The sequence below is a fragment of the Paralichthys olivaceus genome, chromosome 8, assembly GCF_024713975.1.
Source record: "Paralichthys olivaceus isolate ysfri-2021 chromosome 8, ASM2471397v2, whole genome shotgun sequence".
In the NCBI taxonomy this organism is placed as follows: domain Eukaryota; kingdom Metazoa; phylum Chordata; class Actinopteri; order Pleuronectiformes; family Paralichthyidae; genus Paralichthys; species Paralichthys olivaceus.
Window position 1 is genome coordinate 18691579 of NC_091100.1, and position 136545 is coordinate 18828123.

The 136545-nt window shown below is 40.9% G+C and overlaps 17 protein-coding genes and 1 long non-coding RNA gene across 42 annotated transcripts in view; 9 read left to right on the forward strand and 9 right to left on the reverse strand.

Annotated features, from left to right (window-relative positions):
- Positions 1-3376: 3376 nt before the first annotated feature.
- On the forward strand, positions 3377-9463 carry LOC138411279 (CMRF35-like molecule 3). 2 transcript variants are annotated; one of them, XM_069530841.1, is made up of 7 exons: positions 3377-3414; positions 3778-4107; positions 5088-5411; positions 6384-6464; positions 6549-6665; positions 6736-6815; positions 8032-9463. In XM_069530841.1, the coding sequence occupies exons 1-7, from the start codon at positions 3387-3389 to the stop codon at positions 8224-8226; spliced, it is 1155 nt and encodes a 384-aa protein (XP_069386942.1). In that variant the 5' UTR covers positions 3377-3386; the 3' UTR covers positions 8227-9463. The 2 variants fall into 2 exon arrangements, with proteins under 2 accessions (XP_069386942.1, XP_069386943.1); XM_069530842.1 differs by lacking the exon at positions 6736-6815 and having other exon boundaries at positions 3387-3414; positions 8032-8169.
- A 987-nt stretch (positions 9464-10450) lies between these two features.
- Positions 10451-15827, forward strand: tekt4 (tektin 4). Its single transcript, XM_020083963.2, has 7 exons — positions 10451-11103; positions 11817-11887; positions 11992-12135; positions 13402-13488; positions 14856-14991; positions 15070-15224; positions 15329-15827. Exons 1-7 carry the CDS (start codon positions 10582-10584, stop codon positions 15540-15542), a joined length of 1329 nt encoding a protein of 442 aa, XP_019939522.2. The 5' UTR covers positions 10451-10581; the 3' UTR covers positions 15543-15827.
- A 922-nt stretch (positions 15828-16749) lies between these two features.
- Positions 16750-22034, forward strand: LOC109627263 (dead end protein 1-like). Its single transcript, XM_020083741.2, has 5 exons — positions 16750-16860; positions 18652-18757; positions 19278-19603; positions 20387-20519; positions 21401-22034. Exons 1-5 carry the CDS (start codon positions 16846-16848, stop codon positions 21805-21807), a joined length of 987 nt encoding a protein of 328 aa, XP_019939300.1. The 5' UTR covers positions 16750-16845; the 3' UTR covers positions 21808-22034.
- Positions 22035-25500: 3466 nt separating this feature from the next.
- LOC109624030 (lysyl oxidase homolog 4-like) lies at positions 25501-45146 on the forward strand. The gene is made up of 15 exons (XM_069530728.1): positions 25501-25643; positions 26636-26901; positions 27273-27850; positions 28526-28737; positions 35385-35423; positions 35531-35738; positions 36245-36425; positions 38258-38412; positions 38500-38667; positions 39158-39320; positions 39412-39655; positions 40914-41029; positions 41408-41544; positions 44023-44134; positions 44252-45146. Exons 2-15 carry the CDS (start codon positions 26637-26639, stop codon positions 44320-44322), a joined length of 2649 nt encoding a protein of 882 aa, XP_069386829.1. The 5' UTR covers positions 25501-25643; position 26636; the 3' UTR covers positions 44323-45146.
- Positions 45147-47954: 2808 nt separating this feature from the next.
- On the reverse strand, positions 47955-52624 carry r3hcc1l (R3H domain and coiled-coil containing 1-like). The gene is made up of 7 exons (XM_020078730.2): positions 52480-52624; positions 50949-51437; positions 50543-50733; positions 50045-50115; positions 49855-49950; positions 49607-49747; positions 47955-48825 (listed from the first exon to the last, which is right to left on the reverse strand). The coding sequence occupies exons 2-7, from the start codon at positions 51411-51413 to the stop codon at positions 48773-48775; spliced, it is 1017 nt and encodes a 338-aa protein (XP_019934289.1). The 5' UTR covers positions 51414-51437; positions 52480-52624; the 3' UTR covers positions 47955-48772.
- A 9-nt stretch (positions 52625-52633) lies between these two features.
- On the forward strand, positions 52634-59204 carry crtac1a (cartilage acidic protein 1a). Of its 2 annotated transcripts, none has more exons than XM_020078724.2 (14): positions 52634-53031; positions 53861-54072; positions 54187-54383; positions 54480-54616; positions 54709-54865; positions 54945-55079; positions 55783-55919; positions 56028-56164; positions 56285-56367; positions 56576-56676; positions 56770-56938; positions 57033-57178; positions 57357-57396; positions 58056-59204. In XM_020078724.2, exons 2-14 carry the CDS (start codon positions 53873-53875, stop codon positions 58175-58177), a joined length of 1761 nt encoding a protein of 586 aa, XP_019934283.2. In that variant the 5' UTR covers positions 52634-53031; positions 53861-53872; the 3' UTR covers positions 58178-59204. The 2 variants fall into 2 exon arrangements, with proteins under 2 accessions (XP_019934283.2, XP_019934284.2); XM_020078725.2 differs by lacking the exon at positions 58056-59204 and adding an exon at positions 57513-57735 and having other exon boundaries at positions 52635-53031.
- Positions 59205-59208: 4 nt separating this feature from the next.
- golga7ba (golgin A7 family, member Ba) lies at positions 59209-62810 on the reverse strand. The gene is made up of 5 exons (XM_020078733.2): positions 62656-62810; positions 61584-61709; positions 60766-60918; positions 60568-60669; positions 59209-60324 (listed from the first exon to the last, which is right to left on the reverse strand). Exons 1-5 carry the CDS (start codon positions 62665-62667, stop codon positions 60241-60243), a joined length of 477 nt encoding a protein of 158 aa, XP_019934292.1. The 5' UTR covers positions 62668-62810; the 3' UTR covers positions 59209-60240.
- A 1159-nt stretch (positions 62811-63969) lies between these two features.
- On the reverse strand, positions 63970-71753 carry zfyve27 (zinc finger, FYVE domain containing 27). 2 transcript variants are annotated; one of them, XM_069530566.1, is made up of 14 exons: positions 71397-71753; positions 70833-71069; positions 70662-70732; positions 70386-70572; positions 69932-70027; positions 69121-69233; positions 68582-68700; positions 68134-68205; positions 67638-67658; positions 67412-67432; positions 66102-66243; positions 65834-65880; positions 65651-65732; positions 63970-65529 (listed from the first exon to the last, which is right to left on the reverse strand). In XM_069530566.1, the coding sequence occupies exons 2-14, from the start codon at positions 71066-71068 to the stop codon at positions 65459-65461; spliced, it is 1278 nt and encodes a 425-aa protein (XP_069386667.1). In that variant the 5' UTR covers position 71069; positions 71397-71753; the 3' UTR covers positions 63970-65458. The 2 variants fall into 2 exon arrangements, with proteins under 2 accessions (XP_069386667.1, XP_019934287.1); XM_020078728.2 differs by lacking the exons at positions 67412-67432; positions 67638-67658 and having other exon boundaries at positions 71397-71748.
- A 2333-nt stretch (positions 71754-74086) lies between these two features.
- Positions 74087-77623, reverse strand: LOC138411201 (serine/threonine-protein kinase pim-1-like). Of its 2 annotated transcripts, none has more exons than XM_069530567.1 (9): positions 77139-77623; positions 76020-76079; positions 75763-75900; positions 75574-75668; positions 75431-75478; positions 75123-75341; positions 74609-74789; positions 74323-74493; positions 74087-74227 (listed from the first exon to the last, which is right to left on the reverse strand). In XM_069530567.1, exons 2-9 carry the CDS (start codon positions 76057-76059, stop codon positions 74136-74138), a joined length of 984 nt encoding a protein of 327 aa, XP_069386668.1. In that variant the 5' UTR covers positions 76060-76079; positions 77139-77623; the 3' UTR covers positions 74087-74135. The 2 variants fall into 2 exon arrangements, with proteins under 2 accessions (XP_069386668.1, XP_069386669.1); XM_069530568.1 differs by lacking the exon at positions 77139-77623 and adding an exon at positions 76324-77115.
- An 850-nt stretch (positions 77624-78473) lies between these two features.
- On the reverse strand, positions 78474-82197 carry LOC109624200 (uncharacterized). 2 transcript variants are annotated; one of them, XM_020078727.2, is made up of 4 exons: positions 82058-82197; positions 81019-81942; positions 79981-80274; positions 78474-79597 (listed from the first exon to the last, which is right to left on the reverse strand). In XM_020078727.2, the coding sequence occupies exons 2-4, from the start codon at positions 81521-81523 to the stop codon at positions 79065-79067; spliced, it is 1332 nt and encodes a 443-aa protein (XP_019934286.2). In that variant the 5' UTR covers positions 81524-81942; positions 82058-82197; the 3' UTR covers positions 78474-79064. The 2 variants fall into 2 exon arrangements, with proteins under 2 accessions (XP_019934286.2, XP_019934285.2); XM_020078726.2 differs by having other exon boundaries at positions 78474-79615.
- A 1127-nt stretch (positions 82198-83324) lies between these two features.
- Positions 83325-92345, reverse strand: pi4k2a (phosphatidylinositol 4-kinase type 2 alpha). Of its 4 annotated transcripts, XR_011243856.1 has the most exons (11): positions 92007-92345; positions 89770-89970; positions 89450-89581; positions 89043-89196; positions 88258-88319; positions 88015-88114; positions 87687-87820; positions 87132-87191; positions 86715-87003; positions 84896-85128; positions 83325-83964 (listed from the first exon to the last, which is right to left on the reverse strand). XR_011243856.1 is itself a non-coding variant. In XM_069530564.1 (9 exons), the coding sequence occupies exons 1-9, from the start codon at positions 92343-92345 to the stop codon at positions 86842-86844; spliced, it is 1344 nt and encodes a 447-aa protein (XP_069386665.1). In that variant the 3' UTR covers positions 85836-86841. The 4 variants fall into 4 exon arrangements, 2 of the variants coding, with proteins under 2 accessions (XP_069386665.1, XP_069386666.1); XR_011243857.1 differs by lacking the exon at positions 84896-85128; XM_069530564.1 differs by lacking the exons at positions 83325-83964; positions 84896-85128 and having other exon boundaries at positions 85836-87003.
- On the forward strand, positions 83583-87003 carry avpi1 (arginine vasopressin induced 1). Its single transcript, XM_069530583.1, has 2 exons — positions 83583-83941; positions 84920-87003. The coding sequence occupies exons 1-2, from the start codon at positions 83583-83585 to the stop codon at positions 85119-85121; spliced, it is 561 nt and encodes a 186-aa protein (XP_069386684.1). The 3' UTR covers positions 85122-87003.
- A 148-nt stretch (positions 92346-92493) lies between the features above and the next one.
- pgam1b (phosphoglycerate mutase 1b) lies at positions 92494-97661 on the forward strand. Its single transcript, XM_020107300.2, has 5 exons — positions 92494-92634; positions 93874-94360; positions 95500-95774; positions 95894-96074; positions 97013-97661. Exons 2-5 carry the CDS (start codon positions 94222-94224, stop codon positions 97180-97182), a joined length of 765 nt encoding a protein of 254 aa, XP_019962859.1. The 5' UTR covers positions 92494-92634; positions 93874-94221; the 3' UTR covers positions 97183-97661.
- A 1007-nt stretch (positions 97662-98668) lies between these two features.
- exosc1 (exosome component 1) lies at positions 98669-103711 on the forward strand. The gene is made up of 8 exons (XM_069530582.1): positions 98669-98816; positions 100799-100914; positions 101179-101253; positions 101368-101456; positions 101734-101767; positions 101862-101912; positions 102154-102238; positions 102751-103711. Exons 1-8 carry the CDS (start codon positions 98789-98791, stop codon positions 102855-102857), a joined length of 585 nt encoding a protein of 194 aa, XP_069386683.1. The 5' UTR covers positions 98669-98788; the 3' UTR covers positions 102858-103711.
- LOC109642486 (G-protein coupled receptor family C group 5 member B-like) lies at positions 103707-117887 on the reverse strand. 5 transcript variants are annotated; one of them, XM_020107295.2, is made up of 5 exons: positions 108843-108976; positions 106846-107937; positions 106006-106077; positions 105711-105779; positions 103707-104576 (listed from the first exon to the last, which is right to left on the reverse strand). In XM_020107295.2, exons 2-5 carry the CDS (start codon positions 107902-107904, stop codon positions 104271-104273), a joined length of 1506 nt encoding a protein of 501 aa, XP_019962854.2. In that variant the 5' UTR covers positions 107905-107937; positions 108843-108976; the 3' UTR covers positions 103707-104270. The 5 variants fall into 5 exon arrangements, with proteins under 5 accessions (XP_019962854.2, XP_019962855.2, XP_069386663.1 ...); XM_020107296.2 differs by lacking the exon at positions 108843-108976 and adding an exon at positions 108400-108540; XM_069530562.1 differs by lacking the exon at positions 108843-108976 and adding an exon at positions 108385-108525.
- A 2450-nt stretch (positions 117888-120337) lies between these two features.
- Positions 120338-128223, reverse strand: LOC109642485 (lipopolysaccharide-induced tumor necrosis factor-alpha factor homolog). Of its 13 annotated transcripts, none has more exons than XM_069530572.1 (9): positions 128129-128209; positions 126786-126834; positions 124046-124096; positions 123822-123875; positions 123658-123705; positions 123494-123541; positions 123101-123154; positions 121303-121444; positions 120338-121214 (listed from the first exon to the last, which is right to left on the reverse strand). In XM_069530572.1, the coding sequence occupies exons 1-9, from the start codon at positions 128192-128194 to the stop codon at positions 121109-121111; spliced, it is 618 nt and encodes a 205-aa protein (XP_069386673.1). In that variant the 5' UTR covers positions 128195-128209; the 3' UTR covers positions 120338-121108. The 13 variants fall into 13 exon arrangements, with proteins under 13 accessions (XP_069386673.1, XP_069386670.1, XP_069386676.1 ...); XM_069530569.1 differs by having other exon boundaries at positions 124046-124174; XM_069530575.1 differs by lacking the exon at positions 128129-128209 and adding an exon at positions 122155-122206.
- A 426-nt stretch (positions 128224-128649) lies between these two features.
- Positions 128650-133115, reverse strand: LOC109642483 (cell death-inducing p53-target protein 1 homolog). The gene is made up of 5 exons (XM_020107292.2): positions 132959-133115; positions 130537-130680; positions 129806-129859; positions 129513-129660; positions 128650-129387 (listed from the first exon to the last, which is right to left on the reverse strand). The coding sequence occupies exons 2-5, from the start codon at positions 130661-130663 to the stop codon at positions 129282-129284; spliced, it is 435 nt and encodes a 144-aa protein (XP_019962851.2). The 5' UTR covers positions 130664-130680; positions 132959-133115; the 3' UTR covers positions 128650-129281.
- Positions 133116-133391: 276 nt separating this feature from the next.
- Positions 133392-136545, forward strand: part of LOC138411233 (uncharacterized) — a 34634-nt gene continuing 31480 nt past the window's right edge. The window contains exon 1 of the long non-coding RNA XR_011243889.1: positions 133392-134162. This is a non-coding gene — a long non-coding RNA (uncharacterized lncRNA). The remainder of the gene's footprint in view (positions 134163-136545) is intronic.

Consider the following 136545-nt stretch of genomic DNA (forward strand, 5'->3'; position numbering starts at 1 on the left):
GCCCCTTATCATCAAATTGCATGTACATGTATTGAGATCACAAACTGCATATTATACCATGTGCAAAGAAGTTTTCTGCAAACTGATCACATAAAACACAGGCAAAAATCCATTCTTTTTGTTTTTATCCATGTCTCATCCACTAACATGGAGGAGATGGAATTTATAACCCATACTGCAGCCATCCACCAGGTGGCGATTGAGTTGTTCTAGCTAAACTTTTGGGATGCTGTCATGTCGTCTTAATATTCAGTCTCTGGTCTAAACAGACAACTTTACAAGTTGAAGGTACAGGCCATACGTTGTATCCTCAGTGTAGGAGTTTTAGCCAGAAAATAAAAAGCTCCTTTCACATGGATGGTTGAGACTGTTTGGTGGGTGGAGAGCCGAAAGAACAGGCGGATGTGTGAATAACCTTAGAGGGGTGTATGCGCACCTCTCCCTCCTCCTGCCATCAGGCAGTCGTGTGTGCGCGATGCTTTCCCTCTTCCTCAGGAAGAACAAGAATGGAAGGAATGTCCCCTCCCACACACACACTTGTACACACACACCTCCCTCTGCAGAGACAAACCTTGTGTGCTGTGTTACATATTGATATCACTCATCCTTTACTACTGTGCAGCATCATACAGTGAATTTTGAGCATGAAGTAATTTTTTTGTCTCATGTCTGGAGCACATAAAGTGAAAGGTTTACACAGCATGGCTGCAAACAAACCATCAAGCACTTTGGAACACTTTCAGGGACCCTCAAGCTATTTACTACTGCACTCCCATAAATCTTGAGGTACTCACAAGTGATAGATTTAAAGAAGAATGGTCAGAGGTGAAGCAGTAGAGCCTGTGATGTTCTGACATTTAGACCCATGAACCAAACGACAGAATTCTTCACTTCCCATGGTGCAGATAAATTCTGTGTTTCTCAGTGCACCCTGCATCTTTCAAAACTCATACCTCTAGTTTGTAACACTGGCTTTAGAGTTTGCAAAGCTATAGCACTTCATTTGTTAATGTAAATGTTTCCGCATGCTAAAAAGCTCATGAATATACAGCCAGTATACATATGACTGAGTAGAGAAGAGAGTGACATGTAGAGGGAAACGTTAACACGTAGCTCGAGGCTTAAGACAGACTTTAAGACATGACAGGGCCACCTATATATAACTGCACCCTCCTTCCCTTTATTTACTAAGGACTGAATGTGTGTGTGTTTGTCTTGGGTTGCAGTTTGAGACGCCCCCAGTACACGCTCCCGGCACACTGCTTATATGAAATCAGACCACACTGCAGAAACCCAGCCCGCTCACAGCAACACCCAACATCCCCCTGGTAACCCACGCTGGCAACAGCCCAGCTCGCCTTGGCATCCTCGCTAATTCGGGACACACTTATCCCTGTGCACAGGGGTCTTAATGTCAACCTTTCAGTGTGAGAGTGGGTGAGATATGGAAAGCGTTTGTGCTGCAGTATGCGACAGGCACAGCTGAGCGGTCAGCTGGAGTCGAGGGAATGGCTGAGCTCAGGGGAAAAAAACACACAGGCATGCTTTCACCCATATATACCACCACTGGCATTTTATAATGCAGTGGTTAGGGTGGGGTCAGTAGTTTTTTTAATGGTGGCACAATGTCTGTTTTTACATGGGATATAGTATATATATATACATTAAATCTACTCTCTATATGGAGGTTTATGCCCAGGTATACTAACATTCAACAAATTACATAAAACATATATGCACACACGCTTATACAGTCTATATTTTTAACCCCTTAAATGAAAATTAGAATTGTATCTGCTCTATATCATAAATTTATGACAAGCAAACATTTGACTAAATATGAAGTTTACACAAATCAACTTGTGAGCTAACTTGAGCGATGGTAGCAGTATGAATGTCACACTTAGCTTAGTTACTGATATTCATTCACTTTTCTCTGTACATGTGTATGAGAAACATAGAGCCAGCATGGAGCCAGCAGGCAGTATGTTTTGAAAAGAAACAGGGTAAAACAGCCAATCAAAAAAATGTGGCACTAGAAACTGAATTTGAAACATTTCTATCTTAAAATCTTAATTTGAATTAAATATAAAAGCTCTGTGTATGTTTTCTACACTGAGGCAATTTAAATAGGAAGCAAAGTTATTTTAATATGAAGGAAATGGTCTGGGAAAAACTAGTATGAAGTATTGTAAATTCCAATCTGGTTCAATACAAATTTCTCTCCACCAACCTGAGCAGGGCGTGCCGAGCTTGGCTTGCAACCAAAATAATACAGATATTTATCACTGTCTCATGGCTTCTTGTGCCGCACGTCGTTTCCTAAGTTCATGTTTTACTGAATGGTTAGTCATCAGTCTGTCTAACTCAAACTCTAACTCGTAAAAAGTCAACACTAAAGCTGTCTTCAGACATGAACACAGGATAATGTCCAAAAAAAGACACTGCCACCGGCCCTTATTACCAAAAGCTCTTGAATCTCCTTGTCTTTGTCGGCATTCTCTATGGCTCCTCTTTTTCAACATCAGATGTTGTATTCTTTATGTTCAATGATTTTTGTTTGTACATCAGCTGTAGTGTTACATGGACTCACTCAGACATTTTGGGGTTGGCGGGAAAAGTTACAGAAAATGTGTTGTCAGGAGCAATTGCCTCAGATATCTGCATTCTCACAGCCTTCAGTGCATGTCTGAAAGCTGCTGAACAGGAAGCTTCATCTGACCTGAAGTGTTAAAAAAAAGTTATTGTTTGTTAAGTGCTGGTGGTTTTAGCCACAGCCCCACACACAGTATGCCTTACTCTGGCACACAGCCTTTATTTGTAACTCTGCTTTGGAGACTTTCACTGTCTGAAAAGCTTCCATTTTTAATGTGTCTCATCATTAAACCATCAGATCACCAACAGATAAACCCTTCCTTTTACATTGTTGTAATTATACTTTAATAATTGAAGTACAGAGGCTCACTTGTTGAAGTATAATTCAGCTTCATTTGTTCACATCTTCACTTGCTTGGCAGTAGCCTCCTGAAGTGACATTTTTCAATGTACATGTACAAATGCAGATGAGTTGTACTTCATTCAGGGACCAGATGGTGAGTTTTTTTTCTTCGTATTTTACTGACATAAGACAAACCTCATCCTCCTTTTACAAATTAAGATCAGAAAATAAATACAACAATTTATTCCGTCCAAATCTTTTCCCAAGACACAACATATATTCGTCAAAACAGATACAACTGTGTGACACATTCAAGTTGATAAAACATGGGTGGTCTGAATATAGGAGTTTGAGGGTTTGCACTCCCTGATGTTACATCCTGTGGGTTTGACGTGTTCTTTAACACACACTGTTGCGACACCTTCTGTTTCTGTCACTTAACGTGAAGATGTGGAGCCTGCTGTTCATCCTCTGCAGTAAGTTCTTCAATTTAATTAAGTCAATACATCTGTTTAATTAGCCTTCTCCAGAATGTGTCACCTTCATATTGGTCTTGGTCATTTCATTGTAACCCTGCAACACTAGTTGCATTTAGTTTAGTTCAGTTAAGTTTTTTTTTTATTAGTTTTTTTTTGGTAAAATAAAAAGCATTTGTTGACTATCACAAAATAGATATCATGAACATGGTTAGTAACAAAAAACTTGACATAAACATTCAGGAACATACATGTACTGTTTCATTTTCAATCTGAAAAGGAGCATTTGCATTTTTGTTGACTTTCCATAAAAAGAATAAAGACGACCATCATTTGACATTTCATGTTGTCTTTTCTTTGCAGTTGCACTTAGCTGTGGGATTAGGGCAGAAGTGGTGATCCGTGTGTCTGGATATGAAAAGGCAGATATTTATATGTCCTGCCCCTATGACAAGGATTATAAGTCAAATAAGAAATACCTGTGCAGAAACAACTGTGGCAACGGTGACGTTCTTATTACGACGACAGACAAAAAGAGTGACAAGTACTCTGCCTACGATGACAAGAAGGAAAGAGTCTTCAGAGCGAAAATATCTGATCTGAGCTCAAAGGATGCTGGGTCGTACTGGTGTGGGGTGACCAAGACTGGAATCGATCACTACCCTGCTAGAGTAGAACTGAAAGTTGTGCCAGGTAAACAAAGCACTCATTTCATTATATTTATTAGGACCATTTTGATTAATTGCAACTGGTTGTCCTCGTAATTTATCACATGAACAAGTAGACTTTGTTACAGTGTGAAATGTTCATCATTGAGGACAGTTCTGAGGTACATGTACTTCTTTGTGACTTATTACATCTACAGTACAGTATTTTGACTTCAGTTTATTTATCTGACATATTTAGTCATTACAAATTCTAAAATAAAAATGCTTAATATTGTATTACCATTCCTTATTTTACTAGTGCTGCATCTACAAATTAGATTATTCCAGTACTGTCAATTCAGTATTTTGTTTATCTTTAGACTGGTAACAATAATCCAACATTGTGACTGGCAGTTCTGTCTCAGTTTAATAACTTGTATGCTTTTACTACATTTAGTTAATGGTAACCTATATTTTACTTAAAACTTTACTTAAAGGTCCAGTGTGTAAGATTAAGGTGAAAATAATATTTGGCAGAAATTGAATATAAAATAATCCTAGTGATGTTTTCACTGGTGTGTTTCATCTAAATTGTATGAATTGTTGTTTTGTTTACCATAGAATGGGCCCTTTATATTTAAAAACTTTATATTTACATGGAGGGGGTCCTCTCTGTGGAGGCTGCCATGTTTTTACTGTCATCAACTTCCCCTCTAATGAGAAGGAAGATTAATTAATGAATAGTTCTTATTAAAATTGAAGGCTACTCCAGGTTGTCTTTCATGTTTGGAAGAAGAGGTTGAGGAGAGGGATATTCAGCTGCAACATGCAACTTCACCACTAGATGTCACTACATTCTACACACTGAACCTTTAAACTTTTATACTATGTGTTTGCCCTATACTTGCTTAGTTTGTCATTTGCCTGATACCTTGCTGCTGACTTTCAATAAAGTGCATCTCTCTCTCTCTCTCTCTCTCTCTCTCTCTCTCTCTCTCTCTATCTCTCTCTTCTCCTCATTAACAGACAGCTGCTGTGATCAGAGCACCAACTTTCAAAGTCATGAGACAGGCTCAGTGTCTATCAGTTGTGAGTATGACTCTAAATACCAAAACAACCTGAAGTATTTCTGCAGAGGAGCCCAACCCTCCACGTGTCTGCAGCAGGCACTGATCATGTCGAACAGCTCCCGAGACACCAGACAGTTCACACTTACTGACGACCAGGCATCGAGGATATTCACAGTGACCATTACTCGTTTGACCCTCAAAGATGCTGGGCGGTACCTTTGTGGAATCCATAAAAACGCCAACCTGGATGTTTTCTCTGCTATTGAGCTGGAAGTGGAAGGTGAGAGGCCACACTTCAGCCTCATAGTACTGTCACCACTTACAAGAAAACAAATTCTTAGACAAGCAGCAGTGTGAATCATCTCAAATGTCAGAATCCAACAAATCTATTTGACGTGTTCTCTGACTTTTTACTTTAGCCCATGTCCCTCTACTAACATAGAGGAGGCAGGGTTTATGACCCTGCCTCCTCTCCAGTCTGTATATTGTGTCATGTGGATAACTTAACAAAATTTGGTACCTGTTAAATCATCAAATAGGGGTGTGCCTAGAGATCGATCTGTTGGTTTGCATGAGGGTGGAGTCAAGTCAGCCCCTGATGCTCAGACCTTATGCTGTAGGTCATTTCTAAGAGTTTAAACGTAATGACCCAGTGGTTCAGTTAGCTTAGGCCTGTATCATGTCACCATGATGTTTGGATTTAATCCTTCTTTGTCCTTCCATCCATTATCTACACCTTTTATCCTTTGAGGGTTGAGGGGGGTTGGAGCCAATTCCAGCTGACATTTGACAAGAGGCGGGGTTCACCCTGGACAGGTTAAGAGCATATTGCTGGACCAACATATAGAGACAAATCATTTAACATTCACACTAACATTCAAACCTACAGTCAATTTAGAGTCTCCAATTAATATTTTAGAGTCTTCAATGTCTGACAGTGGGAGGAAACCGGAGTACCCAGAGAAAACCTGACCAAACACGGGGAGAACATGCAAAACAATCCAGGATTTGAACTGGGAACCTTCTTGCAACAGTGCTAAGGCGACAGTGCTAACGACTGCAGTAAAATAACTGCTTTTAGACCCCATCATGAAAATATTGCAGTGTTTTCACAAATTTCATGCTGGATATGTCAGAGGTCCTAAAACGATCCTTTCTTTTTTGGGACCTTTAATGTCAAAAATAAATAAATAAATAAATATTATGGCAGTCTATCCAAAAACAAGAACGTATACTAAGAATTTGTTTATAGTCTTTCAGACCACATCTTTCACCTCCACCATCGTTGTGGAAACCGTCAGATCACAAACAGACCCTAGCGAACCTCGCACAGGTAAGTGAGTGTGTGTGTGTCTAAACATGCTGTTAGTACTTCCACTGCCATTTTCATTGTGACTTTTATTGTTTCTTTTTTTAGACGCTTCTCTCCTTTCCCCTCTGGTTTTAATTTCCATTGTGGTCGCTGTGCTGATGCCACCCATACTGATATCTGCCCTGATCATAGTTTATAAATGCAAATGTGACAGAGCACAAGGTATGTTTTACACACAAATACACACATGCAACATACACATGCATGCAAACTAATATAATCATCTCTTTAGTTGATTTGGCAGGAGATGGAGTCAACAGGAGCAGAAACACAGTTAATACAGCAGATGCAGAGGAAGTGATACTTGAACAGGTATTATGTAAGGAATGAAAAGTCTGAAGCCTCACGAGTCAACACAATGTTCTTTACAATTCACATTAGGAGCAATGGGAAGATCAACTTAATTAGTGGGGCTGAGTTTGTTTCTTATGGCATGTAAATGACTGTGGGATCATCAAAATCAAAAGGGTTTAATGTGTTCAGAAAATGTAACTGCAGTTTGCCTTTTAGATTATTTTGTGTACAAATTAGATAAAATGGACATCAAATCTTCACATAGCGCAACCATCAGGTCAAAAATATGATTTTTCTGAATTCCCACCAGCCCTGCATGTATTTTGTGTTAAGTGACTATGGTAGCACACAAAAAGGCAACAACAAGCTAATGAACACTGTTAGCGTTGTACCTGCCAAACATCAATGTTAGCCTTTTCACTGTTAGTATTTTATCATGCTAATGTTGGTAATCAGCTAAAAGTACCTCCTGAGTAAAGCTCCTTGAATGTAATTTAAAGATGGACTACCTGACTGCTCCCAGAAGTGAAGCCAAAGTCCCCTGATCGCACCCTGGTGGCTGGTTGCGGTATAGGTCATAAACCCTGCCTCCTCTATGTTAGTAGAGGGACATGGGCTAAAGTAAAAAGTCAGAGAACACGTCAAATAGATTTGTTGGATTCTGACATTTTAGATGATTCACACTGCTGCTTGTCTAAGAATTTGTTTTCTTGTAAGTTGGTTTGGATTAGTTATTTGATGTAATAAAAACAGGGTAAAATGTGATGATGACAGCAGAGACTGACTCAGGATCGGTCGTGGGCATGTGTCTGCAGGATCTCAATACTGCAGCTCCAAATGATGTCTTTGGTGCAAGATGGCAGCGTTTATATTCAGAATATCTTGGCTTCATTATTGGGTAGTGGGAGGAAATGGAGACATGACCTCCATCCTTATATACCGTCTATGATACAGCCTCACAGTGGCGCTAGCACGGCTGCAGTCTTGTTACCTGACAGTGATGCGAGATAAAAGGTCAGGGAGGTCAACAAAACTGTTTTCAATCATTTTCATTAGCAATCTGACCTGTAGATGACAGGATGTGTTGAATTGACTATTAATGTTCAGCTCTCTGGCAAATATATATAGTTTTTAATGCTTAGTGATCTGTTAATTTTGAAATGTGTGTATAATAACTGGGGTGTCCCCAGCAGTGATTGTGTGAGTTAATTCTAACGTGATTTTTTTTTTTTAGATTTATGAAAATTCAGACAATGGAGTGTACCCAAAGCAGAAGACCTCCAAAGAGCTGAGCACCTGTCACCAATTTGATGTTATCAGTGGAGACCAACAAGACTCTGTGTATGAAAATGTCGCTGTAACAGATAACCTCTACTGCAATCAAATTGAAGTGATTGCTATGAGGGCCAGAGATGAAAGTAATGTGTAAAGTAATGAGCTGCCATCCTGAATCTGCAAAGATAAAGCACAAGGATTCCGTGGAAGAAGTCAAGTCAGTGTATTGATACGTGTGATGAAGAGGGAGAAGAGGAAAGAAAGGCTTCATGTGTCATTATTAGAATTATGCATTTATATATTATAGTCTTTTAGAGTGGTAATGTTTCATGGTTCTAGAAAATTTAAGTGCGGTTTCACAAGGAGACGTGCATGTGTTATCTACTGCGTGCCCCTGAAAACGATAAAACCTGCTGTTGGAAAGAGGAACTGAGGTTCTTTTATCATTTGCAAAGCTTATTCACACATATTTTAGTCGTAATGTTTATCCCTTATCTGTATTTTTTTGAGTTTACACTGTTGTTAGTATGAAGAAGCATTTCATACTTTCATATCAGCAGCATCAGTTTGTCAGCTGGAAATTCTGCTTTTTCTCAGTAAAGTGAAGACATGGAGCCAAAACCTGCTGTTCATCTTCTGCATTGAGCTATATGCATTGTATTGTGATCAGTATAAGAGTAAAGTAGAGGAGCTTCAAAAGCTTTTGTTCGTTTTCTATAATGATGTTCTGAGAATATAATTTTTTTCAAGAGACCTGGATGGTGGAGTGTAAGCAAAATGTCTGTGGCTGCAGGAGTCAAACTGAATTCACATGTAGTAATTTAATAATAAGTCCTCTTGGTTTGATTAAGTATTACGTTTAGCACCACATTGTTGTGTTTTGTTGTCTCTATGTTAGACATATTTACATTTCTTTGTCATTTGGGCTTTTGCATGTATTTTTCATATTATCTTTTTTTAAATACTGTACGATCCCACGTGGCCACCAAGTGGTCATAATGCAGAACGGCACAGACAGTTCACATGTTGTACTGATAAATCTCATATTCTCTCCATGACACCTTAATATTTGGTGAATACTTTTCCTGTATGTTTGCAATCAGCAGATAATGAAGAGGACAGCAACAAACGCACATGCCGGCTACTAACTACATTTTATTTTGTTTCCCTCTGTAGTAGTTGGAGTGAACCCCATGAGTTATTATTATTGATGTTTTAATTTACAAAAATAATCTCTTTATTCTTTTGGGCAGAGGGTTAGGGTTAGGGTTACCCCCTCCCCAACCCACCCTCATGACAGCACATAGTGACACAGTATAATTTATATAATTACATGTATATAACTTTAGCTAGAGAAAATGTGTTTATATTCATATAATAAACAGATTGGTGATACTGATGTATACCTGTAAACAAAACAACAAAAGTAAATGTATTGAAATATAAGGGGGGTATTGTCCCTGCATTCAGTCTCGTCCCACATTGAGATCTGTCCACTGAAAAAGTGGTAGCCATGAGATTGCATTATGTTAGTTAAAGGCAAAAATATTAAAGTCATGCAACTTAATGAACTTGTATTAGAATAACAAAAATACAGTGAATTGGGAAATATTTAAAAAAGATATGTGGGATCAATAAATATTAAAGCATATGCCTAAATATAAACCCAAATATATATAACATTTGACCTATCAACCTTATATCATATATGTAGAATTTAAATAACAGGTTCAATTGATTCATCCATTTTATAACATAATTAGAGTGAAATAATTCTAGTTTGTTGACAGGTTCCACACAAATTAACTTCATACATATTTCTGTCAGTTCTTTTGTTCACCAACACAGGAACAGCAGCAGTGATTAGTTGCTGCCCTGAATATAATAAACCATATACATTTAGTTGACAACATTGTGGCGCAGCATCGTCCAACACGAGCAGATGAAACGGCTTGATTCATACATACATCCAAACTAAACACCCCTTCTAGTTTGACATTATGGTCCGGTCTACCATGGAGGATAAAAATTGAGAGCACACTGTCTGAAACTGTGTCATTTAAGGATTTAAAGGTCTCCCTCCTGAATGTTTCTAGAACTGGACACAGCCAGATCATAAGAGCCAGAGTGCATGGTGGGAGTTTGCATCGGCTGCACACATGGTCTGCATCTGGATTGATCCTATGGCTAATTTATAATTTAGTTGAGCTGGTGTGAGACCATACACTGAATAAATCCATGTAGCACACAGGGTTGCTGAGTTTATTAGAATACTGTTGAACATATTGTGTGTGTTACACTTGTTCAATGGCTGTAATTGAATCTGCATCAGCTCATTGGGTCTCAGGTCACCTGAGCCAAGGATCCTGCCCACATGTGTAACCAGGCAACAGGAAACAAACACAGGCCACAGTTTGCTGCAGCATCACTGAGGCCTCAATCTGCTGTAATGATCAACTGATCAGTTTTAAAGACGTTCTCCCTCCAGGCTGATTCAGCTGTCAGAGACATGATTTCCGAGCTTTTAGTGTCACGGCCTCACTGTGACAGCAGGGCTGTGGCTGTGGGGCTCCCGGAGAAGGAGCCTCCTGTGAGGGTCCTGCAGCCGTCCTCAGGCTCCCCTACAGCTGGGTACCGCTCTGCGAAATACACCCCGGGCGAGTGGTTCTCCAACTACCACAGCATCCTGCAACAGGCCGGCACCGACCGCCTCCAGGCCCGGAGCGTCCAGCGAGAGTCCAAAAGTCTGCACCAGGACACCGAGGCGGCCACTCTGCACACCCAGGCCGAAGGGACGCGTCTGCTGGGGGAGAGACTCCAAGACATCCACCACTGGAGGTCAGAGCTGCAGCGGCACATCGAGCAGCTGCAGGCCGACACTCAGTCTCTGGTGGCGGTGAAGACGAGGCTGGAGAAGGCGCTGGACGCCACCGAGACTCCGTACATCATCTCCACCGATAATCTGACCTGCAGGACGAGGAGACTGGGACCAGACCTGGTCCGAGACTCTGTGGAGGAGCAGCTGTTAAAGGTGGTCATAAACACTTCAAGTTAAGGGATCAGATGGGATGTTGTTCTTCTTCTAGCTCTTCTTCTTCTAGTTCTTCTTCTAGTTCTTCTTCTAGTTCTTCTTCTTATTGTTATTATATTCATGAAATAGACTACCACTTAACTGTAGTATAAATTAGACCTATTTTCTTTTAATCTTTCTTTTCTATTTATTTTATTTCCCAGAAAGCAGATATAAGCAAATAAGTAAACATTAAAATACACATCACACATTAATATAAGATTCACCTCATAATTAAACATTGAAAACACTTCTGAAATGTGGGTTTTGAGTATTAAGGTTGAATGATCAAATTGTGAAGGTGCCCATATATATAAAACATTTGATGGTTCCAGTTCGTCAGAACTGGCTCATTTTATAGTACATTTAATACATTTGGTTTTAGGACTAGTGATATCAAGATATCAACTCAAGCTCTGAAAAATGATGGTGAGATTTTTTTTCTGACCAAATGATTGATTGTTTTATCAAGAGAATATTCAGCACATAAATCAATACTAAAAATAATTATCAATCATTAGATGCAGCCCTAACAAATTATAATTTTGCCTATATGTTCTTACAGTTGTATTAATGGGATCAAGTGTCCATACTGTATTCAGTGTAAGAGTAAAGTGACACCAGCAGAGGGCTCAGCATGTCACTAACCAGAAGCATGGCTGTGGGTTTTGCAGGAAGTGGACCTGATCAGGAGCGTCCAGGCTCTTCTGAAGAGAACCACAGCTCAGGTTGTGACTCAGATCAAGTGAGTTTACAGTCCTGTTTCGCAGAAGTCAAACTGCCTCACATACCTCAATTATGAAGTGTCCCCTTTATTTTGATGTGTGTGTGTTTGTGTGTCTGTATCAGGATGAACAGAGAGGCCAAGCAGACGTTAGAGTTGGACTGGTCTGATAAGTATGAGGCCTACGACCTGGATGACCACTGTGGAAGATACAGTAACATGAGTCCAGATACAAAGCACCACCCCAGCTCAGCCACGGTGCAGGACCAGTGAGTGTGTGTGTGTGTGTGTGTGTGTGTGTGTGTGTGCAGAGGCGTTGCAACAAGGTAGATTAAGCAGGCAACTTCCTGGGTGTACGAGCTGATAGGTGGCCCCAGAGAACAGTCGATCCACAGCAACGACAATTTTGTGAGGACTCTTCAATTCTATTATTGGCTTATCACAGGAGACTGCAACAACACTAAACCCCATAAGGAGACACTAGCTTTCTGCATAACACCCAGGACGCATTGGATCTATTTCATTATATCAGGTTAGAGCCCACACATGCTCTTCTAGAGAGTCAGGATCGACCATTTCTCCTCATGCTGTGTGGCTTGCAACAAAAAAGAAAGTGAAATTAATCTGTTGAATATGTCACATACATAAATATTCGCAACACAACTATACCTCTTTCAAAGTAAAAGCACTCAAGCATTTGTGTTGACTGAATCCTTGAATTTTTTTTACAAGGCTTTAATTATTTTATTATTAACTAAATGCTTTTTAAACCAAAAATGAAATTTAATTCATTATCTACTCACCACTATGACGGAGGGATTGGTGAAGTGTTTGAGTCCACAAAACACTTTTAGAGTCTCAGAGGTAAACAGCGTTGCAGCCAAATCCAATACAACTGAGGGAACTGGTGACCACTTCCTCAAATGAATAAAAACAACAGTAAAAAACTGCCTCCATACTGCTCCTGTGGTGTCATCTGGGTATCAGTAAGCCCTCGATATGCTGTCATTTACACCGTGCTTTCAGTCTGTTTGCTGTGATCCTCCTCTGGAGCCTTGTTTGCGTGTGGATACCCCAGAAACTCCAAATGTGTTTAGTTGACACCCATCCCTCCATCCATATGGTGGTGAGTGAATTTTCACTTTTGGGTGAACTATCCCTTTAACCCCTTTTCTGTCAAAACAATGAGTTAATTAGCTGTATGGCATTATATCAAAATTCTTTTATTTATGACTATTTTCAGAGGCAAACCCTATGTAACACATAGTGCTGGTAGGTCTTCAGCAGACTTACTACCAAACACACCCAGTGAGGCGGAGGCGTGAAGCTTTGTAGTTTTAGAGGTTTGGTTGAAGACTAAAGAGTCTATCATGTATCATGTTTTTCTTGGGGGTTTTTCCCTGGTCCCTTTAGTCTCGAGCCCCAAAACTCCCTTTAAACGCTCCTAAATACATGAAGTGATATTACCTGCAAATGAAAACCTGTTCTTATAACCCTTATGATTAATGCACAATCTACCCTCTGGTCTTCTGCAGGGTGTGTAACCACACAGCATGGTCTAAGTTCACACAGGACAACCTGAGCAGAGCCATGCAGGAGGAGCAGGCCTCGAGCAGCCTCAGGTCAGAGAGCAGCGTGTGTGTTCGGACTGTGTTTGAGCCTCCACACAGACTCAAAGTGACACTGTGGCACATTCATGAATATTACCCATAGCTGTTTTTACAGTGGATATAAAAAGTCTACACACCCCTGTTAAAGTGCCAGGTTGTTGTGATGTAAATATAAAAATGTTTTAAGAGGAAAAAATAAAAACCTGAAAATAACCTGGTTGTACACATATGCACACCCTTAAACTAATACTTTGTTGAAGCACCTTTTGAGTTTATGACAGCATCCAGTCTTTTTGGGTAGGAGTCCATCAGCATTGCACATATTGACTTGGCAATCTTTGCCCACTCTTCCTTGCAAATCACATGATGAGGATTAAGGTCTGGGCTCTGGCTAGGCCATTCCAAAGCTTTAATCTACTTCTGGTGAAGCCATTCAGTCAAAATTGTGCCATTTCATGGGGGCGTGGCCTGGCCTGGCCAGAAACTGAAATGCTATTTTTATTGACATTTTAATGTGTTTTTGTTGAATCTGTTTGTCTGATTTTATGTTGTACTGGTGAGCCAAAGACAATTTTCCACCCTTGGTGGACAATAAAGTTCTATTCATTCGAACAAACTAAAGACTAAAGTCTCAGTTCCAGCTGAAGAAGAAACAACGTTAAAGCACGATGTTGCCACCGCCATGCTCCACCGTGGGTTTGCTGTTCTTTGGTGAAGTGCAGTGTTGTTTTTGATCCAATCATACCTTTTGGAATTATGGCCAAAAAGTTCAAGCCTGGTCTCATCAGACCATAACACATGCTTTTGGAGACTTGATGCAAAAGCCGTGCTTGGATGTTTTTTATTGTAAGAGAAGGCTTCCATCCTGCCACCCTACCCCAGAGTCCAGACATATGAAGAGTACGTGTGATTGTTGTCACATGTAGTACACAACCCGTGCTTGGCAGAAATCCCTGCTGCAGACCTCTTGGCACTCTTTGTGCCATATTTTGTCCACTTGTTGATGACTGTGTTCCATGTGCTGTAAGATACAACTGAGGATAGTCAGGACTCAAACAACTGACCTTTATTTGGGGTTAATCAGTGTTTCATTCATGGCAGGTGTGTGCTGACTGCTAGTTTGAATGTGATTGGTTAACTCTGAACATATCCAAAACCCCAATTATAAAAGGGTGTGCATGCTTAGGAAACTACATTATTATAGTTTTTACTTTTTTTCCCCCTGAAAGATTTCAGTTGAATTGTGCAGATTATAGGTCAAATTAACGGTGGAAAAAGTTCAGAAATGATTTATCGTGGTCTAATTTTTTTCCATCACAAAAAACTTTTTTTTTTAACAGAGGTGTGTAGACTTTTTATATCCACTGTGTGCATCTCAGAAAGCTGGTGGAGCGAGTGCTGCTGGACACCACTGAAGATCTGAGGGTCCAGTGCTCCACTGTGGACCGAGCCTTCAGCCAGCGCTGTGTGGAGCTGAATGAGGCCAAGACCCAGCTGGAGATGAAGCTCGCAGAGGTAGACACAGACACACAGAATGATTGATTGGTCGATTGATAGATTATCTGTTGTATGATCGTGTGTGTGTCTGTACAGGTCCTGGAGCAGATCGGGGCTCAGGAGAGGAACATCGTTGCTCTACAACAGGCCATCCACAATAAAGAGGCTCCACTGAGAGTAGCTCAGTCCAGACTCTACGTACGCTCCATCAGACCCCACATGGAGCTCTGCAGGGACGAACCCCAGCTCAGGTACACACACACACACATACATACACATGCACACACCTACAAATCAGTATGTACTGTATCTCCTTTTGTTTCTCCATCCCCTCATTCGCTGCCTGTGTCTGTAGTTTGGAGGAGGAGGTGAGGCAGATTGATGCCACTGTGGCGTCTCTGCACCAGCAGCTGAGCGAGGCCAGAGGCTCCCTGTCCAAGCTGGAGGAGTCTCGCATGGCCCTTGAGAAGGACATGAACTGCAAAACCCACTCGCTGTTCATCGAGAGGGACAAGTGCATGACTCAGCGTAAACGATACCCAACAGTCTCCACACTGTCAGGATACTGACGATAGCGACGATTCAGCTTTAGCTGAAAATGTAAAACATTTTCTGTTTTGTTTTTTGTTTTGCTGTGTTTTTAGAATTAAATATTATTAGATTTTTTAAAAAAAGGAAAATCTTAAGGATAGCACATATTTTGATTATACTGTATTTTTGTTTAGCATAATTAGAGAATTTCTTCTGCAGAAGGAAAAAAGAAAAGATGTTTTCATAAATATGATACATAATATTGCTTCATCACATTATATGCATCCATTGGTGTAATGTAGAAAATAAAACTCACTATGTCACGCTATTGTTTTTTTTTTTTATTCATTCACATTTACAAAAGTATCATATACATTGCTCATAAAGAGTTAGTCATGAATGTAACGTTGGACCACAGGATAATTTTGACCATAATTTGGTACAAATGTGACCTCAAAACACAAAGGTTGACCAGACTCCTGTTTCTTTAGTTGACATACAGTTGTTTTTCTGCTGCTGTAATGTTTTACAAGCGGAGTTAACATCCATGTCTCAGTGAGGCTGTTGGTGCAAACACTCAGTTGTATAGAATCTTTTCTTTGTTCACAGATTAAAATTTACAATAATAATAAATAAACAATACGTACAGTTCATGATCAGGTTTAGTTAGTTATTGCACTATTAGAGGATCAGTTATCACATATGCGCAATTAACTACTAAAGGAACTAAAGGTCATGCATGTGCATCTATCAGCGAAACTGTCAGTTGGTCCAATTGTCCACAACCTTGCTAAAAATGTTTGTCATTTTAAAAGAATCATCTTATCTACACGCAAAACCCTTCAAACTCTAGAGGGCCTGAGCGTAAGGAAGACATACCATCCCATGGGGGGTGAAAGGGATATATATATATATGTTTATACATTTAATATACATACCATCCAAAAAAATAATTTTCAATACAAAATAAGAAATAGTTGCCCCCTCTATTTTCTTGTCTTTCATTTATACTTGGGTTGCATAAACGTTTTTAACATAATAAATGTATTTTATTATATTATATCATATATATATATTGTATTATTTGAATATAATATAATATTTATGGATCTACATCACTGATTATTTAGTTGTACTGTCACTTGAGCTGTTTATTTTCTGTTTTGAGCAAATGTTTGAAAGAATTGTTTATATGCAAGTTTGTAAATAAAGTTGTTAAAAAAATGGGCGGGTCACTAGCACGAGCTGAGCTGGTAGAGGGAGGAGCTCTCGCCTGATTGGTGCACACGGAGCAGTCCTGCACCAGCCTCTTAATTACTTGTCTCATCCTAATTCAACGACATGGGCTCCGAGGCGGTGAGTTAGTACTTAAGACTTTGACTTAAGTCAATGTTTGACTGTAGACGCTTTCTGTTTACAGAACTTTTTCCTGTCTTCATCGGTACTTTTACTTCGTCCTCCACTGTGGGGGTTGAGGGTTCACTGTCCTGCGTGTTAGCAGGTTTCACACGAAGGACACACCTGGGACCAGGTGGCACATGCAGGGCCAGAGGATGTGTTCAGTGAACTGTGTTCCACGTTTGAATAACAACGAACAAGTCTTGACAGAAACACACTTTACACAATATGTTTGGTTTTCTCTTCATTTAAGTTTAGATACAACTGTTAACTGTTTGCACAACTTCCATATATATATGTCAAGTTGACAACCTTTTACTTTTACTTAACCTCCATAATCTCAGTTGCTCATACTCAATGGATGACTGGATGTATACATTTCTAGATGGATCTATCTTTCTTACTACATTTGATATTTAGTCACATTTCTGTGCAAAGCGTTTATATTCATGTTACTAAGTGTTTTTTATTATTGAATTTAAAATGTGCATATAAGAGGCTAATTGAAAAATGTGAGTAGTTATAAGCTAAGTTTTAACAAAGTTAAACAATAGTTACTTTGGAGAAAGGAAAGAAAAAAACTGCTCCCCAAAGCTCAACCAGGTGTGTGGGGAAAACTGGACGGAGCTATTAATCAACATGGAGTCTGATAAATGTCCAGGTGATGAATCAGCATCAGCTTGCACAGAAGCCTACTTGTAAGAAATGTAAAACTAATCTGAAGTCAAAATGAAGTGAAATCATCAAACCTCTGTAGCCTATGAGAGCTGTCGCTTTTCATTTGAAATTCAAATGTGGAGGGAAAAGTATTCTCGTTGTAACGACCTGTGAGATTTCACCAAAGCATCCAGGGAGTGGCTTGTGAAAGTAATTTGGTTCTACACTGTACACCGCGAAGTAACGCTTTTGTTGTAAGGCTGTTTGTGAACTTTGTGGTCTGTGGGCTCACCTGTTAGCTTTCAACCCAAGTAAGGAAGAGGCACCACAGACAAGCAGAGCGACACCATCCTCATCTGACTGAATGAATTGCATGTCATGTTGAATTCAAGTTTTTGAAAAAGTTACAGCCCTGGACTCATCTGCTGCAGACTATTGAACATAAGGCGATAGTCACAAATGCAGGCGACTGATAATCACCTGTCGAGGGAATTACAAATCACAGCTTGCTGAATGTGAACAGAGCAAGATGTGAATCAGTCGTGTGGTCTGTATTCTGTTCGAGGTTGTGCTGGTGGTTGCTGGACGATTGGTTTTCATGTTCAACATAACGAACTGGCTGTCTTGACGCAGCCAATATCAGGGTCTCCTCCATCTTGAAAACTACTGCTAATGCCAGCCAAGTCAAGACAACCACACAAATGTTATTGCTTTTGGTTGAGGCTGTGACGTCGCTAGTCAAGGTTCAACAAAGTAAAGAGACCAGAAAATTGAATCAGTTTCCATCCCTGAAGATCTGAAAAAAGCATTAAATTATCACGTTACACTGCATGACAATATAACACTGACTGAAGACCAAGGTGAAGTCTAGTTTCACATCCCAGTAAACATGCTATATTTGACATAACACAGGTGTTTAGGTACATTGACTTTTAAAATTTGCTCAATTGGTACTTTTACACTTAGAACTGCCAGTTATACATGCCTTGAATAAGTGGGTTAAAACTGTGTAACAATGATTTTATTCAAATTATCTCTCATGTTAGTTGCAAAGTAGTTAATTGTTCCCACTTGTCTTTTCTTTCCTGTCAGGTGCTGAATCTTGAGCGGGTGCAGGCCCTGGAAACCTGGTTGGAAACAACCAGTGTAAAACTGACTCAAGTAAATGGCCAGAGGAAGTACGGGGGACCACCTGAGGGTGAGAGAGACCGCTGCTGCTCCATTTTACACAAGATTACTGCGGACAAGACAAGATTCTCATTGTGTTGTGAGAGTGAAGTTAAAATCTTGTGCTATGGTCACAATAGAGGGGAAAACGATGCCTCAATATTTACTTAAATAAAAGGGATATTATCCTTTGTATATTGCGTAGGATTTTTTCAACTTTTTTTAAAAATTTCTCTGAGAATAACTCATGGATCTTGAGGGAGAAAAATGGGGCATGTTTAAGGGATTGATATTTATGTTTACAAATTGGTGCGGCCCCCCTAAAATCCAGATCTGATCAATTTAAGTGTGGTTCCTGTGGGGACTGTGGTGGAGGTACGTGCTGCACTCGGTGCCATTCTAGATGTTGATATTTTCTATAATAAGAATAAAAAAAGATCACAAAACTCAGGCTTTATCCTTTAATGAAGATTTAAGCCAACAAAGTAAGAACTTGACCTGATGAGACCATGTGACAGATCACTTCTCTCTTCTGTCTGTTTTGGTGACAGTGTGGAACGGCCCCACCCCAGGAGCCCGCTGCGAGGTCTTCATCAGCCAGATCCCGCGGGACACCTACGAGGACCTGCTGATCCCCCTGTTCAGCTCCGTGGGTCCACTCTGGGAGTTCAGGCTCATGATGAACTTCAGCGGACAGAACCGCGGCTTCGCGTACGCCAAATATGGCTCGCAGAGTGTAGCCGCTGATGCGATCCGTCTGCTGAACGGCCAAGTGCTGGAGTCCGGGTCCTGCCTCAGTGTTCGCCGCAGCACAGAGAAGAGACACCTCTGTATTGACAACCTGCCGGTCACCAGCAGGCAAGAGGACTTACTGCAGGTACAACAGCACTGTAGCTTGTCTAAGTGATTATATGATGGGAACTTAGACTCAGCAACCAGTTCATAACCATGAATTTTTACCAGAACTGTAGATTAAATATTAGAAAATCTAAATTTCACAATCTTAAGCTTACTAACAGGACAGTCAAAGTCAGCTTTATTGTCAATTTCTTCACATATACCAGACTTACAAAGGACCATGACAGGAGCTAATTCTTCCTGCAATCCTACGCACACTATCCAACTTATAACATTTTAACTTGGCAGATGTGTGCATTTTTATTGCATTTTTTTCCACCTCACTTCTTAAGCCTGAGATTCAGCTTGAGCAATACAAATGGGGAAGTGAGCAGATTGAAAATAAATGAAAAAAACAAATCAATGAAACCTCGTCTGTCCCAAGACCATTCCCAAGGTCTTGCTGCTGGCTCACTTGACAAGGGGGACTAGACAGAAAACCCAAAACCAAACCACAATTCCCTCCCACAAGAAGAGCAGCTAATTGGCCACTGCTACTCTCATTTAACAATTATTCAAATATGCACTAATTAAAGTCTAAACGTGACATGACTGAACTCTAAACTACCTGGTACACCAATCTACTTTCCTACATACTTCCCAGCAATAATGCAGGTGTGAAATAGATAATACATTTTAAATGTCACTCACATTCAAGATTCAAAATGGTCCTAGCAGTTTAATGACATCATTTTGAAATGGCATTTTTGCAACATAACAAAGTTAGCATTGCCTGTAATGCTGCAACTCTCTGTGTGTGCAGGTACTGCGTGTGCTCACCGATGGGGTGGAGAGAGTGAGTCTGATGACCCGAGCTGGTGTAGAGGGGGTGTCAGCTAAAGTGACCTTCTCATCTCACCAGGCTGCTTCTATGGCCAAGAAGATGCTGGTGGAAGGTTGGTGATCGGCTGATGCATGCGATCAGTGAATTGCTGTAAATATGGTTCCACTTGTAGCGTCACCCTCACTTATAATTAAGAATCTATTTGACATAATTACACCTTCACTCTGGAAACAGCCAGAGGCAGGAGGTACTGTTTTAAGGATGTCTGTCCCATGTATGTCTGTTCATCCGTCCCACGATATCTGAAGAATGTTTTGAGGGAATTTCTTAAAATATGGTACAAACGTGACCTCATGTTCTAGTGAATGTGATATTTCTTACATCTAGCACAAACATTCACCTGGACTCAAGGATGGGCTGATTAGAATGTGGAGGTCAAGATCCATTAGATTTGCCAACTAATCCAGATTCATGCTAAAATTGAACAGGGTCTTTCCTGAAACATACCACATCCTTCCACCAAGTTTGAAGATAATTCATCCAGTAGTTTCTGCGTAATCCTACTAACAGATAAACAAACACTGATAAAAACTTAATTTGACCTCTTTGGCAAAGACATCAAGTTCTAACAAATGAGAGCAAATTATTGATTGGAATGGATTTGATTGCTACTCCTGGACTACATCACTGACATACATTGACTCAATGTTCTTTGCTTCATGTTTGGCACCTCCACCTCCAAATCTAAGGATTTGATCAATCTTCCAGTCCCAGGAAGTCTCAGTCGTGCTGCCTATCAAAACTTAGTGAAACTACAAAATGTGTTTTAAACGACATTACTCATGGTCTTGAATGGACCCTTTCAAAACAGGCCACAGATGTACTGCACACAGGAGTCACAATATTAAAACCTGTTATCTGCTAATGTGGCAGATCTGTGTATTGCTGTGATCCACACTGTACTTCTGTACTTCCTCATTTTTCTTTATCCAGCATTCAAGAAGCAGTTTTCACTGTCCGTCTCAGTCAAGTGGGAGTTAATGGTGAAGCCGAGCCCAGACAAGCCTATGCCTTCAAAGAAACCTTCAAAGAGCCCCCCCGAGAAGAACCCCCCAGTGAAGCCGCCATGCCACATCCTAAATTCTCCACGGCCCTGCTCTGTCCTTCCTCCTCGTTTGGCCCACCACCATCCATCCTTCCCCCCAGGTTTCTGCAGCACAGTGGGAGGACCCACTAACCCGCTGCACCCTCACCTTTCCTACTACTCCACTTTCTACTCCCAGCAGCAGCTGGTGTCTGCAGCCTCCCCAGTGATGCTCCTGCATGAGGCATGCGAGGCGACTGTGGCTGGCCAGCCGCTCTCAAGTCGACCTCCCTCTATGATGACAGGATTACTGTGAAATAGAAAAACACTTATTGTTCTGAGTGAAGTTCTCCAGCCGTGTGGATTTCTGGAGGCCGGTTCTGGATGTTGACATGTGTTTCATGTCTGCTCAGATCTGACTGAGTTATGACCATTTTGACAGAATTTGTAGAAGTCAGATATTTAATGTTTTGCTACATAAGTAAATGTCTACCAGTTGTGTTTTGTTGTGACATTTTCTAAAATAAAGATTCCCAAAAGAGACGTCATCTGTCTTGTCTTTTATTATAACATTTGTAAATTGCGTCCAAGTGTCACAGTCAGACGGGTTGCAGCAGAATGGAAGTTCGAACAGAGATTAATTTCACACTTTATATCTTTCAGAGTTGCACCTCCTCACAGACAAAGAGAGAAAGTGCATCTTTGCGTGTCCTTGGTCATGCAATTGATGGCTGTGACGTTTGCTGATAACAAGCTTGGCAGGGTTGATCCTTGCTCATGCATAATTTATACTGTACTTACACATAATGGTAAACAAGAATGTTAATTTTCTATTTCCCCCAAAGTTCAGAAGGGGAAAACATCCAAACATTTCAGCACCATCATCACTGTCCCTATCATCCTATTCAACATCATTGTGATGAGGAGTTTTATCAGAGCCCAGTCAGCAGAACATGTGGTTTATTATGTAATGTTACCATCACACAGTGGCCCATTACACCTTGTTCACTGATCCCAGGCTGGCCATAGTGGTATGTGTAATAAAAGTTGCTAAAAATGTTGTATTGTCTAGTTCCAGGATCAATCAACTCAGTGGTGACAGGTAGGCCAGATGAGCACGGACTTGTGGTTTCTGAATATGGAGCCACAGGAGGACATAGTAGACCAGGTAAGGAAAGGAGGGGAAGAAGGGGATGTTCTCACATTTGTTCTACGCAATAATAAAAACTTTTTTCTCCTACTGTGTGGTTTCCAGGGACGAGGGTTGAAGGCTTGAAGGAGGCAGTAGGGAAGATGAACGGAGTACCACTCACCTCAGATGAACCGAATTGTCCTGGATGAAAGGGATGAACCTAACGCCAGCTTCGGTGAGTCTTGTTCCACCAAGTAGTAGCAGTAAGCTCAGTTTCAAAGAGGGTTTACTGTTCCTGTGTGGCTGTTCTACTCTTTATGCATTTACTATTACATAAATGTAGAAGTTATGCAAGGAGAAATCCAATATCATCAATACAAAAAGGAACTATCTCAATTAAATAACCCATGAATAATTCAATTTGCTATTACAGATACTACTGTACTGTTACTTCAAATTATCTAACTGTGTGTGTATATAAAGTAACATTTTAAATTTTTGTTCAAATTATGAAAATGAGAAAAAGGGAAATATGTTTCACTCTTTAGACTCAAGCATGTACTTTACAACCTCTTTGATTGGTTTTAATCTGTAGTGTGTCAGTGGTGTGTCATTTAACACCATGTGGCTTTATCCAGGTTAGTACTTTATCCTTCAGGATCTAGTGTTTGTGTATTACACAGTAAAAATCAGGATATTTGCTGCTGGAGCATCAATCTAATGTTAATAATCCAGTGAACTGCTGGTATATTCTTACAACTTGTATGTGTATCTGAGTTTTCAATGTTTGCATCTTGTTTCTTTGGGCCACTTTTTTTTTAACTGTCGATTGCTTCTTCCTTTGCTTTTGTTTTGACCCCTTCAACACATTTTTTCATAATGCACGTGTTGTAAAAGTGGTTCAGGATGTTTTCTTGAGTTGGAGTGTGTTGAGCGTTTTCAGACACTCAGGCATCATTTACAAATGTTACAATGAGATGTGAGATGGTAACCTGTCCAAACTCATGTCACTGTAAAGATCTTCTGGATCACCTGATGGGAAAAAAGTGTCTTGGGTTCAAAATTATTATTTTGTTAAGAGTTCAATAATCAACATCGTGTCGGGCAGAATAAAAACAGAATGTGAAACCGGCTCAAGTGAGAGATTTACTCCACTAGAGTGAGCTCTTGAGCCTCAGTATCTTCTAACCAGTGACATCTCCTGACAGTGAGCTGGCATCTGCCCAAAATCAGCACAAAAACCTAGTGGGAATATTTTTATGTCATGTTAACAAAATTGCTCATACATCAAAATGTCTTTAATATTTATTGCACAGAGGGTAGCTGTAACTCAGGAGGTAGAGTGGCCACTAAACAGTAGTTCGGTGGTTTGATCCCCGGCTCCTCCAGTTTGCCTTTCAAAGTATCCTTGGACTGAACCCCAAATTGCCCCTGACAGCGGTTTGTGATAGTAACAGCCTTGCATTTAGAAGTGCTGAATGAATGTGTGTGTGATTGGGTGAATGCAACTTGAGCTTTAAAGCACTTTGAGGGGTCGATAAGACTAAAAAACTAAGGTGCACTCAAGTTTACAAAAACATATACATCAGAGAAGGTGATCAAAAACAGGAATTTTAAAGGTAAATTACATAAAGGGCAGCAATAGCTCAGTCCATAAGGATTTGGCTTGGGAACCGGAGGGTGGCCGGTTCAAGTCCAGCATGGACCATAATCATGGAAGGTGGACTGGTAGCTGGAGAGGTGTCAGTTCACCTCCTGGGCACTGCTGAGGTGCCCTTGAGCAAGGCACCGTACCCCCCAATCGCTCATAGGGCGCTTTTCCTGGGGCTGCCCATCACTCTACCATCTCTCTCCATAATGTGCATGTCTTGAGCCCTGTGTGTGTGTGTGGGATTGTGGGTTAATGCATGTATAAAATGAAAAACATGAGTGTAAAAAGAATTTCCCCTTGTGGGATCAATAAAGGAAGTTTACTTTACTTTACTTACTTAAATCACTCTATAGAAATCATGTATTTCTTACATTATTAAATTAAGTTCATCTCAACAAGCTTTAAAGCATTCTTATCAGATTTTTGACTTATATCTGTGCTTGCTTATTCACGTAGCCACCATACATCTCTATTCTTAGACAGAGCTTCCTTTGAGTGAGGAGGTGCCACGACTGAGGATGTTATGAAAGCGAAAATTCAGGCAAAGAGACAGAGTTCAGACGGGCAGCTCCGTTCTCTCTGCACATAGTATTTATTTCATGACACCACTGACTGTGGGCATGGGATGATGCCAGGGCTCACTTGTGTGCGTATGTGTGTGTGCGTGTGCGTGTGTGCGCGCGCGTGTGTATCTGTGTGTGTGAGTGTATATGTGTGCGTGTGTGTCTGTGTGTGCGTGTATGTGTGCGTGTGTGTTTGTGTGTGTTTCTGTGTCTGGGCATGACTGACACAGAGACAATAAAATTAATATTCATTGACTAAAGTGTGTGTGTGTGTGTAAAAAACAACTGATATCCTGATGACATCATGATCTTAAATTGAACTCACGTGTCCCATGTGTCCACCATGTGACCTGCAGCATGCAAGAAAAGAGATTGGTTTAATATGAATTTAAAAAGTTAATAAACAAGCGTTCACAGGTCTGCGTTGCTGCTGTAATTATCACCCATCAAAATGTTGAAAATCTAATCTGTCGTCTGAGGAACCAACAAAAATGTATATTTTGCTTTGTAATTCCTTTGTGTTTTAATTGATGTCTGTGGTCAGTCTCCCTTCTCCAGATTTTGTTTGATGGGTGATGGAAAGCACTGAGATGAAAAGGGAGAAAATAGAAGCTGCTTAATTTAATGGATTAAAAGAAAATGGGAGGGATGGATGAAGCAGCAGATGTGAGGGAGTGACAGAAAAGGACAGAGGGAGGGAAAAGAGGAGAATAGAGAGAGAGCAGGACCAAACTCGCTGCCTTCTTCCCCCCCAGTGCTCTCTCCCTCCTTTCTCCCAGTGACTCCAAGCTGAGACCAACAGATAGGTGAGTTCAACTGGAGCATTTGTATTCTTCTCCTCTTAACTTTACACTTTGTCTCATTGTTTTTTCTTTTTTGATTCAATCTATGTTTCTTCCATATTTCAGTATAATTCCAAATTCATGATGATCATCTGAACTCATCCACTCTTCTTTCATCTTAGTTATCGACGAGTATCAAGATAACATGTACGAGTTATCACTTATGAGTTATTGTTTTTATAACACATATTTCTAGTCTTGTATGAGTGTATGTTTTATATATGTAAAGCAGAGTTTCACTGACCATTGACCTCTGGCTGGATTAACTCTGTAAATAACCTGACCTCCACATCTCCTCTTCCTCATGATGCTCCTTTTCTCCAACCTCTTCCTCTTAACTAGGAGAGAAAAAAGTTTTAGAGTTGGACCAAGGATGAATTAATCATCACTCATTAACCAAAACATCTCTCACAGATGCAGACCTGCTGCGTTATTTATGTGTGAGAACATTTTTATGACTGTGTTTATTTGCTTTTGTGTCTGTTGGCTAAATCCATGCAGCTGAAGCTTGAGGGTTTGCGGAAAGCCGAAGTTTCCGCTGGCTGGACAGAGAGGCTACTTTTAGCTTCAGTTACTACTCCCTTCAGCCTGACTGGTTCAGACTGAGGGCTGCATCTTCACAGTGTTTCTCAGGCCTCTGGCTGTCTTTTAAGAGAGTGTGATTATTTAAAATGATAAAAACACCTATCAGTCTTTCATTTGAGTGTGGAATGTCCCATTAGGGTTAGAAGATAAGTTTGTAATTATATGTTTTGTCTTAGCACGGAATGTGAGTTCCATGGCTTTGTGTGATTTTTGGGATTTTTGTGGTAACACGTGAACATTTATTTATGGGGCTCTTGTTTTACATGTGTCTTTGCTGTTTTCTGTATCTGCTGCTCTTCCTCAAGAGACGCAGCCTTCAGCTTGATTCACATCATCACCTACTCACTCCTCATTCTCGTGTTTTTCTCCAGGATGCTGTGCCTCAGCTCCCTGTCCACACTCCTCCTGCTTCTCCTCTGTCCCGCTCCACTGTCGGCCCAGGAGTTGCTCATACGCCTCGCAGGCGTGGGCAGGCGCAGTGCAAATGAGGGACGTGTGGAGGTGTTCTATAATGGAGCGTGGGGGACGGTGTGCGACGACGAGGTGGATCTCAATCTGGCCAATGTGGTGTGCCGACAGCTGGGTTTTCAGCGCAGCTTTACCTGGGCGCACAGTGCCAAGTTTGGTGAAGGACAAGGTAGGGCTGGGCATTAAAAGATTCTGAATAATTATTGCAGTATTACAGCAATATAACAAATATAGCTACACTGTATATCCATATATTGGTTATGCATTTTGCAAACACAGTGAGGTGGTATAACACAAAATTTGTCAACCTCAGGTCATTCTCCGTCTATAAAGACGAGTTTAAAACCACAACCATTACTCAGGAGCAAAAATCTGTCTTTGAACTTATGTGGAATATAAGAAATAATTTACATTTATCATGATTTTTTTTAAATATCGACTATGTCTGGCCAAGAATATTGAGTTGTTAACATCATACTTGTTCATTAATCTGGTTTATTTCTCCTGATTCAATGACTTAGCGCATTTTCTCGTCATTAGGTCTGATCTGGTTGGACAATGTGCGCTGCCAGGGCAATGAGCTCTCTGTTGCAGAATGTCGTTCCAATGGGTGGGGAATCAATGACTGCACCCACGCTGAGGACCTTGGGGTCATCTGCAGTCCAGAAAGGAGACCTGGCTTCTCCCCTGCCTCTGTGGACGAGTCCAGTCCATCATCCAGGCACCAGCCAAACCAACCAAGGCCGAGAAACCCACCTGTGTCCCCTCCAGCTCCACCCTCAGCAGCAGAACAAATCTCCTCTTACGCAAGAGGCCATGAGATTGCCCTTCATCGGAACCCAACTTCTTCCCGTCGCAGCAGCATCTCGCCACAGGAAAACGGCCACGAGATCCAGATCTTGCGACGCAATCGAGCCGGGTCCGGAGCGAGCCAGCAGATGAACCCACAAGGGCACCAGCTGCCCTCCCGTCTGGCAAATGGGGCATCGTACAGGCATAGGCAGGAGACATCAAGGACCAGCCAGCAAGCAGTGAGACGGGAGGCGAATCAGCAGCTCAGTGGGAACCATGTTGAACCAGACGCTCTTTATCCAGAGCCTAATGAACAATACACACAGGTAAACACACACACACATGTATATATTCACACAATCCTTGGCCAAAGATGTTGCCCAAACTAGCTTTATTCAGAGTTCCATACAGAAATGTAATTTGTGGACATGTATAATTAGAGACAAACCTAAAACCAAACCTTCTACAGTATCGGTTCAAGTGCGGCGGCACGGCCTGGAGTTTAGTTTAACCACCAGTAGCTCAACACACCAAACCAGTGGAAATTGCAAGACATTTGTCACTTGTGTTTGGTCTAAGTTGTTTTTAACTTGCAGAGTTTACACATTCTTTACAGTTTTGTTTTCATCATGACACGTGAACTGACACTTGAAGCTAAGTCTTTGTTTTCTGTTAGTTTCCTTCCTGCTGCCTATGTAATGAAGTGCAGATGATTAGAGAGTGTGATGATTACAGACCGTCTACATCTCATGTTGTCCTCCGGATTGTTTGGTGTCGGTAGATATTTAGTGAAACAACGTGTTGTTTTTGATGTCAAATTAATCTTGTTTTGGAGTGTGAAGTTTGAGGCTTGAGAAAAACAGGAAATGAGACAAAGATACATTTCTATACCTTCTTATTTCTAAACTTTCTATTTCCATTTCTATCCTACAATAAAAAAGTAAAAACATAATAAAGCAAAACTCCTTTTTGAATCATCGTGCATGTTTTCTTGTGGACAGGGATCTTCGAGGGTTCACTTAGAGGAGGCCCGTCTACGGCCTGTGCTGTCCAGCAACAATGGCGGTCTGGTGACAGAGGGAGTGCTGGAAGTGAAAAATGCTGGGAGGTGGCGTCATGTGTGCAACCATGGATGGGACCTGAGAAGCAGCCGCGTCGTCTGTGGCATGTTAGGGTTCCCTGCTGCAGAAGCGTTTGACCAAGTCAGCTACAGGTGAGCATGGACATAGCAGAGGGACTGAGGAGAGAGAGAGAGAAAGAGAGAGAGAGAGTGTGTGTGGGTGTCTATTTGTGTGTGTGCGTAGGGTTATGAAAGGAATGAAAAAGTGTGGTGGACTACACATCCTATCATAGATTAGGCGGCCCCGTGCCTGGTTTGCTGTTCCATCCCCCCAGTAGTAGAGGTTAACCACAACTGCTGTCATTAGTACGACCACACTTTGCATGATGATATGTCCACTGTGGCATTAGTCAAGCCCGGCTGTCCGCCAGGCCGGTCTGAGAGGGCTGAGAGGGCCCTAACACAGAGAGAGAGTATGTTATTAATGTCGGATCCAGACTTCCAGATTATCATCATCATGGTGTGTGTCTTTACATGAATCCTCCCTTACATGGTTTCTAATCTGCTATAATTAAGAAGCTCCTAGTGGGAACTGTGTCAATAATCATTCAACAGAAAGGAATCAAATTAAACTGAACTCAATTTTAATTAAATTAGAAAATTCACAGGTTAAACAATAGCAGACTATATTAAAGCAGCGACATGTTTTGTAGCTACCTTCATCAGGTTTTTACATTTCAGAACTACCACCATTCTGTTTTTATATGAACAAAATAAAGACACATCTGGCTGCTGATTTCAGTGCACTGTATAAAGATTGGTGGGGACCAAACGTGAGGTAAGAGGATAGTGAATATTGGACGTAGAGTATTCAGCTTAAACGTAACTCCAATTTAATGCTTTAGTTCCTCAAAATGATCAGCAGCAAACTTGGTGAATAAGTTCATCATGTCAACTTAAAGGTGATAATGTCAACATTGATTTCACTGCTAGTTTTCGCTGCCCCAAAGTGGCCCAAATTCCATGTAGGATAAAATAAGCATTCAACAGCTACAGCCACATTGGATCAGAACTTACTCAACCCTAGCAAAAAGAAAATTCAAATATAGCATACACATTTTTTCTAAGTAGTACGGCTATAAATATACATTTAGCTTATCGACATAAAACTTCAGAAACATGTTTTAGCTTTTCAGAGGAAAGAAATAAAACATTTATAGGAAACATTTATAAGAAACTAGTAGAACAGCAGGACTAGAGCAAAGAATATAAAGGATTTAAACTCTCTTTTGTCAACATTTATTAGAACTATTGCCCCTCACACATAAATTACTCGCTATGTTAATAATGTGACATGTTAATGTCTGTTATGTTGATTTTATCACCATAAATCCAACTCATCTGTCTAACTTTAGCCATAAATATCCACTCAAGCACCTACACAAACCTTCAAAGCTTGTCCACACATACCATCCAAACCACAATACCACACTTACACACACCCATGCTAATACATCCCTTCTTAGGAGACCTTACATAAACTATGTCCAAGATCCACATGCACACACAAATAAACACACAAAAATGTGCACACACACACACACACACACACACAAACACGCACACACACACTGTTTTGCACATGCAAACACAAACCTCCCTGTGTCCGTCTGTCTGCCCACAGAGGTCTTTTTATGGCTTGGCCAACAGAAGGTCTGTACTGACCGCTGGCCTGCTCTCCACCATCTGTCTCCCCATGTTGGTAATAATTACCCCCTGTGTTCTGCTTACACACTGCTTCTCCTCAGCTGCCCTGTTCACCACCACAGCTTTTATAGCCTTGAATAGGCCAACTCTCTCATAGTGTCTTATCTTTCAGGGATCTTTCAAAGCTGAGTAGTTCATTTGCAGCTTTGTTCAAAACTTCACTTTTACCCACTTTCCCCCAAATGTACTTATGTGTGTCCTTTTCACATCGCCAGAAGCCCTTACATGTCAAAGATAAAGCAAAGACGAGTCCAGTAGTCAATCATGCTAAACTTCTAAGTCTATTGCTAATGTAGCAGACACCTCCGAGTAGTTTGGATAAACATCATACATCTGTGCCAAGAACCCAACCAGCAGTCTGCCTAAGGACGGGACCAGGCCAGAGAATGTTGTTTGTTTTCCACTCGGCTACGTGGGAGATGAATCAGGCAGCCATTTTTGTCCAACAGTAAACAACTAAGGGGTTTGGGGGGATAACGTAAAAGAACAAGCAGCATCCCTGGCATCTTCAAATCAAGTTTTTGAGTCAGATGTTTATGGTGTTGATGTTTTTCAAAATGTAGCTTTATGAAGGTTTAACAGAGTTAACTGGATTAGTCACAAGAGCCAGTTTTTGTCTGTCTAGCAGCATGGCTGGGATGGCAACATTGGTTTACCACTTTTGTCTGGATTGAAATATCTCAACTGTAAAGTGGCTTCCATTGAAATATTGTTGAAGTCATTCTCAAGTCCAAAGAGGACACTGACTTTTATAATGCTTTCACCAGTATGAGGCTGTATTTTTTTATTATTCATTATCTATACCGCGTATCATTTGAGGGTCCCTGGGGGAGCTGGACCATTCACACTCACATTCACACCTACAGTCAATTTAAATTCTTTGATTTACTTAATCCCATGTCTGCATGTCATTGGACTGTGGGAGGAAGCTGAAGTATCCGGAGGAAACCAAAGCTGACACGGAGAGAGCATGCAAACTCCACACAGGAAGGTCCAGCCAACCTGGGATTCAAACTGGAACATTTTTCCTGTAACCACTACACCACAAAGCTGCCTCCGTCATTTTTGTTATTTTGCTCAAATGTCTTGACGACTCTTGAATGGATTGGCATATAATTTAGTTCAGATGTCCAGTGCCCAGTCAATGAATTCAAACAAGTTTGGTGACTTTTCCTACGGCCATGTTGATACATGCTTCTTTTCCTTCTTTGTCAAATTAATTTTTCTCTGTCAAAATGAAATGTTTTAACCGCAATATAGTAACTTCTAATCTAATCTCCATCTTCGTGTCAAAATTTATTTTTATCCAAATGCATACCGACAAAGATGTTGAACACAGCAAACATTACTTTCTGACATAAGCATTTTAACATTGTGAGCATAATCACATGCTGGCATGCTAAAAGTACAGTTTTGCTGAAAGCATTACTATGCTGAGCTTTCAAGAGCCACAGTATCATTGCTGTAGATTATGTCTTGTTGCCTCCAACATTTGTTTATTTGTTAGTTACTTTGCAGGATTACGCAAAAACTACTCAACTGATTTCCATGAAATCTTGTGGAGGGGTGTGGCATAACCCAAGGAAGTTGGTTTGGATAAACGGGTGGATCAAGGAATTTATTTTGAACTTGATGGAGATATATACTTTCTGAGGGTCCTTCTAGTTGTTACTGGAGCTCAAAAGTTGTCCGACCCACCTGCCTGAATGAATCACCTCTGTTCTTTTGAAAATGTTTTTGAGGTTGAAGTTGTGACAATCTATCACACAATTTCAACAAAGTGATAGTAGCCATCTGTTTTCTCTCTCAGTCTCAGTCACATAACATAATTTTGGTGCTCCCCGATGTGCTGGCAGTGGTCCATGCCTGCTCCTCTTTGGGGTTTGTGTCCACTTGAACAGATGTAATTATGGTCTCAGAGATCCTCTAATCTAGAATATTCTCTCAGTTGAACCTGCTGCACCCGCCTCTGCTGTGTCAGCATTTCCCTCTCTGGCCATGTGGTTGTTTTTTTGGTGTGACTGCTTTTGTCTCTGCCTGTTAAGTTGCTCAGTGCATTTTTACAGATGTTTAAACACTCCCCCACTTTGCCATGCTTACAAAAGACAAGTGCTAAAGCCATTTTCCAGCCCCCCCTCATCACATCCACACTCTCTTTGAGGCTCACAGTAACTTCTTCTATTTTAAAATTTACTTTCACCCCCTGCTTCACGCTTCTCCCATCATCAGTTACAGCCCTTTTTAAGGCCGCGTTTAATTCCTATGTGGCAATTATACTAAATCCCACATTTCATGGAAAGTACTTCGTTATGACCCTTTTGAGTTTTGTTCCATTGATGTTGATGGGACTGTCTAGAGGCTGTTGTGGAGTCAGTGTGGCAACCTGCTGTCTCCTGCGTGAGCCGATTGTTCCAGTCAGGCAGCTTTGCATTCATGCAGGATAATAATAGGTTATCGCTACTTTCCTGACAGTCAGCTCCTCTCGACACAGTGGCTCATGGTATTGTGTGGTCAGAGTTGCATAAAGAACTGGCATCGAGCTGAATATCCAGAGTAAGAAAGCCTTCTCCAGGTTATAAGGATTCAGCAGCAGTTCTGTGGTCACAGGTGTGTTGTGTTGAGGCTTGATTCTGTGGTTTACCTCCCCTCCTTTAAATCTCCCAATGAGACTAAGATAACCTTAACACAGGTCCAACTTACATTTCTGAGTGAAAGCATCACAGTGCTTTCTCTTCTCTGCAGGACAACTGAAGTGTGCCAGAAAATCAGAAGAGCATGCTTTTCCTCTTCTTGTGAAGTTCGGCGATGCTCGTAAAAGTAGCCCAATTCAAGACATCAGTCTTACATCACTGGCTCTGTGTTTCCCAGCATGCAGTCATAGTGTTGGGTAACGACTGGGGGTTTTAAAGACCTTTGTTTTTACAGAGGCAAAGGAAAGTTGATATGTACGTGCATATTTCCATGTCTGGTGTGTGTGAACCAACATGCTGCCGCTCGACCGCACAGCAGACACTGCCAAGCAGAGCAGGCAATTATATGGGTAGCACCCCCCCCACTCCCTGCCCTCCAAACTGTGAACTAACACCCCCTCTCTGTCTGTCTGTCTGTTTGATTCAGAGCCAAGTTATGAAACAGACACACGCAAGCAGATAGACCCAGGCTAACACACACACTATCATACACAGCTCATACATATCGATTGTCACATTTAACATGTATAGGTGGAAGAAAGTCTGCTTTTAGAGATTGTTTATCCCTTTAAATCAGGTGAAAACTAGAAGAAAAAAGAAAGGGCAATAGAAAGGATGGAGAAGAAGAAGAGAGTTAAGAAACAAAGAAGGAAAGATTTACTAAAACAATGAAATTAACTGAAACAAAAGCAGATAATGAAACAAGAAAAGAAATAAGAAAAGAAGGGGTGGCTGTCAGTGCTCTAACTTGCTCCGTTCCCAGATGCAGCAGGCGGCTAATTGCAGTGAAAAGCTTTTAAAAACACACTGCACGCTACCTGTTTGGCACCAAACTGCAGGCATATAAAGTTAGGATCTAGCCCATTATAACAGTGGAGCATGTAGCAAGAGTTAGTAGATCAAAAACAGAGCGTGAACTGAGTGCATATTGGACCTACATTCTCTAACTGGATGTGTAAATAAGTAACTGCTTGCTTATACACTTGCATTGATCAACTAGGTCATATAGGTCAATGATATATCCAGATTCTGTGACCAAATAAAGTTGAAAATAAAGTTAGTTAGAACTACAATGCAGAGAAAATCAAGAATTTAGTATTTCTTTGCAGATCTCACCACTTTGAATCTGCAGCAGAGGAGTCCTGAGGTCTAGACCAGACTGGTTGTCTAAATTACATTTCATCACTGTTGGACTGCACAAAATAACAATGTGTACCAGTTTAAACTTATACGCAAGTGGAAATGTCTTATGAAATAAATCATAAATACACGTTTCCCATTCCCCAGCCTGTTTTGGGATTATAAATGATTTGTGGTTCACATGTTCCATACAGTAGTTTCTTTGGCTCAAGTTCAACCCTCAAGCACATTTCTCATCTAACACTGGGACTGGATAGTAACTTGGAATACCAGGGTACTGGGGCTCTCCTGGAGAGGAAATATGTCCCGTTATAAATATTTAATTGCATCATGAATCTGGTCATACAGTAAACTCACATCCCATCTATACTTGGTGTTCTGACTCATTTAATTCAAGCACATTCATGCAGGGCGTCAGTCACACTGCACCTGTCTGTGGTTTTGCTGGCTGTGTGAGTGTGTGTGTGCGTGCGTGCAGCAGAAGGACACTTCCTTGACTCTGACTGGTTTGTGAATCATTCTTTTTATTGAATTCTCCTATTTTCTTTCTTCCCTGTTTTAGGTTTTGGCATGGGGTGTGTGTGTGTGCCCAGTCATTGGGGGCCTCATTTGAGTATACACAGTTTCCCTTTAGGATTTGACTCTAGTTTATGGTAATACCCACGGATCTAGACGCAGTTTTGAAAACCCTGTTGAAGTTGGCAGATCTCAATAAGGCTTCTTGCTGGGATTAATGTATAGTGGTTTATTCATATTTTTAGTTTATTTTTCTCTCCACAAAACCAGACATCCACCGTAGACATATAGACAAACACAGAAACAGAAATACCTATGAATGTAGAAATGGAAGATTAAAAAAGAAATCGTGACATGACAGTGGTGGAGAGAAGAGAGAAAGAGATGCAAGTTTCCCCTCTCTCTTTTTCTCACTCCTGTGTCTTACATGAGGACTATGTTTACACCCTCTCAGGCAGGTTGCGTCTCCTTCATATATTCATCTACTTTCAGTTTGTTAAGTTAGGGTTTGATTGACAGAATGGAAGTGCAGTTATGTCAAGGAAAAGAAGGATGATTGAGGAGTAAAGAGGAGGTTTGGCAGCAGGGAGGAGCACAGGAGCAGACTGTGGGTGTGTAGGACAGCAGGTTGTTTAGTCTGCCCAATGTAAAGATGCACAGTTGTAACCCGAGTGTTCTGTCTCTCAGGAAACTGTGGGACTCTAAGATAGCCGACCCGTCCTCCAGGTAAAATTAACATCTTTTAAAATCATGTATATTTTCTGTACAAAGAATGAGTAATGTAACAAATCATAAATATGCCTCTGCTGTCCCTGTCTCCTGTCCCCTTCAAGGCTGCGGACACAGATTGGTAAAAAGGGATATTGGGTGGAGAAAGTGCAGTGTCAGGGTGTGGAGGTGTCTCTGTCGCAGTGCCAGGCCCAGCTGTCCCTCCCCAGGACTGATGTCCCGTGCAGCGGGGGCATGCATGCAGTGGTCCGCTGCGTCCCCGGGTACCAGTTCGCACGCTATGGAAGAGCACCTGCACCACCTGCTGTAACGGTAAGTGTGGAGGAGCACAGGCGACTTGATTGTGAATTAAAGTGTTAAAATTTAAATTCTGAAATAAAAAAGGAAACTTATTACCAACTATAAAAAGGTACTTCAATTAATAAAAAATTAATAAAGTGAAGAATTTGTGTGATGCGATGTCGCAAAAGCCAATCAGTGTTGAATATCATCAGCCTGGACAGTGAAATTCTCTGGATGGTCTTTGTGGACCCACACACAACAACACTGGCTTTTTGGCTTTTCCACTTTAGGTTCACCGCAGCGATTGTAGTCACTTCACTAGCCCTGTTCTCCTCTTTCCTGGAGGAGAACAGGGGAATACTCGCAGCTTGTGTTTACTCTTGTTGCTTAAGCGGGTACCACTTGTAAACACAAATGACACTGCAGCCAAACTTGCATGTAATGACACATGGAAATTTGTTTTGTTTTGGTTTGAAAGCAGAACAAGTTGTTCAGATCAACCGTTTCTCTCCTAAACCCATCTTTTTTCCCTGCAGCCTGTTGTCCGCCTGAAGGCGGGGCCCCGTCTTGGGGAGGGTCGTGTCGAGGTGCTGATAGAGGGCAAGTGGGGCACCATGTGTGACCACCTGTGGGACGTGACTGCAGCCAGCGTGGTCTGTAGAGAGCTGGGCTTCGGGACAGCCAAAGAGGCCCTCAAAAAGGCTCAGCTGGGACAGGGTAGGACAGGATACTTAAAGATATATTGTTCTTAAAGGCATACAAAGTGTACTTTAAATCTGCATATACTGTACTTTCAAGGTTTACTCATTGTGGCAAGTGAGACTTTGCCCCAGATGTTTAAACTATACTATAACTTGGTGTTTATTTGTCCTCTTATGCTATCAGATATCCTCATTCCTAAAGTCATAGAGTATAATAAAGGCCTCAAGCTGCTAATCTGATTTTCTGATTAAATGGCACAGACTTTGAAGCAGTGCCTGAATTCACCATGCACCCTGAGCACGATCAGTTTAGCTCAGTGATTCCCTCAGACTAAACACTCCTCAGTCTAAATGCCTGTTCCTAAACGCAGCACACCGAGAACCATGGGCCTGAGCAGACAAATAAACCCTGAGTGATGTTTACAGCCTTACTTCTTCTTCTATTGAAGAAGCTGATTGTTGGGGAACTCTACCCATGACCAATTATACCAGTGTAAACTGCGCTCAGAGCTTCTAGCGGCCGTGTTTTTTTCAAAATAAACCTGTTGTATGTGAAAAGTCAGTGCTGCTTTGAAATCCAGGATGTCAGGCAATCAGTGCAGAGCACGACCAAACATTCAGAGAGGCGTGATTATTTTGACCCTCCTTTTGTTGTGGGCAATGAAAATATAGTCTCTAAATTGCACAGCAATAATAGAGTGAAGCCGTTTCCTCTGAGATAGCGTGGTCACTTTCTCACACTCAGTCATCATCCTTTTCTTTTCCTCGTTTTACCTCGGCAGTAATTCTGTAATCACGTTTATTTGCTCCCATTATGTTTCTGCTCAAATGAGCACATAGCATGTCCTATAATTGTGGAGCACATTTCCCTCTCACTACTTGACTTAATGAACTAGTGATGGAAACCATTTGAGTGTTACTTTTAGGGCCTAGTTAAACTAGGTGCTATGGTGCTGTTTGCTCAATAATGCTTGTGGTTAAATATCACAAAGGAACGTTGTGGATTATAAAGCCTCAGGCCTGTTTAGCAAAGTTGTGTGAATATATGATACTGTATAAAGCCTCTTGGCCACTGGTAAAAAAAAACACTAGCCACTTTGTGCTTTTGTCTGCAATGAGAATGGATACAATCAGCATTTACTTCCGGGTCAAACAACTCTTCAGTAGACACAGGTTTTTATTGGTTTTCACCCCAGGTGAACGTGCTATTAGGCAAGACAGCAAAATGAGAGAGTACCTCAGTTTGATGTCAAACACGATGCACCAGGGGAAGAAAAATGAAGCGCTACTTGTAAGGGAAGATAAATCAAATGCGTTTTTTAGTGGGTTTACCTGCGTTTAAAAACCACCTGCTAGTTTTGCTGTAAAGGAGCAATAACAGATGAGTGTGCATTGCAGGAGGAAAGTGGGGGCTCATAGGCAGCAGTCAGAGAACTTGAATCAGACTTGATGACATCATTAGCTAGTTAAGGCCAAATTATAGGGCTTTATAGAGCATTAGCCTGGGCCTCACACACCTACGCAAACATAGATGTGCTCAAAGATTTTTTCCTCCGTTTTGCCATTTTGGTATCTATTTTGGTTTATAAAGCGTGGCCCTGGTGTGCCTTGTGCTGCTCTGAGTACAGTAATTTGGACAGAAAGCTCTCTGGCTAAGCTCAGTTTCAGAGCCACATCACAGGTCCCAAACATGTCTGGGCTTCTAATCCCTCTCTGTGGACATCTGTGGCTGCAGAGCCATCAGGTTTAAGAGACGTTGATGTACCATGTGCATGTATGTCCTTTTGCGTGTGGTTAGTAAGTCACATGTGAGTCAATCAACTGTCGCTCCACACCCTTCTCCTATAGGTACTGGTCCCATCCACATGAACAGCGTCCAGTGCACGGGCAGAGAGACGTCGATTACAGAGTGCATCTACAGACCGGTGCCGCTCTACAGCTGCAAACACAACCAGGATGTAGCAATCCGCTGCAACGTGCCCAACATTGGCCTGCAGACCACGGTGAGCAGCGCGCATGACAATGTGCCACAAACAGATATCGAGCAGTGTCACTCACAAGAAAACACTTTCCCCCCCCTCCATATTCAGGTGCGCCTGGCGGGCGGCAGGGAGCCATCAGAGGGCCGCGTGGAGGTGCTGATGGAGATCGGAGGAGTGAAGCGCTGGGGCTCCGTCTGCAGCGAGAACTGGGGCATCAATGAGGCCATGGTGGTGTGTCGACAGCTCGGCCTGGGCTTTGCCTCAACAGCTCATCAGGTAAACCATAGAGTGCAATAGCTTTTCTGCTCCTGCATTTCCTCCTCTCTCTCTCTCTCTCTCCCTCTCTTTCTCTCACTCTCTCTCTCTCGCTGTCCCACTGTTTGTGTGTCTGTGCTGTGTTATTACCGAGGCCCGAGATAATTACAGGCTTCTCAAACGTCCACTTCCAGCGCACCCAAAATAAAATAGGGAAAGTGAGGTGAAGAGATCGGAGAAATTCACAGAGAAAACAAACTGAAAATAGAAGTGTGCATGGAAAGGGCACCATGAATGGGTTTTGGGGAGGGGGGTGCGCTGGGAACATTTAACATGCTGTTTTAAAACTGTGAAAAACAGTGGAAACTGTGATAATATGCACTGATAGCTACTATAAAAAAGAGGTTCTGTTATTTATAGCAGCTTTCAGCTCAGACATTTTCACATCTTATTCCAGAAACAACAGCCAAATGAGCTCGTAGGGATTTTGCATGTGAATGTCTCTTTGCAGGAAACCTGGTATTGGCCTGGTTCCTCAGATGCCGGGGAGGTGATGCTGAGTGGGACACACTGCATCGGCACTGAGATGTCCATCCAGCAGTGTCGCAGAAACACAAACGTCTACTGTCCCAGGGGAGGAGATGGCAGAGCGGCAGGAGTGACATGTGTAGAGAGTGAGTCCAACACCAGCAAACACATGGCCATATTTAATATCTGTTGTGCAGCAAATGTGACGTAAACTCTGAGTCTTGATCCCCCCTGCAGCTGCACCTGACCTTGTCCTGGACGCTCAGCTAGTCCAAGAGACGGCCTACCTGGAGGATCGACCCCTGCACCTGCTGACCTGCGCCAATGAGGAGAACTGCCTGTCCTCCTCCGCCGCCAGGATGAACTGGCCCTATGGACACCGCCGCCTGTTGCGCTTCTCCTCCCGCATCATGAACCTGGGTTGCGCCGACTTCCGACCCAGAGCCTCCAGAGAAAGCTGGGTTTGGCACCAGTGCCACAGGTAAGATCACCATAACCTGAACCAGACATTTGTTTGCTCTTAGCCACTGTGTCACAGAGAATACCTTTGAGTTTCTCAGCCAGAAAACCTGGTTTGACTCTGGCACCAACATTTTCCTGGTTCAGAAGATAGAACCACTTTCATCATGAACAACAAGACCAACACAGACCGAAACATTTTGACCACCTTATGTGTCGTGTGTGAAGAAGATTCAATATTTTTAACTACCGATGCCAAAAGGAAGCAGCAGTCGTCCATGGAGCAACACTTGAAAAGAGACAGTGTAGTTTGCCATTGTTGATGTCATGCTTGAAGTTGTTGCTAATGTTACTGGTAAATCAGAGATGCATAGAGTGATGTACAAAATGACAAATGGCTTTATGGTGGTTCTAGCAAGTGGAAAATTAAAACTGGATCTTAAAGGGTTCGCTAGACTCCACCTTGGTCAAAAATGGTGACTGTAAGGTTTTCATTTGAACCAGCAGCTGCTTTTTTTACGCCTTGAACCAGATAGGGAGTAACTATGTGGTGATTTTAGCTGCTGCAGGGTTTGGTTGGAAGAGAGAACCTCCTCTATGGCACAGGAATGGGCATCATTATGAGCTGGCACAAGAAATAGGAGCCAAAAAAACACAGTTGCTACCAGAGGTCAAAAAAATGAAATGTCTGCAGCAGGAGATGATTGAGGATTTTCGGATTTGGTGAGTGAAATGGGATCGCTAGGTGCAGCATGCTGCAGTTATATTTTTACGATCTGGACTGTAAATAAACAAAAATGATGTTTACAATAAACATCCTCCTCCCCAGTCACCCAGTTGTTACAGTCAGCCATGACTGCAGTCGCAGCAGCCTGGCCTCTTATCTCAGCGGTTGTGGTTGTGCGTCCAAAAAAAAAAAGAGGCACAGTGCGTTGTGTCCTTGAGCCACAACACAATCACTACCTCCACAACCAGCAAACACACGGTTTGACTCTCAGCTTTGGTAGAAACTGCTCTGGGAACGGTTCTGTAATGAGAGAAAGGGCAACACCAAAGTGATACCTATCTGCCAATATGTGCTTTTACAATTGTTGTTTGTGTCTGTTTGACGCCGTGACAACAACATAGCTGGATTTATGACAGATATATTTCAAATGAACTTCAGGAAACAGCAGTGAAATCAATAGAAATCTTTACTTCTGTAACTTTCTGTCGTTTTTATATCATATATTATATATTACATATATATGTTAATCTTTCCACACTGATCCCATTTTCAGGCACTACCACAGCATTGAGGTGTTCACCCACTACGATCTGCTCACCCTCAATGGGACCAAGGTTGCTGAAGGTCACAAAGCCAGTTTCTGTCTGGAGGACACATACTGCCCTGAAGGTGAGAGGGACTGCAGAGTCATGTTTTGTACATCTGCTTTTTGAGGGAATTCTGGCAACAAGAGCAGGATCGTGACAAACAAGAGAATCGAAAATACATATAAGCTCAAAGCTGAAATCCCACAAAGTCGTTTGTAAGATCAGAGGCCAAGCCTAAATTCATCGTGGCTTCACAAAGCCCAGACAGTTTTATGCAGCTTAAATCCTTTTTATTCACTTAAAAAGTGCTTAAAAATAGGATCGGCACTTTAAATCATTTTTGTTATAATTTCAGCTTGTTGGTAGGAATTCAAATCCACAGAGATTGATGTCAAAGAATTCTCACATCATAATGTCCTTTTATCTCTCTCATATAATTCTGACTTTTTTTCTCCTCCAGGTCTCCATAAGCGTTATGCCTGCTACAACATGGGACAGCAGGGTATCTCAGTTGGCTGCTGGGACACATACCGCCACGACATCGACTGCCAGTGGGTGGACATCACAGACGTACGACCTGGTGAATACATCTTCCAGGTGAGGAGGGCCATTTACCACAAAAGTAACACACAGTCTGAAACCTGACACAAAAACACAGCACAAAACAAGAGGGGGGATTAGAATTAGCTAGACTTCATCAAGATCGACAAAGTAAAAATGAAAAAAACAGCGAAAAAAACAAGGAACAAGGAAATAAAAAAGGAAGGAGGTCGTTTTGTTTGGTTTAGATTATCTTATTGCTGTACGTGTTAATGAGTGAATGTAAAGGAAAGAAGCAAATGTATAATTCAGTTTATTTCAAACATTTTTTTAAAGGTGAAACAAAAAGATCACAAAATGGGAAGGGAAAAGGGAACACCATGCTTTGCTGAAAATTCACTAGATTCTAAACAACCTCTGAGAATGGGCAGAAATGTGAAAAAGAAAAGAACAGGGCAAACAACTGGGGTTTGTGTTTCAACATCTGAAGGCACACATGAGATAAGAGCTGTGATAAAAGACCATAATTTCAGCTAAATGGCTCTTGGCTGGGCTTGCAGCCACTCAGGTGTACAGTATGTACGTACTGTATGTAGTTTGGAGGGTGTGTGCGTATTTAGGGAAAGTGAATTTAGTCTGGATTTATATAGAAAGTAGACCTGCTATTACTACACCCTCTCAGAGAGTGTGGCAGTGGAAAAGCTCCCTCAGCACATTTGTACAGTGAGTTTTTTTGTTTGAGAGCTGAACTCATCCACTCTGCTGTGGTGACCTTCTCACATGTCCTCCCTCTCTGTCATTTGTTCTATTTTTTCCCGACAGTCATGATGTTTACGGTTTCTAATTATTTCCGGAGTGTTTACAGAAAATCACGACGTTCACGTTTGATGTGTGTATTCACCGTATGTAAACTACATGCAGGAGTGGTCTCTCAGAGCCGTATGCACACGTGTGACCAGCCCCGTCTGGAGAGATAAAAACCACACATATATGTCACAAAGCAGGGATCCACTGACGCCATGCCGTTGCAAACCAGCAGCAGTTTGTGGTGGTTATTATGGTTCAACAGTAGTTGAGCTGCTCGTAAATTTATATAAGAAGTGAGAGATTGAGGGAAGGCGCAAACGCTTGTCTTTCATGCAGCGGGTGTGTCTTTGAGCACAGGGTGGCAGCCATTTTTAGTAGCATACATTTAAAGCCATGAGTCACGTCCACCTCAGCCTGAGGACTCCTGATTGCTCCATCATTTACAAATCAGCTGCACAACCTCAGTCTTGACGACCTTTCATTGTTATCTTAAACAGGCTGCAGGCCCTTTTTTCACGTTATTACAAAAGCTTTTTAAAGAGCTTCGACTGCAACCACCTAATATGTTTTTCACGAGGACAGTAAAGTATAAAGTTATATACATTCTATGGTGCAGAGTGCAGTTAGAAAACTTTGCGTTCATCCTTCCTGATTTATCGGCAATGAAGGTTTTATAGTCAATGTTTTTGTTGAAATGAAACTGAATTTATTACTGTTTGCGTGTCGTTTATATATAAGTTTTAAATGAATTACTTAACTTCTTTTTTTTTCATACATTGCATGTCGGATATTTCAGAGGTCTGTTAAACAATAAACAGACATTGAGAAAGATTTGCTAAAGAGGAAATGTGTCTATGAATGCTGTCGTCATGGCAGAGATCCGGTCCATTGAGATTTGTGGAATAGGTAGAATTTCTCCCCACCAAATCTGGCTTAAAATATAAAGAAAAAGAATAATTACTACGTATATTTTACATCTTAGATCTTTTTCTGTAAATATAATTGTTACCACAAATTTTAAACTGAATGTAAAATAAATGAAAGTGGGTGGCTTTATTGTATATGTGGTCAGCTTATCTGTTTGATGTGTGCATCAGGAAAATTCATTTATGTGTTTTTCTTATATATATATAAGGCAGGCAGGCAGACAGGGTGGAAAACAACCAACCATGGCTACAGCCTAATGATAGGCTGCAAGTTAATCCAAACCCAAAACTGTCATCTGCATCTCCCAGCCTTTTTCTCGCATGGTGATAACAGTGGAAAGTGATGTCATGCATTGCTTCAACTGCACATTTCTACACGATGAGCCATATAGAACAGGGGAGAACAATAATTCTGTGGCTTCTCAGGCGGCCCTATGGAAAACCAGCTTCTAACTGTCTGAAGTAAAGTGTTACTTTCTCACTTGTTCCCTTACTTACAATGTTAAGAAGTCAAAAAGGTGCTTTCAGTGGAGACTACAGGGAGTCACTACTTATGGTCAAGAAATGTTTCTTCATATGGATTAAATCAAAAACTTCAGATTACCAAGGAATTATAAAGACTAAATTATCATTTCCAAGGGAGAAAAATGTCTATAAATCCACTCCAATGTGGAACTAGCTACAGGTATTACTAGTCAACTTTATCAAAGGCTTTTTCTAGACAAAGGACAAGACATGTTTCACACCTTCCTCCTGAATTCAAACTTACAGCATCTCATCTGTGCTCTCTCTTCTTTTACAGGTGGAGGTCAACCCTTCCTTAGACATGGCTGAGTCTGATTTCCAGAACAACGTGATGCGCTGTCGCTGCAAGTACGACGGAGTCCGAGTTTACATGTCTGGATGCCATGCAGGTAGAGCACTGTGACTTCTCCTGTGCACATACACCATCTCGTTGTCAGCGTACTGTATACCTCCACCACCATTTGCTGCTGTTAACTCCCATTCTCCTGTTTGTCTGTTTTCATCAGGTGATGCTTACAGTGCAGAGGTGGAGGACTTGTTCGACCACCAACGTCAAATCTCCAGCAACTTCCTGTGAACTGAAGAACACGCAGATATAAGGACAGAACAACTGTACAACTCCTCACAACACCTCAACATGTCAGGGGAGGGAGGTTTCTAATGACAATGACATGCCAGTAAAAAGAGAGATGAGGGGCAGTGGGAGGAGGAGGGGGAGCTGGGATAATGTGGGAGGGAATTCATGCAACAGATGATTAATTAGGATCCTGTGACTGAAGAAGGAGAAATGTAGAAAGAGAAGGCCGTCGCAGGCATCCTGCCACCATGATAAAACATAGAGTAATACATGATTTTACAAAAACCTTTCAACAAATTTCATTCCCTTGATCGAAACATAACACAGTGAACAAAGTGATGACATGAAGGCGCACTAGTACAACACCTTCTGTACTCTTTCAGTGCATCACCAGGCTGTTGTCCATATGACATCAACACAGATCACCGACTGTTGACAAAGCTCGTCATGCCTCCTGTGCTTTCACTGTTGACTGTTTTTGGTTTTCAATGAGATTTTTTTTTATTTCTTGGTGCTATTTTGCCTCTTTTGAATAAATTTTGTAATGTATTGCAAATGTATTGTCATGTACAGTTTTATATTACCTCTCTTGAATATTGCTTTATAATTTATGCAGAATTTTAATGTACTTTTGAGTTGAAACTTGTCCCTGTGTGGCTGTGTTTTTTATTTTTTATTGTTGCTTTTATTGATAAATACATTTAATTCTGTTTGTTCTTAACTTGTGGGTAACATCAGACCATATCTGATTGTACCACGGCATTGCGCCTTTAACAGTACTTGGTAATGGTAGAGAAAGAATAAACGTCAGACTGACAAACTGACTGTATGGTTATTTGAGGCATGGTTATTTTGACTGCAGAGAACAAAGATAGTGCTAAATGCTACGGTTTCTGCAAAAGATATGAGAATCTGAACTTGCTATGAGAGATTCCCCATATGTAACCATGTAGTAGAGTTAATAAGATAATAGCAGCTCAGGTAGTTAAACAGCAGCTTATCAACGTCATGAGCAACATTTTACACTCCTCTGTCAAGAGTGAAAAGTTTGAGAACTGATTTCTCATCTTTTCCCAAGGAGCTGGAACTGAACTGTATTTTATGGTTGTTTCCAACCTCAGACCCATTAGTGAACACATACAGACAGTGGGAACTCTGACAGCTCCACACTGTCACGTATACATATGCTATACTTTAAATATATGACTGACTATGGTCCCATTTTTATCCTTTTATGAGTTGGAGTAGAATATAATTTTCACTTTGAGTGCAAGTGCATAAAGGAAGTGACAGACAGAGGCTCACTCCTCCATCCATATTTTACAAACAAGTCCCTGAAAATGTCTTTTCATGTCCATCAGTACCTGCACTTTTTTATGAGTAATTTTATTATCATACATATCAGTCCATTTATCCCATGATTTAATGTTATGGCACGATTGTTCCTTCGTTCGGACCATGCCTCACATTTCTTTTCCACCAGAACCAGCACTGTCTGAGCAGTGGTTTGTGTTTGTGTTGTTAATCTAATGATTGTGTGTGAGAGGCAGTCGGCTGCTCTGCGGTACATCGCCTCCTCGTGCTGCCACAGTAAAAGCATGAGATTTATAGGCAGGGCTCGGATCTCACACGACGATGGTGAAGAAGAGCTACAGGCTGTGTTTGTAGCTCAGCTGCACACTCATACACACTGAAATGTCATGGAAGGGGTCACGTGTGCTCTGAAACCAGCAGAGGCCTGAAAGAGCTTCAATCACAAGCCTGAATAATGATAAAACACTTATTTGTTGTTCACTCTAGTTGATCTAATGTAAATACAGAACTAAACCACAATTTCTCCTCCACCAGCCAGTGCAGTTTTTTTTACCAGACTGATATGAGGTCACCGTGTCTTTTGACTTTCAGCCACTGAAAGCTAATCAGTTCATCTTTGAGTCCGACTGTTTGTACCAATCTGAAGAAATTCCCTCAAGGTAGAAAGAAATGATGCCTCCAGCCTCCAGCCTCCAGCACGAAGACATAAAAACATAAAGCTGATGCTGAAAGAAATTCATAAATGCAGTATTGTCTTATTGTAGATTTTCTTCTCCTCCAAACTCTAAGCAATGATACTATATATACAGATTCATTTAAGAGTTTACTGGCAAAATCACATGAACATATAAAATTCATGGGTAAAATACTTATATTTATTTATATTAATTGGACTAATTTTCACTTTATGCCTGTTTACATACAAATCTCATTGTTTTTGGTTCCTTCAGGCATTAAAATTATTTTAGAACAGTTCTGTTAAATCTACCTCTATGCTGTTAGTCCATGAATCCTGCTTTCAGATGCATTTTTATAAATTTAACAGTATGATTGTCACACTGATGACGAAAACAGCATAAATGAATCGCTCCTAATGCTAAACTAACTCTGTGCAAAACCACCTTTAGAAAGGACCCTGCAGAGACATCAGCTCCTGTAGAGACTGCAGTTGCATAAATACAAATTTGTCTTTGTGAATCACTAATTCAAATTGAACAACTGAAGATGAAACGGTGCCTCCTCTGAGGCTGCAGCACTTTAATTTAATTTGTTTTATGAGCCACGCGGCACCATCTCAGTCACCCTAGGCCACTTGTTACTGATCTACACAGGAACAAACTGGGTCCTGTACTGGATTCAGTAGAGCTGAATATCATCCTGGTTGAATGCACTTATTGGAAGTCGCTTTGGATAAAAGATATGTAATGTGATCAGATGGAGGCAACATGTTTTATATCACAGTTGTGCACCCAGCAGGATGTTAACACATGTTAACTTGAACCATAAGAGCTGGGTGCTTATATGGCCAAGAGTTAACAACAAATCTTAGATTCACTGAGAACAAAAACATTTGCAGCTCTCTCTGCAGGCTGGGAGAATGAAACTTAATTACTAGCTGAGGAGGTGAAGGAGACGCAGTGCCACATGGTCTGTGGTCGCCTGGGTGAAGCCTCAGAGGAGGCAGCAGCCTCGACATGTGAAAAAGTCTCCTGAGGCTGGACGGGTGCTGGTTAAGTGTTAGGAAACTGAATTTGAGGATAAAAGTTTGTTTAAATTAATTTAACATTGTTGTGTCTACAAGAAAGAAAGCTCATGTTTCTAATTATAATCAGGAAAAGTAGCCAGTTGAGATTGACCACATTTTTAATTTTAGGCTATTCTAAAGGGTTGTGTTGAACCTGTGTCTTAAACTAAAACATCACGAAATAATTGAACTGAAGTGAAAACATCAAATCAACCAATTTTTTATTTATTCAGTAATTTACTGTATGCTACTGATACAAACAGACACAGTAATACAACATCTGCTCAATAGTGTCATTCGAGTTCACAGACCCAGGATCTGTGACTCTGCAGCCACATTGAGACCATGTTCTACAAATCGTTCAGAATTTAGTTTTCGAAAGTTTTAACCACATATATTTTAAAAAGGATGCTCTCCACTGTGTTTAAAGAAAATAAAAACACTGCCCAATGTCTCGAAATACAGTTTCAAATGGATTTGAAAGGTAAACTGGGAGTTCATCAGAACAACATGCCATATATTTATATTTAAGTACCGTTGGAGCCTTTGAATAAAAACCAGTGGGGAAACATTATTGGGATGCAATACACTACATTTATTTAAGACTCATCCATGTTCATGATACTTCTCTCAGACCTAAGAATGCTTCATGCTGTCTTGATACTACTTAGCTTAAAAGATCATGACGAAGATCAAGTTATTTCTGTTCAAAGTTTCCAGACAGAATGGGTGAAAACATTTTCATCATCATTTCTTTGGACAAAGAAATCCTCTGACTGAAAATATGTACAGACAAACACAAGACACAGTTCAAATGCTGAAAAACTGACCTTATATGACGTTTTAAAAATGAAGTAAAAGTTTAATAAAAGTTATCATTATACAGAATTTTATCTTAACAGTATCTTCATAAACCATAATGAACTGTATCATCATGACTAAACAATACAGGATCTTTACCTTGCAGCTGGAATTAGTTCAGTTTATCTTAAAAAACATTTTTAAAAAATTAAAACAATGACAAACGTGATGCTCTAGATCTGTACAGAAAATCCTCCTTTCAATGAATTACACATGATTAGATTCAGTGCTTCAGTACAGACCTTAGTTACAGTGTTACAGATATGAAAGTATGTCCAGGTGAGAGAACATTTCCTGATCAAAAATAATAATAAAGGAGCAGGAACGGTAGCAGGACGCCCTGATCTGAGGAAACGCTGCCGACTAATGGACAGCGACAAAAAGGAAAAATTCATGGGAATCCATATCTGGGAAGTGTGGTGGTAGGAAGGAGTGGCCAGTGGAGAGAAACAGAGCAGAAGAAGAAACAGAGAAGTTTTGCGTCTGCTGAATAAAGCAAATGAATCATCGAGGGGTAGTTGTTGTTTTCCGTCACTTTCCCTCCCAAGCATCTTCCTTCAGTTTGGCTTCCAGACGCTTTTGTTCTGAAAGATAAATCACAGACAGATGTTGAACATATCAATCAGTGAAAGCCTTTAAATAAACAACACCATGGTGATGTGTTGCTCTATAGTTATATCACCGTCTCTGCCCCAGAGAAGTGAAGAGCAGACTGAAATGGAGCTGTACGTGGCGTCCATTCCAGGGACACTATGTTCAGCACGTGATGCACGTCTGCACCGACATTTACTCTGTGTGTTGTGATCTTAAGTAAAGAGCACCATACTGCGCAGCGCCCATGCTAAGAACAAAGGAGCTGTTTTTAGTTCGCTATACTCAAGGCCCTGACTTCCTGACTCACTGCTCAGTGGACGGCCATTTGTGGTTTTCTGTGCCTATATACTTATGTTCCATTTGTGAAGGGAAATGGCTGCTGTACTGATTATAGACCTGTTTCCATCTGCACAGGGATGGACAGAGAGCAACTTCTCTTCAAATCAACTTGCAACTGTACCTTCAATTTTTCTTCTGTAAAGTAGGAAAACAGCTCCCTCTTCTGGTAGAAACACTGTGATGTGATGAGGATTCTAACACTTGCTAAAGGCTGAGCACCTGCTATATAGTTTTTCTCAAGGAGACCCTGCTTAATAAGTTTGTGGCCTAAGATGAGGAGTCAAATTACGATATTAACTAATGTTTCAACATGGTCCCTTTCTGTATTCATACCTTTAAGGTCTTTGCACACCAAGCCTTTATTTTTCATATGCGTTTTCTACATCCATTTTAAGTGTCAGGTTAAAAATAATGTTTCAGTGTATAATGCACCTTTTGCTGCCTGGAGTTTCCTCTTCTCTGCTTCGCGCTGCTCGTTCGTCTGGTTGCTTTTTACACCAAGGGCCCCGATCACAAGCCTTCGAGCCAGTGCTGCACTCGTCTGAGGTCTCTCTTTTGCAGGCAGGAGGTAGTCTGAGGATAGACGGACATGAGCATGAAGAGTGACACTGATAATTTGAGGATTCAAATATGTGACATACAGAAGACAAACTGAAAACACCAGAGGACTGTATTTGTACCTGAGCAGCTACGGGCTTTGGCTTTTATGTCTGAGGAAGATTTGGAAAGTGGTCGCAACTTCATCAGTGGATGTTTGGATCTTAAAGCTTCACCGGCTGAAAATAGAAAAGACATAACTCCCTCTAATTCCCTCTGACAACAATTCAGCATGGAAAGTGTCACAACAATGCGGTGCAGCGATTAACTCACCTGCTATGGGGCTTGAGAAGAGGCCTATGGCGTGAGCGTCATCAATCCACTTAATGTCAAAGCCTCTCTGTCTGAAATCATAATCAGAAGTCAAACAAAGCAGAAAAGAAGTGTTACCAAAACCTGACATTTGTGGTCCAAAAAGCAGACAGATTTCAAATTCCTACACTTTACAATAGATGTATTCTCTTTTTTAACTTAGGACCATGCAAAGAAAACATTCCTTTAAGAGAAATGCTGCTAGTTTTTATTCTTTTTTCCACTTTCAATCTTAAAATGCACCTACTGGTTTCAACAAGTTCAATTTAAGACTTTTTATTTTGATGTTAAATGATTGTTAACATAATCAAGACCTACCTTAACCTAGTAAGTAATATTTTAACTAAGTTAAGATGTTTTAAGGTTTAAATATCAGATTATTTAATTTCCAACATTTTCAGACCCTGTTAGTGTTTTAAGAAATATTTGAAAAGTTAGATGTTGTGCATTGATACATACTGGTAGGCCTGAAATAACTTGAGAAGATCCTCGGTCTTAAAATCTGCAGGAAAGTCGTAGATTTCTACGATGTGAGAGAGTTCATCCTCTCTGAGGTCGATGTCGTCTTCCTCATCATCTTGGTCCATATTGTAATAATCAAACCTGCGCTCCTGGATGGACTTCTTCTTTCTGCCCTCCTTCACAGCCAGCTGAAGCAAGGGAGAAGAAAAGTGTACAGATGAAGACAGGCCGAAGAATGAATGACAAGAGAAGGAATGGAACTAAAGCTTCAATGTTACTTCTCTGCTTGCTTTTATGCTGAATAAATTGGAAACCGTGAATGTGAGTGTGAATTTCAGGAATTGGTTTTCTGGATATCAGGTCTAATATAATTTATCATCCGGTACTGAAACAAAGCTCTCACCTCTTCAAGCAGGTGCGGATCCAAACAGTCGCCATCATCATTGAACAGTGTATCCCAGCTCTCCTCTTCCTCCTCTTCCTCCAGAAGGGATATTGCTTCCAGCCGTGAGGCAACATCTGCCTCTACAATAGTCGGCTGCCCCTTGACCTGCACATCTGTATCCTGTAGCTGCTCTTCCTGCACATCAGGCTGTGTATCGCTGTTCTGTGTCTGACCTCCATCAGGTGCCGACTTACCCTCTCCTCCAGCCTTGTCCTTCTTGTTCTTGGCATTCTTTCTTGCCTTGTCAGTGTAGCGAGGCCTGGGTCTTGGCTTTACTTCTCCCTGAGTCTGAGCTTTGTCTTTGGAGGCAGTAAGTCGCTGTTTGGGGACGTACAGAGGCTGACTCTGCTTCTTTGTCTCGGAGGGAGGTGTGGGTGTTGGCTGGGAGGTAGCACAGTCTTCCTTTGGCTGTTCCGACTCCATTTCTAAATTGAATTAATAAAACACCTGGATCACGGAGAAAGAAAAAAAATATATTTTAAAAATACACTGAAAATATGGAATGTGATTGTCAAAAAGTATAAATTGGAAGGTCACATGAAACTTCTGATCTGATTCTGTCCCCCAGATTTAAACCTAAAGAGATAGATAATACATTTGCACACTAAGAAATTTGAGATATTTCAAGCTAAGAGATGTCTATGATACAGAATGAAGTGATCCAAGTCTTGAAAAATGGAATAAATTCACTGGATATAATATTGCAATCGGAACTGATGGGACGTGTACCTGAGACAGCAGGTGACATAGTTCTGGTGACCCAGTTCTGGAGAAACACATCTACCTTCAAATCTATGTTCTACTAACAAGCTGTGAAGTAACCAGAGGAAGACTAGACACTGGGGGTGGAAGGGCGTTCACTGTCTCCACATCTGTGCTTCAACCTCCTCAGTCGATTCACTATCCTCTATTAAAATTATTTTTAGGACTCAGTTCTATAAAATGGCTTTTAACTTCTAACTTTTGTTTGTTTAATTGCTTTATTTGATCATTAAATCGTTTTTTGAATGCATTAGTTTGTTTTATTTTACCTATCGTCTCTTCTGCATGAACGTGTAAACATTTATAATTGCACTGTATGCATTTTCTGTTCTTCTGTCTGAGACCCACTGTAAACGTGTTTATGGAGAGTGCAGTATAAATAAAGTGGAAAACAGACAATGAATGAATAATTCGTTTTTAAAATAATCAAGCAGCTAACATTTCTAAATCATTAGCAGATTTCCAAACGAGAATTATTTATTTACAATACTGAATTAATCCAGACAACTAGCTCACGCGCTGCTGGAGCCGGAAAACCGAACGAGCTATTTCAGTTAGCTCCAGCTAGCTAACCGGTTAAGCTAGCGGGCTAAACCTCCTCTAATGGATGCTCTACGAGCTGCTCATCGAGAACACGAACACAAAGATAATTGAAGTCATCTGGTTTCATTGTAACTGTGACATCGAACATGGAAACAGGAGAAATATTGTTATTCTTTCAGCTCACCCGTATTTGGTCTGTTTAGCCCACAGTCTATGGTTTAGCCACAGATTCTCGTCGCGCTATTGACGTCAGCGCAGGACAACCCGCGGCATGCTGGGAGTTGAAGTTCTTGTCCGGCGCTGCAGCTGGGCCACTCGACAGGACGAACCTCTTTATATACAGTCTATGGGACGAACACGTTTGTTGAGCGAAACAAAACCTTTGTGTTCTTCAGCACAACTTACAACCTCTCCACCGTCCTATGATGGTTCCCGAACACGTGTAATCGCTCATGTTTAATACGTGTAGTGTTGCTGTGAATACTAACACATAAACATCCGTGTCTCACAGACACGTGCACAGAAACACAGGTCAGCCATTGGTCTTTATCGCGATCGTTCAGAGAAACCTCCTCTGATTGGCTCATCCTCCGCCCCTTACACAAGCTGTTTCGTAAATTTTAAATGCCGGAGTTGTGTAAGGAGGATCTCTGCCAAACATCTTCAGAAAACTTCACCCAAAGCTCTGCAGCGAAGACACACCATCTCCAGCTCTACCCACAGACCCAGCTGTCAGGTAAGGAAGATGAGATGAGTAATAACCTCGTGCATGGATTCATTGGTAAAGATCTCATTGCAATGTATGAATGTAAGATCAATTATGCTCGTGCATTATAATTCACAACAAGTGCAGTGCTGAAGATGTCTGCAGTCACAGAGCGATAATAACACATGAGTGATGTGGCTGCAAAAAAGATGTTCTTCACCAAATGGAGGTCATTTCAAATGTGATTGTTGTCAGTAGGTGCTGTCCTTTGAAATAACCTGCTTACAACTATAATTTACTTTGACTTTCCATTAATGGCAACTTCTTTCTCTACATTTCACTATTGCTTACTTTTAACATCTATTTGGATTTTTTCATTTAATTGTGTCTTTCTGTACATTGAGCCAAATGTTATCAGGACAATACTTTTCATATCAGTAGTTATCGATAATTGTTATGATGAATGATAAAGACAGATTTTTGCTCCTGAGTGAAGATTGTGGTTTTGAGCGGAGAATGACAAACAAAATATGATATTGTTTTATCACCAAGACCTTTTTCAACTGCTCTGTTTGAATAATAAAAGACACCGAAAATTGGAAGGACTCATGAAACAGATATAAAATGTTAAATATGTGTAACATGCATGAAGAGAATTGGCTGCAATCATCTAATGTGGAGGCCGAGCCAGCACCTTTAACCCCATGTTCTTCAGATGTGTTTAGCCTTACCGATAATGCTAGTATGCTGTCTATCATATCAGGAACCCTGCCCATCTCTGTGCATCGTTATACACTCATAAATCATCTACATCTTGACTTTAACACATAGCCCACTCCCCTGATCTGTGTCCCATCAGGCTACAGTGACAATGTGGGCATCAGGGCTGCTGCTCCTCCTGTTGGTCGGACTCCGGCATCAGTCTCTCGCTCAGAGCTCCCAGCCCATGCTCCAGGTCGTAACTCAGGCTATGCTTCCTCCGGACAATCACCACAACCCGACACAGCTCAACTATGGGATGGCCGTGACAGACGTGGACGGTGACGGCGACCTGGAAGTGGTGGTGGCAGGGTGAGGGGCTGACCGTGTGGTGTAACAGTACCCATCTATAAATTTATACCCTGTGGCTGAACATTTGCATGAATATGTACATGCAAATCAAATCTATGTGACTTTTTCCCTCAGGTACAATGGGCCCAACCTGGTGCTGAAGTACGATCGCACTCAGAAGAGGCTGGTAAACATCGCCACTGACAACAGTACCTCTCCATTCTACGCCCTGAGGGACCGAGCAGGTAACGCTATTGGAGTTACTGCCTGCGACGTGGATGGAGACGGACGTGAGGAGATCTACTTCCTGAACACAAACAACGCCTACTCTGGTGAATAGTGCCAATGTCAAGATCCATCCTGAAAACTGCAAATGGCCTCCTGACGTCATTTCTGTTACAATAATTTCTTTCTGTTTTTTATTCCAGGACGGGCAACTTATTCGGACAAGCTCTTCAAGTTTCGCAATGGACGCTTTGAAGATCTTCTGAGTGACGAGCTCAACGTGCGCCGTGGCGTGGCTAACCACATGGCAGGACGTTCTGTGGCCTGTGTGGACAGAAAGGTCAGTGAATCCACTCTGTTGAACTAATCATAAAGTCCCACATTTTCTTCTAAAAAAGCTTCCTCTCACTCCTCTTGCCTGTTGCACTGCAGGGAACAGGTCGTTACTCCATCTACGTGGCCAATTACGCCAGTGGCAACATCGGCCCCCATGCTCTCTTAGAAATGGACGAGGGTGCCAGTGATGTGAGTAAGGGCGTCATCGCTCTGTCGGACGTGGCTGCTGAGGCCGGAGTCAACAAGTTCACAGGTCAGGAAGAGTTCAGGCTCGAGAAGTGACGTGTGTGATGTGGTTTGAGGTGGACTCTCACAGTTTTCTCGATGTGCAGGGGGACGCGGTGTGGTGGTTGGACCGATCCTGAGCGAGGCCAGGTCTGACGTCTTCTGTGACAACGAGAACGGACCAAACTTCTTGTTTAAGAATAAAGGAGATGGGACTTTTGTTGACATGGCCAGACGGGCAGGTGAGCTTGAGGGAAGAGCAAGAATGTGGTAACAGTTGAAATACTGCTACCATGAAATCTGAGCACTGTTGATGTCCTGCAACTCATAGCTTCACATAAAATATTAAACTTTTTACCCTGTTGCATTCAATAGCTACTGAAACTCAACCATGGCGTCACATTTTGATATAAAAAAGGAAATAAACCAAGGCACACTAGCTGTGGAAAAAACAAAAAGCACATATTAGTGTAGCTAATGGATGGGAACGTTAGGAAATGTAAAATTGCTGCAACATGTAGGTGCATTTTGTAGGGGCTCTGGTTTATTTCCTTGTTTTGTATCAAGACTTACCACCCATGCGCCAAAAAGCAAATATTTTACGAACAGACACGCTCCTTTTTCTGCTTCATTAAATTGCTTGTTTTCTTTAAAGGAATACTTCTACAGATTGGAAATATACACAAGAGATCCTCACACCTAAATCTCAGCAAGACAAGTTTACCCTTTATTTAAATGTTTTGACTAAACTAGTTGTTGTTTTACGAGAACAGTCATTGATTGGGGAGAATCAGTGTGCTGTTCTGCTGCAGTGTTTTCTTTAATACTACCACTAGATGTCACCAGAGACACTTGATCCTAGTAAGAAATTTGATACAAATACAAAGCGTATTATTTTTCCAGTAGAGGCAGCACTAAAACTTAACACTGCTTGCATATCCAAAGGTGTGGAGGACACCTACCAGCATGGCAGAGGAGTAGCACTCGCTGACTTCAATGGTGATGGAAAGACGGACATCGTTTATGGCAACTGGAACGGCCCACACCGACTTTACCTGCAGGGCCCAAACTCTAAATTTCGGGTGAGGACATAGAAGTTACAGAGGAACAAAGAAGATCAGATAAAACTCTGTACAATGGAAAGAATTTGATTAAAAAAAATGTTTTAAAATGTGTGTGATCTCTTGCAGAACATAGCTACTGGGGGATTTGCGACCCCCTCTCCTATTCGCACAGTCATCGCTGCTGACTTTGATAACGACAAGGAGCTGGATGTGTTTTTCAACAACATTGCCTACAGAGGAAACGCCCCCAACAGGCTGTTCAGGTAAGATCATAGTAATTATGTGGACCCAAGTTTCGTAGAGAGGCCCCACACAATAAACAATTACTTGACAGGAAATCCTTCAATCACAAGCTGTCGTCATAATCGTATGTTTGTTTGCAGGGTGTCGAGGAGAACTGATGCGGATCCACTGATCGAGGAGCTTAACGTGGGAGATGCTGCAGAGCCACAGGGGAAAGGAACAGGTCAGCTGCCTCTGAGCTCAGAGCTCAGGACAACACAATGTCATCAGTTTTATTAGAAAACTGTAGTGAGCTAAAAGAAGTTTGTGGCATCTCTGCCCCCCCTCTGTCTTTGGGTGAGGTTTGTAGAGACACAGCTATCAGATAAACACCACAGTTTAGTTGTCATGGGGGTCAAAGCAATGAAAGCTCTCTGTTTGCTAATGGACAGGTGGGACCGTGACAGACCTGGATGGGGACGGACAGCTGGACCTGCTGCTGGCACATGGAGAGAGCGCCCAGCAGCCAATATCTGTCTTCAAGGTCACACAGGTGTGTGTACGTGTGTGTGTGCGTGTCTGTGTGTAAGTGTGTGATTGTGTGGGTGTAAGTTATATCAGCCTTACCCATCATCCTTGTTGTCAGGGCTTGTCCAATAACTGGCTGCGGGTCATCCCTCGCACCCAGTTTGGCTCTTTTGCCCGGGGCGCCAAGGTAACAGCCTTCACCAATCAGAGTGGAGCTCACACACGCATCATTGACGGAGGCTCTGGGTACCTGTGTGAGATGGAGCCTGTTGCCCATTTTGGTTTAGGTAACAACTGCATTTTACATATTATAGACTTTGAGGATAGGGCGCACACAGTACCTAAAGTAAAAGACTTTTTTTTCCTGCCCTGGACTCCCAGGAAACGATGAGGTGAAGGTGCTGCAGGTCTCCTGGCCAGACGGCAGCTCCATCAGCCGAACCCTTCAGCCTGGTGAGATGAACTCAGTGGTGGAAGTGTCTTATCCCGCAGAAGGGGAAATGACTGTGCTTGCCAATGACACACAGGTACGCAGTACGGAGCCAAAGTATGAACTATGAACACGGGTAATGTTCCGGTGTGCCTCTATCAGTGGCACTCTTTTCTTCTCACTGTCAAATTTTATTTTACAATAAAATGTAAGAAAAGTCAAAATTTTACTCCTTTGTCTTTCTGTATTTGGAAATATTTACATTTATTTTTCAGTGTGGTAAAGGCTTCACTGTCAAGAATGGCCACTGTGCAGGTAGGCAAGTTTATATAAAGAGTTGTTTTTAAATAAAGTAACTTAAAGATTATTTTGAAAATACAAATTATTGTTCTGTTTTCAATTTTCTTTTCTTCATTATTTATTTTTTGCAGGTCTTTGAGGAGGCAATACAATTACTTTGGAAACAGAAAAACATACCTGAAAACAGTTTAAAACTGCTTTTCTTTTAGCCAGCCCTCAAAATTTTAAAGCTTGTTGTTGTCTTTACCCTACGTGTAGTTACTTTTTTTATTAGTGATAAGTCTTTGGGGCTTTAAGAGACTCTTTAAAATAACCTCTCTTTAAATTTACATTAAACCTCCTCTTTATGTTCAATTTTGTTGTCCTGTCTTGTTTTAACAGTTATAACAGCTTTTATGCGAAGCACTGTGTTTCATTGTCTGCATGAATTGTTCTATATAATAAAATCTATTATTATTATTATTATTATTATTATTATCCCAAAGGACATATTATTGAATTCTTTATTTCCTTTGTGAAGACACTTGTCTCTATGGTCTTTTGTCATCATATTTCCATGTGACTGCCATGTGCTTCAGTGAAACCATACTGTGTTGTCTTAACCTTGTGTCTGCCCTTCCTTCTTTCCCTCCATTTTTCTTTTCCTCATCTGCTCTGTGCCATCACTAATGCAGCGCTGGCTCCATATTACATTGGCGTCCGCTCAACATCCGACACCACGTTCCAAGCCTGCTGCCTTAAGACAGTTTTACTACAGTGTGCTTTGGTGCTGTCAGCACACCTCAGGAGTCGGTAGTCTTCAGAGTAACAATGTCTGAGAAAAGAATCTGCTTGCCTTCCTGTGAATGCAATGATACTACAGTATATGATGGAGTCCTAGTGCCTGGACGTCCTGCAGCCTGGATGTTTCCTGGGTGGACGCTGTCGTCTCTGCACTTTCCAAGTGAAGACTGAAGAAGGGGTCGATTTCAACCCATTACCCAGCTGAAAGTGCTCTGTCATAGCCAGTTAAGCATGCATGCAAACAAAGCTTCCCACAACATCAGATTTGTGAGATTTTCGGATGCTTTAGTGCATGCAATGGGATGTTATGAATATCATGTACTTTGAAATGGTTTGCATTAGGTGAAACGGTTACCAGTTTCACAGTAAACTGTGTTAAAATTTCCAAGGGTTTGTTACCATTTCATTTTTGATTATTGTGGTAATTCAATTGTTTCTGCATCAACCAGATTTAGCGATTCTCCAAGACACAGGCACAGCAAGCAACGTGCATAAATTGTGTGTTGTAAAAATGTGTAAAAGGAGCGGCAGGCAGGCAGGCAGGGGGCTGTCACAGCAGAAGAGTTGCTTGGGTTCGACGTCTGCATTATCGACCTTCTCTTTTTCACTTTCATCACATTTTATAATACTGATAACAGTGGTAAGATATTATCATGTTAAAACATGTCACACTGTTTCTTCTCAAGTTTGTATTTATACACCTCTATTGTAGTTTTGAGGTTTACAGTGCATATCAAGCACTTAATCACACAACAATCCAGCAGGGATTATTTTGTCCAAGGAAATGTAGGCGCTCAGACTGGGATTGAACTGCTGACACTCTTTTTAACGGACCACCCACTCTACCAGCCACCGCTGGTCTTTGTTACTAGTAACATTAGTGATGTTTGTTGTGCTTTCATTACTGGTTAAAAACATGCTGACTAGTAGAACGATAATATTGGCTGCATTCCATTTAGCATCCCCTGCTACTTGCACGTTCAGTTACTTTGATGACTCATGTTTACGTAGTCTGACAATAAAGAAAGACGAGCTCTGTGCACCTGTGATGAAAGAGTATTTATCTGACACCAGTCATATTTACCTCGTCGCTGTGTATCAAACAACACGCGATAAGAAAGACAGTTCTCGAACAATGTCACCAAAATAAAAGACACATTCACATTACTGAGTCACTTTTTTTTTGGCAGTTATTGTTCTTTGGAAGTTTGACGTATTTTTCAAACACTACAGGTAAGATTTCAGGAAGACTTTCTGACCCATCCTTAGTCCACTAAGGATAACATAATGCACACTACGTCTTTGCATAATTTAAATTTAGGAAGAGTTGGTCTCACTCATTGAAACCAAGAGGTTACTACTTGGATTGGTGCATTTGTGTCTAATTACTTTCATGTGCGAGATATGGAAGATCTGCTACATCATGGACATGGATGAGCTGAGTGACATTCATCTAATACCAGACAGTATGAGTTACAGCAGAGTCGATGGAGGAAGAGCTTCTTTGTGAAAGTGAAACTTGGTGATGCCCTGCTCAAATGCTTGCACATCCTTTTTACATTTGCTACGATCCAGAAACTCAGTCCTAGCTACAGATAACATCTTCAAAAGCCAGTGTATGGTGGTGCAGCGTGGATGGTGATGTAGTCAGGCCAGTTTCCCAGTCGGTGAGGGCGCCGCGGAGGCTGGACTGTGCGGTGCAGCTGTGGTGGCTGAGGTATGAGGTTTCGATGAGGCCTGCGGTCGTCACTCCCGATTCAACACTAACACATCCTCCATTTTCCTCCTTCCGTCCTTTTTATCTCCCACCAGACAAAACAGGAAGGACGTTAATGGTGCGATCACACAAAGTATTAGGATGATTAAGACTGAAGAGTGTTCACTGTGAAAAAAGCTTGGAACTGTTCAAGCACGTGATGTCAGGTCATGAGCTAAAGAGAAAAAAAGCTGGTGAATCCTTTGTGTGAACATAGCTGAGGGATTATACGTGTTAAGTTTTGGGACAGGAGAGGTATCAGTGTCCTGACTTCTCCGGGGGTTGATGATCAGGGGGATGGGTGTTAAGAAGGTAGCCAGTCATCGAGCAGTGCTGCCGGACACAGAGCTGCTCCCTGAGCTGGAGCCGCTGGAGCCCCGGTCTTCATAGATGGAAATTTCTATCTGGTGAAAGTAGTTAGGGACCAATAAGGCACTACGGAGTATCAGAAAACATAAGCACTCATACCATTAGCATAAAGATTTCCTCTCTCTTCTCCTCAGGAGAGATGCAAACACAAGCATGGGTTTATTACAACATAAAAGGTTTTTCTTCATCCTGCACATCCTTTGAAAATATATCGATTTAAAGATTTAAAGCACTCGTACTATTGTGTTCATGGACCACAATACACTGAGTAAGGATACAACACGCATTCCCCTCTCTATGGGATCTGTGATGAGCAGACCTCTGGGAGCGTAGATCTTCTCGTTCTGCTCCTGGATGTACTTGGCAATCTTCTTCAACACCTGACACACAGACAGAAGAAGAAGAAAAACCCACAGCACGTTCACCGCTGAACTTGAACATGAAAATCCAGCTGCCTCTGAGAGAACCAGTCTGACCTTCTCGTAACGTGTCTCCATGCAGAGGAAGATGAGATACGCAGTAGCGCAGGCCAGACACCCCTCCAGGTACGACTGTCCTCCGATCTTCTCCGCCTCTGCATAGTAGTTATTCAGAGTCTTCACAGTGTCCTCAAACAGGGTCCGCTCGATCTGGAGACGCACGCAGTGAGTTAGGTGAAATGTGGAGAGGAAGTCTGTGTTTTAGCAGCTTTTAGCAACTGTAGCTGTGAATTTGGACTCAATTTATAGATCTTTTTTGATCAATAAAATATCTCAAAATAGTCATGGAAATAGCCTAATGAAAGTTTCAGCTTACTAAAAAACCTTGCTATTGAGAAGTAACTATTACTACTAGTATTCTCATAATGTAACGACTGTATTCTCATAACGTTATGACCTTGTACACAAAATCTTTTTTTTCTTTCCTTCAAATGGCCAGAATACTCCATCGTCCACCACAGGCTGAGATTTTGTTAAAGAATGATTCTTGTTTTTTTTTTTTTTTCTTACACATGGGACTTTGGCTCATCTTTGTCTCCTTCCGTAGAGATCCTGTAGGCCTGTTGTGTTGTACTATATTTTTTTGCCCCTGTCATCTGTGGGTATTCTGTTTGATTGTTGCATTTATGATGGTTTATATGCGTTTCTTAATATAAATATTTATAATACATTAAAACTTGATTTAAATATATATATGCCTTTGATATAAAGACCCACGTGTAAATATACACTACATTCAAATGCATGTATGTTGAGCTACTTGGGATAAAACAACACAAGCACAGGAGCATGTTTAACAGAAGACGACTCCTCACCCTGCTCTCCAGCTCTGATGGGAACTTGGTCTGAAACTTGCAGGTGGTTCCTTCGCTGTAGTCTCTCTGGATGAAGACTTTGTTGGCCAGTGACGCACTGTGCCTCAGCTCCTGCAGGTTGTGGAACTGAGGACACACAAATGTAAACAGTAAGGGGTCAAACTAGTATCTCTGTAATGAGTCCCCAGAGAGACTCAGGGCGACACCCCTGTGTGCACCTGTTCACTGTCAATGTGTACAAACAGAGGCTGATATATCCGAGCAGGATGATAGAGGAGATGTGATCAATCTCCCTGTGGCTCAGTGTCTGCATTCATTTCTGCCTTGTTGTGTGTTGGAGCAGAGCCCAGCACTGGACACACTATCTTCTAGACACACACACACACTCTCTTGTTTCTCCCTGCTCAAACAGAGAAGCACAGCTCACAGGAGACCGGTCAACATCTCACAACAGATCGATGATGAGGAACAAGATGAGGCAGACTGATACTGACTTACACTTGTATTATTACTGTTGTTATTATATTATTATTGTACATCTCTTAAAAATCCAGCATTTACTGCAGCACAGAAGGAGAGCAGTGAGTGGCTTCTGTCCATGGTGCTGAACGCTGTTCCTCCCTGTGTGTGTGTGTGTGTGTGTGTGTGTGTGTGTGTGTGTGTGTGTGTGTGTGTGTGTGTGTGTGTGTGTGTGTGTGTGTGTTCAACACAGAGGATTAACGGGGCGTCTCAGCAAACAAAAAAACCCCAGATCTCACCAAACACATTTTGGTCTTAACGTCACTGCTCCTGACCCCTCACTGTGATGTTGAAGGTTTATTCTCTGTACAACATTTAAACATCTTCTCTGTAAAACAAGCTACAGGAGGAAAAACCGACCGATCCCGGGCCGACGCGCTGGATAATGTAGGACACGGACTGAAGTGAGCTGAATCACAGTGTCACCTCCTCTCTCCCTTCACATGCACCCGCACCCGTGCTGTTTTATTATAAGCAGCATCATGACGGCGATGTTCCTGCTGGTGGTGGGAACACGGGGGGAGATTAAAGCCTTGATATCAGCCAGACTTACCTCTGTCGCCATGTTGCCATCCGCGGCCGTGGGGACGAGTCCCTGCGTGCGCTCGAATCGTTTCAGTGGTCAGGAGGAGAGGAGGAGGGGAGAGGGGCGGAGCTAACCCAAGAGCAGGTTTAAGTCCAGTGCAGTGCCTGTTCTAAATGTTTGGGTTGTTCTCTTGTGCTGTGTTAATGCCCCGGAGCTACTTCAGAATTATTCCTTGTCATTAGTGAGTCCTCCTCAAACAGCAGCAGAGAGGACAGTCAAACCACAGGCAGCAGTACAGCAATAAATAAGTAAATATGCAAAATAAACACAAGGAAAACCAAAAATATAGATTAAAAAGAACACAGACAGTGTGAACTGAATATTTGTATACATTGTGAGCAGAATTGCAAATTGCAAATTAGACATTGAATTGCACAGATTGAAATGAGCATTGCAAAGTTAGATTCATTTAAACCTGAGTGAGTTTATAGTGGATCCCCAGAATCCATGCGTGTGGTCGACTGGGAGCAGAGCTGTTTGCACAGTCTAACAGCTGCAGGAAGGAACGACCTCTACTTCAGACACCTCAGGTGGGTCAGTCTGACGGTGAAGGAGCTGCAGTGCCAAGATGGTGTCCTGCAGGGGCTGGGACTGCTTGTCCAAAGTAAGTGACATCTTAGGTATCATTCTCCTCTGTCCTACCTCTTCTACTGGGTCAAGAGGTGTCCCAGGACAGAGTGGTTCAATTCATTATTAAGTCATGTTACTATAGCTTCTTTACTTTCACGTGACTGTGAACTTTTATTTATATTTAATACATTTAATTGGCCTTTCTTGTATATCCATCATTTAGTTTGAATCCTAACTCACATACAATAATAGAGTGTATATCTCAGCCAAGGCCCAACAGTTCCCTTTCGTAACCACATTTAAATACACAAGATTGAGATTTTTATTTGGATCCTCACCAAATTGCACACACTCCTAGATATCAACAAACGACCACGGAGGAAAACTTGACCTCCTTGGCAGAGGAAAATATGTTACTTTGAAATCCTTCTATTGTGATTTATGTGGATTTCTTAGTTTGAAATTTCTAGAGGGTAAATTCCAATTGGGCAGATACTGTCAGTATCTGAGTGACACAACTGTCAGTATCTGAGTGTCCAATATGTATTCTTTTTTTTAAACTAAAAATTCAAGTCATGTCAAAACATATGAATTTTGAACATTTACATTTCCTAAGATAAACCTTGACACTTGTTTATCAAAAAAGTTTTTTTCTCTTACTCAGTTGCTTTCAAATGTAAGACTCAAAAAGAAAACACTTACCACTGGGACTTTAAGTTAATGAAATCATCTCAGAGTTTATTTCAATAGTGGCGTGTTTTAACAATAAAATATGGGCCAATATTTACAGAATTCATCATTAGGTCAAATAATAACTTTCCATTTCTGGAGTTATAATTTAAATATATTAGATATAGAAGAACAATTTACAGTAACCGTTTATATATGATTACAATAAAAGCAAAGCAAACAATTACAATCATCCTTGTCTGATCATCATTAAAACAACTTTTCCATCAAAGACCAAGCATTTGGGCTACAATGCCCCCACATTGATTCTTTTAAGTCCTGCTTGCAAGAGTGTGAGGCTCTGATGATGGTTTCAGTTGGTTTCTCAGTCTGTTCAGATGAATTGAATCCAGTTGGATTGACGGTTGATACAGATTGATACGGTTAAAAGGTGAAGCTGGAGCTGCAGGGATAGTTTTCTGTGTTGTCTCTATGCTCCACAACAAAGCCAGTTTGACATGTCCACACAGGAATTAACAACAATCAGGAAGAAGAATGAAGTATACCGTGATTCATTAGCATGGTTCATCTCTGGACTTGACACACACAGGAGCAGTATATAGTGGTGTGGGTTGCAGCAGGAGCAGATGCAATTATTAAAACATGAAGTCAACCAAAATCACTGGCCTGGAATAGTTGGATAAACCCAGAAATAATCACAAAGAGATGCTGACCAGCTACAGGTCAAAGTGGACTGAAGGATAACAAACGAGGAAAACGGTTTTAAATGGCCGGCATGTGCACGCCGCAGCGAGCAAAGCCGAATGCAGAGCTTCTTATTTGTTCATCCAAATAAACAGAATTCAGTTTTGTGCAGTGCCTCACTCACAACATCATATTCATCACCAATCTAAAAAATATGCCATGGTTATCCAGTAAACCTTAGTCTTGTTTGTTCTCTCTTACAGTTGAAGAGCCAACACCAGGATAAAGATATCAACATTCAAGTGGATTCAACTTTGTGGCAAGACAAGGTATGTAAAAACAAAACCACCGACATCCAGTAAAACTCCCACTATCACCCGACGCCACCCGGCACAATCTGGGCCTACACCTTGTTTTATACTTCCCTGGGCCTAACGAAAGGAAAACCATGGTCCTTGATTTTCGTTTATACTATTACCTCCTGTTTTAACTCTCATTGATTCATAAGGTCCAGTTCTTCATAGAAAGTTAAAAAAACTAAATATGTTACATGTTACAGTAGAAGTCCCATAATGATAAGTAGCTGAGGAGAGATTTGACTGGAAAGGGCAGGACCAACATAGGAGAAATCTTGACTGACATTAAGTGCCTTAACATGAACCAAGGTGTGCGTGTGCGTGTGCGTGTGCGTGTGCCTGTGTTTGTGTGTGTGTGTGTGTGTGTGTGTGTGTGTGTGTGTGTGTGTGTGTGTGTGTGTGTGTGTGAGGGCTACAGTAACTTTCTGAAGGACCTTCCACTGGCCACCGGGAGATAGACTGACGCCATGTCACTGTAACTTGATGAGAGAGGAATTACAAGGAGCACAGACAAACACTGTCTCTCTCTGTGCCTCTGGAGCTGGAGAAGAAACAGTAAGACAAGAAAATCATCAGTCAGAACACAGATGAGCCAATCTGAATCAGTGTAAGAATAAAATGTTGTAGAATGATCCATTATCTTCTGTTTTTTCACTCCTTACCCGTTGCCCCCATGCAAGCTCTCAGCACTTTAAAAGAGCAGCATCGGGAACAGAAGCTGTTGCCACAGTTACTGCAGTTCCTCTGCAACAAGAGACAAAAACATGTTGAAGAAAAGACAAAATCAATCATGATCATGTGATGTCTAAATATCCCTGATTCTTGTCACAAGTTTTCAGACTGACCCTTTTCTTCAGCACTGAGAAGACGGCGTTGCAACTCGAACAGTTGCCTAAGGAGACAAAGAAAAACAAATAGAAAAAGTATGATGAAATCTAGTTCATAGTGCTAGTACTGCCATAGAAGCCAGTAGCCAGTCAGATTTACCTTAATGTACTCTCAGGTTCGGCTTTTTAACGTTATTGCAATTAAAAGACCACTTGATGATACCAAGGTACTTCAAAAGTGGCAACAAGTATAATGAAACCAGTGGATGAGTGGGAGCAGACTGACCTGTGCTGGTGGTGGGGTAGCGTTTACGCAACTTCTCTGTCAGTTTGGACACTTTGCTGCGTATTGGTTCGTTGCGGCTCAAGAGGCCATTTTCAGAGATGGTGTCAAACTCTGGGGCCCCGAGAGGCCCTTCGTCATCCTCCTGAGCGAGAGGAAGGAGGTAGGAGAGGGGGAAGGAAAAGGGGGAGTTATGTACTGTATGTGCGACAGTCATCACAGTTGGTCTTTAAGAGTGTGGAAACCTGGCCAGGAAACAGAGCCAGCAGTACGGCAAAACTGGCAGAAATCGTGAGGATTTCAGCAAGTTTGACAAAAAGATGTTTGGTAAATAAATCAAGTAGATCGATGACAAGACATAGGTGGAAAATACATGCATATTTACAGAAAGAAATCCTGAGACTACGAATACATAATGAGTGCTGATTATATGTCTACACCATACAGTCTATGGTCTATGGTCTCAGGCATGTCTCATGCAGGCAGTGTGACTGCTCTAACCTGATAACATGGGCAAGGAAATGAAAAGACATTCCACAATGCACACAGACTGTTCCAAATCCATCCACCTCCTGATAAACAGTAGATATTCAAAAAAGATGAAGGCAACGAGTCAGAAAATGTAAAATATATAAATCCTCACCAACTCTTCAAGGTACCACATGTTGTGATTAGTCAAAGAATATGCTTCTATGCACTGAATTGGTTCAAAGAGTCCTTCGCATACACTTCACATCAAGTTATAACCTCCACCAAGGAGGTTATGTTTTTCGCCCTTGCCAGTTTGTTCATTGGTTGGTTGGTTTGTTTGCTGTTTTTTTGTCAGCTGGATAACACGAAAACTAGTGAATGGATTTTCACGAAACTTGGGAAAAGATGGGACATGAGCTGAGAAAGATCCACAAAATGTTGGTGCGGATCCAGGAATTGTTATTTTTGACTTTCTTTAAACGAGAAAGGGTGTTTTGACATTTTCACGTTTCCCAGGAAGTAAGTCATAGATCTTGATGAAAAAGATCTGGCATGTTAAGGGACCTGATATCTATTGGTGTGTGAAATTTGGTGCAACTTGATTGAATTTAAGGGACTGTTGGGCCTTGGTGGAGGTATGAGCTCTACTAAGGGACATTCTAGTTTAAACGGGTTTGAGGAAGGAAAGTTGATTTCACTAATGTCATGAATAATGCCAGTCATGCAGACTAGAAATGAAGGAGCCTGTATGATGGGATTATTGGAGACAGATGACAACAATGGGCAAACACATGAAGGCAAGGAGAGATGGATGGATGGAGGCACTAGAGTAATCCACTTACCACTAAGACCAAAGGGGTTTCCTTATCACGATGCAGAACAACACACGAGAACAATGTTACTCACAAACACCGATATTCAGTGTGAGTATAAAAGGAACAAACTCAACCCTTCACAGAGTAAAGCAAGAACTAAACCACCTCAAACAAGTGGACACTTGAAGTTCATGTGGCGAGTAGTTCTACAGGTTACTGAGTGGAGGTGCACTGGCCTCTTCTAAACACTCACCTGCAGGGAAATCGAATGTTCCTGATTTCAGAAGCAGGCAGAGAAAAAAACAGGAGGTATAATTTTTTTGTGATGCATGCTCCGATGACGTTTCAAATTTGTACTAAGGAGGAAGATACAAAATCCAGTTATGTTTTCTCTTATAAATACTGGGAAATACAGACTACAGGTGTTTAGCTGATGGGACACATTTTCAGGAAGAGTTGAAATATGCTTTTTTTGAGAATTAGAGGAAAAGATCAACACCATGCTCATGTCTGTTAAATGTCAAAATAAATGTCAAAGCAAAGACACATATCACCAAAAACGTAACACTTGCTTACTTGACGTGTCTTTTACCATTAATCCAACATTTTATTTGAATGATCATTGATTAAACAAAAAATATCAGTTGTCCTGGTGTCTGGAAATCCCACAACAGATGTGTTATTCTTAGGAATTAGGCCACCAGTAAACGAGTGATTGTAATATGGACATATTGGTTTAGATTATTTACCTCAATGGCATCTTTAAATTCATCATCAGGTTCTGCTTCCTCAGCCTCCTCTACACTGCCAGGAGACAGATCCTGTCATTGCACACACACACACACACACATAAATATTCAGCTACATTCACTACAAACAGTCCCAGGATCAGCACTTTGGACATTGGTCAGGATATGACTGAGCATCTGAGCTGTTCTGGTAAACAGGACGATGTCATCAATACAGAAAATTGTATTCATTTTGCTATTGCTGGAACGTGAAATCCCGACATAAACAAGTGGCTCGATGGATGGAGAAAATCCATGCATGGATTTGTGTCACATTACTGGATGAATACATTAAGAGCATGGGATCAACTGGATAAGAAGATTACAGTCATGGTTGGGTTTGATGTAAATCACAACCACTGAGTAAATCAGTATTTAACCCTTCGTACACTTTTCTCCTTCCTCTCACCTCCAGACTCGTTGGTGTGGGGGTCCTGTCCAGTAGACTTCTTTGTTCCTGTTCCTCACACAAACCCTCTGAGGCCTTAGTCTGGCCCATGTGGAAGAACTTTCTGAGGTCCAACAAAACTGAAAGCAAGGGAGAAGCAACCATTTACTTTAGCTTTTCATTCTTAAATAATTCTGCTTTTACACATGCACCGTAACCCTAAACATTTCCAGAAAATACCCAGAGGAAGGGTATTTAGTATTTTAGTTGGATTGGACATTAAACTGTCTTTACCCTGCCAGCTCTTTAGTGCAAAGTCTGCGTAACGTCTGATTGAGCTGAACAGGTAATTCATAGCAAGCAAGCGAGTTGAAGGTTGTGTCTACCCATCCCCTTGCATGATCTACCCAGGCGCCGCCCTCACCTAACCCAAATGGTACACTTCCCACCGCATGTGTGAAATTCCAGGTAATGTCTACATCTGATTCTCTGGACACTGTCAGGAGTTCATATGAGAAAATGGCAACAGTTAGTGCTTCTTTCAGACAGGATCTACTGACCTCTGAAGAAGTCTCTGTTGCACAGGAAGATGGCGCTGTTGAGCCCAGCCAGCACCCAGCCCACAGGAACAAGGTAGAGCAGACAAACCACTATTATCATCCCTCCATAGAACCTGAAGTTAGATGATACAAATGTCAGGTCACAGTCAAACCATGTGAGTGACTGATCAGCCATTACATTTAATGCTATAATGATGTAACAACTGACCTGGGTCTGAAATAAGAGTATTTTATAGCTGTTTACAATGATGTAAACAGAAATAAGCTTATATTCCCATATAAAAGAACATAGCCCAGTTAAGTAACATTAGGTTGCAATTATTATTAATACACTGATTATGCCTACACCAAATGTTATAAATTGCAAATTTCTTTCCATTTCTTTCCAGTATTACCTGGTTCTAACTAACACACTACATTTAGCAAATGAATCAACACAGAAACAAAGAATGATCTATTTGTTAATAGCCGTCACTTAACTAATCAGTGATCAACTGACTCAACATACAGGAGACACTGTCCATTTGTGTAAATGTAAAATGAACAGGATTTATATAGTGCTTTTTCTAATCTTATCAAGCAAAGTGCTTTACAGTTGAGTCGCACTGACCCATTCACACAGCACTATTGTATGCAGCTCTTTTTCTATTACACACCAATTCAGCCAGCAATTTGGGCTTCAAGGAAACTTTGGAATGCAGACTGGAGGAGCTGGTCAAACCACCGACCTTCTCCTCCTGAGTTTGTGTGAGTTTGTGTGAGTTTGTGTGTGTCTGTGTGTGTGTGTGTGTGTGTTTATGCAGATGCAGACCTTGATGACTTGGTGTGATTATCCCAGTGCAGGACCTTGTCAATAGCTTCTGCTGACTGACAGGCAGAGGACAACATGTCGTCTAGATGCTTCAACCTGGTGAAGCCAGAAAACACCCGACACACAAACATTACAAAGGCCAAAGATACACTAACCCAAACATGAACAAATACACATGTCATGAATGCAGTTTGTCCAAAGGAGATAACTAAATCATGTTTGCATTATCAGTTAGTCTATTTATTTAAATCAAAGATGAATTATTTCTTTATGTTTAAAACATTACAACCTTACAAAATTAATTCTGACTGTGATGGATGTGAGGAACTCATTTTCTGGGTAATACAAGACACAAAACTACGTATTTTAAAGAAATATTAATCAGTAAATTGAGAAAATCATCAGCAGGTGAATCAATAATGATTGACCCTATCCCCTGCAGAATCTGTCTTACAGGTCTTTTACTTCCAGCATGGCCTCCTGTTTGGTGAGATGCACTGTCTGCAGGTCTCTGCGGTGCACAGTGTGATAGTGCCTCCTCTGGAGCTCAGCTTCAGAGGCTCTGCCCCCACACCTGTCCTGCCGATAACCCAGGGCAGCAGGCGCCAACACCAGCGCCACACCCACTGAGAACCAGCCCACTGACACCAGACAGCAGACACAACAATATGTTATTATAGTGTGTTTTAAGGCATCACACAAATGTTGGGTCAATAATGCCTTATCTTACCTTCATTAACAGTGCAGAAGAAGACATTAAGAAATAAACACACCAGCAGTGAGCACAGCGGCATCTTCCATCTGAGAGATTTAAAAAAACAAAAACAAACATGACTACTTCATTATACAAGCAATTAAATCGCATGATGCTCAAACAGGCTGCAGACAAACACATACGCACCCGAGCAGGAAGCGGCTCAGCTCCATTGCTTCTGCAAGTGGTTCTAAAAACAGAGCGATTCTCTTATAGGAAACCACCATGTTGTGGAGGTCAAAGTGTGGTGTACACCGAGGGCTCCCCAGCTCAGAGGCGTCTGGAGACCCGGGGGTCTCTTTGGATAGTGTGTGAACCAGCTCCCCTCGTTCGCCTGTACCCTGTGAAGGGTCCTGGGATGCTCCAGTACTGTGCATTGTCATTCTGTGAAGAGTTAAACACAAGAAAGAGTGGTGTCTTGTGAATTGAAAGTGAAAGGTTGATACTCTGCAGTACATTTTGTTCTGTTACAGAGAGACAAGACAGGAAGAGATGATCAATACAAATCAATACTGTCTGTGCACAAGGTGGGGAACAGTCAAATTAAACTATTCATCGTGACACAGCCACATCTCAATAGAGCCGCTGCGGTGGCCTGTGAGGTGCTGTCAGGAACACTGAAGTGAACCTGACCAGCTGACACCAGATCTGTGGATCAAGAGATCTAACTTCAGCCCAGCTAACATCAGCTGCCCGAAGGAGACAACTTACCCTGAGCTGAGAGTCCAACCGCATCCAGCTCGTGAGGCTGCAGCCTGAAGGAGCTCAGGTGAAACTAGCGAGTCCCACCGACAACAGCATCAGCCCGGAGGAAGGAAGAGCCTGACCCGGTCAACATGACAGCAGCACGGCCTCCGGCATGAGCACCAACCGGTCAAAGCGAGGCGGTTCACGGCAATGACGGGTTGTCTTCGGAGGAACTATTAGTATTATTCCGGTATTTTTGTGAGCGCACGACTTCTTATCGCTGTTAGCTTTGTTATTAGCTCCGTGTTGTTCCGCGAACGCCCGCTTCCGCGTATCATCCAGGCCGATGCGTTGATCGCAGAGTAGACGATGCAAACGGGCGAATGAGTCTAAGGTAGTCGATCACAGAGCAGGATGATCTTCACCAACATGTGATCAATATCAGATCAATATCTTCATGATCAATAATTCTGTAGCTGTGCAGTTCACAGTTGGTATACCGTCACTAAATGACTGGATGCATGTGTCGCTTCCTGAAGAAGAGGCTTTTCATGTGATCGCAGGTCATCAGCAGTATAAAAGTACTTATTTTAATATGTGTTGTCAGAACATATTCTTCTATAGGATTGATGCCGTTGAAGCCCATGAAAACATGAGGGGGATAAGATCATCATCATCAATCATTTCACAGCATCACTGTTCAGGTTATTTGATCATATTATAGTTTTACACAATTACTTTATTTTGTTCTTACACATTCTATTTTTTTAATCTAATAATTAGAAACATGACACATGGGATGTTTTCTTATATTTCACTAAAGATATAACCCTGCTGCATCTGCAATTTTTACACTGTTTTAGATGCTCTGTTGAAATACAGTAAAAATTTGATATTTCTAATAACGTTTCTTTCATTTGATTCTTGCCTGCTGTTGTGTATGTCAATGAACTTTCTTTGACAAATGAGACCGACAGTAAAGATTTAGACTTGACACTTGAGGACAGTGAATATGGTTCAGTTTTTATTCTGCATTAGTTAATTTTGTACTTTTTGTTCCACTGATCTTTGCCCTTTTTAAATTCATATTTACAAAGATCAGAACAGAGGGGACAGTTTTTATAGGTGGCTCAAGACCGATTATTGAAAAAGAAGCCTCATACATGTGCATTGGAGATAGATACTTAGATAGATATAATGCATTACATAAATATGTACCTTAGATATTTAGTTTTGCACTTTTAAATCAACAGAGCTTTTGGCCTCTGTATAAGATCTGTGTGAACTGTTTTGAAAAATGTGAGAACCCCAATAAAAATGTGTGATCAATTGGATCCAGTTTCATCAATTGTGATTTACTATTTAGAAAAACGGAAAGGTTGAGAATCATACATGCAGATCACTTGATAGAAGATTTGAATATTTCATCCTATGTAGGACATTTTTCATTTTTTCAGTGTCTCTTTGGCTTGGTGTCCATCTCTGGTTTCCTCTGTGCAGATACATTCTGAAATTCTGCAGGAATCCTCACACTCATCATCAGAAAGGAATATCTCATGCCAACAGTTTTTTTCAGCTCCATATCATCTGCAGACCACTGATGCTTGGTGGCCTTACTTCCCAGGAGCCCAGTCTTCCTCTGTGTCCCTTCTGCACACGAACAATGGAGCAGCACGCAGTCAACATATCCTCCTCAGGATTCAGGCGAGGGATGGTGCAGCAGACAGATCCAAAAAGTAATATATACATTCCGCTGCTGGGATCAGGTGTTTTTGTCAGGGTTAGGAGGCAGAGTTTATCTCAGCCATGGGTGAAGCTGCAGCTCTGTCAGGGTGGGACGCAGCTTAGGGTCCTCCTCCAAACACAGCTGGAGGAAATCCTTGAGGTCTAGAGAGAAAAAGAGAGAGGAAAGTTGAAGATGACCATTGCAGTGTGTGATGTGTGTTTGCTGACAGGTTTGTGTACATGTGTGGTTTTCTTACTTTTGCACAGTCCATTTCTGATTCCCAGTTTCTTGCTGAGGAAGTGTTTGGTTTTGAATCTCTCAATATGGATCATCTCAAACAGAACTGTGCCAAGCTGCCACACTGTGCTTGGACCTGCCCTGTAGACAGAAGAGCTGAAACACTCTGGAGGGGCGTACTTTTCAGTCCCTGGAATACACAGACATGATTATGAGACAATGAGTATGAGGAGGAGGAGAAGCTTTGTTTCCATGTAAAAGTCACAGATTAGTAATAGAGAAATAGCAGAAACCAGGCATCTTACCAAAGAATGTGTTGTAAAATGAACCTTTCTTCACGAGACAGCTCAGCCCAAAATCAATACGGCGAACCCATTTACAAAAACAAAACTGTCGAGATTTAATACTCCACATTCAACCATGACTACTTCATTACACAAGCAATTAAATCGCATGATGCTCAAACAGGCTGCAGACAAACACATACGCACCCGAGCAGGAAGCGGCTCAGCTCCATTGCTTCTGCAACTGGTTCTATAAACAGAGCGATTCTCTTATAGGAAACCACCATGTTGTGGAGGTCAAAGTGTGGTGTACACCGAGGGCTCCCCAACTCAGAGGCGTCTGGAGACCCGGGGGTCTCTTTGGATAGTGTGTGAACCAGCTCCCCTCGTTCGCCTGTACCCTGTGAAGGGTCCTGGGATGCTCCAGTACTGTGCATTGTCATTCTGTGAAGAGTTAAACACAAGAAAGAGTGGTGTGTGGTATCAGGTGTTTTTGTCAGGGTTAGGAGGCAGAGTTTATCTCAGCCATGGGTGAAGCTGCAGCTCTGTCAGGGTGGGACGCAGCTTAGGGTCCTCCTCCAAACACAGCTGGAGGAAATCCTTGAGGTCTAGAGAGAAAAAGAGAGAGGAAAGTTGAAGATGACCATTGCAGTGTGTGATGTGTGTTTGCTGACAGGTTTGTGTACATGTGTGGTTTTCTTACTTTTGCACAGTCCCTTTCTGATTCCCAGTTTCTTGCTGAGGAAGTGTTTGGTTTTGAATCTCTCAGTATGGATCATCTCAAACAGAACTGTGCCAAGCTGCCACACTGTGCTTGGACCTGCCCTGTACACAGAGGAGCTGAAACACTCTGGAGGGGCGTACTTTTCAGTCCCTGGAATACACAGACATGATTATGAGGCAATGAGTATGAGGAGGAGGAGAAGCTTTGTTTCCATGTAAAAGTCACAGATTAGTAATAGAGAAACAGCAGAAACCAGGCATCTTACCAAAGAATGTGTTGTAAAATGAACCTTTCTTCACGAGACAGCTCAGCCCAAAATCAATAAGGCGAACCCTTGGGACACTTGGGCCCGTCTCAATCAGGATATTTTGAGGTTTGATGTCCCGGTGAAAGATGGAGTTCTTCTCCAGTGCAATCGCCGCGTCCACCAGCTGCTTCATTATGTTCTGGGAGACAGAGACAGACAACAGTTTGACATTTTTCATGGCTGTGACTCTGTACAACTGTTTCCATAACATGGAGCTTCCATGAATGTGATCTTGAAATAACTATAAGGTCTTGTTCCTGGGAGTGGCTGCATGTTTCCACTGTGTCTTAGATACATGACACTTAAAAGGTGGCACTACTTTAAATACCAGGAGTGTAAAGTGTGGTTCAGTCGTGTGACAGGCAAAAAAGAGAAAAGGTTGAATTTTCCTCCATGTTGACAAGTAATGAGTTTATAATGTCAGTCAGAGGGGATCGTAGAGATGCACTTTGAATAGGATCTTCCAGCTTACCTTGGCCTTATTCCCCTGTAGAGAGCCATTGTTGAGGTTTATATATCTTAAGAGGTCGATGGCAGGGACAGGTCTCTCCATTACCACGACCAGTTCATGTCCCAGGTCATACCAATCCACTAATAATACTGGTGCTGACATCCCCATGGACGAATCTGTCATTGCTGTTAGTTTTTGCATTATTGCTACCTCTGTAGGGAGCTTCTCTCCATTCAGGCACTGAAAAGTCACAAGAATTCATTCATCAATACATTCAGAAAGTGAATGAGGTGATAGTTACAGTGGAGTAGTTGGTGCTGATCAATTACCACTTGTTTGCAGAAAAGTTTATCCTGTGGTATGTGCTTGATCGCCACCTATAAGACAACAACACAAGTTTGGTTATCACTTTCTGGCCCAATTGTGTGTGTGTGTGTGTGTGTGTGTCTATGTGTGGATGTGCGTTACTTACCGGCTTAAGATCTGCTTTGCGGTAGCCAGCAAACACTGATCCACAGCCTCCTGCACCAAGCTGACCCAGCACCCAGTATTTGGCCTCAAGTTCAGCTACACAGACACAAATATTTTGTTTTACTTTAAATACACGTGACCTAATGTGGCTCATTAATCTTTATTAATCTATTAATTACTTCCTGCTCACCATTTGGGTCGTCTCCTGAGGCATCCAGGGTCTTCATTTCAACAGCCCTCATCTTTTTTTCTCTCTCTTCCTTGCCTTCATCATTTCTGTCTTTCCTTTTCCTTCCTCTCAGCTTGCCAACCTCCTCAGAGGGTACACCTGCAAATGAGAAAGTCACAATCATCACTTTGTCATGATTGAGCTACAAACTGAAACAATGGCCACTTTATCTGATCAATAACATTGGTGAAAGCAGGTTTTTGCCTGAATTTACTCACCTTGATGTTCCTTGAGGACTTTATCATGGAGAGGATTCATCTTGGAGAAGTCAGCACATACTATGACAAGAAGTTCAAATCACAAATCAATTCAACATTTGTAGAGACATCTCTTGGACTTGTGTATGCTCCTATGTGACTGATATGTGTAGTTTTTCTTTTTTTTGGCTTATGCCTGTGGCAAACCAACACTTTATGTATTTGCCTGTGATCATAATGTGCGGGGGCCCATGTGATTTTAAATAAAAGCATCAGATGACTGTACCTAAAACATAATAATTGTATTGTAAATGATGTGCCTTACATGTATCAAGAGTCTATACCATTCTTTAATAACTGTGTATATTAAGTGTATTTTTCTTTTCCTGGTTTAGTACTTAGCATCGAGACAGTAAGATAAGGGTCTTTAAGTTAATGAATTAAAGGTACAGCATAATAGTTGTTGTGGAAAATCTGCTGATCAGTGGTCAACTCATCTATGAAGAAAGGGTTGAGGAGACCTTTGATGTCTTATGCTGAAATATTTATTGAAGCTTGGCCAAGGAGAATTGCACTATGCCCCAAAGAGGACAAGAGACAGTGTCTATGACAATTCCATAACAATAGTGTGTTTGATTTTTGTTAATTGTATGAAACAAACCTTGTTTAACAACCCTGTGCCCTAATATGTAATATTGTTGACTTTGCAACAGGGTTGTAATGGCTTCTATTGCCACATATTTTTTGAATGAATCTTTTTATTTTGAACCTGTTTCTTTTCAGAACACGCTGCCTGCTGGCTCTATGTTTCTCATGCACAGACGTACAGAGAAAAGCAAAGTTTGGAGAAGGGCGAGTTAGCTGCTCAATTTTTCAAAACGTGTTGTGATTTGAATATCAGTAACTAAGGTAAGTGCGACATTCATACTGCTACTAAAGCTCACACGGTGATTTGTGTAAACTTCAACTGAAAGAATTAAAAGTGATTCCTATCAAGTTAATTAACTCAACTAAATCATCTTTGTGTGGAATTTGTTCTCCTCGTGTAACATCTATTTCCTTTCAAATCAAGTGAATCCAAGTCAACATATGAAACGGATCGTTCAACCAAACATTTAAATTCACTCATTATCTACTGACCACTGTGGCGATGGAGGGGTGGGAGAAGTGTTTGAGTCAACAACACACTTTAGGGTTCTCGGGGGTGGATGTGGATGTGACGGGGTACAGGTGCACGTCGTCCTGATTCGCAGGTCGATGACACGAAGAACTGGTGTGGAGTGCGTGTCGCTTCACTTCAGATACACGGAGTTCATATGAGGGGTTCAACACACGTCTCTCTCGTCTCTGACGTCTGTGTCAACTGGTACTTTCACCACGATGTCCGCGTTTAGATCATGCACCTTTGGTTCCCACGGCAACCACTGTGGCTCGGTGACGTTCTATGACTTGGATGATGCGTTTGTTGCCACTGATGTCTCTGTTCTGTTCTTTCTCATTAATATAGAAAAATGCTGTGGCTGATTTGAACCCAGGCTCCCTCTGCATCATGCAAATGCTCTGTGAAAATTGTCAACGTGACAATTTAGCATGACTGTCTTCCTCTGTCTGCATATCATTACACACACACACACACACTCTATTTCCTTATTAACACAACTAATCAAACTACTGGGTCAACAGAGAGGCAGGGTCAGATGGGACGTGACTATCCACTGGGACACTGGGATCATTCAGTTAAGCTGTAAGTTTCTCATTTGGTGTTATATATTTTGCATAGATGAGTTATTGTTGTTTATTAGTAATGAGAATAATGGGGTGTAAAATAGATTCTAGACCTTAGTAAGACTATTATATGGTCTTCGTTGCCCTTTACAGGTAATCTGAATGTGTCCTGGACGTCTTTACTGTTTCATGAGATCTGTCCTCTGTCCTCATTCTCTGTGCAAATCTGTACCAGGCAGTTCTCTTCAAAATAAAGTTTTTACTCAAGCAAATACTGTTGCTTTTTAAACTTTTTGAAACAGATTTTATCAAATGTTTAGATATATACTAAGCAGACCCAGGATACTCAGGAGTAAATGGAAAAATGCATTCACACTGATAAAGGCAATAAGCAGACAGCATCTTGTAAAAGATAGGGACAATAACAATAAGACATTACATAAAAGAATATCTGACTCTGAACACTTGGTGGAGAGCAGGCTGAACTGGTGTCAGTGACTTTAGTAAATATAAATTCCCACATCTACCTAAATCAAACCTTAAAATTAGACTTCAGCCAAAAGGCTTCCACTGTCATATATACAGTGGTGCAATACAACAAAAGATACATCCCTCGTTCACCTACTGGCCAATTTTAATCATATATCTATTAATATAATTTATGTATAATGACAAAATAAGATGGTTTGGATAAATGATGCACATAAATAAATGATGAGAAAACAAGATTTCCCCCAAAAAGAAAAAAAATTACTCAGTGATTTAATTTAATAATAAAATTTGCATTCACATTTACAAATGCATTAAAAGCTTCCACATATTATTAATAAATACTAATGAGTCATCATATATATGGACAGTACGCAGTTAAATAGACATTAGAGACTTTGTCCTTTTCTACCAATGAGGACACTAATTTACAGAACATGAAATGAAGCAGATCAATAATAATTTGCTGCAATGCTGCTTTCTAGATGAGAGCCATTAAAACATTAGCTGTAATCTCAGAAAAACTGTGACAGTACAGGAAAGACACTGTTAGGAGCAGTCATCAGTCGCTGTGAGGTAGCACTGACATGTTAATAGAGTTAATGAAAGATTGGGACTGTTGTTTGCACTTTGCTCATTTTTATATGATACTAACATTTCTGTCTGTAACAGCATTCATTCTCAATGCTCTTGTAGGTTAATACATGAACATAAGGGATAAATCATGTCTGCCAGAGGATTTCAGTCAGTGTCGGGAACCTGTGAAAATAGATTTTTAAATATAAAATAATCTCAAACAAAAAAACTGCCGTTTTATCACATATAAAGAGCTTAAACCCAGTGAGTCCCTCTTTACTGCAGCTGCTTGTTGTGTGCACGCTGGTGGAATTTAAGTCCCCCGCAGTTTCTGAACGACTTCCCACACTGTCCACAGATATACGGCTTCTCTCCAGTGTGGATACGGAAGTGCCTGGTTAATGCACCGGAGTGACGAAAGCACTTGGAGCAAACCGAGCAGGTGTATGGTCTCTCTCCTGTGTGTATGCGGAGGTGGGTCTTGAGGTTCTCCAGGCGGTTGAAGTCTCGGTTGCACTCTGTGCAGCGGAAGGGGCTGCAGCCCGGAGGGTAAAGCTGCAGTCTGGCCCTCTTCCTTCCAGCTGTGGGCGGCGGACAACGCTGCTGGAGCTTCTGCTGGCACTGGCCAGAGTGCCGTCGCAGCAAGCTGGGCAGGTGGAAGGACTGGCCGCAAAGCTTGCAGGCGTATATGTTGCCAATGGTGTGGCTGGTCCTCACGTGGACTCCATAAGTCTGTGGACGAACCTCTGGGATGGGAGCGGGTTCTTCCAGCTGGAAGATGGGAAACTCAGAGGAGAGGGAGGGAAGATCTGTGGGCAGTGGAAGGCCTGGGGTCATGTTTGGAGGATGTAAAAAACAACAAGTGTTTTAAAACTGTAGGAAAAACAGGACAAACTGTAGAAAAAGTACTTTTTTTATATAAATCTTTAACAATTTCCCAGAGAATAATTGGTGGATCTTGATGAAAAAAATTGGGCACATTTAGAGTCCAGATATCAATGAGTGTGTGAAGTTTGATGCAGCCTGATTGGATCCAAGGGGACTGTTGGTCCTTTTCAGAGGTATACGCTCTACTGAGTGCCAGTCTTGTTACAGAACTGTGTTATCATGTGTATCATTGTGTACTATCTGTTTTGTTGCTGTAGACAAACATTGTGTGATTGTTTCAGGCTGTAGCTGAGTTTACTCTTACCCTGAGACAGCTGGGTGTTCGGGTCTTGGCTCGGAGTATCCAGCACTTCTTGTTCCCACTCGGACACAGACTCCAGGCTAAAATCCTCCACTTTGATCGAGTCTAAGCAGCAAACTAAACTATCTCTATCCTCCTCTTCTTCTTCAGGTTTCTCCTGCTTTACTGTAATCTGCTCTAAAGTGGACATTGCATCATTGCTGGGGAGTGGAGCCACATGGTGAGCAGTTGAGTCCTGACACGGCTGCTTGATGCTTTCTGCCTTCACCACACTTACACAGGAAATTGCTTCAGTTACTTCAGTAAAAACAAAAAAACACAGGATATCAGTGTAGCCAAATGGGAAATGATGATGCAATTAAAATGATCGTATTTTTGGGAAAATTATCAATCACGAGTCATATCCAAGAAAACAAGAACAAAGCACAAACAATAAATACTACTACTATACTATATAATACTAATAATACAAGTCAGGTAATATTTATTACATCTTTGCAATACTTGTACAGATTAAGATAAAGAGCAGCTGATTTGCACAAAACTAGAGCCATTGTGTATTTTTAATTTTCCATTCATCACTCTGTGCATGAATTGACTATTCTTTTTTTTTCCCACTATTCTTAATGTTCGCTGTATGTTTGTTTACGATGTAAGTATTTAATTTAGTCATTTAGAGCAATGCTACATCAGAGTCAAATCCCCTGTATGTGCACACATACTTTGCCAATAAATCTGATCCTGATGTATATATTTTAGTTTCTCTTCTCATTAGCTCATTTTTTTCCTTGATCCCTTTGGCAGGGGGGTACACTTTTATTTATTCATTACAGGTGTGCTTTCACCTAATTACTATTTTATGTTTTATGCTCTTTTCATCTTTAACTTGTATAGCACCTTGTGATTTGAAAGTTGCTACATAAGTCAAGTTTATTATTCACCTATTTCGTCATTAAATTAGGTTATTTTACCTGATTTAGACGGTCTTGTTTTACCATGAAAGCAAACTATAAATAAAGTTTTCAAACTATATATACGTACCACTGGTACATGCATTACTGAGGTCTCCCTCTGGCTCTGAAGCAGCATGAATGACGAGCTGCATCCTCACGTCACCTGATCCCTGCTCCTCATGTCTGCTCTCAGGCTGCTGTGCACAGCTGTGACAGGCAGGGGGAGCCTCACCTGTGATCCCTCTACAGCTGTGCACACTGACCGCTGCTGGGCTGAATCTCGCTGGAGATGGTTGATCAGTCAACGGGAGAGAGCCTGCAACTCTCTCCAGGACGCACGCAGGCTCCAACATGGCTTCAGCTCTCTGCAGCCTCCGCCTGAGGGACTCGTTCTCGCGTCGCATGTCCTCGAACATGTCTCCCGTCGTCTGACCCACCAGCTTCTTCACCTCGCTGACTGCGATCTGCACAGCCACTTCGAAAGCTGCGTGTATGGCCGCAACTAGCTCCTCTTCCAGGGACAGAGCGGCCTCATCTCCGGCTGCTTGTGTCGCGGAGGAGCGTCTCCTGGCCCCGGTAAGCTGCGGCTTCATGGTGCATTCAAAGACACATTAGCTGGATCCAGAAAACTATCACCGGCTGAGAAAGCTCCTTACAGATGATCTCTGTTGTGACTATCCTGAACAGACGCTGCAGCGAGTTCATCAGATATAGGGTTTCACTTCCGCCTACAGTTTCTGACATCTACTGGTCCACAGGGTGAACTGCAGCATTTAATACAATAATAAAAAGACGAGTTAAATTGAGAAACTTGATTTTATTGTATAAACATAACCTCACACAAAGGTTCAAATGACACATAACAGCAGACACGTGGTTTTCACAGGTAAAGACCATGCTTTCAAGGCCGCATTCGTCACTTCCGGGTTTTGTAGTCTTCCAAGTTCGCCAGCACCCAACCAGAGGGCACGAGCATTGTCAGAGTCAGCACAGTCAGCGCGAACACAGACTCCTGAGGGTCAGTCATGTCAGAAACTTCAGCCAGCACTAAACTTTTTAAAACATCTTGAGTTTTAAATGTACATATCAAAACATTTTCAAAGAAGGTTCTCATTTTATAAACTCACCACCGCACCGATGTTACTTTTAGGCGGTTTGCTGTGGATGTAAGCTGCTTTTTGTCGAATCATGACTCGTGCCCTTGGGAGAGAAGCCAGTGGAGGCCTAAGCAGTGCAGTGAGCAGCCCACACATGTTGGACTTCAGTAGAAAACCTCCTGCGTCCTCTGATGCAACACAAGTGACCTGCAGGCTGCTGGAGGGGAGACCTTAAACGCCACACACCTGCCCACTCATATAGGTTCAATTAGGTGGCCTTCAGGTGCAATGTAATGTTGGGAATTATGGCTCTTTGAAGGGAGCCTGATCTTGCAAAGTTGTTATCTTGCAAAATAACCACTAGATAATGATGATTTATTGATTTTGATCAGATTTTAACTAGATATCCCACCAATATAATTCCTTCTTGCATGTGTGGTTTAGTAGCACAAAATTACTGGTATTGCCAGACCTAATGTCAATAATCTGCATTGTGAACAATACACAAGGTGATGTCATATATACTTCTGCTTTATCAGTGTGTTTACTTTACTTTGAATGTATGAAATGTGTTGTGTTACAAATGTTGCCTTGTCTCGAATGCAGCTCATGCACGAGTGTCTGTTTAAACTAGGCCTCATGTTGTGTGTTTGATGGTGTATTCAGTTTGTTTTTCTGTCTTTTTACCTGCAGACTGGCTCTTAGCTGTGAGCACCTGGACGCTTATATCATTAATGGATTACTCTTTGATTATTCCTTTACCTCCTCACGTGGCTCCACACACCATGGGGCTCTGGTTGGAAGTGGGTCGGCTCAGCATTAGTGGCTATGAAGGTTACAGTCTGCGTGCTGCTGCAGTAATTCGGTCTGTTTGCCTGTTGTTGGAGTTGGTTTCACTCAAACTACAGCGGGAAAGGTAAGCACTCTCAACATAGATTGTATTTTAAATCATTTTGAATTTTCAGGAGGTTATATTTTCACGCCTGTATTTGTTTGTTGGTTGGTTCATGTGTTTGTTTATAAGGAAGATTACACAAAAACAACTGAATGGATTAGCATGAAACTTGGCAGAAGTATGTGGACTGTTTCAGCAAGGAACCCATTACATTTTTGTGAATCCCAATCAGGGGATGGATCCAGGATTTTTTACTTTCTTTAACACTGTGAGATAGAACATTTTCTTGTAGTAGTAGGAATTGATTTAACAGAAGTAGGCAACAGTTTGGTTTCTATTTAATTTCCTATTTTTGCATATAGCAATTCTGTCTGGTTATAAAACCTGTCTCCAAAAGGTCAGTTTCCCTGTTAAGCTCATTTGGATTTTATTTGCCTAGATTTTCCATCAGTTAACCTCTGAAAACATGGCTTAATTTCATTATCAAGGCAAAAGGGTTTTTTTTGTAATTTGAACTTGAACTGTGATCTCTTCAGTTTGACCACTTTGGTCTCTGTCCTTTTTGTTCCCTTCCCAGTTTACCTGTCTTTCCCCCTCCTCGTCTTCTCCCCTGAAATTATCCTCCAGTTCCTTATTTCACCACCTGGAAGCTCTCTCAACATGGCCGAGGCCCCAGCATTCATTGATGATGGTCTGCCTGTGCAGTGGAATAATTCCATTCGACCCACCAGGAAGCTTGGATGCTCCAATATCTTTTCAGGGGTCAACATGCATCAACTGCGCAGGCTGTTCAGAACAGCAGGAGACAAAGATGCTAAGCAACGAGCGAAGCTGGTGTGGCGTGGAATGGATGCAGATATCGAGGGAGCAGAGGAGAGGACAGTGAGGGACGAGATTGAGGACGAGGCAGGACTCGCCCGGGCCTTGGTGGGGCTCAGAGTCCGAACAAGGAATAGAGCCGGCATCAAAGTGGAAGGACACAAAGACCACAAGTGGCTCAGAGCCTCAGGATATCTCAGGTCAGTGTCAAATGGCAAGAGGCCTGAAAAAAGTAAAGAAAACATGTGAAAAGTGATGTGTAGACGAGGAGTTAAATAATAAATGAGAGATACGGTCTTAATACATAAGTTTGAGTGGTGAAGTAGATCTCTGTTCTTTTTACTCTTTAATAACAAAAAATGCTGTATTAGTTGACCTTCTTTAAGTTCAAGGCTGTGGATATTTTAAATCCAGACTCCCCCTGCATCATAAAATACCATGTGTAGGTGTCATGTGCCTCACTAACTCAGCATGACCTCACAAGAGCGTGTCTTCCTCCCTCTGCATACCAATACACACACACACACACACGTACACACAGTCTCTCCTTCTCTCTCTCTTTCAGCATTCCTCACTTAGACAGAATTAGATTTGTTGGAGGAGTAATGAAAAGCCTCAGAATGGGAAAATGGTGGGGTGAGTCTGCACAGTGGTGTGGTAATAACAAAATGGTGTACAGCAACAATGTTCAGTCATGAGGCTGGTTGGTCCACCACTGTGATCCTGACTAGCTTAACATCTATTGGATGCCAATCCATTTTTTCCGTTCATGGCCCCAAACAGCTTTTGTGTGATTTTTCCTCTTGTGCCACCATGAAGTTTGCACATTTGGTTTTGTGATATGTCTCAACCCGAGGAAGGTTGGCAGGAAATGTGGTTCAAATATTCATGTCCTGCTCAGGAAGAGCTTTGTTGTTGTAAGATTTCATCTCATTCCATCATCAGCTCAAAACTTTAGGGAGGTAGAGACACGAGTAATCTATGTATTCCTCAGGACAGCCACAACTGCCTGAGTAAAGTTCATGTTGATTGTTAACAATTTCACTTCCAGGTCTGTTGAGTAGCAGACCTCAATCATTAACAAGTTGACACAACAGCATTTTATGGGGCAAGGTAAGGCTATTGATAGGTAGTCTAAAATGCTCAAAGTATACCACAAAGTCTTCTCTGTGTTCCAGGCCTGAGGAGCTGTTATCAGACTGCTCTGTCGAGGATGAAGAGACTGCCTTGGCGCCAAGTCCGGAAGAATTCCTGGTGGCTGCTCAGGAAGATATCCCAGAAAACCAAAATCCCTTCAAACCTTCCTCATGGAGGTTGGGTTCGGCCAGGCAGGACAGTGCTCAAGACTCTAAGCGATACCTTCACCGCATCCTCCACTAAAAGCTGCCTGGAGTTTGAAATAACACAAAAGGGAGGAAATGGGATGAAGTTCTGAATAAGGACTGATAATGTGTGAAAGTTCACAATTTATACCTTTCTGCTAACATGTACTCTACATAAAGTCTGGTAAACCTCCAGTGGGATTAGTCCAATGCTTATAGGTAAAACAAATGCACTCCCTTTCCACTGTTAGATCTCCACAAACCCCTGAGGAAATATTTGGCTCTTTAGCTAATGAATGCTCCACTTTCTTCACCAGCCACGATGTGTTTGTGTGTGTGTGTGCGTGTGTGCGTGTCTGCCATTCTGTGCTGACTTTGCCAGAGCTTTTTCCACTGAAAACCACTGCCTGTAGCGGCTGGAAATAAAGCTGATGAGAGCTGTGAGAAAGAACCAAAATAGTAACGTAAAACCAAAACATATCAGCTAGAAGGAACTGCAGTCAGGTGATAATTCTTTGTGGATTCATCAATACAAGCAGCCCCTCTCACAAACACCGTCTGTATTCACTTGATCCATTTGTATTATACCATTGATCACAGCAACTGTAAAAGGTGATTGACTGTAAGAATAATTGATAACATGTCTAACATGTCTATCTGCAGCTGTAATTATAAGCAATATACATGAACAGTAAAGCAAAAGTGTGTCGAATTATTCTACAACATACATATTTGGGTTTTGTCACTTCTCATTTACAAACACACAAAGTGATCTGTCTCAATGCAGTAGGTTTTAATTATAATCTATCATTAAATATTACATACAAATTATACAGTGCATTGTCACATTACATTTCTTGTCAGTTCAGCACAGCAGGAAGTTACTTTGTTGTTTCGGTCCACCTCACGAGCAGTAAAATTAACACAAATCAATGTGACCCAGGCAAACGGGAGCTTGTGGTCTGAGAATCGGCACCAACCACCCTTCGCCTGCTTGTAGACGAGATCATCATGTGTTATTCTCCTATGATTTAAATCATCAGTTGGAAGGGACAAATTAGGTGATCCAGTCATACTAATCTGATTTTAAACAGTTTTTTTCTTTGCCTCCGCTTTTCATCATCACCCGAGGTGATTTACAGATCCTAACCTAGACGGTTAGGAGGAGCAATGAACAAGTGTGAAACCAGTTCACGTGGCTTATGTTCACTGTGTAAAGACACCCCAAAATCTTTACCATAACATTTCTCTTATTTGTTAAAAATTAAAAATCTCTGATACTATGTAGTGGCTTTGACGCTTCCAGCCCTGTGTTTTAACTGCATGGGAAAGACAATGCAAGTGAATATTAAAAAGGCAGATGGGTATAGAGAAAAGAAAAACATGGAATGCAACACCTCTCATCCAGTAAGTATTAGAGGCTTCTGACTGACGCACATGTGTGTGAGCAAACCTTAGTTGCACCCAGGAGTCCAACAAAAAAGTCTTGCTGAAAACGTTTCTTCACGAAGGAAGCTACAGAATCATTTAGGCGTGAATTCTTCACTGACATCCACAACAAGGCACAAGGCAAACAGGGAAGAAATGTGAGATTCTTCCTCTTTTGGCCTCATCTCTCCACCCTCTCTCAACCAAACCAAAATATCCTTACGTTTGGGGGGAAGGTGATGATAATATCCATTTTCAGGACAAAAACCTGTCCCTCCAGCGGCACATCTCCCTCCTTGCCCCTCTTCGGCTTCCTGCTGTTCCTTCTCTTCCTTTCTGCTGCTCCGTTCCTACCACCAGGTGAAGAAGGGTCTTCTGCTTTGGAAACTCTGTGTGTAGGACTCACTGTTGGCTCTCTGAGGTGCTCTGGCTGTTTCGACAATTACTGGGGGCATCTGGACCAACTGGAGGGGCGTTTTACCGTCCTTCAGGGCTTGGCACAGGTTCAGGATCTTGAGAGAGAATGAAAAGGGAGACAGAAAAAAGAAGTGCTAGTAACTTTACATTTCAAGAGTAATACTCCAGTTTTAGATTTTATTTTCTAGATCAATGTTTTTACAAAAGATAGGAGAAAACTCACTTGTCCCCTCATCACGGCTACTTGTCTATGAAACTGTCCTCTGTCAAAACCAGGATCTTTCTGCAAGACACAGCGTACAAGACATGCATCTTCAATCAATCAGATCTTATTTGATTAGCACCTTTTATACAAAAAAAGCAATAAACCATCCACATATGGAGTAAAACAATATTGACAGGAACTGAAGAAACGCAGGAGTAAATAAAATAATTAAGATAAAACAATAAAATGCAAAAAGAAATGAGAAAAAGATGAAAGATAAAATAATCAAATGAGGAGTGAGTAAAAACAGAGATAAAAAGTAGGATATCAAACAACTCTGAAAGTAAACAACTGAATTAAAAAATCAAATCAAATCATGTTTTAAGGACTTGAGTTTGGCTTTACAAATATCGGCATTTTAAATAATGTTTATGATTACAGAATAGAAGGGTCTTCTTCCTCTCCATTTTGCATTTCCCTTTATTTCAATGTCTGAATCCATTTTTCTCACTCACATCATTCACAACAATTTGCCACACAGACGTTGCTGAACCTTTACTCCTCCGTCCTCACCTTGAATAGTTCATACAGGTCCTCTTCCAGGTCTTTGATGAAATTCGGGTCCGATAGTTTGGGCAGGACCAACTCTCTGATTTCCTGGGAGAAAGGAACTTTGGCCTGGGAAAGCCACGCCCAGTAGAACGGGTCTGGTGATTGGACAATAACAGTGTGAATTAATGACAGTAAACATGTGTAAAAACCTAATAATACAGTAATTGAACAGCTGATCTCTTTCTATTTAAGAAACTCTGAATGTAAAAGAAAATGGAGCAAAAAGGATAGATATCTTCAGGAGTGAATTACTGCTGAGGGTTAAAACAATGTCAGTGTCGCTGCTTACAGGCTCTCCAGGAGTCGGGGTGTTTGAGGGGGAAGGCGAGGCCATTGTCTATGGCTGCCAGTTTGATGATGGGATCCTTCACTACGACCCAGTCTGAGTCCTGCAGAGAGAGCATGAGGAGACAGAATGGAATTCAATTTGAACTCTTAGTTTAAAAAAAATACAAAACATCTTTTCAGCCAAAGCATGAGCATTTAAAACTGAATGTCACGTTTTTGACACTGCATGTCTGTGTATCCTCACCCTGTTTCCAACAGGGTCCATTGGACAGTCGTACTTCAACAGCCAGTTGTCGTTTCCCCTGTCTGCAACAGCAAATGACAGATTTAAATTCAACCCAGATTACTAAACCTGTGATAAGTTCATATATTCCTTTCAGTATGATGTACTCAAAACTCTCCCTGACCATATAACAACATCTTGATCAGAGTTAAAGCATGAGGATGTTATGCTCAAGTAAAAGTAGCAGTACGGTATTAGAAAACTGTTGTCTGGAAATTGTACTTCAGCCAAGTCAAGTAACATATTTCACTGGTTTAACACAGGTGTCTGTACCAATATTGACCCTGTTAAACAGATTTGTAGCTACATGTGTTCACAGTTCACACTAAATACAGCTTCTTTTTTATTTGTGCTATAAGTTAAATCCATCCTGCTGCCCAAACAATATCTAGTACTCTAATATTGCATTACTTCCATTGATCCTGTTTGGATCAATGTACTCCTACATTTATCAGGTTGGTTATTTTAAAAACAGTGAGTCATATTATATAAAATGTTCACAGTATCTTTTGTGTAAAATCTTCATCTGAGCATGTAACTACAGCCGTCAGATAAATGCAGTGGAGCACAAATATGAAGTTGTATATATCAAGTAGTGTTACCTAAGTACATTACTTGAGTACATCTACTTAATTAATTTCCACCATTAATCTGATTAACACTAGAAATTATAACAACTAGTTGCCTGCTCTACTTTGCAAGAACATTTTGTGAAACAATGGCAGTTGAGGACTGTGGCCACGTGCCTGTGTTCCTGATGATGTAATCCAGCACTACGAGCCGCTCAAACTGCAGTTGGAGCTGACGATTGGTGTTTTCAGGCAAAGGGTCCGCTTCAAACCTCCGCAGCCAGAAGTCTGCGTCCTTGTATCCATCAACAAAGAGCTGGAAGGAACCAACCTGGAGCAGGTGAAACAGATTAGGGGGTTTCTGTTACACACAGCACATTTTTTTGTTACATTCAATAAATCAATCTGTTGAACTGAGTTAAAATGAACAATCCCCACAAAGCTCTTCATACAGAATATTTATTTTTGACAACAGTTTTTTTTGTTGAGACACCAGGGGAGCTACTGAAGGGATTGTGTGTATTTGATAAATATTTGAGAGAATTTAATCACCAAATGAAAACACTAATAAATTGTTATCTTACCTTTGGAGGCAAACCAATCCTGTGAAAGCGCTGCCCCACCTTAGGCACCTTCTCCAGAGCTAACCTTTTCCCTCTAGATTTCACCCTGTCTATGGCACTGTAGTTGAATGTTTCACTAGCCAGGTAAACCACCTACAGAAGAGAAGGTGTATTAGGGGAGGAAAAAATGTGCGCTTGTGATGTGGTACCACTGTGTGTGTGTGTGTGTGTGTGTGTGTGTGTGTGTGTGTGTGTGTGTGTGTGTGTGTGTGAGTGTGTGTGTGTGTGTGTGTGTGTGTGTGTGTGTGTGTGTGTGTGTGTGTGTGTGCGCGCTTCAATACCTTGGTCCTGGGAACGATGTTGAGCTCCAGTTTCTGGTCGACCAGGCTGGCCCCGGCCTCTGAGAGGTAGCCCTGGTTCAGGACCAAACAGTCACGACCGAAACAGCAGGGACAACACAGTTTTTGAAGCCACTTAGTCCACTTGGGGTTCAGCTGGCCATAGGGCTCTTCATTTTTAGGTTTGAACACGCCGATGATCTTCTGCGGAGAGAGAAAATGAGGGGGAAATGACAATGACATGCAGATAGAGAGGTATTAGAGTTGGAACATTTACAAATAGAGGAAAATGAAGGTGTTTGGTTGTGCATCAGACAATAAAATGTTCATGTTTAAGGATAATAGTTTACTTTGAAAGAAGTAAACTGAAAGATATTGAACATATACAAGGTTGAGAAAAAGGGATACGATACTGCTGGGAAAATGTTTCACTATTTAAATCCACTGTGACTGAAATGGAATGAAACTGTCCACAGCCACGGTGCTCTGCAGAAAATCATATTTCAGTCTGTTTTTATGGATGAATGAAGATCAGAGTTTTATAAGCTAAAGACATAGAGTGTTGCAAAGTCACTTTTGGATTTCTATATAGCCATCACATGTGGCATTATGCATGTTTTACACACATACTCCGATTACAACATAAAACTTGGTCATAGATGAGAATTATACCCTCCCACAGAGTGCGAGCACATGACTACTTAGCACGCTGGTGACTAACTAAGGAAACCAGGAGAGTGGGGAGGGGGTGGTTGTTAGGGGAGCAAGCCATTGGATAAAAACCTCACGCAATGTACAGACAATACACATTTCTGTTTGGTAAGCTTTTAATGAGTGGGAGGAAAGTGGCACATAAAAGACCTGGATTATCTTGTCTAAAACAGATTTAAAATTAAAGTCAAATGAGTGAGGATCCAGTCACAGGGTCCAAAGACACACTTCCCTTTTTTTTTTTTTTTTAAAACATTGATTGAACTCAACACACAATGTAGACGGGGCACTGTGGGAGGAGAGTATCTGTGAGTTGCTCAAGACTTTTACTGGTACACTCCAGTAGTGCCGATCAATGTTTACCGTCGATCTGCATGATTAGAAAGAGTCAGGAGATGGTATAGAAGTAGACAAATGAAAAGAATATAATGTATAATGATTCATTGATTTGTCTCGGGTGTGTAGCTAAGATGGAATAAGAAGAATAAAGCGATTACAAGAGCTGCACCTAATCAAAGATGCACACTTTCTGTTTGTTCAGACGTTTAGGACTTTGGACAGAAATAATAAAACTAAGAAATAGGGAAAAACTAGTTGATTGAACAGTTGACAGCCAGGACACATCATCTGTGTTGTTGTTAACAACTGACAGTGGGTTAGAGACTGGGATTATCTAATGTCTTTCATGATTCTTGTAAATGTTTTTAGTTAAGTCCTTGTTGTGTTGTGTTTATTTGCTGATTTTGAATGTCTCCTGTTCTAAGGCTTATCAACAAGACAGCCTGATTAAATAAAGATTAAATTACATTTCAAAATCGTGTTTTAAAGACATGCATACAGATTTGACTAGTTGTCTCCATACAGCTGGGTCCAAAAGTCCGAGACTGATAGGGAAAGTGACTATATCAGGGATTGAAAGCCTCCTGTCATACAGTAATAAAATAATTAATAAGATTATCTTCAATAAAAAGATACTTAAATATGGCTCTTACAGAAAATGTGAGGGGTCATTTGGGAACACAGACTGAAGAGGAGGAGGAGGAGGAGGGGGCTTTATCTATCACTAGAAATAATGTTTATAATAAAGAGATTTATCCAACCTACATTTGGTTCTCTCAATTCTTTGAGACTTATTTGATTTTCCTTCTGTTTCTATTTTGTGTATTTTGTTCTTCATCACGTTTGCGTGCAGTCATGCTGTTATGTGTTGTGTTTGCAATGTATGTGTGTATGAACAGCTGAGTTAACATTAAAGATGTGATCTATTCTTAGAAATAGCTTGTTTATTAGTTGAAACTTTGGCTTCATGTTTTGTTTACATGCCTTTTTAACCTATTTGCCAAGTCATCACAGGCTGGTTGAAGAAGAGGCCTTTCGCAACACTAGGATCAAAACACTGGTGCCTCCTCTCAGACTAGCATCACACACCTCAGTCTTACTGGGTCAGTATATCATTACAATCGGGCTCAGTAGCATTGCAGCAACAGTCAGCGAATGAGTGGATGAGAGTCAGCAGCTGTTCCTCTTACCCCCTGTGAATCTTTGACAAAGTAACTGCCACTGGATCCCTGGTAGATCCTCTCCGGGTAGATCCCCTCCTCTATGGCTCGCTCGGCCTTTCGGATGATGTCCCTGAACTCGGGATCCTCCGGGAACTCGTTCCGGTGCGGCTCCCGCGGGGAGCTCCCGCGGTCCCGGTCCAAGAGGGGCTGCCTCTCCCGGCTGCGCCCCGGACTGCCGGCGGGGATCCGCACCACGGAGCCCGGCGTACCTCCAAACGCGCCCCGCGGACTGGTGGGCTCCGTGGGACCGTAGCTGAAGTCACCGGAGTCCCGCAGCGGAGAGACAAGAGGACTCGTCTCGTCCATGTTTTTGGAGGTGGACGGAGGAGTTGTTTTAACTCCCGAGGAAAGAGAAGAGAGAGAAAAGAGGAGGAGAAGAGAGGAGGGAGGAGGGTAGGACGGTTGTTTTGGTGGCTAATGCTGAAGCTAACGAGAAAACACAGAGGGAAGAAAAGTCAGATGACTGTCAGTTTCCGGGAAGAGGCGGGACCGTTTGAGTGTTTTTGATTTCTAAGCAATCATCGTTCAGATGTAACTGTCAACAACCGCATCTCCAGCGCTGATTGGACGAAAACGTTCCGCCTACGGAAGTCACGTGAGTGCATTGTATACCGAATCAACTAACTTAAAATTTGTAAAAATTTAATATTTCAAGCATATTAAACTGCCCCGTTAATCATTTTCAGACAATTTTACCAATACATGAACTTTATCTGAATCAGGGTTTAAGAGACCAATAATATAAAATTACAATGTGATTTACTGTAGCTTTTTGCAGATTAATTGCAGTTTTTTGTACTATAAAGTGAATTTTGAGTACTGACACCTAACTAAAACATCTGACGACATAAAGTCTGTGATGTCAGTGAGATCTGACTGTAGAGGAGCAAAATGCTTTGACAGCTGTACATTCAATTTCAAAATTTACCCACAACCACATATTGTCTCGATCTATTTTGTTCTGTAAGGACCTGAGATCTCAGACAACAGTAACCGTCTGGCAGAAAGTCCTGAAAACAAGCCTCTCCCAACAGCCAATTCATTTCACCCTGGTGATCAATAGTGATATCAGCAGTGGGTATAAAGTTAAAGAACATGCAGGGTATTTTCTTGTGATTAAGACATTGGTCACATTTTTTAGTCATCTCTCCCCTTCCCTGTCCTGTCTGCTAAAATACCCTTTATATCAAATAAAAATGTAAGTTTACAATCTGTCCTATTCGAGTGTTAGTTTCAGGGACTCTTTACACTTTCTTCTTGAAATGATGAATAACAAACTGACATTTCCTCTCTTCACTTGAAGGTCAAAGGTCATACTTGAGGAGGAATAGTTCAACTGAAAAAAGTTTGGTTTGAATATTGTTGGAGGGCTTAGCGGCCTCCAGAAACCCAGCATCTGAGAGGGTAGTCGTTTTAGATGCTGTCTAAATTTGGGCAGTTTCAATGCTTCTTTATTGAAAGTCGTTGCTTTTTAATATATTCTTTAATTCACAAAGAACCCCTATGAAATTACAACTATTTCTGCATTTTTATGAATAGCTTTAAATGTCCAGTGTGTAAGATTAAGGTGAAAGGGAACTATTGGCATAAATTTAATATAGAATAATCCTCATGATGTTTTCACTAGTTCGTTTCATCTAAATTGAATGAATTATAGTTTTCTTTACCCTAGAAAAGAATAATAATAATAATGAAAATAATAACCATTATAATTATATGAGTATTGAAATAACAATGTCAGTGTTAGCCCCTTCTTTAAAACGTGTAATAACATTTTTTCCAGTCAAATGTCACACTTTAAACAACATATAATGTAGAGGTTGCCATTCTGCAGGACGCACGGTGTTGGTGGACGTGCGCCTGTGCTCATCCTCCTCCTGCCTCCTCCTCCTGCCTCCTGCCTCCTCCTCCCGTCGCGCACCGCTCGCCCTCTCATTGGTGGACACCAGCAGGAAGAAGAGAGCTCGGGTCGTGATATCTGTCAAGTTCAATCAGAACCAGTGAACTCCTCAGAGCCACCGACAAATTCAGATCATCCAAAATACTGCGCCCGCGTCTGTCTGGCCGTCTGTGGTGTTCCGGCGGAGTCAGCTCAAATCTGCGGACGTCGCTGACGCATTGTAGGAAGAGTGTCTCACCCCAAAGTTTCCGGAAATCCACCGCAGAGGACATCGGTGCGAGGATGGCCGTGTACAAGCTGGTCCTGATCCGCCACGGAGAGAGCTGCTGGAACCAGGAGAACCGCTTCTGTGGCTGGTTCGACGCGGATCTGAGTGAGACCGGAGAGCATGAGGCAAAGAGAGGGGGACAGGCCCTGAAAGGTAGAGCAGAAACGGATCACACATCCCGGGGCCTAATCGGGCTTTCACTCGGTGTTTGGATTAAAAGGGCTGCGAGTCTGGTGCTTATGCAACTGAGCAGGGTGAGGGAACAGGTAGAGGAGAGCCCACTGCGACACAAGAGCAGCAGCTGCAGGGACAGAGAGTGAGGATGGGACCTCTGCAAAATGCGTAATTAGTCAGTCTGGCACAGATCTGTCCCCCTGCTGGGCCTGTTTACTCCTGAGCCCAGAATAACCATCCTCATGTTTAGATCTTTCTCACCTCTGCCTTTTCCATTACACAGAATGGTCTTGATTTGTCTTAGGATTGCCTACTCACATATTCTACCTGTGCTGGCATTGCCGCTCCCTTAATTTCTACCAGACATTATGTCGTTTATACCTTAAACATTCATACACCTTTCCATTTAGTTGAAAACTGTTTGTTCAAATCGATTTAGTTAATATTGTAATGTTATTGATGAGCTATACTTGGCAACTATTGCACCTCTTGGGAGAGGGATCCCTCACACACGTTTTTCTTGGTAGTTTTTCTTCACTCTTGTTGAGGTTGTACCTTGTTAAGCCCCATGAGAAAAAATGTGATTTGTGAATACGGGCTATACAAATACGAATTGATTGATAATGAAAATAATAAATTGGAATGAATAATGATATAAGTTAAATCAAGTCAGATTCATTCATATAGCAGATTAAAAACAACAGGAGTTGAGCCAAAATAAAAGATACAGAAGGTTAGTTTCAAATCATTTAGAAATAAACAAATAAACTTTGGACATGGACAGAATCCTTAGACAGAATCAGACTATAGTAAAATCATGATAAAAAAGATAGTCATTTAAATTTGATGTTTCTGGACACACACCCATGATGGTTTGAATGAGAGGACATTTTCAGAATGACTTGCTCATTTTCTTGAAGTACTGCTGTACTGCTAGAAATAAAAGTATTTGTGTTTTTATTTAGCATGTTGGCAACATGAGATGCAATTGAGATAATATGCATTTTTATCTTCACAACAAAACCACATTCGATGTTTATATTAGTTCAATCTCTCCCTTTGTCGAAAATGCTAATAATGTACCATCTTTTCCATGTCCTCTCCCTGATTCACCACAGATGCTGGCTATGAATTTGATATTTGCTACACCTCTGTTCTGAAGAGGGCCATCCGCACCCTGTGGTATGTCCTGGACAGCATCGATCAGATGTGGCTGCCCGTCCATCGGACCTGGCGTCTCAATGAGCGCCACTACGGCGGCCTGACGGGGCTGAACAAGGCTGAAACAGCAGCCAAACATGGAGAAGCCCAGGTCAAGATCTGGAGGCGCTCTTTTGACATCCCTCCTCCTTCCATGGAGGAGGAGCATGACTTCTATCAGGCCATAAGCAAGGTGACACACGGTGAAACATTGTGTCTGTCCCTCTTAACAACTGCAGACACCTTAATTACATCAGTGCAGGCCCCCGCAGTAACATCACACTTCAACATTAACTCTGTCTTCTGTTGTAGGACCGTCGTTACTCCGACCTAACGGATGACCAGCTTCCCTCCTGTGAGAGTCTGAAGGACACCATCGCCCGGGCGTTGCCATTCTGGAACGATGAGATCGTTCCACAGATCAAAGATGGAAAGAGGGTGCTGATTGCTGCCCACGGCAACAGTCTCCGTGGCATCGTCAAGCATCTCGAGGGTAAGAGAGTGGAGACGTGTTCATCCCCTTTTTAAAACTCGAATTGGAAAATTGGCAGTGATTGATAATCTTAGTATTACTCAACACTGAATTTATTTAATACATTTTACAAAACACAGTATATTTGCCTCAACTAGGGCAGGCACACGTTTCTGACCCTCACAGATTTTTCTTATCTCTGTCTGTGATTTATACTCATTAGTATTTAATATCTGTCAGTCTCATATAAACCAACGTTTCTTGAAAAAAAATTTGGCAGAACAATCATAGTCTGCAAATGATGATACGGTACAAGAATAATGACTTTTCAATTTCAATACTACTCTTTCTATTGGCTGATTTTGCCCATTGGCAGAATTCAAGTTGAACAAAGGTGAAATCTGTCCAGTGAGTTTACCAGATCTGGACAGCAAGTCACACCAAAATATAGATGCTTGAAGGTTTCAGATTATGGCTTCATCCACCCTTTTTTTCTGTCTCAATTTGGTTCAAGAAGGAGGTGGTCTTCGTCATTGTATCCAAACATCTCAATTTCTGCCCATCCAGATTAAATGATACCCAAGAGTTTTCAGTCTAAAACGCCAGCAGCGTTTCCAAACGTCTCAATTTTAGCATCTCTGAAACCCCAGAGTAGTGTGGACGCATGGTCTCTCCGTATCAGTGTTGATACATTTCCAAATGAAAACATAGTAGTATGGATGTTGCCGAACTCGACAGGAAACAAAAATATTCAGTGAGACTTTACAGTCGGAGGGTAAAGGGAAATGTAGAGTGACTGTAGAATAGTGCTTAAAGAAATAACTCTAAAAGTGTTCTTGATGTTGGATAGTTCAAAACATTATCCTGTTTTTTTTCCTGAAATTAATTGAGCTTTGTGGGCTTGTTTTTCCATGCATGGATGGATTATAAACTCAATATATCCTGTTGTTGCTTCCCAGGGATGTCAGAGGAGGCAATCATGGAGCTTAACCTGCCTACAGGCATCCCCATTGTGTATGAGCTGGACAAGAACCTGAAGCCTACAGGACCCATGCAATTCCTGGGAGATGAGGAGACGGTCAAGAAGGCCATGGAGGCTGTGGCTGCTCAGGGCAAAGCCAAGAAATAGACTCATCCTTTCTCGGGGGGATTAGAGTAGAGATCAATCATGTGCTGTTTAGTTAAAAACAAGGTCATTTACTGTGCGTGTCATCACAGACTTGCACAAACACAATGTGCACTTTATTGAAATAATAACCGTCTTTCACAAAAAGAGAAATCTGGTGTTTGATTTGATTGATCTTTATTTTTTTACATTCTGAAACACATTTCATCATTAGGCTATGAGTATCAGCTGTTATATGGTTTAAGCACTGACCAAAAATTGCAAATAGGGACCAGCAAATAGGAGCTAAGTTACTCACCTTGCACAGTCATCCCAAGTATTCCTTCCTAATGTACGACCTGTGTAGGTGAAGCTCAATGGGAACAGTTTAACATATAAAGTAACACTGGCTGTTGTCAAAGAGGCAAGTTGATGTGCTCTGCACTGCTGAATTTTGTTTGTTGTGGCATTGTGAGAAAAAGAATAAATGTTACGAGCCATAATGTGATGGAGTCAGTGTCTGAAATCTTTTTTTCAGCATAGCTGTGCACTCTTGAAAATACTAGTAACTATATTATAACGCTGGTGACCTGGACAGGGTGTACCTTGCCCCCTGACAATGTTAGCTGGGACTGGCTCCAGCTTAACCCCTGCAACCCTGAAAGGATAAGCAGGATGGATGGATGAATATCAGTTTGACAAGAGAACTACAATACTGTATCACATAGTAATGTATTGTAGAGGTCACATTGTTGTAAACCAGATATGCAAATACTAAAAGGGTGCAATTGTTTTCTGCTAAGAATATACCAAGATTATTTTTGTATTTTTTTTTTGACCATTTATTTTCAAAATGTGACTGCTGCTGCCATAATGCAGATGTTGACTGATTGGCCACATGTTCCTCGAGATGGGTCTTTCTTGACCAATTGTGCTAACAGCTGGCATAAAACTGACATGGCAGAAAAATTGGAAGATATATTAATTTCCCCCCAAAATACCAGGCCAATTTGTGAAATAAATTCCCCTATAAAAAAACTATGGGTACTTTCTCTACAGCTTTAGTTAAACTTTAAGAAAAATAAATAGAGTTATACAAGCATGATTTTTTTTTTTTTTTACTGAAACATACAGAAAAAACATACAAAGCACCTGCAGAGGTCATATATGTATAAACAAGGACAGTGTAAATATTGTTAAACATAGGAAAAGGGGCTATTCAGACAAATAAATAAACAAATTAAAACAAATAAAATAAGTAAAAAATGAAACAAAATAGAATATAACAAAATTGGAGTTATACGTAACATATTTTTGATTGTTCTTTTTTAATTAAAATACACATCAAAATATAAATATATTCAAACAGATGAAAGGGCGATATTTAGACAAATATAAAAAAGAAAAGAAAACCCCAGAAATAAAGTACATTCATAAATAGCAACGAATAAATCCAAACAAAATAAAAGTACGGAGTTAAACGTTGTGTACCATGTGACCTCGTCTCTGCCTCACCCAACATGGCGGACCGAGCCGTCCTCTTTTCCTCTCCGCGTGGGAACAGCCAATCAGGATCTACTCGAGCCCTACGCCTCAGCCAATCAGCGGACACTCTGTTCTTCTCGAAAACATGTCGCCCATGAAGCTGTGTGTTCCAGGTGAGCTCCCCGAACTTTAGCATTAGCAGCACACAGGATGTTCTTCCACCTCGCCGTAGACACTCTGGGTATTCTCTGCTCGTGCTGGCCGCTGGTGGTCGTCGCTGTGTTGTGGTGGAGCTGAGTTAAACTGAATTCTACTGCGGTTTAAACCACTTGAATCGTTTCCAGCTGCCATGTGTGAGAGGAGCTTTAGCTTCAAGCGGCTCGAACGTCCCTGTTTAACTTCTGTGTAGTCGCACGTGGAGGGGTGGGGGGGGATATAGAGTGTGTTTCTGGGATATTACTTCACGTTTAATATTGGTTTACTATGAAGGATTCTACTTTTACTTTCCACGGCAGGTTTCATTCAGCAGCCCTGCCCACCCCCTGAGGCAGGACCGCAGCATTCCTGCTCTCACTTGTTTTCACACACCTCTTGTGTCATTGTGCTGCTGCTGCTGATAGTAAAAGTAAATGTAAACACAAATGTTACCCACTGCAGCATTCACACGTGTTTTTGTGTGGGTCCGGACAGTTTTTGCTCTTGATCCAAATGTGCCAAGTGGGGAAGACAAACCTGTCAGCATCTCTAATGATAATGAAAGTGACTGTACACACAGACACATCCAGGGGTTCCTCTGTGGTGGCAGTCCACACAGATCCTGAGATAAATCCTCACGATCATTTTAGTCAGCTGATGATGGTCTAAAATAAGTCAAAGTCAGCTTTATTGTCAATTTCTTCACATATACCAGACAAACAAAGGAATTGAAATTGCGTTCCTAACTATCCCACGGTCAAGACAAGACATTTCCTTACAAAAGTAACAGTAAAATGCACAGACAGCAAATAAAGACAGACATATCCTAACACTAAAGTAGACAATAAATAAAAATGACAGTTCTTAGTGCAAATGTATGAGGTAGCAGCAAAGTTTTATAATAAAATATAATATGGTGATATACCATGAGTTGTGATAGTGCAAAGACAGTCCGTAGTAGCAGCAGAAGTTTTTTCTGTTTGATATAAGTGTGCAAATGGCATAGTAGTGCAAAGACAGTCAGTATGGGGTTATGAAGATGCGTATAAAGATATAATAGTCTCTCAATCTCCTTTAAATATGAGTTGTTCCTCATGTATTATTGTATGTCCCTATTTGTCCTCTCTTAAATATATTTAGCGTCCCCTTGTCCCTTGAATGGAGCTATAAAAATGTAAGTTATTCTTAAGTTGATGTTGGCAAAAATGGTTCACCTACAACACAACTAGTATATAGTTTATAATATGGTTTATAATATTTATATTTATAATATACATATTTTCAATTTGGCAACACTCTCCACCAGTTCCTGTCCTGGTATTAACAGGACCGGCTTTATAATTTGCTTTATCGCTCACCATTTTTTTCTTTGTTTCATGTCTGTTGTGCACCAAACCCCAAAATTACATTCCTTGTATGTTGAAAATGTACCTGACAAAAGATATTATTTGTTAGTCAGCAGTATTAAACAAAAATACTGGAGGGACTGCGACTGATCTTGGTGAAAGGATGTAGCATGAGACAAGGAAGAATCCAATAAATCTTGGAGCAGCTCCAGATCAGGGGGCAGTTACAGGAATTATTTTTTCCACTTTCCATAACATTGTGAGAACAGATCATGGATCTTTATGAAAAAATCAGACATATTCAGGGGACTGATTTTATGAGTTTGTGAAATTTGGTGCAGTTTGATTGAATTTTAGGACACTGATTGGCAGAGGTATGCACTCTACTGAGTGTCTCGCTAGTTCACTTCTTTTATTGCATCTATGTTGTAAATACTATTTACCTGTCTGTTTATATTATTTTTATGTTTTTATTCCCTTTTATTGACTTTTCTTGTATTTACTCATCAGTCGTTGTGAAGTACTTTGAACTGCACTAACCTGTTTGAAAGGTGCTTTGGTGTAGTGTCTCCTCTACTGACACCACCTGTCTTCCTCTTCTTCTTTGTTCTCAGGTGACAAACTATGCAGTGTAGAAGACTGTTTTCCAGGCACAGGAGTATATTTGCGGCACGGCTACATATACTCCTCACTAGCAGGCTACGTGCTCAGGAAAAACGAGGGAGAGGAGGTGAGGGGTGTGGCTGGTGTGGGCTGCAGAGAAGTGGTGAAAGCTGCAGAAGCAGTCATGCATGGGATATGGGAGTGCCTTTGTAAAGTTATTACACAACCTTTGTGAATGTGACAGAAGAGAAAAGGGTTTGTTCGGAGCCTTTGATGAAATATGATCCATATTTTGAGCCGTTTGAGGCTGTTTGAGCTGCAGTAATGAAAACCGTACAGGGTTTTGTGTGACTGGTTTACATTAATGCATGTGATTTATTTTGTCCTCTAGTTACCCGTGATCTCAGTTGTGAGGGAAACAGAAGCACTACTGCTGCCAGATGTAGGAGCAATAGTCACCTGTAAGGTATGCAGTGGAATCGGATTGTTTGATCTGTTAGGGGGATTTAGCACAGTTAAGATATGGATCTCGATTTTCAGAGAGGTGGTTTGTCTTGAACATTTGCATTTGATCGCACAGGTGACCAGCATCAACCCCAGGTTCGCCAAGGTCCAGATCCTCTATGTGGGCTCCACGCCACTGAAGGATCGCTTCAGAGGGACTATCAGGTACGTAACCTAAAAGTGATTCCATAGAGCAGCAGTGGTGTATGGTCTTATTACTTTAAGGGTGAGATTGTTTAGTATATTTGTAGAATAATAACAATGTTGTGCTCTATATTCTTTGCATTAAACTTGGGTTGGTGTTGACAGCTGTGGCAGCTAGTCAGCGTGTTCTCGATTCGTGTTAACTGTGTTGTGTCTGGACCTCACTAATAGTTATGACTAAAACCTAAAAGTGTTGGACTGGCTTATGCCAAAAAGCTCACTCTCTCTGATTCTGCAGAAAAGAAGATGTGCGTGCAACAGAGAAGGACAAGGTGGGTTTGAATGAATGGGTGTCTCAGCAGCTCCAGTTTATTCCTGAAAGTGAAATGAGAAGCTTGGTGTAAATCCTTCTCTTTACTTTTAAAGGTGGAGACATACAAAAGCTTCAGACCTGGTGACATCGTCCTGGCAAAAGTGGTATCCTTCAGTCACATAAACTGATTTCTGGAAGTGTTTTGGTTTTTATAACTGTGGTTTCATGACTGATGCACATTTTCAAATTAGTTTTAAATCCAACTTGCTGTCTCTGCGATTTGTGACTAAGTGAATTCAAAGAACGCTGTCACCTCTTATAATGATAGGTCTGCTTCATCGTCTTTGGTTTGGATATATGTACATACATTTTCATTTGATTTTGACCCTGAACATGTGATGTCAGATTTCTTTGGGCGACGTTCAGTCGAACTACCTGTTGACAACTGCTGAGAATGAGCTGGGAGTCGTGGTGGCACACAGTGAAGCAGGTAACACTTGATATTTGATATAAAAACCTTTGCTTCTGGGTTTTCAGACAAGCCTAAATGCAGCATCTGAGTGGTGTTTTAAGGAAGAAACTTCAGACACATATTTTAAGGGAACTCAAAGGTCTGTATAAACGTAATAAAAAGGTGTAAATTATGGGATCTTTAAAAGCAAATACTGTAGTATCCTGTTCGAACACAAGGTGGTGCAAGAGTAAATGTCATTGTAGCCAAAGAGAAAATGGTTAGTATTCTGCAGATGGCTGTTTTCATTTGACCATTTTCATTGTAAGAGCTGTTTTTCAAGTACTTTGACTACAAATGAGTTCAGATGTAGTGATCCAAGCATTAAATAATAAATACAACAATGTGAAAAAGACACGACCAGGTGAAATGCACAACCTCAGAGAAAATCTTCATTTATTTTTGCTATTTTACCCCCCTTTTTTTAATGAATACAACATGCATGTGTACTATTTTATCACATTTCTGTCATATTTTCTTTTGTTGCCCAGGTGCCCAGATGGTTCCCATCAGCTGGTGCGAGATGCAGTGCCCGCGGACACACACCAAAGAGTTCCGCAAAGTGGCACGAGTGCAGCCGGAGTACTTACAGGCGTGAAAGCCCTGAAACTTCTCTCTTCCACAAGGAACACACAGCTTCCCCCCCTCCCTACTTCAGTCACTGTTGTCAAGTAGCCTCTCAACTGTTTCAGACGTTTTCTGAGAGACTGGACGACGTGCAACCTGGTGACTACTTCTGGTGTCTTTCTTAAGTGTTATTTTTTTTTATAACAGCTTTCCCAGTGCACGTTGTGTCATCAGTTAATTGTACCAGCTTGTAAACACTGAAGCAGCATCAAAACAAACTGCCAAACTTTTCTAACTGGCCACTGTTGAGATTAAGTATTTAGATCAGGTCATTTAAAAGATGAACTGTGTTGCTTGGTAACTGTAAGACTTGGTTGGGGCAAGAATCAGATTACACCTGAAGGCAGAGGTTAAAGTACATACTCTAACCAGAGGTGTCTATATAAAGGGCAGTGGCTGCATTTGGTCTGAAACCAGGAGGATCTGCACTGCACTCTGAAGCTCTTTCTGCATGTGTGGCTGACTTGATTTTCTTAAATATCTTTTCTATGAAGATGTCTTCGTCTCCTGAGGCTAATTTTTTTTTTCATAAACCTCAGCTTTTCCAGTTACAACATGTGGAGTAATGTCCACACAGCAGTTTTAAAGGGAAAGTGAATGATGTAGAGCCTAATGTTCAAACTGACACAGCTACCATGCACGGAATACTGAAGTACAACATATGAGTCAAATATTTTTCTTTTTCAGCACATAATTGAAACTGAACCATTCTGCAAAGAGAAATGTTTCCATTTTATCTCTGATGTAAAGTGTATTTTTCTTTATTCTCTCTTCGCTTTACAGATGTCTTGTGCAAAATTGGAATAAAATGACCATCGGAAACAATGAAAGTTTCTTTTTAATACAGAAGTGATGTTATTGTGCACTCATTTTGAAATGATTTTTTTTCTAGTTTCCTCTGTCGTTTGTAAACAGCTGCTCACATCTACTCAACCAACCAGACAATCACCTCAACTGACAAAAACAAGCATTTTCTCCCTACACATGATTGAATATTGCCACCTCCTGTGGAAGTAAATGCTATTAATGTAAATCAACGAGTCATCTGCAGATTGTAGTTACTCCTTCCATTATTAGAATAAATTGTCAAGTTAGAACATCTAAAATATAAAATATATAATTTCAAGAATGACATTTGTCACCATCCCAGACTGATTTGAAATTGCATTAAACTAAAACTGGTTCTTATGTCATGTAGATTGTAGCTCCTCAAGCAGGAGGATGTTTAACATACAGTATGTACAAATGGCATTTGTCTGATAATCACATCTACACAAGTTAAAAGGTTCTCCAGTCGACCTGAGCAGACAAACTGTACGAATCCACAAATAAAAGTGCAAAAACATGCACAAAAAAAAACAAAACACTTTCGATCACACTTAAATTAATCATCAAAGCGAGTTGATCGACTTGCACTGATGTCAATAGAGAACTTCTTATTGGACGGTGCAGTAAACCCAAGCCCGGCCCCTCTGTTATTGAAGTCCATTCTGCGTGAGTGAGCACGCTCAAACTCTCCCAGAAGCCCTTGTTGCAGTTGCTGCTGTGCGTCTTTCCCCATCGCCATATTTGCTCCGTCAGCGCTCGCCGCAGCAGGCTGGAAGCCCTTTTTGAAGCCGCCCATCAGACGGAGGAACTTCTGCTGCTGGTCAGAGCTATTGAACCGTGCTGTGCTCCACTGACCCAAACCCTGAGGAACACCAACATTAGGGATTAGACGCTAGTTGTCATAGTGATTAAAAATCATAAGTTCATTGAGAGGGGCTGCACCAACTTAACACATGAACTTTAGCTTGATATGAGTAGCACAAACAAAGACTTCCTCCTGAAATGAACGCTGCCATCTCGTCTGTCGTGATTGGAGGATGGAACTACGGTAGTGACGTCTCACCAATATACACACAAACCAATCGTGAATCAATCTTAGCTGTCAATCATGTTTCACACCCGATTTCATAGCATCAAATAACTAATTCAAACCAAACTTGAGAGTAAAATGTGGTAAGATCTACCATAAATGACAGAAACCATCTTTTTATTGATTTTATCTAATTTATTTAATGGGTTCTTTGACTTTTTAGTTTGGCCTTAGACTTCCCTTTTAGGAGCTGTCATCCAGCTTTATTTCCAGTCTATAATAACAACATTGAAAACTGTTGTACTGGACCCCCCTGGCTTGAGAGGAGCATTACTAAGCTGCAAAAAACAAAACCTGATGATGTTGTCGGAGCCTGATAAGAGATTATAAAGAGTTGCATTATGGGAAATGTAGGTCCTCAGCACTTTTTGAAGATCAGAAATTAAGAGTCAGGATATCACTGCTGCATCACTATTGTCTATTCATACAAAAATCTGTCTGAGGGTTAGGGTTAGTCCCCTGATTTTAAGAAAGGAGCAATAATACAGGAACTAATGTTATAAAAACTGATCGGTTTGATGCAGATCATCAGGTAGAAGGTATAAATGACCAAAAGCCAGTATTTATTCTGAACCACAGATCATTTCAAACAAAAGCACAAAACACCTCAGACTCATCTGAGAACCTCAGACAGGCATCTGGATCTGGACACAGAATTCTGAAAGAGCAAGTTACAGTTATTTACCCCACATCAAACAACATACCAAAATATTCATGTTTTCTGAAATGTTACGGTTATTATTTGCAAAACGCAGACTCTGTTGTTTGCTATGTTTTGCTCTGGTCTGGAATGTGGTGTTGAGAATGATGTAATTTGAATTCTAGTTGTACCAGATTCCATGTAACTAGAACACCAGGGAGAGGCTTACAGGAAAATCTCACTGTGAATTTCATGCAAATACTGACCGATGGTTTAGCTGGTTTTTCAGGTTGAGAGGCCTTGTCAATCTCTATCTGTAGCACCTGTCTTCTCTCCTGTGACAAACCAAAGCACAATTCATGCAAAGTACAGTGGCGTTCGGCAGAAAAGAGGAGAAAAATATCCATTAAAATACAATTGTTTATTTTTGTTAAATATTAAACTATACTCAGGAGGTTTAACTTAAGTGGATTAAAAAATAAGATGGAATTTGTTAACCGTTGAGCCTTACAGGTGAGATTATATTATTAAGATTTATTTTAATAACCTTTGGACGTTTACCTGAGTGACGTTGATTTCATCAGTGTTTCCACTCTTCTCTGACAGAAACACCACGTCCATCTGAGAGGACTCCTGCAACACATACACAAACTGTTCCCTCATGTGCACACAGAGTTTCTGCAGGTTTCAGCAGGACACCATAATAAATCAATAAATGTCAAGTACGTCCCCATAATTAAATATAAGGTAAATTAGTAAGATGAGGATAAGCTAAATTTTTCAATATATACCACCCACATCAACTAAACAAAAACCCACGGCCGTATATTAACAAGAGGACAAATCAGACCAAAGGTCTTGTTTGTAGTTTTATTATAGCGTCCTGAATGTGTCTCCTGTGACCACTTGACTCAGCTCCAAGCTCTATATACAAACAAATGACTAATGACAATGTATGTGTGTGTTTTTGTGTCGAAAGAGAGTGGAGTCGGGAGCTAAATGAATCAATACGCTGCGTGCAGATCTATGAACTCATTGAAAAAACAAGAAATCATAATGTACGAAATATGTTTCATTCATTGTGAAACCATTGCAGGTCAGAAGACGTTCCCTGATTGGATGGTCCTTCATAAGTGGCCCAGGACACTTTGCTTTACACAGCGAAAAGTAGTCACCACAATCGCCCCAGACCACATCCAAATGTGATCTGAGTGATCAAGTGACCTCTTGATCGCATCACTCAAGACGGATGTAAATACCAGGTCTGAACGAGGAGACATCACACACAAGTCCTACCTGTACATTATATTTTCATATATCTAAGACTTTTATAGACCCCGTGTTAAACCTGGGAGTGTCACGGACCCCTGATCTCACTCACACACACACACACGCACGCACCTCTTCTTTGATCTTTTTCTTCTTCTTCTTCTTCGCACCAGTTTCAACTCCAACATCTTTCTCGGCCTGTGTCACCTCAGCAGAGCTCTTCTTCTTTTTGATTTTCTTGCTTGTTGTGTCGTCTCCCTCCTCATCTTCTTCACATCTGATTAATGACGGCTCTTCCTCTCCCTTTGAGCTTCCCCTTTTTCTCTTCTTTTTCTGTGGCTCTGTATCTTCTACTTCGGTGACCTCCACAGAAGCTTTTCTACCTTTTCCTTTTTTCTTTGGCTCTGTCTTCTCTTCCTCTATAAAAACCCCACTCTCGTCCAGCATACTGTCTGTTTCTGTCTTTTTCGCTTTGCTCCTTTTGATCTCAGGTGTTTCGACTCCATTTTCATCTTTACTTTTGGCCTTGTTCTTGTTCTTCTTCTTCTTCACTGTTACCTCCTCACCCTCAGTTCCTCCCGCTATGGTTTCTAAATTCAGTCCATTCTCCCCCACTTCTGTCTTTTTTGTTGTAGTCAATTCATCCATAGCTACAGTCATTTCTTCCTCTGAGGTTTTCTTTTTCTTCTTTTTCTTTTCTTTAATTTGCTGCTCAGTCACTTCTGTGTTTACAGACCATATATTGTTTTTTCTTTTCTTAGCTGTCTTTGGCTCTTCATCCTTTCCAGCCTGTTCTTCTTCTTCTTTCTGTATCTTTACATTTTCAGCTTTACTTTGCACAGTATTTTTCTTGACTTTCTTCTCTTTTCTTTCTTTCTTTTCCACTTCTTCTTTCTCTGAACTCTTTGCAATTTCCACATGGTTCATATCATCTACCTGCTGCTGCTTCTTTTTTTTCTTCTTCTTCTTGACTCCTTCCTTTGCCGTCTCCATGGGTTCTGGACCTCTGGCATCTTCTATAACCACTGTCTCAACTTTTTTGTTTTTCTTCTTTTCTTTTTTCACCTCTGTTGGACTCTCATCCTCGACCGTGTAGTTTTCAGGGCCCGAGGCTGGTTCTTTCTTCTGTTTCTTTTTCTTCTTCTTCACAAGATTTGTCTCACTTCTTTCACCCTCAGTCTTCATTTCCATTTGTCTCTCCACAGCAACAGACCTCTGGCTTTTCTGGAGAGAGGAGAACAGTTACTGCAAGATCACACCTTTTAAACTTCAATAACCAGGCGCATTGAATCTACGTCTAAGGCCCTGTTCAGATCTGGGAGTAACAGCCATCCTGAGAGATCCAATCACATGTGGAAGCGCTAAATTCAACTGTTCACACCTAATAAGAAAATGCATCTGGAAAGTGTGTCTTCTCACATCTCCCTGCTCTGTATGCAAATAATCATCATCATCAATCATATGTCATTTGTGTTCCTGCAGACTAAATGATGTTGTTTTAACCGAGACTGAGTTTACAGATGTGTCTGCCTTGTGCATGCCTCATAATTCACTGCTGCTTGGGTTTGTGTTGCAGACTGAATATTTCTGCACTTCTCTGGCTATTGACCTGTAGTGCTCATGCAAAGTCCACTGTGACACAACTAGTGGGACGTGTGAAGAAGTCAGCACCTGGTCGATGGTAACCTCTTGGAAACTGCGTGCAGACGTCCTGATCCGACTGAACCATAAAATGAACAGTGTTCTGCGAATGAGCGTGATGGCAGAGCCAGTGATCACAAGTCAGATCACACTCCCACTGCAGCAGCTCCACGCGAATCACAACATGTCGGGATACACACAGGCGGCCTCTCTAAATCATCGACTGGTATGTTAAGATACGCGAATGATGAAGAGCAAAGTTAGCAAACAGGAAAATAACAACAGTATTCAAGCAGGACCAGTTCATTCATGGAACTCGCTTGCTAAAGCATGCTAGCTAGCTAACAGCAGCTAACGGTTAAAATCAATGAAAAGACAAACTAATCAAAAGCACAAACGCTGAGACCTTTTTAATCACAACTACACAGTGTGTTAGAAACTTTAAACTTAACGAGTGGGTTACTAACTGTGTACACCCTGAAACTCACGTGGAAAATCGTTTACTCTCTTGACCCGGAAGTAGATTTCCCTCCTCTGTCGTTACTCTTAGCAACGATCCCGGTATCTGTAGCAACAAGCGCGCTCTCGAGAACAAATTCCGGCGCTGTGCACGAGAGGAAGGTTTCATTTAAGAGCATATATTCGACTTTCTATAAAGAGAAATACTGAATTGTTTTTATGTTTTCTGTAATGAAATTTAAAATAAACAGTGGTTTTGCACCCAGATTGTAATAATAATTAATTAAATAATTAATTAAATCTGAATTCCATATGGGAGGACTTTAAGGGGCCCATCAGGTCCTGCTCAGCAGATCCATACAAGTCATGAAGGATAGCACAATTATTTAAATATAAAGGGCCTTTTCTGGGGTAAAGAAAACTACAATTCATACAATTTAGATGAAACGAACTAGTGAAAACATCATGAGGATTATTCTACATTAAATTTCTGCCAATAGTTCCCTTTCACCTAAATCTTACACACTGGATCTTTAAAAAGAAGGGTTGTGTATGTGTGTTTCATGTGGGACCCCTGGACTTCTTTTCCAGGATCATCCCCATAGAAAATCACACATGTATTTTTTTTACTTTGCATTTTGTGTGTGTGTGTGTGTGTTATATTATGGAATCGCATTTTTTTTAATAATATGTGCTGTCCAAGAGGAGCTCCGTGTTTTCTCTATTTGCTCGTGTTTTCTTCTAAAGAACCTCTACTCTACTCAATAGCTGTTACTCCCTATAGAAAAGTGGATCCATGAGGGAAACGAGGCTGAAGGAAGATCAGTTCAATGACCAGACAGTTGTTAACAGAAGAAGTGCACCGATGTATTAGCCACTTTGTGCAAATCACATAACAGACATTCATATTATGCTGCCAGAAAACAGTGACAGTGCTATCATCATATGAGCATCTCAAAAAAGTAACACCAGTACTTCTTCATACTTGAATATTCACACAATTAAAACTCAGTTTTATAGGATTTTTACATAAAATTATGTGATGATAATATTTTCAAATTACAATATCAGAGCACACGCCTGTACACAACAGCAAAGTTGTTGACAACTTGGTTATTCAGTTAAGTGTTACAGTGAGAAAGAATGCTCACGACATGAACATGGTGACTGCTCTTCAAATTGTATTGTAACCATATAAATTGTCTTGCGCAAGAGATGGAAACTGCAGCTCTCCAGTCAAATATGCAGGGATTTTTAGCCAAACTTTGCAAATATCAAAAACACGAAACGTTTGCAGGTAAAGTCACAGTGATGACATGTTTTCGCTGTATTTGATATTAAATGAAAGGAGATACTAAATCCCCCAAAAAATGTCAGATGCTGCCATTAATATTGAATATGTGTCTGAATGCTCTTAGTGTTAATGAATTCAGGGAAAAACATCCCAAACTCAAGGTCCATTTAGCAGATTTGACCAAACTTTAAATTTATCACATGGCCTTCCTCTGCAGATAGGATTTACCCTTTGTCATTAAATCCAGTGTTCCTTTCCTTTAGTGTGTCTGCTAAGTTACAGTCGCCAAAGTCAGTGGCAAAGGTATTCTTCTCTATGCCAGAAAACTTAGATCATCTTAGATCATCAGCTCTTAGATCAAGAGCCTAAAATTCCTTGGTTGCATTCCTGGCTTGTTTACAGGGAAGTGTCTGTGTTACCAGGTAACAGGCAACACGTTCATCTGCCTACTAATTTGACTCAACATGATTGTTGCCATTGCTGCATCAGGGTGCCTATGGAGACACACTATGAGCAGCTGACCAATTTCAAAAGAGCTGGCCTCCTGACCAATCAGAGCAGACTGAGCTTTTTGGGAGGTGGACCAAAAGCTAAGATGTAGCATTTCAGCCAGAGTATGAAAAGAGGCACTGCAGCAGTATCTATGGTATGAAAGAAATGATGCATACTTTGACCATTACAGCATGTAAACTTGTTATCGTAGAATCTTTAAATGGAGTGTTTTGTCAACTGTAAATAATCTGCTTGCAACTTTTTTCTCCAATATACAGTATATGTATAAATATATATCAAAATTTTAGAAAACACTCAAAATACATTAAGTCTGACAAAAATACAGGACCTTTAAACTGTACTTCCACATGCATCTCAAATATCACAATGCCCAGACAAGATCAGCGCTGATAAAGTGCAAAATCACAATCTCCAGCAGTAATTCCTATACTCCAGAGTAGCTATTGCAGTATTAAATGGCTTGTTATGATGTGCTTACAAAAAAACTAGATTTCCTATAGATTCATCTTAAACATTACAAATCACTTGAAATTCCCCCATAAACCAGCACTAGCTGTTAAATACATGACATTTATCAATACGCCCAGTGAAATGTACCAAACTGCCCCATAGCACTGAGAATAGAAGGGAGGAGAGAAGCACTATGAGTCCTTTGGGGTTTTCCAGTGTGAAACACTGAGGCCAAACAAGCTTTGTGGGCGTATGCAGGAAATTTACATAAACGTCCTGGGTTTTTTTCTTAGGTGTAGCTTGAGGCCAAACAAAAAGAGAAAGACATTTTTACAAAGTAAGCATCCCCGATGATCAGGCAGGTAACAAGTAACAGTGCTGGTTTAGCACTTCTCAAGTAATATGTTCACTTAACTACATTCAAATCCTCCTGTAATCATAACTCTGTCACTGTCTTATTCAGTTAGTCCCTTTCAATATCACACTGGACACTGAGTTTTGATCCATGAAAACATTAGCCCTATTTATACACCTCTCATCAGTGTCTATTACTGTATCTGAACTGATCAAAATATTGCACCTGAAACGCAGTCACTTTGTGATGAAATGTCCTTAACTATGGAAGCCACAACACTTTCTCTTCCCTCCCCTTTGATTTCATGTCCAGAGAGTAAAAAGTTATTTGATCAAAAGGCAATCAAGAAAATTTAAGCACATATACTATTACAATTTGTTTTTAAAATGTCAAATTCATACACGTGAGCAGAAACACAAACACATTAAAGATATTTAGCTCCCATCAAATCCACTCTAGAGTGATATGGGATGTCTTTAATATTTCCATCTTCTTGTCAGGCAACATAAAATTCCTCAATCAAAGAGCGACTCAGATATATCCTCTTCAAGCCTTGTCCCATATTACCATAACCGGCGTCCAGTGTAGTTAATTGGGGCTGTGGGCATCTAGAGAGGGAGACAGAGACACAAAGGCCCATTGAGTCAGGTTTATTGAGTAATTAAGAGAGGTTGACACACACAAAGTGAGTAGTTCTGCCCAACTTACCGTGCCACCATTCATGACCAGAGCCATCTCAGTGGGTTGGTACACGTGACCTCTGAAGGCTATGCCAGGACGTACACTCCCTTGGCTGCTGTGGTAAGTTCCACTCCGGAGAGCTGACAGACCAACGAGACACAGCGCACAAGTTTAATGTTTCCCATCTCCAAAATTATAATAATTCCAGCATGTATAATACTCACTGTGATAGATGTGCTGTGCTCCTAAGACAATAACACATTATCCTACTGAAGTATGATTTGCCCCACAGCTGGGTAACTCAGAGGCCTTCCACACTCTTTAAATGCAACAAAGATGATTTTAATTGTTACTGTGCCTTAAAAGCTGTAGATTGACATGTTCCAGACTCTCCTGTTAACTTATTGTGCTCGCCGTTAGCTTTGTTAATGGGTGTGTGGAGATAAAACAGAAGTGCCAAGTGGGACAAGTTTTTTCAGATGCAGCTGATTTTGAAAAAAAAAACAAAAAACTAGAAAATTTAGTTATTTTGAAAATCCAGGCTCTTTACAGGTTTCCTGATAACATCCTGTTACTATGGGGGGGGGGGTTATTTAATTGAAAATCTAGGCTCTTTACCAAATGTACACGTTTTTATTGGTTAGAGTTAAGATATGTGACCGTGAGAGCGAGTTAGAAATGTCTTTTTTTCCATCCAAATCTCTTTTTAAACTTTACATTACATCCAATGGGGAAGAGTGAGCTCTGTGCTCTAGCACCAGTCTTCAAACAAATGCACCTAATTCAAAAACTATGAGTCCTATCTGTGAAATGAAACACTGTGAGAATCCCAAGACTTCCCTAAACGCACAGATATATTTTTTATTGGTCAGAGTTAAGAATGTGATTACATAGATATTGGCATTGGCATTGAATTTCCTTTCATTTCCCATCAGATGATTCAAAGCCTTGATCAGCAGCTGAGCATGCTGGGAGTGAATGAAGTGGCACCACCAGCAGGAAACAACAAACAGGTCGTGTAATGAGGTAAAACCGTCTTGTTGTTCTTTTATGATATAACCACAGAAATATGTATCTTTGAGATACCAAAAAGAGGAAGAGTTATACAGACCGTGGACTGACTCAATGAGTAACATTAGCACACTTTATAGCCACTGTAAACCACACAAAAACGTATATCTATATATATACAAACTAGTATCTTGAATCCAAAAAAGAAGAAAATGAAGTCTTTAAGATTAAGATTAAGATTCCATGTTTTAAAGGAGCAGTGCGTAGGATTTAATGGAATCTAGGGATGGAGTTGCAGAACCTGCTCCTGACGAAAACTCAATACTTCTGGATTTGAGGTGATTAAACACTAATTGCAGACATTGTATTCCATTTCTGCCAGAATATTCCCCATAAATCCTACACACTGATCCTTAAAATGGAAAATCCAGTTTTGACATCCTGTGTTTTCTTTCCATGGCTCTGGCAAGTATTCCAACAAAAGCTCATTACTCACTAACTCTACTGCAGAGATTTTTAGAGACAAGGAGGCTGGAAATTGGCTCACACCACATAATCCATAAGAAATCATCCTTTCAAACTAAAAGTAAATCCTCCCATGCCCTGCTTACACTGTGTTACATGACTTTCCTCTCTGACTCCATCATTGCCTCCTCCTCAGTCAGCTGTACAAATGTCACCCTCCTGAAGTCTGCTATCCTGGAAAACTCTATGATTTCTTTCTGCCACCTCCCCCACTCTTTGTTTGTCCCAGTTCCTCATAGTTTAGCTCCTCATCTGTGCTTTTGGCTTCATAATAAATACAGAGAGCTGCCGTCAAAATGAGTCATAAATCCTCCTGTGGAGAAGCCTGTTTGATCATCATGTATTTCATAAGGTTTAATTGGATTTTTTATTGTGTACAATGGCTAGAAGTGAGCAACACTCTGCTGTGAGGAAACCTATAATGCACTTGTGGTAGGGTATTATATATAGTTCAAGTTAAGATGTTGATTTCATTGGTTAAGGTGTATTTTTATGTAGTTCATAAAATGTGACATGACACAATGTTCATACCAATCAATTAAATAAAAATTTAATTTTCATTCATAATTACATTTAATCTTTACCTGCACCAAGGACTTAATGCTTTTGTCTGCGTTAGTTTTTCTGGTCACACAAAAACATATGGATGGATTACCATAGAACTTGCTGGAAGGATGTGATATTGGTCAAGGAAGAACCCATCAAATTTTGGTGTGGCTCTGGAATGCTTCACTTTGTTTGATATTGTGATTTATGGTGTTTTTCACATTTTCGTTGATTTCCCACAGAATAAGTCATGGGTCTTAGAGGCTGATATTTATGATTGTGTGCAATTCAGTGCAGACCAAAATACAAATCTGGAGCTAGTGATTTAAAATTTGTTTTTAACAGGGGACTGTCAGGGTTTAGAAAATCTTAGGTAGTTGTTAACACTCCTGTCAAACGTGTATGGTGAATTTTTTTTTTCCTCTTCACTGTCACAGACCAGTGACCTGTCAACCAATCACTGACTGTAGAAATGAATTCATGAAGCATGCTGTCACTGTTTCTTAGGTCTGGAGTTTTTTCAGTCCCTCTGTGAAAGTTGCTCTTAAAACTCTCAATAGGAGAAGGGACATTTTGAATGTGATCAACACCCCTGGTCACTAATGAAAATTACTGTAAATGAACCAGTTAACCAAAGACAAACCTTTCATACCTTACCTTTCTTTTTTCTTACACACACATATATCCTTCTCGCATACACACACACACACACACACACACACACACACACACACACACACACACACACACACACACACACACACACACACACATTTGGCTTACTTGCACTGTGCTCCTCCATAGAAAAGGCTTGGTTTTCTGGGAAGGGTCGGTGAGAGCGTGCAGGGAGCTCGTCTCCAAAATGTGGAGGAGGGGACGTGTGACTGGTGTTAAAGAAGTCTTGTGTGTTGGACTGTGGAGGATTTCGGAGACACAGGTGCGCCTCTGGAATGGCATGGAACAGCAGCAGGATCCATCCCTGAATAACCAGGGCCACCGCCAGCGCAGGCTCATCCAGCACTTTGAGATCGTTCTTCCCTCCACCACCAAACCTTTCTCCTTTCCCCTTTCCTCTCAACGCCTGGCTGCCGTAAAGATAAAACCCCAGCCAGGCCACCCACAGCAATGCTGAAGCCAGACTGGACAGGAAGAGCCACACAGCATTACACTTCCATCTCCGTTTTTCACTCTCTCCTTCTCTGTCTTCTTCACTTCCACCACCTCCTTCGTCCCCAAACTCTCCTCCACAGAGCACCACCCCCAGAGAAAGCCCCATGGCTATGAGGAGCAGCCCTAGGGTGTAGCTGCATGTCAGCGCAAAGTCCAAAGGTGGATATTCGCAGGCTGGGTGACCCTCCCTGACAACTGTCAGCAGGACCCATTCAGCAGAGATGATGCCCTGAACCAAGGCCAAGGCCAGGCCAAGCGCTGCCAGGGTGCTGCCTGAGGGGCTTGTCTTGCCAGCCACCAGCCTCCTGAGCCTCACACCCTGCACGAGCAAACTGGAGAAGCAGAGGGCAAATAGAGGCCCCCAGAAGGCCCTGCGGACCACACAGAGCGCCTGGTTCTTCCCCACCAGGAAAGCCAGAGAGATGGAGAAAAGGCCGAGAAGTGTGCCAAGGAGCAGAAGAAGAGGCCCCATGCCAGAGCGCCTGGCAGCATCGGAAATAGAGCGCAGCTTAACAAGCAGGAGTACAGCGATTACCAAAGAAGTGACACCACCGCTGCAAGCCACAGCCTCCAGAACTACACCCCAGACTGACTCCAGGTCACACAGCACTCTGTACGGAGGGTCCACATCCTCACTGCATCCCCGAGGAGGAGAAGAGGGGTGGGATGTACCATAGCCAATCAGTGATAGGACGCAGATGATGATCAGGCTGACGGCCATCTTAGAAACACAGAAAAAAACAAATTCAGTGATGAGAGACAGAGAAAGGGTTAAAGGAAATAAAGAGAGGTACATGTCGAGAGAGAGATAAACAAGAGGAGTGACATTGTTGAAGAAGATCCAAAGAGGAGGAAGGCAGAGAGATGAATGTAGATATAATTACATTAACTATAATAATGTACAGGGTCTCCATGATGCACGATATACTGCTCAAACAGCAGCCAACAAAACAAACATTACATATTATATATCACATTACATAAGCTATATATCCATATTTAAATGTTTCTACCTCTTTCAGATACACACACAAACACACACTCATGTAGTCACAGAACACAACTCCTTTTAGCACTGGGCAATAGTTTCCATGGGAACGGGAAACAGCGTGGGCTGACTACATTGCATACTGGGCTTTAGAGAAGTCGAGTTTCAGACCCGAAAGCACAGAGGAACGCACGACTACGCACACACTATCACACATGCACACACGCACATGCACGCACACACAGTCATGTTTTAATGACTTCAGAGGACACTACATTCATTACCTGCAGACTCTAACCATAAAACATGTCCATAGTTTAACATTGTATTATTTATGTCATTGGGGTTCTGCTGTTTTGTGCTCATAAGAAGTCCTCATAGTGTGACTGTTTAAACAGATTCAGCTCCACACAACATGACACACACACACGCACACACACACACACACACACACACACACACACACACACACACACACACACACACACACTCATACCCACCCATTGTTTCAACTTACTTGTGATGATCCTTATTGAAAATTCTGCATCCCTCAGACATAATGTAACTATTGTTAGTAACTATAATAATGTGTAATCCTTTAAGTGTGAATACGTGAGGCCTGACACTCTCTTTGAAAATGATACTCATTGTATGCATGAGAGTACACAAAGACACACGTACACGCTGAGTATAACACAAAACATTAAAACACCATTAAAACAATTTAATTCTTGAATTCTTGAAACTCCAGACTCACCTCAGACATATTCTTGATTTGAATCCTGATTATTGAGGGTGAAGAGGCGTCATACTTTTCCAGTCTGCATCACTTCAACTTGTCAAAGTGTCGCTGTAATCCCAGCTAATGAATTCCTCTAGGCAGCAGAAACAAAACAGTTTCCATTTTGCCTCTGAAAATGTCTGTAATGACGCCCTCAGTGCTCACAGCTCCCACTGTTTTGAAGTACAAAATAACACACTTTGAGAGACCAGTAATGTCCTGCCGCTGCAGTGACACGTCCGGCTGCTCCGAGAAGAATCCACAATTATGATGCATGCCTTGATGCTTCACACACCCACATGGTCAAATATATCTTCTGTCTCCCTTTCACTCTTCTCTCTCACCGTCTCTGCCCCTCTCTCGCTCCCCCTGTCCTTCTCTCTCTATTCATTCTCGCTCTGTGTCTGTGCTTCTCTCTCCCTGCTTCACGTTGAATGTGCGGAGGTGTCAGCAGAGATGCAGTCCCAGCTTTAACTCTCTTCACCTACACATGGGAGTTTAATTTGCTGATGCACTTGTCTAACAAGGAAGAAGAGAGGAAAAAGGTACAGCATGTAAGCTTGGCAACGTACTGCAAATCCCATATTAGTCACCCGTTTGCACATCTCCCTGCTGTTTCCTGCCTTCGCCCTCCCACGTCTTCCTAATGCCGCTTATACAATTCTTCCTCACACCCAGAACTGGGGGTCATGTAGATTCATCTGTAATCACCAGATTTGACCTCACCAATAAATCTCAGCCTCTTCATGGTGTGTGTGCGAGGGTTGCAGAATGAAGATAGGATTTGGACAGAGAGGGGCAGATGGTCAGTCCAAACACAGGTGAGCCTCGTGGCCACGTGGCCATCCTCGTAGAGAGCGTTACATAATGCCCTTGAAGGCGTGATTCAGCCAAGTGTCCCTTTAGAGTGCAGTAATCTCATCCCCTGGAGGTGGTGTCATGTCGGGTTTGAAAGGGACATAGCATGACAAGGGGCAACAATTGTACTCACTAATTGAGTTGTTTTGTTTCACTGTGCCAGAGATTGATGCTGATAGATATTAGTTAGCTCACTGACTGACAGAGTGGTTGATGGTTTGTGATGTACAAATAAATTCCCAGACAAACAGATGCGAGAGGCAACTAAAGGTGAGCACACCTGCAGCCTTGAAGGTACAGTACATCAGCTGCAGAGAGCACAGTGCCGGAGAACATGGCAAGGATGGAGCTGGTGCACCGTTGTGTCTGCAATGTTTCTTTGATTTCCCATAGGATATGCTACCACTAGTAATATACACCAGACTTGCAAAGCAGACATTACAGTTAGGCCCCCACAGACACGACTGTGAAGCAAATATCACGGGTCAAAGTTCACGCCAAGTGCCTCACCACAGGAAGTAAATATTTGATTTACCTACTTGCTATATCAAACTGGAGGTGAGCAGAAGGTGAAGGTTCACCACTGAAACATTTGCAGACATGTGGCCATTACAGTTAGGGGTTTGGGTTGAGACGCACTGCTTGTTATATCACTGGAATGAATTCCATTTGTAGCAGAATACAGTGAAAGTCAGGCCACACATGATTATCCACTATCAAAATGAACAATATATCAGTTAAAACCTTTAAAATCTTTATATACAGTCTATGGTTAAAACCCAAAAGTTCCCAACATCACCGAACGTGAACTATGTACCTGTTGTAATAGGACACAGAAATACGATTCATCCGTCTGTACAATGAATCACATGGAAATCATTTGCATATGAATATGGTTGATGTAATGCTGTGGAACACAGTCACAGCCATAGCTGACAGGCTAATCCAGACATTGAGTCCTTGATATTATGTAAGCAGCAGGAGCAGCTGCTCTGGTTGGTGATAGCAGGGGACTGACTGGAGTGATGAAAGTTTTTTTTACCCCCTGCTTCAAAAGTGCTCTCGAAGTCAGTGCTTAATTCACCATTATTAAGGTAGATATTTAGCAACAGCAGACATTCTGAATCATTGATGCGAGAAAAACATAAAATTATATGAATTGTATAATTAAATTTGTTGATCTGAGCCATTTTATGAAATATTATTATTCAAGTCATTTCCCAAACCAAGATGCTACATATTTTTTTGAAAGGGAGAATTTGATGCTTTCTCTTTTAAAGTGTCGGACAATTCAAGACAATTCTGTGAATTTAGGAAATTGTGATGAGGAAATTGTGCATTTTTAAAGGAATGGTTAGCTACACCATTTGCAAGACTCTTTCTGTGGCGGTTGCCAGGTAACCAGTGGACAATCCACGAAGTTACAAGCTCAGCTGGTCTCCTGCCTCCAGTCATTCAGCTGCTGAGGCTGCTGGCTGCTGCTTCATACTTAACCTACAGGTATGAGAGGGTATATTTCCCAAATGTCTTTTTAGTGGCCACACATTTAATTTATTGATGAGAAATTAAGTGTCTGATGAACTGATAATTAAAATAACTATTCATTACTTACAATCCTGACACTTAGGTGAGGTTTGTCTGGTGTGTGCTATCTGTGCTGCTTTGTCTTTTGGAGTCCTTTGACACAAAGAAAGGCTGCAGTGGGAGACAATAGAGCAGAGAAGTGCTGACTAACTTGGGTCATCAGTCCTAATCAGGGTAATCTAGTGGTTACTATGGTCACAGTGTGACAGGACCTTGTTAAGTAGGAGCCATCCCATAATCCCATGTTTATCCCACCTCAAGTCTCTTCTGACAAGACACAAATAGAGGGCACAAAGGAAGTCCTCAGGAGAAAGCTCATTGGGCTGAACATACATCGCATGTTATAGTGACTCTGCAACACCTTCCTTCACACTTACACAGTGAAAAACCTTCACAGCTGAGGAGTTTTAGTTTTCTCCTCTTGATCAACAATGGACATTTACCGGTTTGGTGCCAAGTTCAAGGGTTTCAGTTATGAAATCATAACAGCGGCCTAGATTTGTTGTAAAGGCATGTGTGCTGTGCACGGTGGAGTCTTTTTAATTCACATCTTATCTTCTGTGCTGTTGGGGAGTGGGTACGAGACGGTACGGTTCATCATGAAGAAGAAGTGGCAGTGGTGTATTGTGGGAAACTGATGCTTGCTCTCTCTTGGAGTCTGCTAGCTCTATCTGCTAAATGTAAAATTTAATTTGGTCTTAAGCCAAATACACAACCATTTGCAACTTTTTGGACCCTAGCAATTAAAAAAAAAAAATCTTCTCTCTCTTCATTTATTTGTCTTTATTGATGAAATCACAAACCGAAAATCACACCAGCACAGACTACATCAGGGTATATCGCTTAAATCATAGCATGAAATCATTATATGGATTGCAAATATAATACACAACTTCTTTCCTCTTGATATTGATTTTTGATATTACTCTCTCTGGATCATTTTTATTCCTTTATTCCACAAGGAAACAGCATAACTTCAAAAGTCATGTCATGTTTCTGATGACTCTCATACAACAATCATTTCTGTGTAAACTGTATCTTACTGTATGTAAGTATTCTTTTACCTTACCCCTCTAGATGGCACTGCAAACTATATTCCAGTTTGTTCCGATCAAATTGTGTGAGTGTCACTGAAGCATTATTCGCTGTATATTCTGCTAATTAAGGATCAAAGAACCAATAAATTATAACATGATTATATTATGATTATTTGCTGATGAGAATAAGACTTTCTTGTGGAAACTATATAAAACAGGGCATTCAAATGTAATTAAGAAAATACTTTCATTTCACGTTGATGTATCATGTATTATATAAGGCATCATCAGATCAAGTAAAAAATGTTATCATGAAAATTATAATTTTCACATTCTTAAAACACGATGATGCATTTTAAATAATAAGATTTAAAAAAAGAAACCACCAACTTTCATGAGTGAGCTCAGTGACATTTGTATAGACTGGTTTGGCCCCTGTACAGACATCAGTTTCATCATAGCTCATTTTTACATCTTTTGGTGTTGAGACGACACTTCTGTTTCATCTGCGTTTATAGACATGCAGGATAGTTTTACATATGGGGCAGGAATGCTCCACATCCTTACAAGCATCCGCAACCAAGGGGATCCAGAAACAAGGCCAGCACCTGGAGTTGAGGATTATAAAGTCAAAATAATGCTTACTTAGTGTGTGTACCAGTGTGTGTGTGTGTGTGTACGTGTGTGTCTACTCACAAAAAGGCAAAAAGTACACCACAGAGCGTCCAGCTGAGCACACCTCTTTTGTACTTGATTATACTGAGAACAGTGTGGCGGCAGCCAGGACATACCATCTGTCCTGGAGCCTCCTTTGGCAGTTGCTGCACCATAAACATCACTGTAGAAAAAAAAATACTTGTAGGAGACAAATATGTCACTGAAACAACCATGTAAATTCCCCTGAGTACACTGGGTATTGCTGTGTGTGAGTAAAGGTACTGGTATTTGAGTGCATGGGAAGCTCAGCAAGGTGGTTAGGTGTTCGACCCATGCGGGTGAAAGTGTTTTTGTGTTTGTTTATCCGTGGAAATAGACTTAGGTCAATGTTCGGCACGTCTGGAATTAGAAGAGCTGCTGCGAGCTGTTGGTAATTCTGTTTGATCAACTTAAGGACCTATTGGTGGCACGCAGGAATAATGTTAATATAATGCTTATACCGACGCTGGCCGTGGAGTATCCTGAACATTGCATTACTGCACCGCACCCAAGGCTGAGAGCTGTTTAGCACTATACTGTTTAAATCTTCTAATGGGCATTTAAATTGTGTGGGTCTAGTGTGAACTGCTGTTGAAGGGATACTGCAGCAGCAACTAGGAGGAGGATATCAGAGGACATTTAGGCTAAAAACTTGGTGTAAAAGACACCGTTTCAAGTTGAATTTGAATGTCGGAGCTTACAGACACTTGGATAACAACAAACGAGCAGTGTGGAGGGATTTTATGGAGTTTCTTTCTGTAGATGTGGTCACCATTTACTTAAATTATAACCATAATAATAACAACCACATAATAATACTTATTATTATAACCACGTGGCCACAAGGCTCACCTGTGTTTGGATTGACCATATGCCCCTCTCTGTCCAAAATCCCATCTTCATTCTGCAACACTCTCACACACACACACCATGAAGAGGCTGAGATTTATTGGTGAGGTCAAATTGTTATTGATAATTATTGGATTTGGCTGCAACGCTGTTTACCCTTGAAACTCCAGAAGCGTTTTGTGGACTCAAACACTTCACCCACCCCTCCATTGGCATAGGGGTGAGTAGATAATAAGTGAATTTGTATTTTTCCCTTAGCACGTAACACAAACTCAAAGCCAGTAACTCAGATCTTGCCGGAAGTTGGAAAAAAAGCCAAACTTAATAAAGCAAACTGTATGAGAAAATCATTGCAAGATTGAATGGTAAAGGATGACACAACGCAGATAAAGAATGCTCTTAAAGAATTGATTGAATTGTGTGGTGAAGTAAAATGTACATATGAATCTGTATTGGATCTGTTGTCATGTGATGAAAGGGGGAAAACATGAAATATTGTTTAAAGCAAAAAGGATGTTTAATGGTGTTTTGCTGATGCAAAATTGTGGGTTTCATGCAAAGCAGTTTAATTGGAAATGTTACTCTAAATAATAAGGTTTGGAGTGTTGTATATCAAAGCGGTAGAGTGACGTTAATCTAAACATTGTTTATAATGTTTTTAGTGAACACTAAAGTCAAAGTAAAGTCAAGTAAATTAGAAACCACATATTCAGCACAAGAAGCTGAGGCAGATAAAGCTGCACTTGTTGCTTATGCTTTTAAAATAACTCAAGCTCTGGAGGAACAGAAGCAACACCGAGGGGAAAAAGAGGGAAGCTTCATTCGGAAACTGAACAAGCTGCATCCACTGGAAAGTTGGCAATATAGCAGGCCTCTGACCTGAAAAGTTATTCTCATGGTCCCATGCAAGCAAGTATGCAGAGAGAGTCAAATGAAGAGAGACCCTCACCAGGTTGCACAATCTGAGGCTGTTGTGGGGAGAGATGGTGATCAGGTGGGTGAACTGGATATGAGAAGAAGACATTTAGCTTGAGAAAGATGATTCAAATAGAACAACATTAGAATAAAAGAGAAATAAGCAGATAACATGAGGGCAGCACAGTGGTGTTCGCTCGCAGCGGATCTCCAGCTGTGTTCTCAGATTTACTTTATACTCGGACATTTGCATTCACACATACATGTCCTTGCAGAGGTTCTCCAGAGTTCAGTGCATGTGTGAAAGCAGACCCTCAAAAGAATAAGCGCCACTGATAATGTGTGGAAAATTCCTGATGACTGGCAAACTGTTATTGTATTTCTTATTAAATTCTACATAGTTGGACAGTTGGAGAGAGACACTCACCAGGCTGTACATTCTGAGGTTGTTGTAGGGCGTATGCATATTGGTGATCTGGATGTGGAAAGAAGACATTTAACTTGAGACAGGCAAACCATCTCTGTACTTTTTAAAATTAAATTCTACATATATTTACTTTTACTGGGAGACAGTTGGAGAGAGACACTCACCAGGCTGTACATTCTGAGGTTGTTGTAGGGCGTATGCATATTGGTGATCTGGATGTGGAAAGAAGACATTTAACTTGAGATAGGCAAACCATCTCTGTACTTTTTATAATTAAATTCTACATATATTTACTTTTACTGGGAGACAGTTGGAGAGAGACACTCACCAGGCTGTACATTCTGAGGTTGTTGTTGGGCGTACTGGTAACCAGGTTGGTGAACTGGATATGAGAAGAAGACATTTAGCTTGAGAAAGGCTTAAAAACAAAATAAACACAAGCTCTTACCACATGAATTAAGATGGCAACAATAAATCAAAAGATTAAAATGGCATTATAATAAAATAGAAACAACAGAGAAATGGTAAAGATTAAAGTTTGTGGTGTCTTACCAGGATAGACGATAGGCTGAGGAGGGGCTGACGAGGCTGCAATGTCATAGACTGCAAGTGACGTTGCAGGCACATTAGTCACTGTATAGGTAGGTCCATTGTTCACATTCATGATGCCTGTTAAACAGACTAGGGAAAAAAGCTTATAAGGCTCAGTAGAGCACATACCAATGCCCAACAGTCCCTATAAATTCAGCCAGGCTGCACCAAATTTCACACAATCAGAGATATCAGTTCTCTAAATGTGCCTTTATTTCAATGTCGGAATGTTAAAAAGGTGAAAACAATTTCCTTGATGTGCCCCCTAATTTGGGACCGCCCCAAATTTCAATGGGTTCCTCCCAGACCCATATCACATCCTTCCTCCAAGGCTCAGTAGTTTTTGTGTGAAGTTGCTTACAAACACACTAAGCAACAAGAGTAAACCACATATTTTCAGCAGGATCCATGAATAATTAGCTGGGAAACTGGTAACAGATCTCACAATGTCAAAGAAAGTGATTCCTGGATCCGCCCCCCGATATGGATACGCACCAAAGTTTGATGGGTTCCTCCCTTACCCATACTGCATCCTGCCACTTAGTTTCATGGCAATCCATTTAGAAGTTTTCATGCAATATTGTTAACAGACACACCATAAAAGAAATTTAACTTCAGACAGAGGCAATAAGGTAATAACTTGAATTCAAAATGTCTTCAAATGTTCCACTGTTCTCTCCCAACGAAGGAAAGTGAGGCTTAGTGTTTAAGATGTGGGGATGTGGGTCCAGATCTAAAGCTTGAGGCATCACTCTTTTAGGGCCATTTCTTCTCTTGCCAGAGTGAAAACCTGCAAAATGATATCGCCGGGTGGCATCCAATGAACAAATGCTACCACACTGACTCTGTGCAAGCAAGCAGGTTTGGTGACATTAAATATTTTACACTTTAAAGGAACAGGTTTTGGTTGTGCTTTTAGATGTTACCCTCCATAGCTTTTCTAGTTTCTCATTCTACAATAGAGTTGCTGTCGAGCTTTAAGTAGGTCATCTTCTCTGTAGGTTAATTATTTTATAAATCCCACTGTTCACAATGCAAATAGAAAAGGAATATTTTGCACCCGAGGATGTCCAAAGAATCCACAAACAAGTTCTGCTATGTATCTGTATATCAATCAGAATCCGGGATTATATGCAGAGGAGTGTTGGCTTATTGAATTTAGATAACAGAAACATTTAATTTATTTGACTTATAAACACAACAGACCTTTTTCAACAAATTATATATTATTATAATTATAGCTCAGTTACATCCGCTGGGACAATAACAGGGGGCCTGAAAATAGTTCCCCAAAATGTAATGCAGACATTTTTTATGTTGTAATCATCGTGATTTAACTGCAGCAAAATAGTGAGAAAGGCCAATGGAGGTCAATATGCAATAAGTAAAAGACAGCATGCAACGTTTGACATGTAAAATCAAAACCTCCAATAATATCTGATTCTGTACAGCCAATATTTTCCCCAATAACATACATGTTATAAAACAGGAATGTTTAAAAAAAGATAAACCAAACATTAAAATGGAACACAGAAAACATACCTCTGCCAACTTCCAACAGTCTCCCTATGAAAACAATCTGCTATATGCAAGTTTTTATTGGGCCCACACCAAATTGCACACACTCATAGATTCCAGTCCCCTAAATATGAGCATTTTTTCATCAAGATCCTTGCATCATTATCTCAGAAACTATTGGAAATGTACAAAAAGAAATGCAGTTAAAGAAAGTAAAAATAACTTCCTGGATCCACCCCTTTGTCCAGATTTACACCAAAATTTAACAGGTTTTTTCTTGGCCCATAATCGATCCTTCAGTTTCATGAACATACTTTCAAGAATGTTTGCATAATCTTGCTGACAAATAAACAACAGGGGAGAAGCTTTACCTCCTTGGCGGAGTTAACAAACTAAATCCAATGTGACAAATGTGTTTTTTTTCTGTAGTGTTGTAATCGTGTCCATGGGCTTGGGGTGATTTTGTTTGTCTGTCAGAAGGATTACGCACAAAATACGGGATGAATTTCCACAAAACTTCAGGAAATCTTTATCACTATCCTTAAATTTGCTACATAAAGTATTTGTATATTTCCACAGATTTCTTAGAGAATACCTCATGGACTTTGATTAAGAACTCAGGCATGCTCAGTGCACTGATATTTATGAGTGTGTGTGATTTGGAGTGGATTCAAATAAAAATGCAGATCTAGCAAATTGACCCTTAACATCTGTCTGACAAACCAAATCAACTGGTGCACACATACACACCAAACACACATACAGGTTTATAGTAGTTGTCTCCTCTCACCAAAAAGCACAAAACACACATGTGCATGCTCAAGTCTAGTTTGCATTCAGCACAGAAGGTTATTGTGAACTTATGTCTTTGGCAGTCTATATAGGAAAATATGCTTAAAACCTCAACAAATATCGACACAAATATATCTGATTTTGAACAACAGAAGCAAATGAATGGACAAAATCAGGGGAGCAGGAAGATGTCAGGCTCTGCTGGCATGTATTGTTTTTTCCATCTATTGCTTTTGATGTATTGCTGCTTATTTCAGGAGTTGTACATGTGCACAGACTACTGGACCTAGTTGTGTTTCAAGGAACACAAGCAAGTCCAGTTGTTTATCTGCACATTTACAACTCCTGAAGATGCCCTGACTTGGATTTTCACAGATCTCTTGCTGCTTACCTTGGTAAGGAGGACCGGAGGGTGTGTGAGAGCCTGTCACTTGTTCTGTCTGCGATGTGTTAGAGAGAAGAATTTTATTTTAGGAAGAAAGGAGGAGGAGCAACACTTTGAAAAAAAAGTTGCAGTAAATGATCTGTTTTTGAATGTTGGACACCCACAACAGGTGAGGCCTGCTTGCAGAGATACCCTGAAGGATAAGTGTGACAAGAAGTGAAAAAAAGACAACATTGCCACCAACAGGTAAAAATAAAAGAAACTGCTGCAAGAAACTATAATAAAGCTTATTCTGAATATTTTAAGTGCATTATGAATAAAAGCTTGGCCTGTATAGAAGAAAACCTACACTGCACTTGTGTGGATGTACTGAAATACATGTGTCAATTTGCTGGTGGGTAAAAACAGTGTATTACACAGTAAATATCACAGCTCATGTCACAGCCTGATGATAATAGTGGTCTGCAGAAAATCAAAATATCCATCATGAAAGAGTCATATTAAACAAGAGGGTGACGCGGGCTCCTCTGAAGAGAAATACAGTTCAGAATGTCACTCAGATCATGTGGGCTTAAGAGTCATCAATCATAGATTGTGTGAAAAGCTTGGCTGCCTCTGTTGTTAGGTATGGTCTTATATGTCTGAAGTTAGTGTGGTTTACTGTCATAGTACTGGCCACTAATTATAGCAAGAATTTAAAATCAGACACCACAAACAAAGGTTAGTGAGTCTGTGTAAACATACAGACTATTTTGCTTTCATTTAGATGTAAACATGAATTATTTAACCAATTAGATCCATGGACCATAGCTTCAGTCACTTTTTGCGGCATGCCTCTTGTTTTTTGCATGTAAATAATGAACAGTGTCATCGGCATATATTTGTATATTAACTGATGGACCCACTAAAGGCAGGTCATTTATGTACAAGCCGATCAGTTCTCAACAGCAGCACTCTGAAATGGACACTCAACGAAATGCTGTTATCATTAATGATATTAAATACATGTATCTTCCTACCGTGACATTTCAAAATATCTGCTGTGGACAAGCCTTTTGCTGCCATAACGTCTCCATTTATTCCTAATGATTTGGCCTCTTCCCTACATGTTCCTCTTATTCTTTCCTCATATAACTTCACAACCTTCAATGCCAGTATATATGTTTGTTATCAGCACTCCAACCAACATAACTTTAAAAGTAAACTTGAATAATTTCTGCATAAAAGATATTCCCACATTTATGTTATCAGGATTCTTGTTATACATTGTCATAAAGCTGTATAGCTTGAAATTTATAGGCAAAAAAACAATATCGTAAATAGATGATGGAAGCATTCTTTTCACATACCCCTCTAGATGGCACTGCAAGATTCATTCTAGTGTTGAAGCCACAGACGACAAAGATGGATGCCATGACAGCTCCCCAAGGGTGAAGTAAAAGCATCTATACTAGCATCTGGCTGTGGTATAGGTAATAAAAGTACACTTAGAGAACATTTTTGATGAAGATGGTTTGTGTCATTTTAGGTGTTCTTATCACAATCATGGACATCCCAAGAGTCAATTTTTCTGGTAAGTTTAGCATTATTATTTTGATGTCATATACTTTTAAAACGGGTTGAAATATCGTTATTGAGAGCTGAGACTGACTCTGGATTGGTCCAGTATGTGTATAGGTGGGACTTCATCCACCAATCACTAGAGCTCAGACTCTGGTTCCAAACAACGTCATCAGTGCAGGATGGCTTCATTTCTCTGTAGTGGGAGGAAGAGGGGATGCGTCATCGATCTTTATACACACATTTTAAAAACGTTAAATGACTTAATAAATGGTACCTCTCAGTAATAAAGTCGAGACAAAGAATGAAGTTACATTTCATTGAAGATTTATTGGTCATTTATTCATTTTAATAATTACATGGTATAAGCAATGAGTTGTTCTTATTATTATTGCACCTTGATTAAAATGATTATAATCCCAGTTATTTTATACCGTCAATATATGTTATCTTAGTACTGTGCCACAAACTATGACTCTCTTTTGGAAAATATTTTTATAGCAGTAAGTGAAATAAATTAAAACATTCAATATGCTGTTAAGATGAAATCAATTTAATATCTTGAGAGAAAAGTGAATAATAGGACTTTACTTGCACATGCCAAGAAATATCCACTGGATTTAATAAAAAGAAATCCCTTCATTTGTCACTGATGTGTATTATATAGGCACATCAGTCAGGTCAAGATAAATAATATAATTATGATAAAATATTTTTGACATTTTCACATTACATTTCATAAAAATGATCACACATATAAATCATAAGAAGAAACTGTAGCCTGAGGCTTGTGTAATATTTAGAGTTAGGGTAATGTAACACAAATAAAAGGGAGTTCAGTGACAGACAGGTTTGGCATCTTTTCAGATGTCTGTTGGGTGATAGCTTGTTTTTATACCTTTTTATTTTTTGTTATTTTAGAGTAAAGACGACACTGCTGTTTCATCTGCGTTTATAGACATACAGGACGGTGTTACACACTGGACAGGTATGCTCCACATCCTTACAGGCATCCACACAGAAAGGGATGAAACAGCAAGGCCAGCAACTGGAGGGGAGGAAATTTAAAATAATGCTTGATTACTACTAGTGTGTGTGTGTGTGTGTGTGTGTGTGTGTGTGTGTGTGTGTGTGTGTGTGTGTGTGTGTGTGTGTGTTGGGGTCTCTACTCACAGGAAAATTCCCAGTATGCCACAGATCAGCCACGTGAGCATACCATTTTTGTACTCGGTGTTACTGAGAACAGTGACTTGGCAGCGAGGACACATCATCTGTCCTGGAGCCTCAGTCGGCAGCTGCTGCACCACCACCACCTGATTCACTGTAAGTAGAAACAAATCTACTATTACTGACAATCACAATCCACATATTCCCCAAGATGCATCACTGAACATGAACCTGTCAGAGTGCCAGACAGTTCTACACTTTTAGTTCAGCATATGTTAACTTAGGAGAGAGACACCCACCAGGCTGCACGACGTGAGGCTGTTGTGGAGCATAATTGTAAACAGGTTGTTGAACTGTAATGAGAAGACATAATCAGACTTTTCACTTGAGAAAGGCTTAAAAACAGTCACTAACAAAGGCAATGACCCAACAATACCTGGATTAAAGATTAGAATCAAAATGTATATATTGACACTGAGGGAAAATTAAGAGACATTAAGGTGAAGATACATCTCATAGGCTGGTCTGGGAGGATGCACAGACAGGAGAGGATGAAGAAATGAGGGTAGAGATGAGGGAAGAACAGATGAACGGATGAGGGTAGGGATGAAGGGATGGGGTAGGGATGAAGGAATGAGTGTGGGGATGAGGGATGAAGGATGTAGGGATGAGATTTGGGATGAGGGAGAGAGGATGAGGATAGGGATGAGGGAAGGAGGATGAAGGGATGAGGAAAGGTGGATCAATGGATGTGGGTTGACCGTCTTTTTCTCTTCTCTTTTTCTACTGAAAGAAAAGGTTGTATTGAAGAATCATAGATAAGCAACGAGTGACCAGGTATATGTCGGACTGACAGTTGATGAGAGGTGTTGTGGAGACGGGGCCCAGCTCCTGGACCTAAGTTAACTTGTTAACTTCATAGAAACATTAAACGCACGCTCCTGCACCATGGGTTAAGATGGCAGGTAAAATTTGAAATAAGAACAACATTACAATAAAAGAGAAATAAAAGTCAAATGACCAAACTCACCAGGATAGGCAGCAGGATGAGGAGGGGCTCCCTTATATTCTCCTATGTTATAGTCTGCAGGGAGGCCTGGGTATGGTGGTGCTGGTATATTGTTCATTTGCAGCGGAGCTTCCGGATTCATTGCCATGGTGCCTGTTTAATGGACTAGGGAAATAATACTTGTTAGGCAGAGAAAATAGAAAATGTCCTTATCATCCAATGATGTTTTCAAATGATCCCCTGATCTGTGGCAATGAAGGGGATTAAGATGTGTGTGTGTGTGTGTTTGTGTTTGTGTTTGTGTGTTTGCATCATTTCTCAAATGAAGTTGTTCAATAGCAAGTCAACACCTAATGGTTAAGTTGCTACAAGAAAGACAGGTTGGGTGGCACCTCAGTTTCTCATGGTAGTGGAACAAGTTTAAAAGTTTCACTTATAAGAACAATAGAGCTCTGATATGAACACACTTCACTTTCTCTGTAAGTAAATAGTTTTATTAATTAATTAATTATCTTACTGTAGTATGACTTTTATCTTTTATTAAACAGTGACTCGATCTCTCCCCACTATGGCTGTAATACTCTGTCATAACCTCAAGATCCCTTCTCTGTAGGTCAATTGTTTTATTCATCTCCACATTTTACTACGCCAATGGAAGAGGAATGTTTTGTACTTGAGAGTGTCCAGAGAATGTGCCAACAACCCCCCTGTTATTATGTACAAAGTGTTGACTGATTGGATTGCAGTGTCATCTGTGATGTGAACAATCCTTGGTGAGAAACATGTGTTGATTATCATCTGTACTCTGGGTATGGTGGAGGTAAGATGTTGGCAGGTTCACAACAAAACTATAAACACAACAGACCTGTTTATAACCTATTGTCATTTGTCAAAGATGGAAAACAACATGTGAATTTTTTTTTTATTATGATAGCTCAGTTGTATCAGACATCCCAGGAAGGCAGTAAACAGGGGGTCTGGAAGTAGCTCACCTTAATCTAATGTAGTCATTGCTCTGCCAATTGGAGGTTATGTTTTACATTTGTAAGTTAGTTCCCAGGGTTACACAAAAACTACTGGATGGATTATCACGGAACTTGGGGGAAGTGGGAGAGACATTTTGGTGCAGATCCGGATCACTTGCCACTTTCTTAAACATTGTCAGATTTGGTGTTTTTCAACATTTTGAGTTTGTGCAATGATTTGTGTTGATCCACATAAAGATCAGAATCTTGAGAATTCAAACATGTTGGGTACTGTTGGGGACTTGGCAGAAGTATGCTTCCTACTGAGGGTCATTCAGTTTTTTGCAATGACAGGTCAGAATGTCTGCTGTAAAAAAAGGCCTTTGGAGGTTTCATTGGGACCCTATGAAGCGGTAACAGCAACATGCTAAAGGCTAACGTTTGACATGTAAAATCATTACTTCCACTAATATCTGATTCTGTGCCTCCAATGTTATCTCCAATAATATCACTCCCACAAAATTAGAAAAAAAAAGCGAGATCTAAATCCAAGAAGCACCAATTCATTTTTTCAGAAGATTCCAACTTCATATGAGTTTTCATTCAGGTTTCAAGTTCAAATATTAAGCCTCATGCTGAATAATCCGAATGTTAAACCTAAAACAACACCATCACCTCGAGTGAATAAACTCAGCAGCTGTTTGTGTCACAATTTCTCTCTTTGCCTGCATTTCTGTGTGTTGCATATGTATTGTACAATTGGCAAATGTATTTCTGACAGGGATTTATTCGTGGTGTTTTTTATAAAAGTGACCTACATGTCGTCAAAGGCACGAGGGTGTTTTCTTAATTTGCTTGTATTTTTTTATAATTGCAAGAACTCAGCTCCCTTGGACACCGTATGACGCATCCAGTCCAGCAACACAGGCTGAATACTTTCAGTAATCCACAGGGTTTAAAATGCAGTAAGATGGCACAGCTCGTTCAACCTGTTTGATTGACCTGTTGCTCTTATTCCAGTCATGCATACTTGCTCAGTTGAAGTCTCCTCTCATGATTAAAGATTCAAAGTCAATGGTGAATTTAATCAAAACATTGCCCCTTAAACTTAATTTCTGTTTGACATAAAAAAACAAATTCACTTGTCAGTGGATACACACATAACAACAAAAAATACACAAACAGGTTTACAGTAGTTTTCCCCCCCACCACAAAGCACAAAACACACATGAACATACAAGTTTAGTTCAGCTCAGAAGGTTATTGTTAACTTGTGTCTATAGAGCTCAGAATATATGAACCTCAACAAACATCGACTACTTGTTACACAGAAATGTTCATCACACTCATTGTAACAAGGAAATTCTACTGAGTCATATTTTAGCTTTTGAAGAACAGAAGCATACGAATGAACAAAATCAAATGAGCAGGATTTAGCTTTTCCCATCAATACCTTTTATTGATTTATTGTTGCTTACCTTGATACCTTGGGTGTGAGAGAGCCTGGCACTGTTTCTTCTATGACGAAAGAGAGATAAAATGTTAAATACACTGTAGTGCGTCAGCAGGGAGGTGGAGCAACACTGTGACGTTGCCCTAGGTGAAGATCACATATATTAACATATCACTCTATAGTACAAGACCTACACTGTCACCACTCGTGCAACATTTCCGACTCTTTTATGGTATTGAATGGTTTCATTTGTTAGCTGTATTTTATATTACAATATTCAATAACCAAATTCTTTAAAATAGCTATTGATTCAAAACTCGTTTTTTAAGAGGGGAAGCTGTGAGACAGATCTCAGGTGTGGTATGTTTGCAGAGATCACATGACCAAACAGTGTGACAAGAAGTGACATGGCTGAAAAAAAACGACTGGAGATCTATAGATCTTTACTATAGTAAAGAACATTAAAGCTCGACTTATGTTAAGGAAATCCTCCACTGCGCTTGTGTGAGATGCACTGAATGTGTTGTGAATGGAAAATACAAATTTGTGTGCTCATTTGCAAGTTGGTAAAAGCAATGCAGCGCACAGCAAATATCACAGAAACATCAGTTTTATAACATATCAAGTACTCAGAGAGACATTACACACGCAAACACATATAAATATATTTATATAAAAGGTGGGAATTGTATGGGTTAAGATTAGAGTTTGGCATAAAATATTAATGGTTAAGGTCAGGGATAGGGTTTTGTACGGCTGTCCATGTGCAAAACTGGGTGCGGTGTGTGTGCATGCATGTGTGTGTGTGTATTTGTTTTTTCTTTTCAAATGCTAAACCAGCTGGGCTTGTAGTTTCTGGGCAAACACTGCATTACTTGGGGAGTATTTCAAGAAGTAAAACAAGCATTTAGTCTGAATATTTTAGGTACATCCTGTTTGACACTGTGTGAATGTGAAGCAGGGCCGGCTATGATACTGCTCTTATTTTGAACTAATGAGAAACTGTTATTAATTCAGTATCTACTTGTTTTTGGACTTTTGGATTTCTCTTTGTTTGCCCTTTTAGTTTTTCATTTCCTGTTTTATTTTGAAACTTCTTTCCTTGTGTGTGCCTTGATTCACTTTCTGTCTTATCCTGTTTCCTGCCCTTGTGATCCTCAGCACTTGTCCTCATGTGTTTCACCTGTGCTCAATGATCCCTGCAGCCTCGCTTGTGAACCTTTGTCTCTGTAAGTTCAACATATGTATTTCCCTTGTCTCTCAGTTCAGTTTTTATTCATGTATTTAGTCCGTCTTTCTTTGCTGTTTTCCTGCACAGTTCCCTTTAATAATACACAGATATGTTGGCCTGATACGTGTTGAACACACAGACACACACACACATATTCTGCTCCCATAATCTCATATCTTTTAAAATGCTGTTATTTTTTGTGCAGTAATTCAATGCTTCATCCCTCAATCAACTTATGAATATTCACCAGTATCAGCTTTACATTTACTGTAACTCTGTAATAATCCAACCACTGTGAAATGACATGTCTATTCTGTCTGTTAGTGTTGTGTTAAGTGTACTTGTCTTCATATGTTTGCACATGGAGCTGGGAGAAACAATTCCATTCCGCTTTGCACTTCTTGTACGGTCTGAATGACAATGAAGTTCACTTTGACTTTGACATGAAACAATGAACCTGTTGTTTCATTTACACTCTTTCAATTTACGCTCACCAGCCTAAGCTTTAGTGCCTGCATTTGTTTCCCTGCGTTGGACCATATCAAAGTTATATTATCCTTGAAGGGTGTTTCGAAAATGATTGACTTTATAGTAACTAATACAATGAAAAACTGTGTTTTGTTTGTGTTTATTTATCTTATTTTATGTGCCATGACATTTTGTTTAAGTGGAACTATTTGATTTGCATGAAATAGTATTAAACGTATGTTGGTGGTTTGAGCTTATCATGTTATCAGAGTTGCACTTATTTAATCATCCTCAGCAAGGAGTTGGTCTATGATTTATTTTTTAGCATGATTACACAAAAACCACAGAATTAGTTTCCACCGAACTTGCTGGAGGGATGGGGCCTGGGAAGAAGTCATGACATTTTTAGTGGGGATGTTGATTAAGGGGCTTATCCAGAATTTTCTTTTAACTGTGATTTATGACAGACGAATCATCGATGTTACAAGACCACTTCCTGATTACTTTTAATATCTATATTAGAACCAGACGTTCATGTGTGGTATTGAGTTGCTGTATGTGCGCTCCTAGTTTTACATGTAATGCTGCATAGTGGCCACATGGTGGAGGCAGTCAACCAAGAACATTGAGAATTATGTGATTACCCAAGGTGCAAAGTAACGAACTGCTTTTACTAATAGATACAGTTTTGAGATGTTTTTTTTGCTTATATTTTCACTTCATGCTATTCAATACTTTTAATCCATATTAAATTTAGAGATACATATTTAATACCATAATTATATTATAATTACATTTTATATCTTATATTCAAAACATGATTATGATATATTGTTGTAGGTTCAAATACCAAACAATGGTTGCAGAGGGTTAGATGATGCCCTATACCCTGAAGCTTATCAGTGCTACTTTTCTGCAGTGCGGCTGATCCCAGGTTGTCATTGACTTTGATTATTCTCATCTTTATGTAGGAAAATGCAGCATCTGGTTCTTACAGTTATGAGAATCACAGAATCTGGTTGAACTGAAGAGTAGCTGTGATTTTATCACAGTTTCTACATGGTTATCACGTTACTGCCTTATTCAAAGAGCAGCCTGGTTACAGGAATAGTTTATTCGTTACTGTGTAATGTTATATATAGCATGAATCTTAAAGGGATAACTTAACACTTTGAATTCTGTCAACATGTGGCAGCAGTAGATCTCACTATAGTATTTTAAATATCTCTGTTGTGCACAGATGTAACACACATCAGGGAGAACATAGTCTCACAGGCTGCTGCTGCAAAGAGACATTAGGAAGAAATATGGATGGATTATAAAAGCAAGGCCATGTAATGAGATGGCAACAATGGCTCAAGAGGTACAGAGCAGTATGTTCGGCGGTTCAGTCCCTGGTTTCTTCTGTCTGCATTCCAAAAGACACTGAACCCCAAATAGCTCCTGATGGCTGTGATGACAGTGTGATAGCAGCATACAGAGGCACTATATGGATATGTGCATGAATGGGAGAATGCTGCTTGAACTGTTGGTGGTCGATAAAAGTGTTAAAGGGCTATGTACAGTCCATTATTACCTCATACTCATGACTGACATGTAAACACCCATTATCACCTGTCGTGGCCAGCAGCTGCCTACTCATACACCCAGAAGACACAGAAAAACATTAACATCCATTTATCCGAATAATGTCAGAACTGTTATTTTATTCCATAGAAATAGGTGAGTGTGTATAAATGCAGATTCTGGTGATAATTTGTGTGGGTTCGTCACTCAGAGCTACACCCTTCACATAAACACTTATTTTTCTGTTGGGAAAATATTGTCCATGTAGCTCTCTGGTTTTTTTTTCTTTTTGATTCTTTGAGAATTGTAGTTGGAAATTCATTTGCCATTGCAATCGCCTGACAAAT

What these genes read in the sequence shown, in the direction of transcription:
- LOC109624200 (XM_020078726.2), bottom strand. Translation starts at nt 81,523, where the DNA reads ATGAAGCCGCAGCTTACCGGGGCCAGGAGACGCTCCTCCGCGACACAA. An exon ending in CAGTAATGCATGTACCAGTG is followed by an intron (nt 80,275 to 81,018) that starts GTACGTATATAT and finishes TTTTTACTGAAG; the next exon opens with TAACTGAAGCAATTTCCTGT. An exon ending in GAACACCCAGCTGTCTCAGG is followed by an intron (nt 79,616 to 79,980) that starts GTAAGAGTAAAC and finishes ACATGACCCCAG; the next exon opens with GCCTTCCACTGCCCACAGAT.
- zfyve27 (XM_069530566.1), bottom strand. Translation starts at nt 71,068, where the DNA reads ATGACAATGCACAGTACTGGAGCATCCCAGGACCCTTCACAGGGTACA. An exon ending in ATGCTGGAAGTAAAAGACCT is followed by an intron (nt 70,028 to 70,385) that starts GTAAGACAGATT and finishes TGGCTTCACCAG; the next exon opens with GTTGAAGCATCTAGACGACA. An exon ending in CTACCCCACCACCAGCACAG is followed by an intron (nt 65,881 to 66,101) that starts GTCAGTCTGCTC and finishes TTGTCTCCTTAG; the next exon opens with GCAACTGTTCGAGTTGCAAC.
- avpi1 (XM_069530583.1), top strand. Translation starts at nt 83,583, where the DNA reads ATGGCCGAGGCCCCAGCATTCATTGATGATGGTCTGCCTGTGCAGTGG. An exon ending in AGAGCCTCAGGATATCTCAG is followed by an intron (nt 83,942 to 84,919) that starts GTCAGTGTCAAA and finishes TCTGTGTTCCAG; the next exon opens with GCCTGAGGAGCTGTTATCAG.
- exosc1 (XM_069530582.1), top strand. Translation starts at nt 98,789, where the DNA reads ATGTCGCCCATGAAGCTGTGTGTTCCAG. An exon ending in CGCTTCAGAGGGACTATCAG is followed by an intron (nt 101,457 to 101,733) that starts GTACGTAACCTA and finishes CTGATTCTGCAG; the next exon opens with AAAAGAAGATGTGCGTGCAA. An exon ending in GTGCAACAGAGAAGGACAAG is followed by an intron (nt 101,768 to 101,861) that starts GTGGGTTTGAAT and finishes TTACTTTTAAAG; the next exon opens with GTGGAGACATACAAAAGCTT.
- golga7ba (XM_020078733.2), bottom strand. An exon ending in CATCAGAGCTGGAGAGCAGG is followed by an intron (nt 60,919 to 61,583) that starts GTGAGGAGTCGT and finishes GTGCGTCTCCAG; the next exon opens with ATCGAGCGGACCCTGTTTGA. An exon ending in TAGAGAGGGGAATGCGTGTT is followed by an intron (nt 60,325 to 60,567) that starts GTATCCTTACTC and finishes TACTTTCACCAG; the next exon opens with ATAGAAATTTCCATCTATGA.
- LOC138411201 (XM_069530567.1), bottom strand. Translation starts at nt 76,059, where the DNA reads ATGAATCCTCTCCATGATAAAGTCCTCAAGGAACATCAAG. An exon ending in CTCAGGAGACGACCCAAATG is followed by an intron (nt 75,669 to 75,762) that starts GTGAGCAGGAAG and finishes GTGTCTGTGTAG; the next exon opens with CTGAACTTGAGGCCAAATAC. An exon ending in ATTTTACAACACATTCTTTG is followed by an intron (nt 74,494 to 74,608) that starts GTAAGATGCCTG and finishes TGTGTATTCCAG; the next exon opens with GGACTGAAAAGTACGCCCCT.
- crtac1a (XM_020078724.2), top strand. Translation starts at nt 53,873, where the DNA reads ATGTGGGCATCAGGGCTGCTGCTCCTCCTGTTGGTCGGACTCCGGCAT. An exon ending in GCCACAGGGGAAAGGAACAG is followed by an intron (nt 56,368 to 56,575) that starts GTCAGCTGCCTC and finishes GCTAATGGACAG; the next exon opens with GTGGGACCGTGACAGACCTG. An exon ending in TGTTGCCCATTTTGGTTTAG is followed by an intron (nt 56,939 to 57,032) that starts GTAACAACTGCA and finishes CTGGACTCCCAG; the next exon opens with GAAACGATGAGGTGAAGGTG.
- LOC109624030 (XM_069530728.1), top strand. Translation starts at nt 26,637, where the DNA reads ATGCTGTGCCTCAGCTCCCTGTCCACACTCCTCCTGCTTCTCCTCTGT. An exon ending in TTGCCTCAACAGCTCATCAG is followed by an intron (nt 38,668 to 39,157) that starts GTAAACCATAGA and finishes GTCTCTTTGCAG; the next exon opens with GAAACCTGGTATTGGCCTGG. An exon ending in GTTTGGCACCAGTGCCACAG is followed by an intron (nt 39,656 to 40,913) that starts GTAAGATCACCA and finishes TCCCATTTTCAG; the next exon opens with GCACTACCACAGCATTGAGG.
- LOC109627263 (XM_020083741.2), top strand. An exon ending in GTACGGGGGACCACCTGAGG is followed by an intron (nt 18,758 to 19,277) that starts GTGAGAGAGACC and finishes TTTTGGTGACAG; the next exon opens with TGTGGAACGGCCCCACCCCA. An exon ending in GGCAAGAGGACTTACTGCAG is followed by an intron (nt 19,604 to 20,386) that starts GTACAACAGCAC and finishes CTGTGTGTGCAG; the next exon opens with GTACTGCGTGTGCTCACCGA.
- LOC138411279 (XM_069530841.1), top strand. Translation starts at nt 3,387, where the DNA reads ATGTGGAGCCTGCTGTTCATCCTCTGCA. An exon ending in CAAATGTGACAGAGCACAAG is followed by an intron (nt 6,666 to 6,735) that starts GTATGTTTTACA and finishes TCATCTCTTTAG; the next exon opens with TTGATTTGGCAGGAGATGGA. An exon ending in AGGAAGTGATACTTGAACAG is followed by an intron (nt 6,816 to 8,031) that starts GTATTATGTAAG and finishes TTTTTTTTTTAG; the next exon opens with ATTTATGAAAATTCAGACAA.
- r3hcc1l (XM_020078730.2), bottom strand. Translation starts at nt 51,413, where the DNA reads ATGGAGTCGGAACAGCCAAAGGAAGACTGTGCTACCTCCCAGCCAACA. An exon ending in ATCCGCACCTGCTTGAAGAG is followed by an intron (nt 50,734 to 50,948) that starts GTGAGAGCTTTG and finishes CCCTTGCTTCAG; the next exon opens with CTGGCTGTGAAGGAGGGCAG. An exon ending in GAAACTCCAGGCAGCAAAAG is followed by an intron (nt 48,826 to 49,606) that starts GTGCATTATACA and finishes TTTATCTTTCAG; the next exon opens with AACAAAAGCGTCTGGAAGCC.
- pgam1b (XM_020107300.2), top strand. Translation starts at nt 94,222, where the DNA reads ATGGCCGTGTACAAGCTGGTCCTGATCCGCCACGGAGAGAGCTGCTGG. An exon ending in AGGGGGACAGGCCCTGAAAG is followed by an intron (nt 94,361 to 95,499) that starts GTAGAGCAGAAA and finishes GATTCACCACAG; the next exon opens with ATGCTGGCTATGAATTTGAT. An exon ending in CATCGTCAAGCATCTCGAGG is followed by an intron (nt 96,075 to 97,012) that starts GTAAGAGAGTGG and finishes GTTGCTTCCCAG; the next exon opens with GGATGTCAGAGGAGGCAATC.
- tekt4 (XM_020083963.2), top strand. Translation starts at nt 10,582, where the DNA reads ATGATTTCCGAGCTTTTAGTGTCACGGCCTCACTGTGACAGCAGGGCT. An exon ending in TCAGCCACGGTGCAGGACCA is followed by an intron (nt 12,136 to 13,401) that starts GTGAGTGTGTGT and finishes GGTCTTCTGCAG; the next exon opens with GGTGTGTAACCACACAGCAT. An exon ending in AGGGACGAACCCCAGCTCAG is followed by an intron (nt 15,225 to 15,328) that starts GTACACACACAC and finishes CTGTGTCTGTAG; the next exon opens with TTTGGAGGAGGAGGTGAGGC.
- LOC109642486 (XM_020107295.2), bottom strand. Translation starts at nt 107,904, where the DNA reads ATGGAAATGAAGACTGAGGGTGAAAGAAGTGAGACAAATCTTGTGAAG. An exon ending in ATGAAATCAACGTCACTCAG is followed by an intron (nt 105,780 to 106,005) that starts GTAAACGTCCAA and finishes GGTTTGTCACAG; the next exon opens with GAGAGAAGACAGGTGCTACA. An exon ending in AAAAACCAGCTAAACCATCG is followed by an intron (nt 104,577 to 105,710) that starts GTCAGTATTTGC and finishes GGTGTTCCTCAG; the next exon opens with GGTTTGGGTCAGTGGAGCAC.
- LOC109642485 (XM_069530569.1), bottom strand. Translation starts at nt 128,194, where the DNA reads ATGGCATCCATCTTTGTCGTCTGTGGCTTCAACACTAGAATGAATCTT. An exon ending in CTCCGGTCCTCCTTACCAAG is followed by an intron (nt 124,175 to 126,785) that starts GTAAGCAGCAAG and finishes TTTTTTCCCTAG; the next exon opens with TCTGTTTAACAGGCATCATG. An exon ending in GCCTCAGATTGTGCAACCTG is followed by an intron (nt 121,445 to 123,100) that starts GTGAGGGTCTCT and finishes TTTTTTCTACAG; the next exon opens with TGATGTTTATGGTGCAGCAA.
- pi4k2a (XM_069530564.1), bottom strand. Translation starts at nt 92,345, where the DNA reads ATGGACGAGACGAGTCCTCTTGTCTCTCCGCTGCGGGACTCCGGTGAC. An exon ending in TTGTCAAAGATTCACAGGGG is followed by an intron (nt 89,971 to 92,006) that starts GTAAGAGGAACA and finishes CTCTCTCCGCAG; the next exon opens with AAGATCATCGGCGTGTTCAA. An exon ending in GGATTGGTTTGCCTCCAAAG is followed by an intron (nt 89,197 to 89,449) that starts GTAAGATAACAA and finishes CACCTGCTCCAG; the next exon opens with GTTGGTTCCTTCCAGCTCTT.
- LOC109642483 (XM_020107292.2), bottom strand. Translation starts at nt 130,663, where the DNA reads ATGGCAATGAATCCGGAAGCTCCGCTGCAAATGAACAATATACCAGCA. An exon ending in TCATCCTGCTGCCTATCCTG is followed by an intron (nt 129,860 to 130,536) that starts GTGAGTTTGGTC and finishes TTCTCATTACAG; the next exon opens with TTCAACAACCTGTTTACAAT. An exon ending in GCCTCACGTCGTGCAGCCTG is followed by an intron (nt 129,661 to 129,805) that starts GTGGGTGTCTCT and finishes TTCTACTTACAG; the next exon opens with TGAATCAGGTGGTGGTGGTG.